The sequence below is a fragment of the Zea mays genome, chromosome 10 (genome assembly GCF_902167145.1).
Source record: "Zea mays cultivar B73 chromosome 10, Zm-B73-REFERENCE-NAM-5.0, whole genome shotgun sequence".
Classification (NCBI taxonomy): Eukaryota; Viridiplantae; Streptophyta; class Magnoliopsida; order Poales; family Poaceae; genus Zea; species Zea mays.
Window position 1 is genome coordinate 115,800,215 of NC_050105.1, and position 142,979 is coordinate 115,943,193.

The 142,979-nt window shown below is 47.6% G+C and overlaps 5 protein-coding genes, 1 long non-coding RNA gene and 3 pseudogenes across 7 annotated transcripts; 3 read left to right on the top strand and 6 right to left on the bottom strand.

Annotated features, from left to right (window-relative positions):
- Positions 1-5,077: 5,077 nt before the first annotated feature.
- On the top strand, positions 5,078-6,649 carry LOC100274043 (UPF0496 protein). The gene has a single exon (NM_001148424.1). It carries the CDS (start codon positions 5,142-5,144, stop codon positions 6,399-6,401), a length of 1,260 nt encoding a protein of 419 aa, NP_001141896.1. The 5' UTR covers positions 5,078-5,141; the 3' UTR covers positions 6,402-6,649.
- Positions 6,650-9,974: 3,325 nt separating this feature from the next.
- On the bottom strand, positions 9,975-21,359 carry LOC103642730 (uncharacterized; annotated as a pseudogene).
- Positions 21,360-25,912: 4,553 nt separating this feature from the next.
- Positions 25,913-26,411, bottom strand: LOC109942963 (uncharacterized). Its single transcript, XR_002265538.1, has 2 exons — positions 26,309-26,411; positions 25,913-26,089 (listed from the first exon to the last, which is right to left on the bottom strand). It is a non-coding gene; the product is annotated as an uncharacterized lncRNA (long non-coding RNA).
- Positions 26,412-28,427: 2,016 nt separating this feature from the next.
- LOC103642731 (cyclin pseudogene) lies at positions 28,428-29,014 on the bottom strand (annotated as a pseudogene). The gene is made up of 2 exons (NR_164108.1): positions 28,728-29,014; positions 28,428-28,633 (listed from the first exon to the last, which is right to left on the bottom strand). The product of NR_164108.1 is annotated as a cyclin pseudogene (transcript).
- Positions 29,015-33,910: 4,896 nt separating this feature from the next.
- LOC103642732 (uncharacterized) lies at positions 33,911-34,529 on the top strand. Its single transcript, XM_008665934.1, has 2 exons — positions 33,911-34,162; positions 34,242-34,529. The coding sequence occupies exons 1-2, from the start codon at positions 33,911-33,913 to the stop codon at positions 34,527-34,529; spliced, it is 540 nt and encodes a 179-aa protein (XP_008664156.1).
- A 13,988-nt stretch (positions 34,530-48,517) lies between these two features.
- Positions 48,518-49,958, top strand: LOC103641613 (uncharacterized). The gene is made up of 4 exons (XM_020545900.2): positions 48,518-48,781; positions 49,422-49,523; positions 49,607-49,741; positions 49,809-49,958. The coding sequence occupies exons 1-4, from the start codon at positions 48,551-48,553 to the stop codon at positions 49,929-49,931; spliced, it is 591 nt and encodes a 196-aa protein (XP_020401489.2). The 5' UTR covers positions 48,518-48,550; the 3' UTR covers positions 49,932-49,958.
- A 374-nt stretch (positions 49,959-50,332) lies between these two features.
- LOC111590271 (DAR GTPase 2, mitochondrial-like) lies at positions 50,333-78,414 on the bottom strand. The gene is made up of 6 exons (XM_023301186.1): positions 78,379-78,414; positions 77,085-77,240; positions 74,653-74,733; positions 74,369-74,516; positions 74,185-74,264; positions 50,333-50,359 (listed from the first exon to the last, which is right to left on the bottom strand). Exons 1-6 carry the CDS (start codon positions 78,412-78,414, stop codon positions 50,333-50,335), a joined length of 528 nt encoding a protein of 175 aa, XP_023156954.1.
- On the bottom strand, positions 74,751-76,984 carry LOC103641614 (protein argonaute 1B-like; annotated as a pseudogene).
- Positions 78,415-80,401: 1,987 nt separating the features above from the next.
- Positions 80,402-115,854, bottom strand: LOC111590272 (pentatricopeptide repeat-containing protein At2g17670). The gene is made up of 3 exons (XM_023301187.1): positions 115,572-115,854; positions 80,577-80,957; positions 80,402-80,430 (listed from the first exon to the last, which is right to left on the bottom strand). The coding sequence occupies exons 1-3, from the start codon at positions 115,852-115,854 to the stop codon at positions 80,402-80,404; spliced, it is 693 nt and encodes a 230-aa protein (XP_023156955.1).
- Positions 115,855-142,979: the final 27,125 nt, after the last annotated feature.

A 142,979-nucleotide genomic window follows, 5' to 3' on the forward strand; every position in this document is an offset into this window, starting at 1 on the left:
ACTTACTCTGCACTCCATTAGGAACGACTTTGGAGCTTCGAAACTTACTCTGCGCTCCTTTAGGAACGACTTTGGAGCTTCAGAATTTGTTTTGTCACACTTGATGGTGTAACCACAGGTCTATTACATCGAGCTGAAGGTTAAACCTTCCTGTATTGTCTTTTCTGAAGGAAACATAAACACAAAAGATGATAAATAAAACAAATCAGGGCTTTCTTTTGGCCAATGCATTGTGTCATCTTCAGTAGATATGCCTGGACTCGGGCACAGTACTGTTAACTGTGCAAGCTTCAGACTGCTCCCGGAGGTCATGTTGTTGCTGAGACCGAGGGTGCCCTTCTGGTTGCTAATCATGACTTGGGGCAGGCGCCAGTGGTGGGGGTGGTGGTAATTGAGCCCAGGAAGCTTGAGAGTGACTTGCTGAAGCAGCAGAAGTCGTAGGCTGTTGATTGCCTACGTATTCCGGGATATATGGAGAGTAGCACAAAGCAATATGGAGGACCTGCTTCAGCTGATTCTGTCGTGCCTCGGCTTCAACAATTTCCTTTTGCTTTTGGATCGTGACCTGGCACGTCCTCGTTGTGTGACCCTTGTCCATGCCACAAAAAAGGCAGAACAATTTCCTGGGATGATTACCGTACCTTCCTCCACTGAAGCTTCTCCCTCCTCTGCCTTTCGGAGCTGGTGGTCTGTAAAAAGTTTGCTGCATGCCCGAAGACTGTGAGCTGTGATGACTGCTCTGAGCATTGTTGGCCATTTCGTCGTTGGCATTGGGATTGTGGATTGTCCTGATATGCATGGGATGAAGTCTTCCTCCGAAGCCCCTAGTCATTTCAGAATACCTATATGCTTCCTCCCTTCTTTAGCGAAAATCATTATCAGCCCGAATGTACTCATCCATCTTCTGAAGGAGTTTCTCCAAGGTCTGTGGTGGCTTCCTTGCAAAATATTGGGGTGTGGGTCCTGGCCGAAGCCCCTTGATCATGGCCTCAATAACAATCTCATTGGGCACTATAGGCGCTTGAGCTCTCAAACGCAGGAACCTTCGGACGTATGCCTGTAGGTACTCCTCATGATCTTGCATGCATTGAAACAGGGCCTGAGCAATGACTGGCTTCGTCTGAAAGCCCTGGAAGCTGGTGACTAGCATGTCCTTCAGCTTCTGCCACGACGTAATTGTCCCTGACCGAAGAGAGGAATACCATGTTTGAGCCACGCTTCTGACTGCCATGACGAAGGACTTCACCATGACAGCAGCGTTGCCCCCATACGAGGATATTGTTGCCTCGTAGCTCATCAGAAACTGCTTTGGATCCGAATGCCCATCATACATGGGTAACTGAGGTGGTTTGTAGGATGGTGGCCACAGGGTAGCCTGCAATTCTACCGCCAGAGGAGAAGCATCATCGAAAGTAAAGTTATCATGATGAAAGTCGTTGTACCATTCATCTTAGTTGATTGGGCTTTCTTGACGAAGCTCCCTGTATTGGGGCCTTCGGTCTTGGTCATCTTGAGTGAGATGACGCATCTCCTCAGCTGCTTTGTCAATCTTCTTCTGAAGGTTGGCCAACCGAAGCATTTTTCCATTTTCCTCTGTACTTGTTGGTGGATTGCTTCTAAATCTCTGATCTCCTGGTCAAGCTGCTCCTCATGAAGCGTTGGGCTGGTGGCCTTTCTCTTTTGGCTCCTAGCCTCTCGCAAGGAGAGTGCGTCTTGATTTGTGTCGAGTGGCTGCAAGGCAGCCCCTGACCCCGTTGCCTTTTTTGGCGGCATGACAAAGGTGAATACTTGCCGAAGGTTGTGGAAGTGAGTTCACCGGAGGTGGGTGCCAATGTTGGTCACTTGTTCTCAAATGCTGTGAATCAAGAATAAGGCAACACAATCGTTAAAGATTAAGGACCTTCGTCTTTCGAAGCATTATCTCCACATGGGTGTAATGCTCATTAGACGAAGGTCAAGAGGGACATACTTTCATTATTCAATACGTGAATAAGAATGCGAAAGGATAAAAATGATAACTGCATCTCATTAATTCATTTATATTTGCATTCCATAAAACATAAATGAATATTAATAGATTCCATATTACATTGATACCTTTGGCTTGATCGAAGGTGAGGATGCGGGAGAGCGATTACAATCCAGCGTGAACAGTATGGTGTTACTGTTCATGTATTTATAGGCATGGGATGCAGCCCGAGTAAAAGTACATTTATGTCCTTGTCATCTGTCCAAAATTATAATACGAAACATTAAGGACTAAATAGTCTTTATCCTTTTTTGGTCACTGTTGTATTTGGTCTTCGTCATCAACCCGAGCCGAAGTCCCTTGACTATAGCTTCGTCGCCCATTTTTGTCATCTTCGGGTTACACCTCTACTCTTGTCATAGAAGAAGATCTCTATTCCGAAACTGAAGCCTCCTCCCTCCTGCAATAATCTATGTCATCCTGAAGAAATATGGTTAGTTACGTTTTTAGGACCTTCGGAGGAGGAAGGCCCCCAACAGGGAACTTTCAAGGAACCATACCTTTTTGATTCCTTCTCATAAGGATTTGCAATATGCCTAGACTCAAGCCCAAAAAAGTGTTTTTCTCATTTCTACAAACTTTTTGACTTGATTGCTTCAATTTGCTTTTTAAACACATGTGTTCATGCTCACACGAAGAGTGTTAGTTCATAGTGGTGTGTTGAGCAGTTAATCACAAAAACACTTAGAAATGACCTAAGGGCACATTTCCCTTTCACTTATCTCTGTTCATCTTAGATCTCAGGATTCATCGGTTTAATCTTATTCAACGCTTCCATTACGATTTTTATAGTAGATTCGAGATTTTATTCAAGTTTACAGTTAAACCGGGGTAGTACGGTTTAACCGGCCTCTCATTGCGGTTGAATCGTCCTTGCCGGTTGAACTGGTTGTTCTCACAAAAGTTCGAAGTTTTTGTTGGAATTTCCGTGTGTAGCCTATTCACCCCTCTAGGCTACTTTCACTCTTCAGTTATTCATCGTGCAATTTGAGAAATTATCAGTAAGCACAATAATTGTTAGTGCAAAAAAAAAACAATTACTAATGAACCATTTTAGTATTTTATTACTTCATATGTGAAAAAATATTTGTTAATTACTGACGAAACATTTAGTAAGTATTGATGTTGTGATCTTTTCGTCACTAATCGCTCAATTCCTGTAATTATCATCAAGCACAATATAATTGTTAGTGCAAAACAAACATTACTGACAGAACATTCAGTAATTTATCACTTCAGTAGTGAAGAAATGTTCAGTAATTACTGACGAAACATTTCGTTATTAGTGACATATCTGTATAACCATTGCACGTGATGAAAAGTTCAATTATTACCGACGAAACGATCAGTAATTACGGATAGAACGTTTAGTTAATACTGACGAATCTGAATAACCATCATGCACGACGAAAGGTTCGATTATTACCAACAAAACATTCAGTTATCACTAGCGAATCTAAATAACCATCACGCGCGGGTCTTAGGGGCAAGGCTGATTCGTGGTGAAGCTTCACCCTAGTGACAAATAGCGCTAATTATTAATTTCTTCAATTTCTAATGGCATACGTTCAATCCCAGTGCAATATAAAAATCAATTAATAAATATGTTAGTTTGTGTATTGTTTAAACATTGTAGATATATAGGACCGAGTTTAGAGAGCATTACTAAAGATGAAGAAGATATATATGACGAAATCTTTTGGAGGGTAGTGTAAAGGACATAAAATATTTTTCTTTAGAGATATAAAATTTATAGGACGTTGTTGAAGAGAGTCTAAAGCCCCGTTTGAAACCTATAGAACTAATAGTTAGCTATTAAAAGATAGTTGTTAGGTTCAAACACCATCACTTAATATTGCAACTAATTGTTAGTTATCTCATATCTAACCATTAATTCATTAGCTGACTCAAGCTAACTAATAATTTATTAGTTGATTAATTATTAGATGATTAACTATTCGTCAAGATACGTGTGTTAATTTTTTTTTACATTTTGACTTCTTATCGAGGATAGAGATGGCAATGGGTACCCGCGACCCGATACCCGATGGGTATTTACTCCATTAGGGTATGTATGTGGGCTAAATATTCTACCCGTGGGTCTGTTATTGGGCAAAAATCTTCACCCAATGGGTAAACGGGTATTAGAACGTTCTGCCTTCACCCATACCCGCTAACCCGTGGGTATAAAATACCCAATATAAACTTATCCGAATCATGAACTTGGACTTTAGTCATCCAACTTTTTTACGATTTAACAACAATTTAATGACCATGTAATGGAACATGTAATGTGCTATGTAGTACTATCATAGTGTTACTACTTTATCCAATTATCTTTGGTGTGTTGAATGGATGGTTAAATGATGCTAGAAAATTTTGTAATGGTATTTATATGGATATACTTGACATTTGTATAGTATAATATTTTGATAGTTGTTTAATTTTTGTGGGTATGGGTGACCCGATAGGTGACCCATACCCACATGGGTATGGGTATGGGGGTAAATCCATACCCGCCAGTGTATATGGGTAACCCGGTGGGGTTATTTTTGTGTTGTGGGTATAGGTATGGGGTACTAATACCCGGTGGGTATTTACCCATTGCCATCTCTAATCGAGGACACGCATTCTACGCGCCCGCGACAATCGGAGAGCAATGCTGCGTGCTGCGAGCCCGCCTCGTAACGACCTTCGCGGCACGATAACTGCACGATGTCAACCGACGGGGCGTGCGAACCGTCGGATCCGTCCACCCGGAGCGACCTGAGTCGTCGTCCGATGGGTCAACCCCCCAAAAGTGAAAAAAAATTTGGTGCAGCACTGCTGCAAACCAGAGTGGTTTGCAGCCTCTCACAAAAAGGTGGATGGACCCTACCTGCAGATCCACCAGATAACATTTTTGTTGCTACGGGTGGGGTCTATCCTCTTTTTTGTGAGGAGCTGCAAACACTTTAGTTTGCAGCAGTGCTGCACCAAATTTTTTTCCCTACCCCGTTTGGCTTACGGTGCACACCATCCCGCAGCGCACACACGTAGACTTTGCTTCCACGCCTAGCAGTAGTCGCCTACAGCTACAGCTTGAGGCAGCTGCCCATCGGCCGCAGAAGGGATGGCTGGACGAGAGATGCGGCTATTGGAGCGGCGACGTGCGGGCGATGATGGAGGAGAAATGCCGAGCTGTTCGAGCACTGACGGAAACACCAGCAGCGCTAATGCGAGCACGAGCTCGAGCACCACTGCTAGCAGCGGCGTGCGGCGGAGCGGTGGCGCAGCGGAGGGGCGGGAGACCAGCTCCAGGTCGGCGGGCACCATCAATCTAAGTCAGGAGTACAGGCTCGCGATCCACACCCCGTCCTACCAAGAGATCTGGGATAAGATCCACATAGACGGGGACGGGGACGAACAACGGGAAGGGGGCTTCGGCGGCAACGGTGAAGATGAGGAAGGAGAAGAGGGGGAGGACAGGGTCACCCTGGCCGGCGTGCTCCGTCCGGAGGACGAGGTGGTGGACCGCGCTCTTGCAGACGCGCCCGATACGGAGCTCACCCGCCTCGTCAAGAACTACTTCAGCAGCACGAACCAAGCGTCGGTGCTCTGCCTCTCACTCCGTCGGGCGCTCCGCCGGGCGCGGTCGCTGTACGGGCCCATCACGGACCTCCTCGCGCTCATCCCGCAGTCGCCGCAGCTCGCCACGCCACACTGCGACTGTGCGTTCGACGCCTTCCTCCTGTTCGACCAAATGCCCAATCCGTTCCCGGCGCCCGCGGCCGGGTTCCAGTGCATGCAACGAAGTTTCTCTGGGCTCAAGAACCACCTCGATCTTCGTCTCCTCAGTGTCCGGCGCAGGCGCCGTTGGCTCCGCTGTGCCAAGCGCGGATCAGGTATCTGCCTTATTGCCTGCGCCACCGGCGCTGCCGTCGCAGGCCTCGTGGTTGCGACACACGCCATTACCGCGCTGCTGGCGATGGCCCCTGCTTGTGCTGCATCCAATTCTTGCTGCTGTCCACTGGCTGCTTCGATGAAACGCCTGCAGAGGCACATGGACCGGCTCGACGCGACTGCTAGGGGCACCTACGTCTTGAATAATGATGTCGCTACAATTGAACGGCTGGTGGGTAGGCTCCATGCCACTGTGGAGAGCGACAAGATGCTTGTCCGCCTTGGGCTGGAGCGCGGGAGGGGGCAACACCACACCATAGAAGAGGTGGTAAGGCAGCTCAGGAAGAACCACCCCAGCCTGCAACGGCAGCTTGCTGACCTTGCCGAGCACATTTGCCTCTACTTTGCTGCTGTCAACCGTGCCAGGTTACTCCTTGTGCACCACCTGAATGCGCAATCTGATGCTGAAAGTGAGTCTCCATTGTCATGACCTCATTAGCCCCAAACAATCTGACACTGGGTGCCATGATCATGAGTTTCAGTTAAAACAATTAGCTGTATCTTGAAATTCTTGTCTCGAGACCTCATCTATCGTGCCAAGTGATGCACAAATTTCTTGCTTTAATAGTTTAGACATTTTTATAGTTCAATATATTTGATCTTCTGTACTTTCAGAATTATTACTGTAGCGATGTAACAATGCTATGTTTCTGAATAAACACGAAGTCTTAACATTTTAAGAACTGAATATTTGGACAATTGCTTCCATATGTTATCATGGCAGTTAAGTTGCAACTTGCAAGCAATGTGTTGCTTCTGCTATTCAGAGTTGCCTCGAATACTCAATCAGTCAATCTTTGCACCACCTATTAAATCTGCATGGAGGTTTTGAAACTTGAAAGCATCATCTTATTTGCAGTATTTTAGTGCTCTATTATAACAGATTATCTGGCTTGCAGTATTAATATTGGGTGCCAAGTTTAGTATGGAAATTCCAAGCTTCTTAGTTGATTAAGGATAATGCTTGGAAATTTGTTCTAGGTTCAACCTATAAAGGTTTTTCAGTGATTAATTTGGTTGAACTGAAAACATCCTCTTGCTTGCAGTGTTGATAGTGGATGTTTATTATTTGTCAATCTTCACTTATAAACTTTCCTTTTGCACCCTCAGTTTCTTTTTGTCGTTTTTTTATTTTCTTTCTTTCTACCAGGCACTTGGTTCTATGCTTTGCAACTGGATAGAATTCATACCATTTTTGTGCATTTATAGATAGATCAGTTTATGTTTGTTACGTTTAGACCGCTGTAAGGCATCCCTTGTACTCCGGTCTATTTTGGACCTTGTTTCTTTCTCTTTTTAATATAATGATACGCAGCTCTCCTGCGTGTTCGAGAAAAAAACTATTTTTATACATTCTCATGGATTTTACCTACAAGGAATGTTCCTGGAAATATTACTGTACAATCTACATTCAGTATGACTCTTGGAACATTTGGCTAGTTGCAGATTATTGTTACACGATGCTAGTAGTTGTCATTCTATGTAAATCTTTGGAAATTCAATGATAATCTATTGCTAAGGTGAATTTTTTGCAATTATCTCCACATTGAGCAGAGAAGCAGGGTGGCTTATGTTTCTTGTGTTTCAAACATTGCTAGTATGACGATTCATAGGATTCTTTCGGTGGACTAGTAAGGGGAAAACCATGCAGTTGCAACTTAGAATCTACAGAGTAGGTTCATAGGGTTATGGTCTTATTGGAACTGACAGCTCGGTTTGAATTTAACTAGCACACAACTTTGCATTTAGACAGTTCCATTTGAATGAGTTTTGATCCCCACTGCTACACTTGATATCCGTTTTCCAATTCGCAAATATAGATATGCGGTTCGACGCTTCGTTAGTTGTAGTTAGATACTTCCAAATATTAGAGGCAACACTGTTTGCTATTTTCGATATTGTTTCGACATTTGTGTTGTCCCGTGGTGTCATCCTTCTCTTGCAACCAGCCCGGCTATATTGAATTCTCTAGTTTACCCGTTTACACAGTTGATGTCTTTAACATAATTCGGCAAATCATGATATATCGATACCCCCTTGATATTGTAATGCTACCTCCGTTCTCGAATATTTAACATCCCTAGTTCACTTTTAAACTAAAATATGATAAATAAAAAAAACAGAGGGAGTACTATGCTACCATAGTGTATGCAGTATGCTCCATAATCTTGCAGCGAGAATCATAACTTGAAATTTGGAACAAATCATCCTGTTCTTTCAGTTGTTGATACTCTGTTGAGGTTCAGCTGGATGCATTCCAATCATTCCATGCAATGCACTTATATATTTCAGGTTTGTAGCACCGAGGAACTGGCATACCCTTGCCCTACTGTAGAGAAAATATGGTTGTCTGTTCCATTGCTTTGTTCTCCTTTGCCGCAGCATCCATTTCTGCTGTTGACTGTTTATCTGTGTCTGTTTGCCACACAGCCACAGCACCAATGCACCATGGTCCATGGTTGGCGGTTACTAGTTGCTACGTAGCTGAAATTTTGTCTTAGTCTTTATTTTGTTTTACTAGGGTCTCTTGTTATAAGTCAGGATTTTTTATGTTAAACCAAGTTTTAAGGAAAATATATTAGCAACTACGGTACCGAATAAATACACTATTTCATGATGGAGTTAGTGAAACTAATTAGGCGCCGTTTGGTTCACGAAATGTAACATAAATGGCAATAGTAATAATTTACGCTCGAGTACCAACGGTATTAGATTTGAATAGGCCGGTATCAATTTCTAGTGTAGTATCTAATTACGATTAATTTAAATAAATATGTGAACCAAATGACACCTTAATGTTATATATTCTTCGTGTACTTTTTATAAGTTTGGTCAAATTTAGAAAAGATTGTCTCACGATAAAACTAAAAAAATCTATATTTTGAATCATAACTTTTTGTCAAACTAATGTTTTGTTTTAATAATTATAGTTATCTTTTACTTACTAAAGTGTACATGGAGAAAGGTTATAACGAAAACCAAACTATTGATAAGACGATCTAGAAGGTTTGGTTTTCTCTACTACTTTAAAACACCGGTTTTGTATATCGTATGTCACGTGCGAATCACGTAGATTTGTCCCTCTCCTCGCTTCTCACCTATCGATAGACCTAATAAATTGTTACATCACAGATAGATCATGAAAAACCACCCAAGTCCAACACGCCAGTAAGCCACAAACATCATATCACTCCCATATAGTACCACCTAACTAGGTGAAGGGGAACAGGCAATCGAGCAAGCTATAAAAAAGTGGTTAGACTCATTTTCAGCTCATACTTTTTTTGTATTTTGGCAAAGATAAAGTGTATTTTGGCAAAGTATACTAGTATAATGCTTGCATCGGTTCTTTCAGATTACTTTTGATCCACAACGGATTCCCTTAAGACGAAAGCCATCCATTTTCTACGCGCTTTGTACTCTAGGCCTTGTGTGTTTGGTAAATGTACATAACCTGTACATTTCTACATGTTATAACCTTGTTGCAAAATAAAATTTTGTAGAACGGTTATACTCCCTCCCTTCTTTTTTTATTTGTCGCAATGGGAACATATAACCCATCTCCCCTTCCTGAAGTACCCAGCGACCATGGAGTTCCATGAGACGTTGCCCGCCTCGTCGAACACAATCCTCCCCGAGTGGCAATCCAGGATCCTGCATTAGAAGTTGATGAGCGTGTTCACCGTGAAGAGGTCCACGCCCAGCCCTCTCTCCTCACGGCCTCGGCGTGAACCAGCAGTCCAGCGCGGCCACAGGCCTTGAGGACAATGAGGAACATTATAACTATCCAGTAGTACATAATCAGAACATCGTCCTGAACTTCCACCTTCTCCCAGAACAAAGCTTGCTACTGTACATTTTCGAGAAGGAAGCGAAAGGAAACATGATGCATCTGCCGTCAGATATATGTCCAAACAATGTACTGCTTTCACATAGGACACTGCATACGTTTCAATTTATTATCTGATGAAATCTCCCTAGAGGCCTAGCCATCTGACACAGAAATATGTTAACTGTGCCCTTGAGAAGAAAATGTGCAAGGCGAACTTTTATTGGAATACTAGACTGGAGTGAAACCCAAGCTGCTCATAGCTGGACAGTGCACCCACTTCCTTCTGCTCCATTAGTTCCGCTCTCAGACGACATGTCACAGTTCGGTCCAGCAGCAACGCTGCCAGCCACATTTTGTTCGCTGCTTTTGCTCCTAGAAACTGCAAGTCCACTCTGTCCACCGCTCCTGTTGCCTGCGCATCGGCTAGCAGGCCCCCCAGAGTTCCTCTTACGGTCTTACCTAGAATCTCTAGCTTTTTGGCCATGTGCTTTTTGCCTCCAACGTGAGCGCTGAAATTGAACTCGGTGACACAGTCGACCTTGTAGATTTTGTAGTAGAAGGATGGCACCACGTTTGGTCTGGGACACTGCAGAATCTACGACGGAAGATGTGGAACTTTCACCTTTTTCTTTGTCGGGTACCAGTTTTGGGGCTGCTTCTATCCAGTTACACAGCTGAAACTTGATTGTTGTGGAGGCACACTGGTCTCGACAACTAGTTTTCTCTTGATCGCATCAGGTACTGGTCCTGCACTGAAATCCTAAAAATTGAAATTATTTATTAATCACAACAAACGAGAAATTGGTAATTTATCTAAGCATGAAGAATCGTACAAACAAACATAGAAATGTATAGTGAAAGTTGCCTAGAGGGGGGTGGATAGGCGGAAACTGAAATTTACAACTTTAAACACACTACAAGCTGGGGTTAGCGTTAGAACAAATGTCAAGTCCGGGAGAGAGCGGAAAAACAAATCAACCAAGAAATAAAGCGGATGGACACGATGATTTGTTTTACCGAGGTTCGGTTCTAAAGAACCTAGTCCCCGTTGAGGTGGTCACAAAGACCGAGTCTCTTTCAACCCTTTCCCTCTCTCAAACGGTCCCTTAGACCGAGTGAGCTTTCTTCCTTGATTTCCCGGGTCACTTAGACCCCGCAAGGACCACCACACGATTGGTGTCTCTTGCTTCGCTTACAAGAATTTGAGAATAAGAATGAGAGAAAGAAGAAAGCCAACCAAGCAACAAGAGCAACGAAAAAACACAAGAACGATCCTCTCACAAGTCCTAAAGCACTAGAATTGAATTAGGGACTTTGATTAAATCGGTGGCTTTGATTTGTGTCTTGGAGTGTTGTACTTTGCTCTTGTATTGAATGAGGAGTGCTGAATGCTTGGATAGTTGGAGTGGAGGTGGTTGAGGGGTATTTATAGCCCTCAACCACCAAACAATCGTTGGGGAGGGGCTGCTGTCGATGGGCGCACCGGACGCTGTCCGGTGCGCCAGCCATGTCACCCAACCGTCAGGGTTCAGGCGCAGACGACCGTTGGAGCTTTGTCTTCTAGTGGCACCGGACTATTCACTGTCCGGTGCGCTTCTGACGGCTGCTTTGACTTCTGCGCACACTATCCGTGCACTGTAGCGTTCGCAGGTGTCCGTTGCAGTCGACCGTTGCGCTGGTAGCCGTTGCTCCGCTGGTGCACCGGACAGTTCGGTGGCACACCGGACAGTCCGGTGAATTATAGCGGAGCGTGACCTGAGAAACTGAAAGGGAAATGTGCCCTTGGGCCATTTCTAAGTATTTCGGTGATTGAGTGCCAACACAAGTGCTTAATTGTGAATCTATGCCCATGGATGAACAAAGTGCAAATCAAGAGCAAAGGTATGTTTCTAAGTCTTAGTACATTGGTTTTGTGTACTAATATACTTGTCTAAGTATCAGAAACAGAAAGAAGAAGAAAAGAGAAGAGTTGGCTGTGTACAGCCAAGAGGCTGTTTCGGTCTGGGGCACCGGACTGTCCGGTGGTGCACCGGACAGTGTCCGGTGCGCCAGGCTGCCTCAAGCGAAGTGGTCGCTCTCGGGAATTTGCCGACGGCGTACGGCTAAAATTCACCGGACTGTCCGGTGTGCACCGGACTGTCCGGTGTGCACCGGACTGTCCGGTGTGCACCGGACTGTCCGGTGAGCCAACGGTCGGCCGGGCCAACGGTCGGCCGCGTGATCCGCGCGGGACACGTGGCCGAGCCAACGGCTAGAAGGGGGCACCGGACTGTCCGGTGTGCACCGGACATGTCCGGTGCGCCAACGGCTCCAAGTCTGCCAACGGTCGGCTTCGCTATTTAAGGAAGGAAATCGGGCACCGGACAGTGTCCGGTGTGCACCGGACTGTCCGGTGCACCCGACGACAGAAGGCAAGAAGGGCCTTCCAGATTTGCTCTCAACGGCTCCTAGCTGCCTTGGGGCTATAAAAGGGACCCTAGGCGCATGGAGGAGGACACCAAGCAACCTTAGAGCATTCTTGATCATCCACACTCAGTCTTTGCGCATTCGTTTGTCTTTCTAAGTGATTCGAGCTCCGTTCTAGTGAGAACTTTGAGATAGTCTTTGAGCTTGATTCTTGGCCGTGTGTGTGCGCATTCTTGCTGTGGATTTGTGTGTGTTGCTTCCCTTCCTTACTCCGTGATTCTTTGTGAACATCAAAAGTGTAAGGGCGAGAGGCTCCAAGTTGTGGAGATTCCTCGCGAACGGGATAAGAAAAGAAAAGCATAACACTGTGGTATTCAAGTTGATCATTGGATCACTTGAAAGGAGTTGAGTGCAACTCTCATCCGTTGGGACGCCACAACGTGGAGTAGGCAAGTTTTGTACTTGGCCGAACCACGGGATAAATCACTGTGTCTTCTCTGTGTTGAATTCTTTGTGATTATCGTATTGTGCAAGACCTTCTCTCTAGCCACTTGGCGATTATTGTGCTAACACTTAACAAGTTTGTGGCTATAAGTTTAAGTTTCACAGGATCACCTATTCACCCCCCCCTCTAGGTGCTCTCAATTGGTATCGGAGCCGTTCTCTTCAAGAAAGGGACTAACCGCCCGAAGAGATGGATCCTAAGGGGAAGGGAATCGTGATCAACGACAAGGAGAAGGAGTCCTTCGTCAACGAGCCAAAGGATGACAAGCCTACTGACTCGGGCTCGGGCCACAAGCGCAAAGATGGGAAGAAGAAGAAGACAAGACGCATCAAGGAGATCGTCTACTACGACAGCGATGAGTCTACTTCTTCCCAAAAGGACGACGACAACGACTACAGGAAGACGGTCAATTCGAACTTTTCATTTGATTATTCTCGTATTCCACATAGTTCGAATTCGCATTTGCTTTCCATTCCTCTTGGCAAACCTCCACACTTCGATGGGGAGGACTACGGATTTTGGAGTCACAAAATGCGTAGTCACTTATTCTCTCTCCATCCAAGCATATGGGAGATTGTAGAAAATGGAATGAAATTTGATAGCTCGGATAGCCCTATGCTTATAAATGAACAAATCCATAGAAATGCACAAGCTACTACTGTTCTATTAGCATCTTTGTGCAGGGAAGAATATAATAAGGTGAGCGGCTTGGACAATGCCAAGCAGATATGGGACACCCTCAAGATCTCTCACGAGGGGAACGACATCACCATGCTCACTAAAATGGAGTTGGTGGAGGGCGAGCTTGGACGATTCGCAATGATAAGGGGAGAGGAGCCAACCCAAACTTACAACCGGCTCAAGACCCTTATCAACAAAATAAGGAGCTATGGAAGCACGCGATGGACGGACCACGACGTCGTCCGCCTAATGCTAAGATCCTTTACCGTTCTTGATCCTCATCTCGTAAACAATATTCGTGAGAATCCCAGGTACACGACGATGACGCCCGAGGAGGTACTCGGAAAATTCGTAAGCGGGCGGATGATGATCAAGGAGGCGAGATATGTCGACGACGCCCTAAACGGTCCAATCAATGAGCCTCAACCTCTTGCTCTCAAGGCAACAAGAAGCAAGGAGATGCTACCTAGCAAGGTGGCACAAATTGAGGCGGCCGGACTTAATGATGAAGAGATGGCTCTCATCATCAAGAGATTCAAGACGACGCTAAAAGGTCGCAAGGGGCAGCCAAGCAAGACCAAGACAAAGGGGAAGCGCTCATGCTTCAAATGTGGTAAGCTTGGTCATTTTATTGCTAACTGTCCCGACAATGATAGTGATCAGGAACAAGGGAACAAGAGGGAGAAGAAGAAGAACTATAAGAAGGCAAAGGGCGAGGCGCATCTAGGCAAGGAGTGGGACTCGGATTGCTCCTCTTCAGACTCCGACAATGAAGGACTAGCTGCCACCGCTTTCAACAAGTCATCCCTCTTCCCCAACGAGCATCACACATGCCTTATGGCAAGGGAGAAGAAGGTGAGTACTCGAGACTCCACTTATGCTTCTTCTAGTGATGATGAGTCCAGTGATGATGATGACATAGACTATTCTTGCTTATTCAAAGGCTTAGATAGATCTAAGATAGATAAGATAAATGAACTCATTGATGCCTTGAATGATAAGAATAGGCTATTAGAAAAGCAAGAGGACCTTTTATATGAAGAACATGATAAGTTTGTAGAAGCACAAAAATCACTTGCTTTAGAGATTAAAAGAAATGAAATGCTTTCTTGTGAGTTGTCTACATGTCATGATTCAATTTCTAGTTTAAAAAGCATAAATGATGATTTAAATGCTAAACTAGAAGTAGCAAGTAAATCTAATTCTTGTGTAGAAATTGTTGAAACTTGTAATAGGTGTAAAGATATTGACATTGATGCTTGTAGTGAACACCTAGCTTCAATTTCTAAATTGAATGATGAAGTGGCTAGTCTTAATGCCCAACTTAAGACTAGCAAAAGCGAATTTGATAAATTAAAATTTGCAAGGGATGCCTATACGATTGGTAGACATCCCTCAATTAAGGATGGACTTGGCTACAAAAGGGAAGCCAAGAACTTGACAAGCCATAAGGCTCCCATCTCCGCCAAGGAGAAAGGGAAGGCCCCTATGGCTAGTAGTGTGCAAAAGAACCATGCCTTTATGTACTATGATAGAAGACAACCTAGAAATGCTTATAGGAGTTGTAATGCATATAATGACTTTGATTCTCATGCCATGTTTGCTTCTAGCTCTTCTTATGTGCATGATAGAAATGTTGGTAGGAGAAATGCTGTTCATAATATGCCTAGGAAAAATGTCGTTAATGTTCCTAGGAAAGTAATGAATGAACCTTCTACAATATATCATGCTTTGAATGCTTCCTTTACAATTTGTAGAAAGGATAGAAAGGTGATTGCTAGGAAATTAGGGGCAAAATGCAAGGGTGATAAAACTTGCATTTGGGTCCCTAAGACAATTGTGACTAACCTTGTAGGACCCAACAAGAGTTGGGTACCTAAGTCCCAAGCCTAAATTTGCCTTGCAGGTTTATGCATCCGGGGGTTCAAGCTGGATTATTGACAGCGGATGCACAAACCATATGACGGGGGAGAAGAAGATGTTCACCTCCTACGTCAAGAATAAGGATTCCCAAGATTCAATTATATTCGGTGATGGGAATCAAGGCAAGGTAAAAGGGTTAGGTAAAATTGCAATTTCTAATGAGCACTCCATCTCTAATGTGTTTTTAGTTGAGTCTCTTGGTTACAATTTGCTATCCGTTAGTCAACTATGCAATATGGGATATAACTGTCTTTTTACAAATGTAGATGTGTCTGTCTTTAGAAGAAGTGATGGTTCACTAGCTTTTAAGGGTGTATTAGACGGCAAACTTTACTTAGTTGATTTTGCAAAAGAGGAGGCCGGTCTAGATGCATGCTTAATAGCTAAGACTAGCATGGGTTGGCTGTGGCATCACCGCTTAGCACATGTGGGGATGAAGAACCTTCACAAGCTTCTAAAGGGAGAACACGTGATAGGTTTGACTAACGTGCAATTCGAAAAAGATAGACCTTGTGCAGCTTGTCAAGCAGGCAAACAAGTGGGAGGAGCACATCACAGCAAGAATGTGATGACCACTTCAAGACCTCTGGAGCTGCTGCATATGGACCTCTTCGGACCCGTCGCCTATCTGAGTATAGGAGGAAGTAAGTATGGTCTAGTTATTGTTGATGACTTTTCCCGCTTCACTTGGGTGTTCTTTTTGCAGGATAAGTCTGAAACCCAAGGGACCCTCAAGCGCTTCCTCAGGAGAGCTCAAAATGAGTTTGAGCTCAAAGTGAAGAAGATAAGGAGCGACAACGGGTCTGAGTTCAAGAACTTTCAAGTGGAGGAGTTCCTTGAGGAGGAAGGGATCAAGCACGAGTTCTCCGCTCCCTACACACCACAGCAAAATGGTGTGGTAGAGAGGAAGAACAGGACGCTAATCGATATGGCGAGGACGATGCTTGGAGAATTCAAGACCCCCGAGCGTTTTTGGTCGGAAGCCGTGAACACGGCTTGCCACGCCATCAACAGGGTCTACCTTCATCGCCTCCTCAAGAAGACTTCGTATGAGCTACTAACCGATAACAAACCCAATGTATCTTACTTTCGTGTATTTGGGAGCAGGTGCTACATTCTAGTGAAGAAGGGTAGAAATTCTAAATTTGCTCCCAAAGCTGTAGAAGGGTTTTTGTTAGGTTATGACTCAAATACAAAGGCGTATAGAGTCTTCAACAAATCATCGGGTTTGGTTGAAGTCTCTAGCGACGTTGTATTTGATGAGACTAATGGCTCTCCAAGAGAGCAAGTTGTTGATTGTGATGATGTAGATGAAGAAGATGTTCCGACGGCCGCTATACGAACCATGGTGATTGGAGAAGTGCGGCCACAGGAACAAGATGAACGAGATCAACCTTCTTCCTCAACAACGGTGCATCCCCCACCTCAAGACGATGAACAGGTTCATCAAAAGGAGGCGTGTGATCAAGGGGGAGCACAAGATGATCACGTGATGGAGGAAGAAGCGCAGCCGGCACCTCCAACCCAAGTTCGAGCGGTGATTCAAAGGGATCATCCCGTCGACCAAATTTTGGGTGACATTAGCAAGGGAGTAACTACTCGATCTCGATTAGTTAATTTTTGTGAGCATTACTCCTTTGTCTCTTCTATTGAGCCTTTCAGGGTAGAGGAGGCCTTGCTAGATCCGGATTGGGTATTGGCCATGCAGGAGGAACTCAACAACTTCAAGCGCAATGAAGTTTGGACACTGGTGCCTCGTCCCAAGCTAAATGTTGTGGGAACCAAGTGGGTGTTCCGCAACAAACAGGACGAGCACGGGGTGGTGACGAGGAACAAGGCTCGACTTGTGGCAAAAGGTTATGCCCAAGTCGCAGGTTTGGACTTTGAGGAGACTTTTGCTCCTGTGGCTAGGCTAGAGTCAATTCGCATCTTGCTAGCATATGCCGCTCACCATTCTTTCAGGTTGTACCAAATGGATGTGAAGAGCGCTTTCCTCAACGGGCCGATCAAGGAGGAGGTGTACGTGGAGCAACCCCCTGGCTTCGAGGATGAACGGTACCCCGACCACGTGTGTAAGCTCTCTAAGGCGCTCTATGGACTTAAGCAAGCCCCAAGAGCATGGTATGAATGCCTTAGAGACTTTTTAATTGCTAATGCTTTCACGGTTGGGAAAGCCGATCCAACTCTTTTTACTAAGACATATGATGGTGATTTGTTTGTGTGCCAAATTTATGTCGATGACATAATATTTGGTTCTACTAACCAAAAGTCTTGTGAAGAGTTTAGCAGGGTGATGACGCAGAAATTCGAGATGTCGATGATGGGCGAGTTGAACTACTTCCTTGGGTTCCAAGTGAAGCAACTCAAGGACGGCACCTTCATCTCCCAAACGAAGTACACACAAGATTTGCTAAAGAGGTTTGGGATGAAGGACGCCAAGCCCGCAAAGACGCCGATGGGAACCGATGGACACACCGACCTCAACAAAGGTGGTAAGTCCGTTGATCAAAAAGCATACCGGTCCATGATAGGGTCTTTACTTTATTTATGTGCTAGTAGACCGGATATTATGCTTAGCGTATGCATGTGTGCTAGATTTCAATCCGATCCTAAGGAGTGTCACTTAGTGGCGGTGAAGCGAATTCTTAGATATTTGGTTGCTACGCCTTGCTTCGGGCTCTGGTATCCAAAGGGGTCTACCTTTGACTTGGTTGGATACTCAGATTCCGACTATGCTGGATGTAAGGTCGATAGGAAGAGTACATCGGGGACGTGCCAATTCTTAGGAAGGTCCCTGGTGTCGTGGAACTCTAAGAAACAAACTTCCGTTGCCCTATCCACCGCTGAGGCCGAGTATGTTGCCGCAGGACAGTGTTGCGCGCAACTACTTTGGATGAGGCAAACCCTCCGGGACTTTGGCTACAATCTGAGCAAAGTCCCACTCCTATGTGACAATGAGAGTGCTATCCGCATGGCGGAAAATCCTGTTGAGCACAGCCGCACAAAGCACATAGACATCCGGCATCACTTTTTGAGAGACCACCAGCAAAAGGGAGATATCGAAGTGTTTCATGTTAGCACCGAGAACCAGCTAGCCGATATCTTTACCAAGCCTCTAGATGAGAAGACCTTTTGCAGGTTGCGTAGTGAGCTAAATGTCTTAGATTCGCGGAACTTGGATTGAATTGTAGCATACATGTATTTATGCTTTTGATCATGTTCCTTTTTGCATTTTGTTGCTTATTATGGTGCTCAAGCTGTACAAACACTCCCTGGACCTCACAAGTCCGTTGCAAAGTGATGCACATGTTTAGGGGGAGATGTGTTACAACTTGACCCTTTGAGACTAACCATGTGCTTGAGTTTGATGATTTAGTCTCGAAGGAGGATTGAAAGGGAAAAGGTGGACTTGGACCATGCAAGACTTCCACTGCACTCCGATGAGAGGGTAACTTATTCCAAGTTCATCTCATAAACTCTTATTGCCATTTGATCTTAATTGAAGACTTTGGTGAGGCAATGGGGTTATAGGGCCAAGATTGATCCCGTTTTGGTGCTTGATGCCAAAGGGGGAGAAAATAAAGGCCAAAGCAATAAATGGATCAGCTACCACTTGAGAAACTTTGAAAACAGTAGGATAGAGCTTTTGGTTTGGCAAAACTCTTGCATTGTCTCTTTGCGTTGTCTCTTTTGTCAAAAGTTGGTCTCTTGTGGGGAGAAGTGTTGATTATGGGGAAAAGGGGGAGTTTTTGGAATCTTGAATCAATTGTCTTTGGAAAACCTCTCTTTATGTCTCTACAAGTGGATTTGACTTAGAGATAGGATTTTGTGTTTGATTTGCGAAAACAAACCAAGTGGTGGCAAAGGATGATCCATATATGCCAAAATTGAATCAAAATAAATTTGAGTTTTTATTTGAAGTGATATTGCACTTGTTCTAGTTGCTTTATGTTGTGTTGGCATAAATCACCAAAAAGGGGGAGATTGAAAGGGAAATGTGCCCTTGGGCCATTTCTAAGTATTTCGGTGATTGAGTGCCAACACAAGTGCTTAATTGTGAATCTATGCCCATGGATGAACAAAGTGCAAATCAAGAGCAAAGGTATGTTTCTAAGTCTTAGTACATTGGTTTTGTGTACTAATATACTTGTCTAAGTATCAGAAACAGAAAGAAGAAGAAAAGAGAAGAGTTGGCTGTGTACAGCCAAGAGGCTGTTTCGGTCTGGGGCACCGGACTGTCCGGTGCGCCAGGCTGCCTCAAGCGAAGTGGCCGCTCTCGGGAATTTGCCGACGGCGTACGGCTAAAATTCACCGGACTGTCCGGTGTGCACCGGACTGTCCGGTGAGCCAACGGTCGGCCGGGCCAACGGTCGGCCGCGCGATCCGCGCGGGACACGTGGCCGAGCCAACGGCTAGAAGGGGGCACCGGACTGTCCGGTGTGCACCGGACATGTCCGGTGCGCCAACGGCTCCAAGTCTGCCAACGGTCGGCTTCGCTATTTAAGGAAGGAAATCGGGCACCGGACTGTCCGGTGCACCCGACGACAGAAGGCAAGAAGGGCCTTCCAGATTTGCTCTCAACGGCTCCTAGCTGCCTTGGGGCTATAAAAGGGACCCCTAGGCGCATGGAGGAGGATACCAAGCAACCTTAGAGCATTCTTGATCATCCACACTCAGTCTTTGCGCATTCGTTTGTCTTTCTAAGTGATTCGAGCTCCGTTCTAGTGAGAACTTTGAGATAGTCTTTGAGCTCGATTCTTGGCCGTGTGTGTGCGCATTCTTGCTGTGGATTTGTGTGTGTTGCTTCCCTTCCTTACTCCGTGATTCTTTGTGAACATCAAAAGTGTAAGGGCGAGAGGCTCCAAGTTGTGGAGATTCCTCGCGAACGGGATAAGAAAAGAAAAGCATAACACTGTGGTATTCAAGTTGATCATTGGATCACTTGAGAGGAGTTGAGTGCAACTCTCGTCCGTTGGGACGCCACAACGTGGAGTAGGCAAGTTTTGTACTTGGCCGAACCACGGGATAAATCACCGTGTCTTCTCTGTGTTGAATTCTTTGTGATTATCGTATTGTGCAAGACCTTCTCTCTAGCCACTTGGCGATTATTGTGCTAACACTTAACAAGTTTGTGGCTATAAGTTTAAGTTTCACAGGATCACCTATTCACCCCCCCTCTAGGTGCTCTCAGAAACCCGAAGGTGGCGAGTTTGGAGTTGTACGGTCCTGGTGCACCGGACACTGTCCGGTGGCACACCGGACAGTCCGGTGCGCCAGACTAGGGCACTTTGGGTTTCTTTGCTCCTTTGCTTTTGAACCCTAACTTTGATCTTTTATTGGTTTGTGTTGAACCTTTATGCACCTGTAGAATATACAATCTAGAGTAAACTAGTTAGTCCAATTATTTGTGTTGGACATTCAACCACCAAAATTATTTATAGAAAAAGGTTAAACCCTATTTCCCTTTCAATCTCCCCCTTTTTGGTGATTGATGCCAACACAAACCAAAGCAAATATATAAGTACAGAATTGAACTAGTTTGCATAATGTAAGTGCATAGGTTGCTTGGAATTAAACCAATTTATACTTTCACTAGATATGCATGGATTGCTTTCTTTTTATTTAACATTTTGGACCACGCTTGCACCACTTGTTTTGTTTTTGAAAATTCTTTTGGAAAGTCTTTTCAAAATCTTTATGCAAATAGTCAAAGGTATATGAATAAAATTGCAAGAAGTATTTTCAAGATTTGAAATTTTCTCCCCCTGTTTCAAATGCTTTTCCTTTGACTTAAACAAAACTCCCCTGAATGAAATTCTTCTCTTAGCTTTCAAGAGAGTTTTAATAGATATCAATTGGAAATATATTTAGATGATAGTTTTCAAAATATACCAATCAACATACCAATTTGAAATAAATCAATTAAATTTTTTTGAAAGGTGGTGGTGCGGTCCTTTTGCTTTGGGCTAATGCTTTCTCCCCCTTTGGCATTAATCACCAAAAACAGAGACTTTGTGAGCCCTCTGAAACTTTTTCCCCATTGGTACAAGTAAATAAGAGTGAAGGATTATACCAATTTTGAGTGTGGAGTAACGACGAAGGATAAAAGATACCGGTAGAGTGGAGTGGAAGCCTTGTCTTTGTCGAGTACTTCATTTCCCTTTCAATCTACGACTTAGCATAAAAATATACTTGAAAACACATTAGTCGTAGACATAAAAGAGATATGATCAAAGGTATATAAATGAGCTATGTGTGCAATGTTTCAATCAAAGTTCCGAGAATCAAGTATATTTAGCTCATTCCTAAGTTTGCTAAAGATTTTCTCATCTAATGGCTTGGTAAAGATATCAGCTAATTGTTCTTTGGTGCTAACATAAGCAATATCGATATCCCCCCTTTGTTGGTGATCCCTCAAGAAGTGATACTGAATGTCTATGTGCTTAGTGCGGCTGTGTTCAACGGGATTATCCGCCATGCGGATTGCACTCTCATTGTCACATAGGAGAGGGACTTTGCTCAATTTGTAGCCATAGTCCCTGAGGGTTTGCCTCATCCAAAGTAATTGCGCACAGCAATGGCCTGCAGCAATATACTCGGCTTCGTCGGTAGAAAGAACTACAGAGTTTTGTTTCTTTGAAGCCCAAGACACCAGGGATCTCCCCAGAAACTGACAAGTCCCTGATGTGCTCTTCCTATCAATTTTACACCCTGCCCAATCAGCATCTGAATATCCTATTAAATCAAAGGTGGATCCCTTAGGGTACCAAAGTCCAAACTTAGGAGTGTAAACTAAATATCTCATGATTCTTTTCACGGCCCTAAGGTGAACTTCCTTAGGATCGTCTTGGAACCTTGCACACAGGCATACAGAAAGCATAATATCCGGTCGAGATGCACATAAATAGAGTAAAGATCCTATCATCGACCGGTATACCTTTTGATCTACAGACTTACCGCCTGTGTCGAGGTCGAGATGCCCATTTGTTCCCATGGGTGTCTTGATGGGCTTGGCATCCTTCATTCCAAACTTATTAAGTATATCTTGAATGTACTTGGTTTGGCTGATGAAGGTGCCGTCTTGGAGTTGCTTGACTTGGAATACTAGAAAATACTTCAACTCCCCCATCATAGACATCTCAAATTTCTGAATCATGATCCTACTAATCTCTTCACATGTAGATTTGTTAGTAGACCCAAATATGATATCATCAACATAAATTTGGCATACAAACAATTCTTTTGCAATGGTTTTAGTAAAGAGAGTAGGATCGGCTTTATCGACTTTGAAGCCATTAGTGATAAGAAAATCTCTTAGGCATTCATACCATGCTCTTGGGGCTTGCTTGAGCCCATAAAGCACCTTTGAGAGTTTATATACATGGTTAGGGTACTCACTATCTTCAAAGCCGAGAGGTTGCTCAACATAGACCTCTTCCTTGATTGGTCCATTGAGGAAGGCACTTTTCACGTCCATTTGATAAAGCTTAAATCCATGGTAAGTAGCATATGCAAGTTATATACGAATTGACTCAAGCCTAGCTACGGGTGCATAGGTTTCACCGAAATACAAACCTTCGACTTGTGAATAACCCTTGGCCACAAGTCGGCCTTTGTTCCTTGTCACCACACCATGCTCGTCTTGCTTGTTGCGGAATACCCACTTGGTTCCTACAACATTTTGGTTAGGACGTGGAACTAAATGCCATACCTCATTCCTCGTGAAGTTGTTGAGCTCCTCTTGCATTGCCAACACCCAATCCGAGTCTCTTAGTGCATCCTCCACCCTGTATGGCTCAATAGAGGACACAAAAGAGTAATGTTCACAAAAATGAGCGACTCGAGATCGAGTGGTTACCCCCTTATGAATGTCACCGAGAATTGAGTTCACAGGGTGATCTCTTTGAATCGCTTGGTGGACTCTTGGGTGTTGCGGTCTTTGACCCTGATCATCTTCCTTGTCTTTATTAGCTTCATCTCTCCCTTGATCATTGTCCTCCTCTTGAGGTGGCTCATCCTCTTGATCTTCATTTTCATCATCTTGAGCTTGATCCTCATCTTGAATTGGTGGAGATGCTTGCATGGAAGATGATGGTTGATCTTGTGCTTGTGTGGGCTCTTCGGATTCCTTAGGACACACATCCCCAATGGACATGTTTCTTAGCATGACGCACAGAGCCTCTTCATCATCTAGTTCATCCAGATCAACTTGCTCCACTTGGGAGCCATTAGTCTCATCAAACACAATGTCACAATAAACCTCAACTAATCTAGTGGATTTGTTGAAGACTCTATATGCCCTTGTGTTTGAATCATGTCCTAGTAAAAAGCCTTCTACAGCCTTAGGAGCAAATTTAGATTTTCTACCTCTTTTAACAAGAATAAAGCATTTGCTACCAAAGACTCTAAAGTATGGAACATTGGGCTTTTTACCTGTAAGGAGTTTGTATGATGTCTTCTTGAGGATTCGGTGAAGGTAGAGCCGGTTGATGGAGTAGCAGGCGGTGTTAATCGCCTCAGCCCAAAACCGGTCCGGAGTCTTATACTCATCAAGCATGGTCCTCTCCATGTCCAGTAGAGTTCTATTCTTCCTCTCCACTACACCATTTTGTTGAGGTGTGTAGGGAGAAGAGAACTCATGCTTGATGCCCTCATCCTCAAGAAAGCCTTCTATTTGTGAGTTCTTGAACTCCGTCCCATTATCGCTTCTTATTTTCTTGATCCTTAACCCGAACTCATTTTGAGCTCGTCTCAAGAATCCCTTTAAGGTCTCTTGGGTTTGTGATTTTTCCTGCAAAAAGAATACCCAAGTGAAGCGAGAATAGTCATCGACAATTACATGACAATACTTACTCCCGCCGATGCTTATGTAAGCGATCGAGCCGAATAAATCCATGTGGAGTAGCTCAAGCGGCCTGTCAGTCGTCATGATGTTCTTGTGTGGATGGTGGGTACCAACTTGCTTTCCTGCTTGACATGCACTACAAACCATATCTTTCTCAAAATGAACATTGGTTAGTCCCAAAATGTGTTCTCCCTTTAGAAGCTTGTGAAGATTCTTCATCCCAACATGGGCTAGTCGGCGATGCCAGAGCCAACCCATATTAGTCTTAGCAATTAAACAAGTGTTGAGTTCAGCTATGTTTTCATTAAAATCAACTAAATATATCTAATCCTATAACACTCCCTTAAATGCTATTGAATCATCACTTCTTCTAAAGACAGTAACACCTAAATCCGTAAAAAGACAGTTGTAGCCCATTTTACATAATTGAGAAACTGAAAGCAAGTTATAATCTAAAGAATCTACAAGAAAAACATTGGAAATGGAATGGTCAGGTGATATAGCAATTTTACCAAGTCCTTTGACCAAACCTTGATTTCCATCCCCGAATGTGATAGCTCTTTGGGGATCTTCGTTTTTCTCGTAGGAGGAGAACATCCTTTTCTCCCCTGTCAGATGGTTTGTACATCCGCTGTCTGTTATCCAACTTGAGCCCCCGGATGCATAAACCTGCAAAACAATTTAGGCCTTGTTCTTAGGTACCCAAACAGTATTGGGTCCTTTCACATTAGAAACAAGCACCTTGGGTACCCAAACACAAGTCTTTGACCCCTTGTTTTTGCCCCCAACATATTTGGCAACTACTTTGCCTGATTTGTTAGTAAGCACATAAGAAGCATCAAAAGTCTTAAATGAATTATTAGATTCATTTGATGCAGTAGGAGTTTTCTTTTTAGGCATTTTAACATGTGTAGAATGCCTAGAGCTACATGCCTTATTCTTATACATAAAAGCATGATGAGAAACAGAATGAGATTTGTTAGCATGAATTCTCCTAATTTTGTGTTCGGGATAACCAGCAGGATATAAAATATAGCCTTCATTATCCTGAACCATGGGTGCCTTGCCCTTTACAAAATTAGATAATATTTTAGGGGCATTAAGCTTGACATTGTTTCCCTATTGGAAACCAATGCCATCCTTAATGCCAGGGCGTCTCCCACTATAGAGCATGCTTCTAGCAAATTTAAATTTTTCATTTTCTATCTCATGCTCAATGATTTTAGTAGTTAATTGAGCTATATGATCATTTTGTTGTTTAATTAAAGCAATGTGATCATTTATAGCATCAACATTAACATCTCTACATCTAGTACAAATAGAAACATGATCAACAGTAGATGTAGAGGGTTTGCATACTTTTAATTCTTCTATCTTAGCATGTAATATGGCATTCTCATTTCTAAGACAGGAAATAGAATCATTGCAAACATTTAAATCCTTAGCCTTGGAAATTAAACTAGCATTTTCAGTCCTAAGGCTAGAAATGGATTCATTCAATTTATCAATCTTAGCAATTAAACTAGCATTTTCATTTCTAAGATTGGTAATTGAGTCATGGCAAATGCTAATCTCTTTAGTCAAGTTTTCATTCTTTTCTACTTCTTGAGCATAAGCATTTTTTACTTTAACATGCTTTTTGTTTTCCTTAATAAGAAATTCCTCTTGGCTATCCAAAAGTTCATCCTTCTCATGAATAACTCCTATTAATTCACTAGGTAAATACCCGTGCGTTGCAACGGGAAAAAATAGTGCAATAATTACATATGTATGACCATGTGTTGTGTTGTTAATCAACATTATGGTGCCTCTAGAATTTTATAGAGACAATTGGTTGTAACCTTAAAGGTTGGGAATTGTTGATGTTCTTGATTCTAAGTGCGCTCCGTACTTGCTTGCCGGATTCATCTGTGGCTTGAATCTTAGCTGTGAGGAGAAAATGACATGTTGATAGAAAGTCAATAACAAAGCAATGTCTTAAGGTACCAATGCCAATTAGCACAAGACGAAATGGTAAAATAGTCAGACAGTATGATTTTGATGAACGCAGACAAATCAATAAAATTATCTCTAAAAAGATTGCTGGGCATTTCAACCACACAACTACACCATTTAATTAGATAAAGTCTTATAAATAATATGTACCTCTCGTCTTCGGGGTCGTGTGCAGGCATGGTGAGGGCCATGGCCGGAGCGAAGATTGGGGCGTGGTGCGACGGCATAGGCTTCTTCTTCGGGAATAGGGGCAAACAAATATTGTAGACGTCACCTTTAATATACACAGTTGGAGCTTGGAGGATCTAAAAAGTACCTAACCTGAATATCTATAAAAGCAACCTCATGATATTGATCTCAACTTTACTTACTGATATGATAACCCAGAGTAAGATAGGTGGTTGTAAAAAGGAGTGCAGCCAAGTCTTACTAAATTCTCCACAAAAAGTAGAAAGAAAATCCTATTAGGCTACCAAAGAGAAGGCTGGTACAAAAAAGACCGCAGTTGGCACAGAGAACCACTGAAGAAGAGTATAAACACCAACACAATCAACACAATGAAGTAATAGAAAAGATGACTAAAAGAGTAGAGAAGTCAAAAAAATTGATTATAGTAACTACAGTATTCAAATTCATTACCATGGCTACTGAAGAAAAAGATGTATAAGACGATGGAGCTTGAGCTTCCATAGCATCCAGAGTATCACCATGATAGGAACCATTTAGAACAAATACCTAGAAAGGAATCATTAAGAATATATTAGGATGCACAAAATGAGCATTTACAGTTAATTACACAATATTTATATTAATTTATCCCCTGTAAATACTAAATTACATATGAAATATAATAAATGAGATAAACACAGGGCTATGGTGATCAACCAAGGTTGATGGTGGTGAAGAATAAACATAAAACATTCTCTGACTATGAATTGTTTAGTAGTTCAGTCAATGATTAAGCAACGAAGACAAAGGATGTTTAGTATGGCCATAACATACCTTCAACTTAATGTTTCTTTCATTTCTTGTACTATTTTCACTACTGGCCATAATTCCATGATCAAGAGAAAATTTACGAAATGCAATCTTCAGAGCAATTTCAATTGTAGTGGATCCATTGTCTGAATAATAGACTCGAGAAGCCCAACATGAGAAAAAGGGCACAGTTCCAAAAGATAACTATGCACCGTTGGTGTGTGTACTCTATCTAAGCACGACAGATGTGTTCATGTTTAAGATATCAATGTTAGGTATAAGTATTTTTTTCTGGTATCTTAAGCTGGCTAGATGCATGGGGATCTGAACAGCACTGACACTGAAGGTTTCTCTAGAGAACCAACTTGACTCCTCAAATAGTTAAACTACAGGGCTAATGAGAATTTGGTCGATCTAGTTTAATTTTACTTTTTTTGCAATCCTAATAGTTAAACTCTAGGCAGCGATGTGTTCATCAATTCATTTTGATCCCACCGATGCTAGCTTTCATGGCGAATAAATAAATTAGGCTCAGTTACAAGTGTAGGTAGCAATATGCAATTATCAAGTGACATCGCCAATATATGTAATGCATGTAGTATTCCTATAGTAACCAACAAAGTATCAAAGAGCTAGCATCCTATTATTGGAAGGAGTGAAGAAATAAAGTAAAAGCAAAATAGAAAAGAAAGGGAGCTTTTAAAATACATAATAGAATTATGCAAATTAGTTACAGCTAGATATATACACTTCATTTGATTATCTCGCGTTAACTGTCGCTGGCTTATTTATAAATGTCCACCCAATATCTGATGACCAAACTCCATTATTGTAAACTTATTGTGTTTGCACATTTTTGCTATTTTAGAGTTATCAGTTTATCGTTGAGTTCGTTTATCGTTGAGTTCTAAAATTTTGACCATTGGATTTGTATATCAGTCACTTAAGCCACTTAATTTTAACCATCTGTTCATTTGGACCAACAGTTAATGCTCCACCATTGCCCGCTAATGTCTGGCTAGCTAGCATTCTTGGCCTAGTGCATGTCTGTAACTATGAACTACACATGCACTTCGTAGTTATGAAATCAGATTCAAATGATGAACTATCAAACAAAATACTGACAGTGCGAAGACAAGGATAACTGAATAGAGCAATCAAATTGATGAAAATGTTTCAAGCGGCAGATAGAAATATGTGTCATTAAACTACACGGTAGGCTATAGTGCTATACTAACCTGCTCTTGGCTGCCCTCCAGCCGGCACTGAACCAATAGGTGAAGACCAGCTGCCGCTGCCCTTCGCGGGTCGCTCCTCCGAGCACCTGGTACACAACAGTGTGGTGCTTGAGGGCGTCGGTCCAGAGGGAGCTCTCTTGACAGTGAGCCTGACCGCGTAGACAGCAGAAGCAGCAACCAGAGAAGGCAGACGTGTCACCAAGCCGTATCCGTATTGCATCAGCGCCAATTCAGCAAAGAAGAAGGCCATGTCCTCCATCTGCATTCCACAAGACCAGAGAAAATGTAAGCTCGCAAAAGCCTGATGAATTATGATTGGTTTACGACAACCATAAAAGAAGAAATTTATTTACCTCTTTCTCAACTTTGTTGCCCAAGGTTGCTACCTTCAGAAAATGAACAAAGAACATGTATACTATAGGAACAGTTAAGTCCCACTCCAGCCTATTCAGAATTCCCTTCTCCATCGAAAGAATCTGCTCCCTACTGTATGCACTGATATAAGAATGAAATCATTCACCTAAAAACACACATGAATGAGTTTAGAGAAACTTTAAAAATAGCACCGGGAACATAGAGCAGTCGAGCTGGTCAACTGACTGGATGGAGCTTCACTTTGTCATCTAAGGACACACATACTCAAGTGATGGAAGATTGAATTTCTAATTTTGGCTTCGAAATAAGTTCAGTAAAAGAGTAATTTAGTAATGTGTTCACTTTATGTTACCGACGCAAATCGCCAAAAAACAACATAATTGGTCTTACTCCAAGGATCCTGCGGCCGCGCCAACTGTCAACTAACCAGTACGAAGATTAAACAGCAACGAACAGTCTTAAGGTATAAGAACATTTCATAGGCACATTTCACAAACAAATCACAAGGCACATAGAGAAGGTGGAAGAATATACCTCCTGAAGGGCGGCGCGCACTACATCATCGACGTCGTCCTCTTCCTTGGCGGGCTCACCGGCAGTGCCCCAGACGGGGCGTGGCGACGCGGTGGTGGCGAAGTAGTGGTCGTCGTCCTCGACGTCCGCCCAGGACTTGGTGGTAAGTGGCGCGGGAGCCCAGAACTGCTTCTTCTGCGGTGGCTCTTGCCGCTGCGCGGCCCCCTCGCCGTCCTCCTCCCGGCCGCCTTGCCTTTGCCGCCCTTCTTCTTCTTCTTGAGGGACTCGAGCGCCGCGAACACGTTGCCGGTGTTCAGCTTCTACGTACTATCAGGTATATACAGGACATGTGCTAATGTTGATGATTAATATATTCAACTGGTTATGTGGACAAAAAATGCAACTACAGTATATCACAACAAGCCAATAGAACGACAACACATCTACTATTGTTAGTTCATCTAGGCACAGGGAACGATGTGCTTGGTCACAGAAGTAGCAATCACGACGCACCACAAGCATCTGCGAACTATTGACACCAGATCTCTCCTAACACGGTTCAAAATGCCACACACACAGCCCAGCCAGCACACCAGGTTGCTAATCACCAAGGCCTGAGATACTAAGTCCCAGACAAACTCGAAGCAGGGATCAGAAGGAAGAAATAAAAAAGTCGACGGCAAGCAATCCATCACCAACAACCCCTAACATGGTAGATTCATCGTAAAGAAAGCGTCGAGCAGATGAAAACTCGCAAGGGAACGTACCGAATTGAACCCACTCGGTGGGCGATCGGATCCGGAGATGGAGCCTGGCGGGGGAGCCTCCCTGTGGTGGGCGGAACTTGCATCCTTCTAGGTTTGGAACAGGCCGGCGGCGCCGACGACAGGAGGTTTGGTGATAGCTCTGGCCTGTAGGTGTCGCAACCGCGAGAAAGGGACGGAGGGCGAGGACGGGCGGCACGGGCCGACGTGCGTGGGGAGGGGGCACGAAGCGGGGGCATGGCGTACACCTGTGGGCTTAGGGTTTACCGCGCTGGTGACGGCTGCGGGGATGGGGCGGGCGCTGCTACGAGATTGGCGGGAGGGCGAGGGCGGAGGCATGGTGAAGCCAAGTGGTGGACGCCCACGGTACCAACATATGGTGTAGTAGAGATTAAAACAAAACTTCAGCTACATCTTCGTGCAGAAGAGACAAAAAAGAACTAAAAGATAGTTCGAGTCCTAGGCCATTTACACTATAGATATGATTTGCAGCCAGATAATTTGAGTCCTATCTCATTTGTAGCTTCTGTGAAAGATAAAACACCAATGGTAACATGTTAACTGAAAACTGATGTTATACTTGAAGATTCAGTGGTTTGTTATGAGGAGACAAAAGATCTAGTAGAAGAAGAGGCAAGGAAACAAGGGTAGGTTGACCTCGGTGTCTACAAGTGATTGATTTGTGAACATCAGTGCGCTATACAATAGAATGATCAAAGTATTTTAGTCTTGTGTGATCCATTATTTTAGTCTTGTGTGATCCTTTGAATATTATGTATTTCTGCTAATACACTTTTGCAACTGTTGTTTTTACCAATTGATTTTTTTGTTCTTAGCTAATGGAAATAAGCAATTATGGTAGACATTAATAATAAGAGCATTTCAGAAGTTGAAAACAGCAATACTAAAAAACAGAACTCATCATATACAAAGGAATCATTGTGAGACATGAACATGCTTACCTAGAAGAATCCAGTTAGTCCTTCTGACAGATCCTTGGCCAGCCCCTCTATCACCTCACGAAACCTGCTCATGTTCCTTGATTCTCTCGATGCCTTCCAACTCCAGCTACTAATAGCACATGAGGCATTTAACTATACAACTTTCTGAAAACAATTGTCCATGTAACCTACCACATCAAATAAAATCCTAAATAGAGACATCAACAGTTTGCACTAATAAATACACTAAAAATCATCTTGAGAAGTAAACAAGTTCTTAGTTAAGGGTACCAAGGGAACTAAAAATTCAACAGTTTGCAAAATGGTAGTACCACACTACACTGTGCTGATCAGTTTCACTATCAGTATCATCGGATAATGGAACACACCGACTGAACAAATTTGCGTGAAATACCACTTGTAAGACCACAAGTCTTGCTTGGTTTCTTTCTCGTGATTTAGTGGGCACACATGACATATATAACACGAATTTTTCTCATTGCAGACACCTGAGCTTTTAAAAATACTTCTTCCTCTCAGTTAAATAAGAAAAAACAATATTTTACAACCTTAATGTAGTTGTAAACTCTTATTAGGGACAGATCCACAGAACAAAAATATGTTGATAAATCAGAGAAAAATATCCAAAGGAGTACTTACATCTAAGCTCTCATGAATCCTCAGCTTCTGGCCTTCAAGTGTCAAGAGGCTGTTGATTTCCTCATTGTAGATCTCCATGTAGGACACCCGGGTGAGGAACTCGCGGTCGTCAGCCTGACCCAGACAGACCCAAATCCAACAAATCACTCACGCGCAGCAGAAACAATCGCATCAACCAATCTAACAATGTCTTGTTCGGGGAGCAGATAATCGAGCAATCAACACACCTGGCGCACGGTGTCGAAGACGTCGCGGACCGCACGGCGAATGATGCCCGGGTCGGCATCGGAGCCGTTCATGGTGAATGTCTTCCCGCAGCTGGTCTGGCCGTAGGTGAAGGCGGTGCCGTTGAATCCGCCGCCGATGGCGCCAACGAGTTCCTGGACGACCGTGCCATAGATCCGCTCGTTGTTCGCCGCACCGTCGAAGACGTGGTCTGCGGAGCCAACCAACCAAGCAGCCAAAGGAAGGAGGCACGAGCGGACGAGTTTAGGGTTTGAGAGCGACAGTGAAGGAGAGGGACGTCGTAAGAGGAGCGTGATCCATACCGAAGGCGAAGGAGGCACCAAGGACGGGGCCGGCGGCGCGGAGGGATTCGCCGCAGGCGTTGCGGGAGGGGATTCGCGGCGGGCGTACGGGCTGCTCGAGGCGGAGGCGGCTGCTGGCGGTCTCGTGCGACCGGTTCACACGGGGGATTCATCGCGGCCGTTGCGGGTTGCGGGAGGGGATTCGCGGCGGTCGTGCGGCGGAATTTGCGGTGGGCGTGCGAGCTGCTCGAGGCGGCTGCTGGCGGCCGGTTCGCGCGGGGGATTCGCCGCGGGCGTTGCGGGAGGGGATTCGCGGCGGGCGATCATGCGGCGGGCGGGCGGGCTGCTAGAGGCGGGGGAATCGCGGCTGGGCGGGCGGGCGGCAGTTGTCTGCTATGCGCGTGCGGGATCCGCGGGAGGCAGGGGAGAGCGGGGGCAGTCTACAGATGACGCTTAATAGTTGTAGAGATTTATTTTTTTCCTTTTGTTGCATGTTAAGGTTGGCAAAAAGAGTAAGTAGATCATCTTCATCATCACTAGAACTACCCTCATCACTAGATGTAGTATACTTGGGGGTGGTTCTAGATTGTACCTTGTTCTTTTTGCCGTCCTTTGCCATGAAGCATTTGTGGCCGACGTTGGGGAAGAGGAGTCCCTTGTTGACGGTGATGTTGGCGGCATCCTCATCAGAGGAGGAGTCGGTGGAGCTCTTGTCGAAGTCCCATTCTCTACATACATGGGCATCGCCGCCCTTCTTCTTGTAGTACCTCTTCTTCTCCTTATTCTTCCTCCTCTTGTCATTATCCTTGTCACTATCACTAGACATAGGGCATTTAGCGATAAAATGACCGGGCTTACCACATTTGTAGCACACCCTCTTGGAGCTGGGTTTGTAGTCCTTCCCCCTCCTTTGCTTGAGGATTTGGCGAAAGCTCTTGATGATGAGCGCCATCTCATCATTGTTGAGCTTGGAGGTGTTGATGGGGAGCCTACTTGATGTAGACACTACAAGAAATTTGTCCTTTTATGACAAAATACCTAATGACAAGGTCAGTTATCGTCATATAATGTCACATAATATGATGGAATTTTTTGAGTCGTCATAATTTCATGAGGCCATGAAGATTTTATGACAATAGTGTTTTTGTTGTCACATAAGGGTACAAAGATTCGTCATATATTGTCAGGCGCCAGGAGCCGGTAGACGGTTTTACTTTTATGACGCTTAGATGTGCCTTTATGTGATGATTTGGCAGCGTCATTTTATGTTTTTTCCAAAAAAGGACCGTACCCCTTTTTGTTGACCGCATTCACTTTCCCATCTCCCCCACACCACCGAAGACGGAAGCGAGCGAAGGGCGGTCTCTGGCGGTGCGGAGGACAGCGAGCGGTGGGCGAGCGTCGTGCGGCTGGTGGCGTCTGGGCTGTGCCTGTGCACGACTGGCGTTGGGCAGGCTCCGGGCGTAGCTGGCTCCCCGTCTCCCCAGGTGATGGCGCGGTAGCCTGGGCGGAGGCAACGCGAGCTCCACTGCCAGGCCGCCCGGAGGAGCGCGGATCTCCAGTGACCGCCGCGACTAAATCAGGTTGGTAGGTGGCGTGCTCCTACTCCCCACTTGCTCGTGGTGGGCACTGGTGCCGTCAATCCCCTCCTTGTCCCCTTAGATTTAGTTGGCAGCGGCGCCCTCATCCCCTCCCTGTTCATCTTTCAATTGGAATCACAATTGCTAATCATTCCCATGTGCATCAATCAGGGGTCATGTCGCAGGCCTGGTCATCAACTGCGCGCTCTCAGCGGCGAAGCACAGCTAGGGATGTCGTAGAACCCAGACCCCTTGCTGTTGTTGCTGCAGGAACTGTGCCCATTGGCATCGATCTGGAGGCGCCGATCGATGATGTGACCGGGTTGCCGTTGATAATGTGCCCAGATTGCAAGGATGTGAGGGTGTTTGCTGCTAATACCACGTACTCCAATAATGTTGGAAGGAGAAGAAGAACCATAGAAATGTCAGTGAAGTGGTTGAATAATTTGCATTGCCCAAATTTCATTCTTGTTTGCAGTGGTTGACTTTGCTGAAATTTGGATGCAGGGGACATGTGATAGGTTTTGGTTCGAGGAAGAATATTTGGTGTTCCTTCAGGATAATGGATATCTACCGTCAGCATCCTTCACCATTGCAGCAGGTTCGACAACCAAGGTTCCTGAGCTCGTGGGAAAAATTGACAGCTTAGAGCAAAATCTGAACAAGGTGACGGAAATGGTTAGCAAGAACAGAGATGGCATGGGAAGCTTGATTTGTCTCGTGTGTGGATGTGTGAATGTAATAGTACTCCTGGTGTTTGCCATCTTCTTGGTTGTAGCTTTTGTGTTGAAGTAGGCAATGTTGATGAAGTATTTGCTTTTGTGTTGAAGTTGTAGTACTATTGAAGAACAAGTTGTATTGAACCTGTTGTGGTGGATGTATGTGTACTTCGTAGGAAATATGGGCCTTCGTGCTCTTGGACATCTCTTGTGTAATCTGTGTCTTTGTGATGTATGTTGGAAATAAAGATATCTATTGCTTATGATGATTTACTTGTGTGCGATGAAATTTTTGCGGCCTGCATGTTTCTTCCAGCCTATACATTTTGTGACAGATTCTATACATTCCATGACGATGAAATTTTGGACTATATGTATATACAACATCATGTGAATCAATTTTGGGCACTGTAACTTGCATCATACATCTAGTATGCACGGAAAATAGAGTCATTGCATATAAGGTCTTACAAATTCAGAATTCAGATACAAATGTAGTAGCATAATTGAAATACACAACAAAATCACTAATAGAAAAAGTTCATGGTTCACAAGTCTCTACAAATGCAAAGGTTAGTCATCATCACCGTCTTCTCCTGAAGTATTGTCTTCTTCTGGACTATGGTACTGAAGGTAGGTGTCATCTTCATCTTCTTCATCGTCGTGTGTGTTATCACATTGAGTTGTATGTTTCTGTCAATGGATGTTTTCGACGAGGTTTCTACTAATAGGGTTGCCTGGTTCATTATCCATGTGCAACAAATCCAAATCAGGATGAATGTCTCCCACTGCACCATCTCTCAATGAAGTATGCTCCTCTTGGTATGCCTCCTGACATCTCATCTGTACTTGTTCATGGATCGGTTCGTTTGTGTCGGTCTCTTCAACATCAAATATATGTCGGTGGCCAAATTCTTGTACCACTTGCCAACATGCACCTAACTTTGTATCTTCCAAGAAAATACTTGTGAAGCATCTGTGGCTATAATGAAAGGATCATTTTTATACCATCGACCTTGGTTGTTTATGCTCTTGAAATAACCATCATCTTTTATTTGGTATGTCCTTCCCTCTAGATTGTACCATTCACACCGTAATAAGATAACAGTTCTACACCCTTTACTGTTCTTACTGTAACTCAACTCAATAATGTCTGTGATTGTCCCATAGAAGTCAATTGTGTCATCACCGTGAGTACCTGCACTTTTGATGGTGGAGTTTTGTGTATTCCTGTGTTCGTCACGAGCCAGAGTGTGGAACCGTACCCCATTGATTATACAGGTTGTGTATGTGAACGCACTCTCTGATCCGGCCGGCATGCTAGTGAGTACAAGTCTTCATCAACATGTGTTGTGCCTTCATATTTCAATCTAGTAATCTGCAGGATGAAAACATATAGAATTAATGAGTTTCAGAATGTAGTGTATCATAAATTATTTAGTCATGTTGTAGAAGTTGCACACACATGATTCTCGAACCATGCAACAAATTGTGTTGACATCATTTTTTCAACATCATTGACCTCTTGTTGTTCTAATTGTGCCCTGTACATGCTGTAAAGGATGAAGATAATTAGGTTTTTGTGACACAAGTATTGGATAAAGTTGGCTGCAATTGCATTAGAGCAATTACTTACTCTTTGTATTCATCAACCTCTTCACAGTTATGTAGTACAAACCAAACCATAGAGTCATAGTCTTTATCTTCATAATGAAGTTTTGAAGCACCCAAGAGGTTAATACCATGACCAAAAATAGAGTAACCATTGGGTGAGATGTCTCCATCCAAGTTTCTTTATGGCCTAGTGAACCTATTAATGATGTCACTGAAGTATGTTGAGCACTGGGTCATACACTCATAGGCAGTGTATGCCTCTGCAATAGATCCTTCAGGTCTTGCTTTATTGCAGATGAAACGCTTAAAGGTGCCCAATCTTCTCTCAATGGGATACATCCATCCATATTGCACCGGTCCTCTAAGGAGTGCCTCATCAGGTAAGTGTAATGCTAGGTGAACCATAACATCGAAGAATGCAGGAGGATAAATTTTCTCTAGCTTGCAAAGGATAAGCACAATATCTTCCTTCATCTGTTGTACTGCATCAACCTTTAGAGTTTTTGAGCAAAGTTGTCTAAAAACCTACCCAATTCAGCAATTACTTCATATACATCTTTTCTCACCAAACCACAAAGGCCAGCTGGTAAAATACGTTGCAGTAGTATATGACAGTCATGTGTTTTTAGCCCATGCATTGATCCTCCTCCCTCCATATTAACACATCTTGATATATTGGAGGCATAGCCATCTGGAAACTTAACATTGCTCACAAATTGCAAGAACTTCTTCTTTGCTTCTGGTGTTAGAACGTAACAAGCTTTTGGCTTTGAGGATGCATTACCACTGTCATCTAGCAAATGAAGCTCTTTTCTTATACCTCTTTCTTCCAAATCTACTCTAGCGGCAATTGTGTCCTTTGTCTTGTTTGGAATATTGAGTAGAGTTGACAAAATATTTTCACATATGTTTTTCTCTATATGCATAACATCAAGGTTGTATTGTAGCTTCAATTTTGACCAATATGGCAAATCATACAAGCTAACCTTCAGATGCCATACTAGTTCTCCATCACGACGTCGTTTTCTTGATCTCGACTTATCTGGATTCTTGCCAGGAACATAGCAAACTTCATCCAATATTGCCATAACCTCATCTGCACTAAATTTCCTTGGTGGTTCTCTATTTTCATGGTGGCCATTGAAAGATCTATTTTTCCTCCAAGCATGGTCGCTTGGGAGGAACCGTCTATGTCCTATGAATCCAATTTTGTTTGTCAGACATTCAGAGCATGGATTCTCATCACAGTACACACATGTGAAGTAACCCTTAGTGGTTCTGCTTGACATGATACCTAATGCAGGATAGTCATTGATTCCCCATAGAATCGCTGCACGCAGGCTGAAGTCTTTGCCTTCATATGCATCATAAGTAGAGACACCATTCCAAAGAGTCATCATGTCTGCTATCAAAGGTTGCATGAACACATGGAAATCTTTGCCCGGTGATTTTTTGCCTAGAATTAGTAAAGCAAGCATGTAATTGGGTTGGTCTATACACATCCAAGGTGGAAAATTGTATGGAACCACTATCACTGTCCATATGCTATATGAATTGGTCATCTAACCAAATGGGTTAAATCCATCAGTAGCAATGGCTAACCTCAAACTGCGGGGATCATCTGCAAAAGACTTGAAACTATCATCAAATTCTTTCCAAGCTTCTCCATCAGCAGGATGTCTCATTTCATTCTCAACTGATACCCTCTTTTCCTTGTGCCATCTTGCATACTGTGCCCGCTGCTTTGAGATAAAGAGCCTTTGGAGGCGTGGAATTATTGGAAAGTAACGGAGGACCTTGTGAGGCACTTTCTTTCTGCTCTCCTTGTTCACTTTCCATCTTGTGTACCCACAAATTGGGCAATGGTCATCCTCTTCATGATCTTTCCAAAATAGAGCACAGTCATACTTGCACACATGAATAGATTCATAACCAAAACCAAGCTTCCGAAGTAGAGATTTCAGTTCATTATAGGACTTAGGGAGGCCGGTCACATTCTTCAAAGATGACGAAAGCAACTCAAGGATTGCATCGAACCCAGAATTTGGTATCCGGTTGTACACTTTTATATGCAGTAGTTTAATAATGAAACTTAGCCTAGACTCCTCGATGCAACCTGGATAAAGTTCACACTTTACCTCTTCCATGATTTGCTGATATAAGTTGCCACCGACCATGGCTTGCTGCGGTGTACAGATCTTGAATCAAACCTTGAACTCCCCGTTCACTATCATCTAAAATGACATCTTTAGCTTGTCCTTCATCATCAAGTGGAGCCTAGTCATTTCCATCCCATGACATATATTCATAACCAACAGCGAGTGTGCCATCATCATCTTCTTGAACATCAATATCTCCTTCTCCATGGTAAACCCACCTTGTATAGCACCTAGAAATACCATTGATTTCGATATCCTCCTGTACCTCAACTTGACTTTTTCTATATGGTTTAGGCATTTTCTACATGGACACTTGATTTTCTCATGTGCACTAAATCTACTTTTGACATGTCCCATGAATTGTTCAACACCAAGCATATACGGTTCACTAAATGGCACACTGTTGTATACCCAACTTCTGTCCATCTCATCCTGGAGAAACATACGTGACAAAATTTTAGAAATTGAGATGGATAGAAATCGACAAAACACTTTTGACGGCTTGCTTACCTAAAACAATGGCCACGCTGAGGCTTCAGCTCCGACCACCGGTAGTTGTCGAGGGAGCAGATCCTGCTGGCAGCTAATCTTGCTGGCTAGGCTACAGTTGGGGTGCTTGTCGAGGGAGCAGATGGCTAGAGGTGGCGTGCATGGCGAGGCTGCAGGTGGAGGAGGGACAGGGCGGCTACGGACAAAGCAAACCGAGGGAGCACATCAGGTGGAGGAGGGGGAGGGAGGCTACGGACAAAGCTGTGGTCGGCGACAAGGGAGCGCGGCGGGTACCCGGTGAGGCAGTAGCTGTGGGGCCGGCGTCGTTGCTTCTGCAGGGCTGACGTCGTTGCTTCTGCAGGGCGGGTACCCGGTGTTGGGGACTTGTTCTCAAATCCTTAGAGTTAAGAACAAGACAACATAAAAAGTGTTAAGTGTTATAGTCCTTCGTCCTTCGAAGCATTATATCCCTTCGGGAAATAATGAATTTCAGACGAAGGTCATGAGAGACATACCTTCGTAAACATAACAAGTGATGACGAAGGACTCACGTAAAGCATGAAATATAATATAAGCATCATCATTGAATCATTTCTATTTTATTAACATGGAAAAACAGAAATGATTTCAAATTACAAATATACCTTCAGTCTTGAGAGAAGGTGAAAAGTACGAGCGAGACGCAAAAGCGAATGTCAAGTCAGCCTGAACAGTACGGGAGTACTGTTCATCTATTTATAGACGCGGGACGCAGCCCACGTAAAATTACATCCATGTCCATTACATTTGTTAACGGTTTATGGAAATCTATTGAGGACCCCGAAGTCTTTTTGTCTTTAAGTCGGTTCCCCCTTGTGCTATCGCGCCGAAGCTTCCCTGCGTACAGCTTCGGCTGCCCTTGACCTTCGTCTGGCTCAGCCTTCGTCCTGGTCGTGCTTCATATCCATAATTCTGAATCCGAAAATACCTGTTCATATAATTCACTTGGAAAGCATTGTCAAATCATGTTTTTGAGGACCTTCGGAGGACGAAGGCCCCCAACAGTAGCCCCTCGCAATATTAATTTGTAAATAATAAATTCAGATTGCGATATGGACGAAGGCCTTGAGCCGAAGGTCCGAAAAAAACACCTTCCCTTTGCTAGAATAGCAACATTCACTGACAAGCGGGGCCTTTTAACTTTCAACGCCCTAGGCGTATAAATAAGAACACATCGTGAATTCATTTGGTACACACGCTTGCCTTTTGCTTCGGCCCACTAAAAATTTTTAGCTCTTGTTCATTGAGATTTGCTGGTCTTTTTGACTTCGAAGCTTCGGCCTCGGGAACAAATTTTTAGTGTTTCCGAAGATGTCTGAAGACAAGAAGATCCCTGCTGAGACGAAGCTGAGTCTCGAGGAGGAGAAGAATCTGGGGTTCCTGATAGCGATGGCAGAGACTAATACAGAGAAAATCACGAAGGAGATTCTCGAAGGTTTGTCCGAAGATACTGATGACAGCGACAGCTATGATGTAGAAAGTGATGGGGAAGAGGCCGAAGATCGACCGTGGCGACCAAGTCACTCAGTTTTTGGGAAAACAACCATCAAGCAGAGTCACATTGATAATATGAGGGGGCGATACTTCCGAGACATATCTATTGTGAGAGCTGATGCCGGGGAAAAGACTTCTCCCACCCCTGAAGAGGATGAAGTTGTGATTTTCCGAAGCTTCCTCAAGGCTGGGCTTCGATTCCCCCTGAGCAATTTTGTTGTTGAGGTACTGAAAACATTCCAAATCTACCCTCATCAACTCACTCCCGAAGCTATTATAAGAATGGGGATTTTTGTCTGGGCTGTGAGAAGCCAAGGTTTGGAGCCAAACGCTAAAAGCTTCTGCAACATACACGAGTTATTGTATGAGACAAAGCCCTGGGGAAAGGAGCAATACCACAACAACTTTGGGTGCTACAGCTTCGGCGCCCGCTCCGGGTCAAGCTACCCTGTGCCAACCTTTCGGAAGAGGTGGCCCGGAGCCTGGATGTCTGAATGGTTTTATGTGAAAAATGATCTAACAGCGCAAAATAATGTCAAAAGTATCATTATGTACCCAATTTGGCAACGCTTCGGACTTCGAAGGCCGAAGGTTGAAATGGATGAGGCAGCCGAAGAATGCCAAAGAGCCTTCGGCGCAGTCTGCTCCTTCATTGGGACAAGGGACTTGGTCCAGGAGCACATTGCCTTCAGGGTATGGCCACTTGCAGAAAAGTGGGAAATGCCGAAAGAAACCATCAAAGAGTCCGACGAAGGCGGACTAGTCAGATTAAAATACACATTCAAATATGCAGATAAATTTATTGAACCTGATGATGACTGGCTGAAAAGCATTGAAACATTAAGTGATGAATTACTTGGGGCATACTCGAAGGCTGAAAATACTGCACTATCAGCAGCCTTCGGAGGCCGAAAGAAGAAGAGACTGAACCGAGTGTTTGATGCAATCGGGTTCTTCTACCCTGACTATTGTTATCCCATCCGAAGGCAAAAAAGGAAAAATATAACCTCTGAAAAAGAAGAAGCTGAAACCGCTCCTAGCGAGCCAGAACCAAAAGGAAAAAGGTTGAAGGTCTTCACACATCGACCACGCCATATTGAACCAGCTTCGGTGCCGGAGTTTACCGGGAAAACTTCTTCAGCCACCGAAGCTGAAAAACTAATCAAGTCAGCCTTGTTGCCAGAGATCGCAGAAACGGCCGAAGTGCCACCAAAGATTGAATCAGAACAATCAAACATTTTGTTGTCAGAAACAAAAGAGAAAACCGAAGCGCCGCTCACAGAAAAAATTGAGGAAGTAAGAGAAGCAACTGAGGGCTCCAAAACATTAGAAGTTTTGAGTCCTACAGCAATCGTTGGGACAGCAAAACACCAAAAGGGGCCATTAGTGACCCCAAAAAGGAAAAGAATGGTAAATGTACTAGACGTCTTGGAGACGATTAAGTCTTCAAGTACAATTTCAAAAAAGAGTGTTGATGTTGCTGAAGGTTCTACTGAAGCTTCGGCTCAACAAGCTGAAGCTGAAGCTGGGCCTTCAGAGCCCTTCAAAGAACAACCTTTTGAAGCCGAAGCAGTAAAAATTCCGGAACCAATATTAGTTGAAGAAACGGGCACCGTCATCCCCGAAGCACCTGCCGGCATGCATGATTACATCATACGACATGCTTCGGGGAAAAAGCTATCTGAGGAAGAAGCTTATGAGGCCAACCATTATGCAAAGGAGCTGAAATATCCGAAGGGGGCAGTAATATTCAATGGAACAAACGAAGATGACTTCTTATACTGCCTGCCTGATAACAAAGAGCTATCCGTCTGCCGAGAGATGGCGAGAAGCATAGGCTTTCCGAAGCTTGAAGCTGGGTTAAGTGCCATGACGAAAGAGGATCTCGCAGACAGCCTTGCGTATAATAGCTTGAAGGTACCGGAATTAAACACTTGAAAAAAAACCCCCTTATTATTTTTACGCACATCATTCCTTTTTCCTTATTTGAATTCTTTTTCGTATAGGGCCTGATCCTAAGCAACGCGCTAAGAGCGCAGAAGAGCGCTGAAGATGAAAGTTATGAAATTGCGTTTAATAATTTACGCTCCGAAGTTATCAAGCTGAGAAATGAAGCTTTGGAAAAAGATAAAATTCTGTTTACATTGGTGGATAAAGTGAAAAAAGACGAAGCCGCTTCAAAGGCCCAATCCGAAGCTCAAAAACGCGAGATTAAAGATCTTCGGAAACAACTGGCTAAAGCTAAAGAGGAGCGCGCGCTTGAGGAAACGAAGCGTGAACTTAGTGATTTTATGGTCAACAAATTGGAATCAAGAGTTAAGGAGCTTCGCACATCGCAGTGGAAATGCTATGTTAAATCTATAGAATGCGTGAATAAAATTAAAAACAGCTTTGCTAGCGTCGGCGCCTTTTCCAGCGAAGAGAATTTTTCTCGAGGCAATCCCGAAGATCCGCTGGAATGGATTAGCCACGAAGCAGAGGCCTTCGAAGAAATCCTGAACAGCCGTGGCGATATATGCGCTTTTTCAGGCGCTAGAGGAATTACTTCTGTGTTAGAAAAGAAGGGTTGCGGGCACGTAAAACTTTTAGCTCAGTCCGAAGCTACCTTACCCTTCGAAGATATCAAGGACCCCTCAGCCGAAGCAAGCGTGGTTGCTGGCAAATTTTTTACTGATATCTGGAACGACGGCGGCCGAGGAATGGCACAAGAAATTATCGAAAGGAGCGAAAAAGGCATCCACGAAGCTAGGAAAGTGGCAGAGACTGCCGAAAAAAGTACGGAGCCCGAAAGACAATTAGGTATTAATTAGTTGTTCTTATTGTGTTGCAGTTTTTGTTTCACACTCTACTCACAGTTTATAATAGTAATGAAAAAATGTTCTTTTGCTCCCGAAGGTACCGCATCGACTGTCGATCCCCAAACAAAAGGGGATGATGAAATTAAACAAATGGCCGAAGCTATCATGGACAAAGTTGTTGATCAACTTTTAAATGAAGTCGCCGAAGCAGTTTTAAGAGAAGACTAGATGTTATTTAGAAAAACAGTTAAATTGTAATCTATGTAACATTTGTACATTTGAATGTAATATACAAGTTTCTTTCCATTATTGAATTCTTTACGATGCATGAAACTGTACATACATACCATTTTTGAGCCTTCGGCGAAAAAACACCTTCCCTTCTTTTCATGCTTCGTGAAGAAAACATTCTTCGTTAAAACTGTTCCGAAAAAACACATCCATGCTTCGTAAAAACAGCCACTGAAGCTAATCGTCCATGCTTCGTGAAAGCATTCTCCGAAGCTATTTTCCGAAGATTATCATTATATTCCCTTGTGACTTTGCACAATTTGCATTTTCTCAAATCATTCTTTCGAAGGTTAGTACTGTGTGCCCTTCTTTTTGCCGTATGCAACATGATGTATGATGCTTATGCTATGCGAAATGATGTGATGATGTTATGTTATGCAAATGACGTCTGTTCCGAAGATACACACAAAACACATTCGTAAGCTCTGCATTCCCTTAGGAACGTCTTTGGAGCTTCTTCGTCTTTTACTTAGACGATCTCAGCGTTGACTTTTCGCTGTAAGCCTCCCTTAGGAGCTTCTTCGCCCTTTACTTAGGCGGTATCAGCGTTGACTTTTCGCTGTAAGCCTCCCTTAGGAGCTTCTTCGCCCTTTACTTAGGCGGTATCAGCGTTGACTTTTCGCTGTAGGCTCTGCATTCCTTTAGGAACGACTTCTGAGCAGAAAACTTACACTGCGCTCCCTTTGGAACGGCTTTTTGTGACTTCACAAACTTACTCTGCGTTCCTTAGAACGACTTTTCGTTACTCCGAAGGATTTTTAATTCGAAGGTCCTCCTTGGTAACGGAAAAAATTTTAAGCTTCAGCAACTTAAGCTTGTGGATCAAATAGATCTTCCTCGTGGAAAACAACGACATTATTACATGAAAACTATCAATGTTTTTTTTTTTTGCTTGACAGAAAATAAAACTGAATAAGAAAGACTGCTATCAAAGGTAGGATATGTGTCAATAAATGTGTTTCGACTCTGGCACAGTGCTGTTGACTGTGCGAGCTTCGGACTGCTCTCTGAAGTCCCTCTGCTGTGGAGCGTATTGACTCCCTTCTGGCTGTTGACCTTGCTGCAATGGAGGTGGGGGCGGAAGCTGTTGCCAGGAAGCTTGAGGTTGACTTGCGGAAGCTACGGAAGCTGCAGGGTGATTGTCTATGTATTGTGGGATATAAGGCGGATGACACGAAGCAGTATGCATGACCTGCTTCGGCTGAGCTTGTTGAGATGCAGCTTCGGCAATTTCCTTTTGCTTCTGGATTGTAATGTGGCACGACCTAGTGGTATGGCCCTTGCCTTCTCCACAGAACAAGCAAAACAGTCTCCTTGGCTGATCTCCGAATCTTCCGCCGAAGCCCCTGGCGCCTCTGCCTCTTGGAGCTGGTGGCCGGAAGGAAGTTTGTTGTTGTCCCGAAGCCTGTGAGGAGCATTGCGGTCTGTTCTGATTCCCCTTATCATCATTCTGAGTGTTGTGGATGGATCGGACATGCCTCGGGTAATATCTCCCTCCGAAGCCCCTGGTCATTTCAGAAAATCTGAAGGCTTCCTCCCTCCTTTGGCGAAAGTCATTATCAGCCCGAATGTACTCGTCCATCTTTTGGAGTAGCTTCTCCAGAGTCTGAGGAGGCTTCCTAGCAAAGTATTGGGCTGCAGGTCCAGGACGAAGCCCCTTGATCATAGCTTCGATAACAATTTCATTGGGCACCGTTGGTGCCTGCGCCCTCAATCGTAAAAACCTTCGGACATACGCTTGAAGGTACTCTTCGTGATCCTGAATACACTGGAACAGGGCTTGAGCTGTGACCGGCTTCGTCTGAAATCCTTGAAAGCTGGTCAGTAACATATCCTTCAGCTTCTGCCATGAGGTTATTGTTCCTGGCCGAAGGGAGGAATACCAGGTCTGAGCAACATTCCTGACGGCCATGACGAAAGACTTTGCCATGACTGCAGCATTGCCCCCGTACGAAGATACCGTTGCTTCGTAGCTCATCAAGAATTGCTTCGGGTCGGAATGACCATCAAACATGGGGAGCTGGGGTGGCTTATAGGATGGTGGCCAAGGTGTAGCCTGCAGCTCAGCAGACAGAGGAGAAGCATCATCAAAAACAAAATTTCCCTGATGGAAATTATCATACCAGTCATCTTCGTTGACGAAGCCCTCCTGATGAAGGTCTTTCTGATGAGGCCTTCTGTTCTGCTCATCGTGAGTAAGATGGCGGACTTCCTCAGAGGCTTCGTCTATCTGCCTTTGCAACTCGGCTAGGCGGGCCATCTTCTCCTTCTTCCTTTGTACTTGTTGGTGCAGCATCTCCATATCCCTGATTTCTTGGTCTAGCTCCTCTTCCTGAAGTGTCGGGCTGACAGCCTTTCTCTTCTGGCTTCGGGCCTCCCGAAGAGAGACGGTCTCCTGGTTGATGTCCAACGGTTGCAGTGTTGAAGCCCCAGTCGCTGAAGCTTTCTTCGGCGCCATAGCTTCCGAAGGTGTTCAAAAAAGCTCGAAGTGGAAGTGAGTTCACCGGAGGTGGGCGCCAATGTTGGGGACTTGTTCTCAAATCCTTAGAGTTAAGAACAAGACAACATAAAAAGTGTTAAGTGTTATAGTCCTTCGTCCTTCGAAGCATTATATCCCTTCGGGAAATAATGAATTTCAGACGAAGGTCATGAGAGACATACCTTCGTAAACATAACAAGTGATGACGAAGGACTCACGTAAAGCATGAAATATAATATAAGCATCATCATTGAATCATTTCTATTTTATTAACATGGAAAAACAGAAATGATTTCAAATTACAAATATACCTTCAGTCTTGAGAGAAGGTGAAAAGTACGAGCGAGACGCAAAAGCGAATGTCAAGTCAGCCTGAACAGTACGGGAGTACTGTTCATCTATTTATAGACGCGGGACGCAGCCCACGTAAAATTACATCCATGTCCATTACATTTGTTAACGGTTTATGGAAATCTATTGAGGACCCCGAAGTCTTTTTGTCTTTAAGTCGGTTCCCCCTTGTGCTATCGCGCCGAAGCTTCCCTGCGTACAGCTTCGGCTGCCCTTGACCTTCGTCTGGCTCAGCCTTCGTCCTGGTCGTGCTTCATATCCATAATTCTGAATCCGAAAATACCTGTTCATATAATTCACTTGGAAAGCATTGTCAAATCATGTTTTTGAGGACCTTCGGAGGACGAAGGCCCCCAACACCCGGTGAGGCAGTAGCTGGGTGGCCGGTGTCTTTCAATCAACATTTCCCTTTTTATTAATTCATGTCAAAATATTGTAACTAGTTTTTCTCCCACATACTTTCTCCAAATGTGATGATTTTTTTCTAAAATTTTCTAAAATCCTGATATATCCATGTATTGCATTTATATTCGTTGTATTCCATTGTAAAAAAAATTTGAACAAGTCAAAGTGGAATTTTAAAAAAATTGCAACGTTGAAGCACATTTGGAACCTCAAAATGGGTTCAACCAAAAAAGTCATGAATACAAAGTTTGTACAAATAATCAAGATCTACATTCTTTATATAGATCAGTTTTTCATCCGATGAAGTGATGGTAACTTTGTTCTCAAATCTTACTCATCTCACTAGATGAGTAAGATTTGAGAACAAAGTTACCATCACTTCATCAGATCAAAAAATGACCTAAATAAAAAATGTAGATATTAGTAAGTGCAACAACTTCTGTGTTTTTGATTTTTTTCATTTGAACTTACTAAGTACCCAAATTTGTGCCTGAAGTTCGAATATTTTTAAATTCAAAAATCAAACTCTCGAAACAAAGTCAATTGAGAAAATGAGCAAAACCAAAATGGTATATCTTGATGAGTGTAACAACTTGTATTCTTAGTGTTTTTTTCATTTGAAATCATGTAGTACCCCAAAAATATGTTTCAATTCCAAATAGTACTAATTCTATCACTGACATACGACCCCTCCTGTCAGGACCCAAGATGGTCAGCTCTGGTTTCTCCCACCGACACATCTTGCCCACCGAGCCAGACGAAAATAGGACACTTCGGCCTCAACACGACTCACGCCCAAGATGACCAAAATTTCCCTCCTACCTTATCCTCTCGGCTGCTCACCACCGCAGACAAGTCCAGTCCTCTCCCTCCCCTCAACCTAGCGCCGCCACTCGCGCCCACCACGCCGCCGCACCGCCACTGGTGAACGGATCCGGCCATCCCGTACACTGGCCTTGGCCTCCTCCTCCCTCCCCTCAACCTAGCTCCACCACTCGCGCCCACCACACCATTGCACCGCCGCTGGTGAACGGATCCGTCCATACCATACACCAGCCATGTCCTCCTCCTCACTCCCCTCAACCTAGCTCCGCCACTCGCACCAACCACGCTGGCACACCCCATCGCCGGAGAACAATCCAGCCACTGGAGTCGAAGATCCATGGGCCGGACATCAACGAGCTAGCATCCCGGACCTCCACGGATACGCCTCCGCACAGGGAGTCCTGCTTAGCTCCGCAGATCCGTGCAGGCCGCGACGAAGGCTGCCTCACCGGCCACCACCAAGGCTGCCTTTCCGATAGATGTAGGCCCGCAGCCCCCGACCTCTTCTACTGGCATCAGGAATCTAGTATTGTACCATGTGGTTTACTGGTAGTGCATCTCGTTCTAGCATTTATATATGTGTTCTTTCTAGCGTGTTTGTAGTTTTGTCTTCTTTCTACCATTAACCAAAATACTGATGCGTTAGTTGTTTCTTCAACTCATGTACAGAAACTGGATTCAGTTTCTGCTCTTTCTACGTTTCTCTATAATAAGTAATAGAAGAAATGGAAAAAACCAAGTATGAGGTGGCAAGGGACGAGACTGTAAAGCATGTTCAACAAGTTTTTAATTCTTTGGGCATTCATGTCTTAGCACAGACTGTTAGAGATGTTATTTCACCAAAAAAGAAAGAGGGAAGAGGGAAGGCTATATATTCTGACAATGATTACGATCCATGCTCTGACATTGAAAACCAATCTGACACTGATGATGACTATGATGATGACCTCAATAATGAGGTCAATACTGAGGTGAGATGCATTGCTAACCAAATTCACATGGTCATGGCCTGCCTATTTCATACATATACTCCATTGTACCTAATAAAACATATATTTCTTTCATAATTACTCACCTACATTTTTCCTCTTGATAGGCGACACAGATGGTTCTAGGAACTCGCCCTCACCAAAAGAAGCAAAAGGCAGGAACAATGCCGGCTGCCAACCACCAGCCACCACGCACACCAGTCAGATTGACAAGGCAAAGTGCAGCCATGCCTTCGCCTGGAGGACGCCCGCCACCTAAGCCAAGACATCCCTTGCCTCCTAAGACCACTTCGAAAGCCACCCCTAAAAGAAATGCCATTTCCAGTAGTACCCAACAACAGGTCCAGGTCCAAAGGACTGGAGCTAGGTCCTATATAGCCCATCGTTACAGCCTGGTATGTATACTATGTCTTTTCTAAAACTAGCTTCAAAGATGGGAAATATGTAGCATAATAATTACTATGTGGTACTGAAATGTAAAGTTACCATGTGCTCCAATTACTTCTGAGATGAGCTAATAAGTCATGAAATGAATAAGTGCAATATCTCTTTGGTCTGAAGGACTTACATTTTGGAGTGTTATTGACTATTCATTTCATCAGATGTGAGGTTTATGCCAATAGGAAAGCTGTGATATGTCATGAAATGAATAAGTGCAATATCTCTTTGGTGTTGATTGAGTAGCTAATTCTGAGATTGGCCATCTGATTTCTGAGATGAGCTCCCATGTTCATAATATTTGCGCTGTGCTAAATGAGGTATAATCAATAGGTGCTTATGCTCCAATTCTTTTATGGTGACCATCTAAAATAGAAAACAGCAGGACAATTGCTATGTCATCAAACATGATCATCATCAGTACTAGGGTTTCTTTAGGCCATGTTATTAGTCTTGACCTGTCTAGGCAGCATTGATGCATGTTCATGTGTTCTTTTTCTTAAACTGTCAGTCATTATTTGACTATGTTGTATTGTTGTTGGCATGTACCAATATTTCATGGCAAATCTTATATCCCAAGTTTTTTATATGCCATAGAGGACTAAGTACAACAACATGGAGCCGGATGCTGTTGATTTCTTTGGGGAATGTATGAATAGTCCCCAAAATGGTCGTACTCCGCTTGCAAATGAGATATATGTAAGTTACATGTACTACACTCAAGTAAATGCCTGGTTCAACACTTTTGTATGGCCTTGTTACTAAGTACATTCATTTTATAGGAGCAAATGGTTGCAGAGAAGGAAAGAGAGCTAGAAGAAGGAGAAGCACAAAAGTCACCCTCCAAGATTGTTGCTGATAGTCTCAGCCAGATCAGCCGCTCATCCACCTTCCTTCCAAACATTGGTGTCCCTACAATGTCCAAGACTGGTCGGTCCACATCGCTAGCTGCACAAGCACACATGCAAGCTCAGTTTGAGGAAAAACTCCAAGCTGAAAGAGAGGAAGCTGCTAGGAAGCAGGAAGAGTTGCAAGCACAACTACAAGCTCAACAGGCTGCACTTGAAGAAAACCAAAGTTTGCTGCGCCAGACCCAAGAGGAAGTGAAGGGGATGCATACCAAGTTTGAAGAGACCAATGCACTTGTACGAGCTATCCTGAAACTTCAGAAAGATTAAGGTAGGGATGCATACCAAGTCTGAGGATGATGCCTTTGCTTAAGGTTTTTCTACCTTGCTAGAACATATCTGTGGTTAGAACTTTATCAGAACTACGTGCAATCTGTTTGAATGCTTCAAACCTTTGTGGTGGAACCTTTGTTGTTTGAACCTCTGTTGTGGAAGAACTAGTGTGCTGGAATTGTGTATGACTTGTGATGAGATTGTTGTGTATGATGGCTTTTCTATGTATTATGATTCTGTGAGCTATCATGAGAGCTCAGTGTGTCGTCACTGTATGTTCACTGTATGTGGGAGCCATATTAAACTAAACAAAACCAAGCTGTCACATTATCCACAGACTAATATATGGCGGTCCTGCATCGTAAAAAAATGCGCAAAACTGTGACAGATAACACCGCCATAAGTGACGATCCCAACATTAGGTGACACATTGACTAGAAAAAATGTGACAGATAACACCGTCATATATAGCAACATTATGTGACGGTACTCTGAACAGTCGTCACAAGGTACATAATGTGACGGTCGTTATATGACGACCCTTATGACACAACATTTTCGTCATAAGATGCTTTTTATGACCAATTTTGTACTAAACATGACACTTTACTTTTGTCATACCAAACCATTTTTTAGTAGTGACTCTTCTTTCTTCTCTTTTGTCGCTTTGAATGCGACGGGTTGCACCTCGGGTGTGGAGGTGCCACCTTGCTCCAAGTCGACGATGTGTTTGGAGCCTTTGATCATCAACTCAAAGCTCACAAACTTCCCAATTACCTCCTCAGGAGATATTAGCTTATATCTAGGATCACCACATATTAATTGAACTTGAGTAGGATTACGAAATATGAGGGATCTAAGAATAACCTTGACCATTTCATGGTCATCCCATTTTGTGCTCCCGTGGTTGCGCACTTGATTGACCAAGGTCTTGAGCCGGTTGCACATAGCTTGTGGTTTCTCTCCTTGGTTGAGGGCGAATCGACCGAGCTCCCCTTCGATCGTCTCCCGCTTAGTGATCTTATTGGTCACCTCATCCCCTTCGTGCGCAGTCTTTAGTACATCCCAAATCTCTTTGGCACTTTTTAGCCCTTGCACCTTATTATACTCCTCTAGACACAAGGAGGCGAGGAGTATAGTAGTGGCTTAAGAGTTAAAGTGCCGGATTTGGGCGACTTCATCCGAGTCATAGCCCTCGTCCCCTATGGTAGGTATGAGAGCACCTAGAGGGGGGGTGAATAGGTGATCCTATAAAACTTGAAAACTTAAGCCACAAAAACTTGGTTAAGCGTTAGCACAGTAAATGCCAAGTGGCTAGAGAGGAGTCTCAACAAAACACAATAACCACAAAGAGTTCAACACAGAGATGACACAGTGGTTTATCCCGTGGTTCGGCCAAGTACAACACTTGCCTACTCCACGTTGTGGCGTCCCAACGGACGAGAGTTGCACTCAACTCCTCTCAAGTGATCCAATGATCAACTTGAATACCACGGTGTTTTGCTTTTCTTTTCTTATCCCGTTCGCGAGGAATCTCCACAACTTGGAGCCTCTCGCCCTTACACTTTTGATGTTCACAAAGAATCACGGAGTAAGGGAGGGATGAGCAACGCACACACCTCAAAAATCAAAGCAATAACACGCACACAAGTCGCAACAAGAGCTCGCAACACAACCCAATGAGTTTACAACTCAACTAGAGCTCTAGATGCTATCACAAAGAAACAAATGCGTGGAATCGAAGTCTCGGTGCTTAGGATTGCTTTGAGTATGCTTGGTGTTCTCCTCCATGCGCTTAGGGGTCCCTTTTATAGCCCCAAGGCAGCTAGGAGCCGTTGAGAGCAATCTGGGAAGGCAATTCTTGCCTTCAGTCGTCTGGCGCACCGGACAGTCCGGTGCACACCGGACACTGTCCGGTGCCCGATTTCTTTCCTTAAACGGCGCAGCCGACCGTTGGCAGCCAGAGAGCCATTGGCGCACCGGACATGTCCGGTGCACACCGGACAGTCTGGTGCCCCCTTCTAGCCGTTGGCTCGGCCACGTGTCCCGCGCAGATCGCGCGGCCGACCGTTGGCCCGGCCGACCGTTGGCTCACCGGACAGTCCGGTGCACACCGGACAGTCCGGTGAATTATAGCCGTACGTCGCCGGTGAAATTCCCGAGAGCAGCTAGTTCGCTTGGACCAGCCTGGCGCACCGGACACTGTCCGGTGCACCACCGGACACTGTCCGGTGCACCACCGGACAGTCCGGTGCTCCCAGACTGAGCAGATTCTTGGCTGCTCGAGCCAAGACATTTCCAATTGGATTTTTCCTGTTTCCAGCACTTAGACACAATACATTAGTCCATAAAACAATGTACTAAGTCTGAGAAACATACCTTAATCCTTGGTTTGTACTTTGTCCACCATTTTACATTTAAGCACTTGTTTAGACACTAAATCACCAAAATACTTAGAAATGGCCCAAGGGCACATTTCCCTTTCAATCTCCCCCTTTTTGGTGATTTATGCCAACACAATATAAAGAAAGTGGAACAAATACAAACTTACTTCAAATAAGAACTCAAATTGTTTTGATTCAAATTTGACATATATGGAATATTCTATGCCACCACTTGGTTTGTTTTTGCAAATCAAACTCAAATTCCTATCTCTAAGTCAAATCCACTTGTAGAGACATAAAGAGAGGTTTTCCAAAGAAATTTGATCAAGAATTTCAAAAACTCCCCCTTTTTCCCATAATCAACACTTCTCCCCACAAGAGGCCAACTTTTGACATAAGAGACAATAAAAGAGTTTTGACACCCAAAAGCTCTAATCTACTATTTTCAAAATTTCTCAAGTGGTAGCTGATCCATCTATTGCTTTGGCCTTTATTTTCTCCCCCTTTGGCATCAAGCACCAAAACGGGATCAATCTTGGCCCTTGAACCCCATTGCCTCACCAAAATCTTCAATAAGAATACAAAGGCAATAAGAGTACATGAGATGAACTTGGAATAAGTTACCCTCTCATCGGAGTGCAGTGGAAGTCTTTCATGGTCCAAGTCCACCTTTTCCCTTTCAATCCTTCTTTGAGACTAAAGCATCAAACTCAAGCACATGGTTAGTCTCAAAGGGTCAAGTTGTAACACATCTCCCCCTAAATATGTGCATCACTTTGCAAAAAGGACTTGTGAGGTCCGGGGAGTGTTTGTACAACTTGAGCACCATAAGTAAGCAATGAAATGCATAAGGAACATGATCAAAGGCATAAATACATGTATGCTATAAATCAATCCAGGTTCCGCGAATCTAAGACATTTAGCTCACTACGCAACCTGCAAAAGGTCTTCTCATCTAGAGGCTTGGTAAAGATATCGGCTAGCTGGTTCTCGGTGCTAACATGGAACACTTCGATATCCCCCTTTTGCTGGTGGTCTCTCAAAAAGTGATGCCGGATGTCTATGTGCTTTGTGCGGCTGTGCTCAACAGGATTTTCCGCCATGCGGATAGCACTCTCATTATCACATAGGAGTGGGACTTTGCTCAGATTGTAGCCAAAGTCCCTGAGAGTTTGCCTCATCCAAAGTAGTTGCGCGCAACACTGTCCTGCGGCAACATACTCGGCCTCAGCGGTGGATAGGGCAACGGAGGTTTGTTTCTTAGAATTCCATGACACCAGGGACCTTCCTAAGAATTGGCACGTCCCCGATGTACTCTTCCTATCGACCTTACATCCAGCATAGTCGGAATCTGAATAACCAATTAAGTCAAAGGTAGACCCCTTTGGATACCAGATCCCGAAGCAAGGCGTAGCAACTAAATATCTAAGAATTCGCTTCACCGCCACTAAGTGACACTCCTTAGGATCGGATTGAAATCTAGCACACATGCATACGCTAAGCATAATATCCGGTCTACTAGCACATAAGTAAAATAATGACCCTATCATTGACCGGTATGCCTTTTGATTAACGGACTTACCTCCTTTGTTGAGGTCGGTGTGTCCGTCGGTTCCCATCGGAGTCTTTGCGGGTTTGGCATCCTTCATCCCAAACCGCTTCAGCAAGTCTTGCGTGTACTTCGTTTGAGAGATGAAGGTGTCGTCCTTGAGTTGCTTCACTTGAAACCCAAGGAATTAGTTCAACTCGCCCATCATTGACATCTTGAATTTCTGCGTCATAACCCTGCTAAAGTCTTCACAAGACTTTTTATTAGTAGAACCAAATATTATGTCATCGACATATATTTGGCACACAAAAAGATCACCATCACAAGTCTTAGTGAAAAGAGTTGGATCGGCTTTCCCAACCTTGAAAGCATTAGCAATTAAAAAGTCTCTAAGGCATTCATACCATGCTCTTGGGGCTTGCTTAAGTCCATAGAGCGCCTTAGAGAGCTTACACACGTGGTCAGGGTACCGTTCATCCTCAAAGCCAGGGGGTTGCTCTACATACACCTCCTCCTTGATTGGCCCGTTGAGGAAAGCGCTCTTCACATCCATTTGGAACAACCTGAAAGAATGGTGAGCGGCATATGCTAGCAGGATACGAATGGACTCTAGCCTAGCCACAGGAGCAAACGTCTCCTCAAAGTCCAAACCTGCGACTTGGGCATAACCTTTTGCCACAAGTCGAGCCTTGTTCCTCGTCACCACCCAGTGCTCGTCCTGTTTGTTACGGAACACCCACTTGGTTCCCACAACATTTTGCTTAGGACGAGGCACCAGCGTCCAAACTTCATTCCTTTTGAAGTTGTTGAGCTCCTCTTGCATGGCCAACACCCAGTCCGGATCTAGCAAGGCCTCTTCTACCCTGAAAGGCTCAATAGAAGAGACAAAGGAGCAATGCTCACAAAAATTAACTAATCGAGATCGAGTAGTTACTCCCTTGCTAATATCACCCAAAATTTGTTCGACGGGATGATCCCTTTGAATCATCGCTCGAACTTGGGTTGGAGGTGCCGGTTGCGCTTCTTCCTCCATCACATAATCATCTTGTGCTCCCCCTTGATCATACGCCTCCTGTTGATGAACCTGTTCATCGTCTTGAGTTGGGGAATGCACCATAGTTGAGGAAGAAGGTTGATCTCGCTCATTTTGTTCCTGTGGCCGCACCTCTCCAATCGCCATGGTGCGTATTGCGGCCGTTGGAACGTCTTCTTCATCTACATCATCAAGATCAACAACTTGCTCTCTTGGAGAGCCATTAGTCTCATCAAATACAACGTCGCTAGAGACTTCAACCAAACCCGATGATTTGTTGAAGACTCTATACGCCTTTGTATTTGAGTCATAACCTAACAAAAACCCTTCTACGGCTTTGGGAGCAAACTTAGAATTTCTACCCTTCTTCACTAGAATGTAGCATTTACTCCCAAATACACGAAAGTACGATACATTGGGTTTGTTACCGGTTAGTAGTTCATACGACGTCTTCTTGAGGAGGCGATGAAGGTAGACCCTGTTGATGGCGTGGCAAGCCGTGTTCACGGCTTCCGACCAAAAACACTCGGGGGTCTTGAACTCTCCAAGCATCGTCCTTGCCATATCGATGAGCGTCCTGTTCTTCCTCTCTACCACACCATTTTGTTGTGGTGTGTAGGGAGCGGAGAACTCGTGCTTGATTCCTTCCTCCTCAAGGAATTCCTCCACTTGAAGGTTCTTGAACTCGGACCCGTTGTCGCTCCTTATCTTCTTCACCTTGAGCTCAAACTCATTTTGAGCTCTCTTTAGGAAGCGCTTGAGGGTCCCTTGGGTTTCAGACTTATCCTGCAAAAAGAACACCCAAGTGAAGCGGGAATAGTCATCCACAATAACTAAACCATACTTACTTCCCCCTATGCTTAGATAGGCGACAGGTCCGAAGAGGTCCATATGTAGCAGCTCCAGGGGCCTTGATGTGGTCATCACATTCTTGCTGTGATGTGCTCCTCCCACCTGTTTACCTGCTTGACATGCTGCACAAGGTCTATCTTTTTCGAATTGCACGTTAGTCAAACCTATCACGTGTTCTCCCTTTAGAAGCTTGTGAAGGTTCTTCATCCCCACATGTGTTAAGCGGCGATGCCACAGCCAGCCCATGCTAGTCTTAGCAATTAAGCATGCATCTAGACCGGCCTCCTCTTTTGCAAAATCAACTAAATAAAGTTTGTCGTCTAGTACACCCTTAAAAGCTAGTGAACCATCACATCTTCTAAAGACAGACACATCTACATTTGTAAATAAACAATTATATCCCATATTACATAATTGACTGACAGATAGTAAATTATATCCAAGAGACTCAACTAAAAACACATTAGAAATAGAGTGCTCATTTGAGATTGCAATTTTACCTAACCCTTTTACCTTGCCTTGGTTCCCATCACCGAATATTATTGAATCTTGGGAATCCTTGTTTTTAACGTAGGAGGTGAACATCTTCTTCTCCCCCGTCATATGGTTTGTGCATCCGCTGTCGATAATCCAGCTTGAACCCCCGGATGCATAAACCTGCAAGGCAAATTTAGGCTTGGGTCTTAGGTACTCAACTCTTGTTGGGTCCTACAAGGTTAGTCACAATTTCCTTAGGGACCCAAATGCAAGCTTTATCACCCTTGCATTTTGCCCCTAATTTCCTAGCAACTATCTTCCTATCCTTTCTACAAATAGCAAAGGAAGCATTTAAGGCATGATAAATTGTAGAGGGACCATTCATAACTTTTCTAGGAACATGAACAATATTCTTCCTAGGCACATGATGAATATTTTTCCTAGGCATATCTCTACCATGCATATAGGAAGAACTGGAAGCATACATAGCATAAGAGTCATAGGCATGTGAATCAAAAGTATTACAACTCCTATGAGACTGTCTTCTATCATTGTAGATAAAAGCATGGTTCTTTTTAGTACTACTTGCCATAGGGGCCTTCCCTTTCTCCTTGGCGGAGATGGGAACCTTATGGCTTGTTAAGTTCTTGGCTTCCCTCTTGAAGCCAAGCCCATCTTTAATTGAGGGATGTCTACCAATCGTGTAGGCATCCCTAGCAAATTTTAGTTTATCAAAATCACTTTTGCTAGTCTTAAGTTGGGCATTAAGACTAGCCATTTCATCATTTAACTTTGCAATAGAAGCTATGTGTTCACTACAAGCATCAATATCAAAGTCTTTACATCTATTGCAAATAACAACATTTTCTACACAAGTTGTTGATTTACTAGCTATTTCTATCTTAGCATTCAAATCATCATTAATGCTCCTTAAGCTAGAAATCGTCTCATGGCAAGAAGATAATTCACAAGAAAGCATTTCATTTCTCTTAACTTCTAAAGCATGAGATTTTTGTGCTTCTACAAATTTGTCATGTTCTTCATACAACAAATCTTCTTGTTTTTCTAAAAGCCTATTCTTATCATTCAAGGCATCAATTAATTCATTAATTTTATCTACCTTGGTTCTATCTAGGCCCTTAAATAAACATGAATAATCTATTTCATCCTCATCACTAGATTCTTCCTCACTTGAAGAAGCATAAGTAGAGTTTCGACTACATACCTTCTTCTCCCTTGCCATAAGGCATGTGTGACGCTCGTTGGGGAAGAGGGATGACTTGTTGAAGGCGGTGGCGGCGAGTCCTTCATTGTCGGAGTCGGAGGAGGAGCAATCCGAGTCCCACTCCTTTCCTAGATGTGCCTCGCCCTTGGCCTTCTTGTAATTTTTCTTCTTTTCCCTCTTGCTCCCTTGATCCTGATCACTATCATTATCGGGACAGTTAGTAATAAAATGACCAAGCTTACCACATTTGAAGCATGAGCGCTTCCCTTTTGTCTTGGTCTTGCTTGGCTGCCCCTTGCGACCTTTTAGCGCCGTCTTGAATCTCTTGATGATGAGAGCCATCTCTTCATCATTAAGTCCGGCCGCCTCAATTTGTGCCACCTTGCTAGGTAGCGTCTCCTTGCTTCTTGTTGCCTTGAGAGCAAGAGGTTGAGGCTCATTGATTGGACCATTCAATGCGTCATCAACGTATCTTGCTTCCTTGATCATCATTCGCCCGCTCACGAACTTTCCAAGTATCTCCTCGGGCGTCATCTTGGTGTACCTAGGATTCTCACGAATATTGTTTACAAGATGAGGATCAAGGACAGTAAAAGACCTTAGCATTAGGCGGACGACGTCGTGGTCCGTCCATCGCGTGCTTCCGTAGCTTCTTATCTTGTTGACAAGGGTCTTGAGCCGGTTGTACGTTTGGGTTGGCTCTTCTCCCCTTATCATAGCGAATCTCCCGAGTTCGCCCTCCACCAACTCCATCTTGGTGAGCATTGTGACGTCATTCCCCTCATGAGAGATCTTGAGGGTGTCCCAAATTTGCTTGGCGTTATCCAAGCCGCTCACTTTGTGGTATTCATCCCTGCACAATGAAGCTAGAAGAACAGTAGTAGCTTGTGCATTTTTATGAATTTGCTCATTAATGAACATGGGACTATCCGTACTATCAAAGTGCATTCCACTCTCTACAATCTCCCATATGCTAGGATGGAGAGAGAACAAGTGACTACGCATTTTGTGACTCCAAAATCCGTAGTCCTCTCCATCAAAATGAGGAGGTTTACCAAGTGGAATAGATAATAAGTGAGCATTTGTACTTTGAGGAATACGAGAGTAATCAAAAGAAAAGTTCGAATTGACCGTTTTCTTTTTCTCGTAGTCGTCGTTGTCCTTTTGGGAAGAAGAAGATTCGTCGCTGTTGTAGTAGACGATCTCCTTGATGCGCCTTGTCTTCTTCTTCTTCCCGTCCTTGCGCTTGTGGCTCGAGCCCGAGTCGGTAGGCTTGTCATCCTTCGGCTCGTTGAAGATAGACTCCTTCTCGTTGTTGTTGATCACCATCCCCTTTCCCTTAGGATCCATCTCTTCGGGTGATTAGTCCCTTCTTGAAGAGAACGGCTCCGATACCAATTGAGAGCACCTAGAGGGGGGGGGGGGGGGTGAATAGGTGATCCTGTAAAACTTGAAAACTTAAGCCACAAAAACTTGGTTAAGCGTTAGCACAGTAAATGCCAAGTGGCTAGAGAGGAGTCTCAACAAAACACAATAACCACAAAGAGTTCAACACAGAGATGACACAGTGGTTTATCCCGTGGTTCGGCCAAGTACAACACTTGCCTACTCCACGTTGTGGCGTCCCAACGGACGAGAGTTGCACTCAACTCCTCTCAAGTGATCCAATGATCAACTTGAATACCACGGTGTTTTGCTTTTCTTTTCTTATCCCGTTCGCGAGGAATCTCCACAACTTGGAGCCTCTCGCCCTTACACTTTTGATGTTCACAAAGAATCACGGAGTAAGGGAGGGATGAGCAACGCACACAACTCAAAAATCAAAGCAATAACACGCACACAAGTCGCAACAAGAGCTCGCAACACAACCCAATGAGTTTACAACTCAACTAGAGCTCTAGATGCTATCACAAAGAAACAAATGCGTGGAATCGAAGTCTCGGTGCTTAGGATTGCTTTGAGTATGCTTGGTGTTCTCCTCCATGCGCCTAGGGGTCCCTTTTATAGCCCCAAGGCAGCTAGGAGCCGTTGAGAGCAATTTGGGAAGGCAATTCTTGCCTTCAGTCGTCTGGCGCACCGGACAGTCCGGTGCACACCGGACACTGTCCGGTGCCTGATTTCTTTCCTTAAACGGCGCAGCCGACCGTTGGTAGCCAGAGAGCCGTTGGCGTACCGGACATGTCCGATGCACACCGGACAGTCCGGTGCCCCCTTCTAGTCGTTGGCTCGGCCACGTGTCCCGCGCAGATCGCGCGGCCGACCGTTGGCCCGGCCGACCGTTGGCTCACCGGACAGTCCGGTGCGCACCGGATAGTCCGGTGAATTATAGCCGTACGTCGCCGGTGAAATTCCCGAGAGCAGCCAGTTCGCTTGGACCAGCCTGGCGCACCGGACACTGTCCGGTGCACCACCGGACAGTCCGGTGCTCCCAGACTGAGCAGATTCTTGGCTGCTCGAGCCAAGACATTTCCAATTGGATTTTTCCTGTTTCCAGCACTTAGACACAATACATTAGTCCATAAAACAATGTACTAAGTCTGAGAAACATACCTTAATCCTTGGTTTGTACTTTGTCCACCATTTTACATTTAAGCACTTGTTTAGACACTAAATCACCAAAATACTTAGAAATGGCCCAAGGGCACATTTCCCTTTCAAGGTACCTGCGCTCGAAACTCAACAATGCCCCATATGCTTGCGTGGAGTGAGGTTAGGTGATGCCTCATTTTGTCTCTCCACATACAATAATCCTCACCATCAAAGAATGGTGGTTTGCCTAATGGAACGGAAAGTAAAGGAGCGCGTTTAGAAATGCGGGGATAGCATAGGGGGATCTTACTAAACTTCTTGCGCTCTTGGCGCTTAGAAGTGACGGACGCGGCGTCGGAGCCGGATGTGGAGGGCGACGAAGAATCTGTCTCGTAGTAGAGCACTTTCTTCATCTTCTTCTTGTCGCCAATCTGATGCGACTTAACGCGGGGAGGTGATTCCTCCCTTCCTTTGGCGGAGCCTTCTCGTGGCTTGTGGCCTTATCACCGGTTTCCATCTCCCTCTTGGCGGATCCTCCCGACATCACTTCGAGTGGTTAGACTCTAAATGAAGTACCGAGCTCTGATACCAATTGAAAGTCGCCTAGAGGGAGGGTGGATAGGTGGAAACTGAAATTTACAACTTTAAACACACTACAAGTCGGGGTTAGCGTTAGAACAAATGTCAAGTCTGGGAGAGAGCGGAAAAACAAATCAACCAAGAACTAAAGAGGATGGACACAGTGATTTGTTTTACCGAGGTTCGGTTCTAAAGAACCTAGTCCCCGTTGAGGTGGTCACAAAGACCGGGTCTCTTTCAACCCTTTCCCTCTCTCAAATGGTCACTTAGACCGAGTGAGCTTTCTTCCTTGATTTCCCGGGTCACTTAGACCCCGTAAGGACCACTACACGATTGGTGTCTCTTGCTTCGCTTACAAGGCTTTGAGAATAAGAATGAGAGAAAGAAGAAAGTCAACCAAGCAAGAAGAGCAACAAAGAAACACAAGGACGATCCTCTCACAAGTCCTAAAGCACTAGAATTGAATTGGGGACTTTGATTGGATCGGTGGTTTTGATTTGTGTCTTAGAGTGTTGTACTTTGCTCTTTTATTGAATGAGGAGTGCTGAATGCTTGGATAGTTGGAGTGGAGGTGGTTGAGGGGTATTTATAGCCCTCAACCACCAAACAACCGTTGGGGAGGGGCTGCTGTTGATGGGCGCACCGGACAGGTATTGTTCACTGTCCGATGCATTTCTGACGGCTGCTCTGACTTCTGCGCGCACTGTCCGTGCACTGTAGCGTTCGCATGTGTCCGCTGCAGTCGACCGTTGCGCTGGTAGCCGTTGCTCTGCTGGTGCACCGGACAGTCCGGTGGTACACCAGACAGTCCGGTGAATTATAGAAGAGCACGGCCTGAGAAACCCGAAGGTGGCGAGTTTGGAGTTGTACGATCCTGGTGCACAAGACACTGTCCGGTGGCACACCGGACAGTCCTGTGCGCCAGACCAGGGCACTTTGGGTTTCTTTGCTCCTTTGCTTTTGAACCCTAACTTTGATCTTTTATTGGTTTGCGTTGAACCTTTATGCACCTGTAGAATATACAATCTAGAGTAAACTAGTTAGTCCAATTATTTGTGTTGGGCATTCAACCACCAAAATTATTTATAGGAAAATGTTAAACCCTATTTCCCTTTCATATAGCACATAGGCCAGAATATCATGCTTCCAGACAACACGAATTTTGAGCACCTAATAGAACAGTGAATACAGCTGTCGGCATTTCGACCCCGGGAGGTCTCTGGACCGACGAGTAAATTTGTCGCTGCGTGTCCCAGCCCGGATGGGTTGGCGCAAGATGGAACACAAGGGGGAAACGCGGCTCGTGTTATCTCGCACCAGGGGCGTGTGCTCGTAGTAGGGGTTACAAGCGCTCGCGAGAGAGAGAGAGTGAGCCTGTTCGTTAGCTCGTTCTCCCGCGCGACCTTCCGCATGAAGGCCCTGGACCTCCCTTTTATAGATGCAAGGAGAGGGTCCAGATGTACAATGGGGGGTGTAGCTAGGCGCTAACGTGTCTGGTAGGAAAGTGCCTGAGCCCTGTGTACATGCCAACGTGGCTGTCGGAGAAGTGCTTGAGCCCTGCGTAGGCGATAACGTGGCCGTCGGAGAAGTGCCTAAGCCCTGTAGAAGCACAGCTGTCGGTGCTGCTGGGATCCTGCTGACGTCTCCTTGCTTCCGTAGGGTGTTGAGAGCCACTGTTGTCATGGACGCACGCGGGGAGCCATCATTGCCTATTTTCGGGACGAGCCAGATGGGACGCCGGTCTTGTTCCCCCGTAGCCTGAGCTAGCTAGGGGTAGGGTAATGATGTATCCCTTGTGGCGCGGTCGGTCCGAGCCCTGGGTCAGGCGAGGCGGAGACTTCTCCTGAGGCCAAGGTCGGGGTCGGGCGAGGACGCGATTCCTCCCGAGGCCGAGGCTGAGGCCGAGTCTTGGGGTCGGGCGAGGCAGAGACCTCCTCCCGAGGCCGAGGCCTAAGGTCGGGTGAGGCGGAGATTCCTTGTGCGCCCGAGGCTGAACTTTGCTGTTGTCAGCCTTGCCCGAGTGGCTGGCACAGCAGTCGGAGCGGGGTGAGCGGCACTGTTTTCCTGTCAGATCGGTCAGTGAAAGGGCGAAGTGACTGCGGTCACTTCGACCTTGCCGACTGAGGCGCGTGTGTCAGGATAAGGTGTCAGGCGATCCTCGCATTGAATGTGCCTGCGATACGGTCGGTTGGAGAGGCGATTTGGCCAAGGTTGCTTCTCGACGAAGCCTGCCCGAGCTGGGCCTTGGGCGTGCCGAGGGTGCGCCCACTGCCTGAGGAGGCCCTCGGGCGAGACGTAACTTCGTCCGGGACTACAGTTCCCGCCCGAGGCTAGGCTCGGGCGGGGCGAGATCGCGTCCCTTGGGTAGACGAAACCTTGACCTGAACCATGCCCATCAGTCTTTGCGGTTTGCACTGAGAGTGGTTACCAGCCGTGTTTAGGAGTGTTGGGGTAGCCCTAATTACGGTACCCGACAGTAGCCCCTGAGCCTCTAAGGGAGTGTTGGTACTCGCTTGGAGGCTTTGCCGCACTTTTTTGCGAGGGGACCGGCCTTTCTCGGTTATACTTTGTTCCGGTGGGTGCGCGCGAGCGCTCCCGCCGGGTTTAGCCCCCAAGGCCTCGGAGGAGTGGTTTGACTCCTCTGAGGTCTTAATGTCTTTCGTGATGCCTCGGCCGGCCTGGTTGTTCCCTCATGCGACCTGATTGTAGCCCGGGTGCATGGTCAGGTTCCGAGTTTTTAGGCTGGTTTGTTGACGCTGTCAACGGTTTGGCCGTAGCCGGGTTGCGAGAGCAGCCCCCGAGCCTCTGCATGGAGCGAGAGGATGGTCAAGGACTGTCTCGACTTTTATTATACGCCCCTTTGTCGCCTTTCCGCAAGGAGGAAGGGGGGAAAGCGCCATGTTGCCCTTAGAGGGCACCGAACATGGTGTCTCCAGTGAGTTGCTAACGGGTGATCCGAGTGGACGTCCGTGCCCCATTCGATAAGGGTCGGCTAGTGGTCCGAGGGCTCGATGCCTCCCTCTGGTGGGATTTCGTTACAAAATCGCTCCTGCTGGTCTTGGAAATGTCCTAGGGTACCTCGGGAGTGTAGCCCAAGCCTCGGCCATGTAACGGACGTACCCAGAGTCATCCCTCACTCTGTGTGCTCTGGGGTGGCTGTCGAACCCTTCTAAGGGGCCAGCCTTCGAACCACTGATCAGTAGTGGGCGCGGAGCCCGAGTGCTCTAGGGCGACTGTCGAACCCTTCTGAGGGGCCAGCCTTCGAACCCCTGATCAGTAAGAGGGCTTGGAGCCCGAGTGCTCTGAGGCGGCTGTTGAACCCTTCCGAGGGGCTAGCCTTCGAACCCCTGATCAGTAGGAGGGCTTGGGGCCCGCTTCCTTCGTGGAGAAGGATCCCTTTCGAAATATCCCCTTTCCCGGTCCCTGTAGCAAGAGAGAGAAAGGGGAAGAGGAAAAGGATATGAATTTAAATGGCGTGGCGCACCTTTTTTGGCGCGGTCATCATAGCAGGGGCGAAACGACGTCCGCTTCGCCTGCCAAAGGTGTCGCTTGCCCTGCCGAGGAGTTAATGTGACGGGACGGGCGATTCACGGGGCGGCCGCGTGCGTGGGTCATTCGAGGAACGGAACACGAGCGCGTCGTCTTCACGCCGTGGGAGAGGGCTCCCCTGCCGCTTCAGGAGGGGACGCGAGCCTGCAAGCGATTTGACCGCTGCTTGCGCTCGTCCGCTGCTGCCATTACTGCCGGTCCACTTTTGGCCATATCAACCGTCACGCCTTCTTCCGTGGCTGACTGACCCGTGATCGTTGTGCTCGATTGGCACTGTTGGGTCATGCGCAGGGCTGCCTCGAGTCGCGGCACCAGTTCCGCAGTCGAGAAGGCGCGGCATTGGCGGGGGCGGTGCGGTTTCTTGCACGTAGTAACCGGCGCGCCAGTTACATGACATGTGGGCCTAGGCCTTCACGCTGACCCAGCGGATGCGATGAAGCCGAAAGGGTGCACAACCATGGTGCGGTTGCACGCCTCCTGCATGGCGGTCCGCCCTTTCGCCTGCTGGTTTCAGCAAGAATGGGGGAACGCTTATAACCGCGGGGTGGTTACCTGCTTCGCGCGCAGTGGTTTGGCTTCTTCCGTTTCTGGTCAGCTTGCATGACGTGTGGGACCCAGCCCCCGTGTCGTAGGGGAGGACCTCGGAGCACGTCGGTGAAGACTTTGCCCGTGACGCTTGAGGATGTGAGTGGGGAGAGCCGCCTTTAAAAAGGGGTCGATCCCCTGGGCGGTAGCCATGTCTTCGCACTCCCCTCATGCATCGCGCCCTTCCACCTTCCGAGCCCCCGGATGGGGAGCACCCATGTTGCCTTCGTCTTGCTGCTGTTGGAGGAGCACGATCTCGCGGGGGTTGGCGCCCTTCAGTCATCGCTCGGCTTCAAGGATTTTCGTCATGCAGCCCGACTGCATTCCCTCACCAATGGTCATCCAGGATGATGACCACCAGTTCGGTGGTGGGGAGAAGCAAGCCGGGTTGTGGCCTCTACCCCGCCCTCAACTTCAAGGATGTTCATCATCCGGGCTGGGGAGGAGGGGAGCGCACCGAGTTGGGCCCTACCTCCGCGTGGGCTGGCGACCCGCTTCTTCCCCTGGCATTCAGGGGGAAGGGCATACCCCAGCTCTGCGGAGGAGGCGTCCTCCAGCCATGCGGGGGAAGGCGAACTGCTGCTTCCTGGACAGGGTGCAGTTGTCCGTCCTCCACCCAGGCGACGGTTGCTGGCTGCACTAGGGGGTCGCACAACACGTCATACACTGCGAGGGCGGTACTCGTGTTCCAGGACAGTCCCGTTCTCGTTCTTGTGGCGAGAGCGGGAGTGAGGACCTGCCGGTGTGCTTTGGGGCGGCCGCCGCTCGCTGGTGCGGTGTTGGTGGGCAGGTGGCCGTTGTCGTCGGTGCTGAGGTGGTGGTCGCCATAGGTGAGGCTGCTTCTGCTGAAGCGGTTGCCCCTGCTGACGAGACCGTCAGTGCCACCTGCGCTCCGGGCCTCCGACTCTTTGGCTTTAATGGCTGGTTCTCGTCCCCCGTGAGGGGACGTGAACGAGGGCCTTCCAGCAGTAGCGTTTGCCCTGGGGCCATCGCTGTTGTTGTCTTGCCATCCGAGACGGAGGTCGTTGCCGCGCTGTTGGTGCAGCGGTCACCGGCGAGCCTCCCGGAGTTTGTTGTCCCGCAGGCCCTCTGGTGTAGAGGTTGTTCATACCCGCAGGAGTGGAACCGGAGTCCCGTTTGTAATGGTACCCTGAGTATGGGTGTTTGTTCATTGTGGCTGTCGAGGCCTGAACATCTGGGCAATTTAGCGTAATGTCATTTTTTTCCTCATTTCAAGCACTAGAACTTACTTGTCGGCTAGCAGAACCACTTAACCAAGCGTGAGTTGCCTTGCGCGGAAGGTGACGAGTGAGGTATCCGTATCCCGGAGGCGTAGGAGTCCCTTGGCTCGGTCGGCCTAGCCGCTCAAGGTTTCTCTTGCTCAGTTTTAGAACCTTCGGCCGCTCTGCGATGAGCCGAAGCCGGAGGCAGCAGTGTCGGCATGGACAGAGGCGGAGTCGGCTCGAAAAGAGGCTTCATCGGCCCGGGAGCACGTGGCTTCCCTGGCTGAGGAGGTGCAGCAGCGGTGGCTGGAGCTTGGCTAGGTCATCCGCGAGCGGGACCAACCCCGAAGTCACGCTGCCGAGGCCGTGAGCCGGGCTGAGGTCCTCGGGGGACAGCTGGCTAAGGCTACGGAGCGGCCAACCGAGGTGTCTGCATGGGCCGAAACCCTTGCGGAGAACCTGGTCGTGGGGGCCCAAGCGCGGTGCTGGTGCCCTCCCTTGGGGTGGAGATCCTTCTGCCCGTATCACCGTCCGAGGCCGGGCCAGGTCCCGCCGAGGGTGGAAATGTCGCCAAGGGTGCTGCTGCTCCCCCTGCCGATGTATGAACCTGCAAGAACAATTTGTATGTAGTATGCGTATGTTTTTTGCGGTCGCTGGGGCCTAAACATTTTAACGCCGAATTATAAAGTTGTGTTTTCTTTCTTCTTGTTTCGTGTGTTTGGACTTGTTTGGTAGCAGAGTCCCTCGTCCGAGCGTGAGTTACTTTTCGTGGAAGGTGATGAGTGAGGTATCCGTATCCCGGAGGCGTAGGAGTCCCTTGGCTCGGTCGGCCTTGCCGCTTACGTGTACTCTCGTCGTTTTCAGGACCCCGTTATCGAAGCAGTCGAAACGGCACGAAAGCCATTCTGGCAGAAAAGTTTTCAAGCGTTAGGACTTGTTCGGCAGCAGAATCCCTCGTTCGAGCGTGAGTTACTTTTCGCGGAAGGTGATGAGTGAGGTATCCGTATCCCAGAGGCGTAGGAGTCCCTCGGCTCAGTCGGCCTTGCCGCTTACGTGTACTCTCGTCATTTTTAGGACCCCGCTATCAAAGCAGTCGAAAAGCACGAAAGACGTTCTGGCAAAAGACTTTTCCAAGGAAAATTTTGACGCAGAGGGAGTTCCCCCCTTCTAGCCCCCGAGGGAGGGTCGGGCTTTGTCGAGGCAAGGCTGATCCTTCCTTGACGGTTAGACTTTATTTGTGTACGTAAAGAAAAAACGAGGTATATGAACGACTTGAAACATCTTAAGGGTAGAAGCGACGTAGCTGTTGGATGTTCCAAGCCTTGCTGTAGACCTCGCCTTGATCGTTGGCCAGCTTGTATGTTCCGGGCTTCAAAATCTTGGCGATGATGAACGGCCCTTCCCAGGGAGGAGTAAGCTTGTGGCGCCCTTGGGCATCTTGCCGCAGCCGAAGCACCAGGTCTCCCACCTGGAAGCCTCGGGACCGGACCCTTCGGGCGTGGTAGCGTCGCAAAGACTGCTGATACCGTGCCGAGTGTAGTAAGGCCACGTCCCGAGCTTCTTCGAGCTAGTCCAGTGAGTCTTCTCGGCTGGTCTAGTTGCTTCGGTCGTCGTACGCCTTTGTCCTCGGGGAGCCGTATTCTAAGTCTGTGGGTAAGATAGCCTCAGCCCCATAGACTAGAAAGAACGGCGAGAAACCCGTGGCTCGGCTCGGCGTCGTCCTCAGACTCTAGACCACCGAGGGTAGCTCCTTCATCCACCGCTTGCCGAACTTGTTGAGGTCGTTGTAGATCCTCGGTTTAAGTCCCTGCAGAATCATACCGTTGGCTCGCTCCACCTGCCCATTCGTCATGGGGTGAGCTACGGCGGCCCAGTCCACACGGATGTGCTGGTCCTCGCAGAAGTCCAGAAACTTCTTCCCAGTGAACTGTGTGCCATTGTCGGTGATGATGGAGTTCGGGACCCCAAAGCGATGGATGATGTTTGTGAAGAACGCCACCACCTGCTTGGACCTGATGCGGGTTAGGGGTCGGACCTCGATCCACTTGGAGAATTTGTCGATGGCGACCAGCAGGTGCGAGAAGCCCCCGGGTGCCTTCTGTAAGGGACCAACAAGGTCCAGACCCCACACAGCAAACGGCCAGGTGATGGGTATTGTCTGCAGGGCCTGAGCGAGCAGGTGCGTCTGTCTCGCGTAAAATTGACACCCTTGGCAGGAGCGTACAATCCTAGTGGCGTCGGCCACCGTGGTCGGCCAGTAGAAGCCTTGTCGGAAGGCGTTTCCCACGAGGGCTCGGGGTGCTGCATGGTGACCGCAAGCCCCCGAGTGTATTTCTTGCAATAGCTCCTGTCCTTCGGTGACGGATATGCATCGTTGGAGAATGCCTGAGGGGCTGCGGTGATAGAGCTCCTTTTTATCACCCAGTAGGACGAACGACTTGGCGCGCCGCGCTAGTCGCCGAGCTTCGGCCTTGTCGAGGGGTAGCTCTCCTCGGTGGAGATATTGCAGGTACGGGGTCGGTCAGTTTCGGTTTGGCGCAACCCCATTCCGCTCTCCCTCGATGCGCAGGGCCTCACCCTCGGCTGCCGAGGATACCTCGGGCTGGGCCGGGGCCTCCTCGGGCTCGGGCGTGTCGTCGATCTTGACGGAGGGTTGATGTATGTCTCTAGAGAAGACGTCTGGGGGAACCATTGTCCGCCCCGAGGCTATTTTTGCCAGCTCATCCGCAGTCTCGTTGTACCGTCGAGCGATGTGGTTGAGCTCCAGTCCATAGAACTTGTCTTCCTGGCGTTGAACTTCGTCGTAGTAGGCCTCCATCTTCCGGTCGCGGTAGTGGGAGTTCTTCATGACTTGGTCGATGACAAGCTACGAGTCGCCACGATCGTCGAGGCGCCGAACCCCTAGCTCGATGGCGATGTGCAACCCATTAACCAGAGCCTCATACTCGGCCATGTTGTTTGACGCCGGGAAATGGAGGCGCAACACGTAGCGGAGATGTTTCTCGAGGGGTGAGATGAAGAGCAGGACAACACCTGCTCCCGTTTTCATCAACGACCCATCGAAGTACATGGTCCAAAGTTCTGGTTGGATCGGAGCTGTTGGCAATTTGGTGTCGACCCATTCCGCCAGGAAATCTGCCAAGACTTGGGACTTTATGGCCTTCCAAGGAGCGAACGAGATTGTCTCGCCCATGAGTTCCACCGCCCACTTTGCTATCCTACCCGAGGCCTCTCGGCACTGGATGATCTCCCCCAGGGGGAAGGATGACACCACAGTCACCGGATGAGACTCGAAGTAGTGTCGCAATTTTCGCCGTGTCAGAATTACTACGTATAGTAGCTTCTGGATTTGTGGGTAGCGGGTCTTGGTCTCGGATAACACCTCACTGATGAAGTAGACCAGCCTCTGGACGAGCAGTGCATGCCCTTCTTCTTGTCTCTCGACTACGATTGCGGCGCTGACCACCAGAGTGGTCGTGGCTACGTAGATCAAGAGGGCTTCTCCCGCAGCGAAGGGCACCAAGATGGGCGCGTTTGTAAGGAGCGCCTTTAAGTTTCCGAGGGCTTCCTCGGCCTCGGGGGTCCAAGTGAAGCGCTCGTCCTTCCTTAAGAGGTCTTACAAGGGTAGGCCTTTTTTGCCGAGGCGCGAGATGAAGCGGCTCAGAGCTGCAAGGCATCCCATGACCCTTTGTACTCCTTTCAAATCTTTGATGGGCCCCATGTTGGTGATGGCCGCGATTTTATCCGGGTTGGCCTCGATGCCTCGCTCGGAGACGATGAACCCCAGGAGCATGCCTTGGGGGACTCCGAAGACACACTTATCGGGATTGAGTTTCACGCCTTTCGCTCTCAGACAATTGAATGTCATTTCAAGGTCGGAGAGGAGGCCGGAGGCTTTCTTCGTCTTGACAATGATGTCATCGATGTAAGCCTCGAGCGCTCGGCCGATGTGCTCTCCGAACACGTGGTTCATGCACCTTTGGTATGTTGCACCTGCATTCCTCAAGCCAAATGGCATAGTAGTATAACAGTACATGCCAAAAGGTGTGATGAAAGAAGTCGCGAGGTGGTCGGACTCTTTCATCTTGATTTGGTGATAACCTGAATAGGCGTCGAGGAATGACAGGGTTTCGCACCCAGTAGTGGAGTCCACAATTTGATCGATACGAGGCAGAGGGTAGGGAACCTTCGGACATGCTTTGTTTAGACCAGTGTAGTCTACGCACATCCTCCACTTCCCACCTTTCTTTTTCACAAGCACAGGGTTAGCTAACCATTCGGGATGGAATACCTCTTTGATGAACCCCGCAGCCATGAGCTTGTGGATCTCCTCGCCTATGGCCCCGCGCTTCTCTTTGTCAAAGCGGAGCAGGTGCTGCTTCACAGGTCGGGCTCCCGCTCGGATATCCAGCAAGCGCTCGGCGACATCCCTCGGTATGCCCGGCACGTCCGAGGGACTCCACGCAAAAACTTCGGCATTCGCGCGGAGAAAGTCGACGAGCACTGCTTCCTATTTGGGGTCGAGCTCGGAGCCGATCCGGATTTGCTTGTAGGCGTCGTTGCTGGGGTCGAGGGCGACAGACTTAACCGCCTCAGCCGGCTTGAAGTTGCCGCCATGGCGCTTCACATCAGGCACCTCCTGGGAGAGGCACTCTAGGTCGGGGATGAGGGCCTCGGACTCGGCGAGGGCCTCAGCGTACTCCACGCATTCCACGTCGCATTCATACGCATGGCGGTACATGGATCCGACGATGATGACCCCGTTGGGGCCTAGCATCTTGAGCTTGAGGTACATGTAGTTGGGGACGACCATGAACTTGGCGTAGCACGGTCTCCCCAGCACTGCGTGGTAGGTTCCTCGGAACCCGACCACCTCGAACATGAGGGTTTCCTTTCGGAAGTTGGAGGGAGTTCCAAAGCAGACAGGCAAGTCGAGTTGTCCAAGGGGCAGGACGTGCTTCCCGGGGATGATCCCGTGAAAGGGCGCCGCACCAGCCCGGATCGTGGACAGATCGATCTCCAAGAGCTCGAGGGTCTCGGCGTAGATGATGTTGAGGCTGCTGCCTCCGTCCATGAGGACCTTGGTGAGCCGGGCGTTGCCGATGATAGGGTCGACAACGAGCGGGTACTTTCCTGGGCTTGGCACACAGTCGGGGTGGTCGCCTTGGTCGAAGGTGATGGGCTTGTCGGACCAGTCCAGGTAGACTGGCGCCGCCACCTTCACCGAGCAGACCTCCCGGCGCTCCTGCTTGCGGTGCCGAGCCGAGGCATTCGCCACTTGCCCACCGTAGATCATGAAGCAGCCGTGGAGCTCGGGGAACTCCTCTTCCTTGTCGCCCTCTTTCTTGTTGTTGTCTTGGCCTTTGTCATCTCCCGCCGGTGGCCCGGCCTTATGGAAGTAGCGCCGAAGCATGACGCATTCCTCAAGGGTGTGCTTGACGGGACCCTGGTGGTAGGGGCACGACTCCTTGAGCATTTTGTCGAACAGGTTGGCCCCTCCGGGAGGCTTCCGTGGGTTCCTGTGCTCGACAGCAGCGACGAGATCCGCGTCAGCGGCGTCGCGCTTTGCTTGCGCCTTCTTCTTGGCCTTTTTCTTTGTGCCGCGCTGGGCAGATGCCTCGGGGACGTCTTCCTGCTGCCGTCCCTGAGGCTGCTTGTCCTTCCGGAAGATGGCTTCGATCGCCTCCTGACCAGAGGCGAACTTGGTGGCGATGTCCATCAACTTGCTCGCCTTGGTGGGAGTCTTGCGGCCCAGTTTGCTCACCAGGTCGCGACAAGTGGTGCCGGCGAGGAACGCCCCGATGACATCCGAGTCGGTGATGTTGGGCAGCTCGGTGCGCTGTTTTGAAAACCGTCTGATGTACTCTCGCAGGGATTCCCCTGGCTGCTGGCGGCAGCTTCGGAGATCCCAGGAGTTCCCCGGGCGCACGTACGTGCCCTGGAAGTTTCCAGTGAAAGCCTTGACCAGGTCGTCCCAGTTGGAGATCTGTGCGGGAGGCAGATGCTCCAGCTAGGCCCGGGCAGTGTCGGAGAGGAACAGGGGGAGGTTGCGGATGATGAGGTTGTCGTCGTCCGTTCCTCCCAGCTGGCAGGCCAGCCGGTAGTCCGCAAGCCACAACTCCGGCCTTGTTTCCCCCGAGTACTTGGTGATGGTAGTCGGGGCCCGGAACCGAGCTGGGAACGACGCCCGTCGTATGGCCCGGCTGAAGGCTTGCGGACCCGGTGGTTCGGGCGAGGGGCTCCGATCCTCCTCACTATCGTAGCGTCCCCCACGCCTGGGGTGGTAGCCTCGGCGCATCTTCTCGTCAAGGCGGGCTCGACGGTCGCGGCGGTGGTGCTTGTTGCCGAGGCCACTACAAGAAACTGGTTAAAGAACGTGGGTGAAAAACCGTCAAACTTAATGTAATAGGCCGTCGAACTTACCATAAGAACGTGGGTTTACCCACGAATATAGCCGACGGCGATTTTTGGACGAACTTAAAGAAGTAAGTTCGACGGCCCCCACGTTCTTAAGGTTAAGAACGTGGGTACCGTCGAACTTAACATTAAGAACGTGGGTACCGTCGAACTTAAGGTTAAGAACATGGGTTTTTAAGTTCAACGGGGGCCGTCAAATGTTTTCCCATAAGTTCGACGGCACCCACGTTCTTAACCTTAAGTTCGACGGGGCCACGTGGCCGTCGAACTTATGGGTCGTGCGTGGGTCGGCGAGGGCTGCCCATTAAGTTCAACGGTACCCACGTTCTTAACCTTAAGAACGTGGGTACCCACGTTCTTAACCTTAAGAACGTGGGTACCCACGTTCTTAACCCTTTTCCAGAAAAAATAAAAAATACAGAAATGTAAAATTAGACACACATAATATCACATGCAACACAATATATCACATACAATACAGATTTCAAACACATTGATATATGTTCATATCACAAATTCACATAAGTCCAAATATATAAGTTCGCAAATTCACATAAGTCCAAATACATAAGTTCACAAATTCACACAGGTTCACATCCATAGTTCACAAGTTCAAACACAAGTTCAAACATTAGCTCCATCACTCTCGATCAGGACATCAGATTGTTGTTCGTAGCTCCACCACTAGAATTGAGACATCTGTCCGCAAAGTCAACGTGAGGGGGAGGAGTCACTTGATGAGAGCCGAAATCCTACAAAATAAACCAAATATCTCATAAATATACAACTGGCATTAAATCACATGTACACAAAGATATAGAAAAGCATAATAAACACAAAATGTGGCTTCCAAGAAGATCACAAAATGCTGGCATTAAATCACATGTACACGAAGATATAGGAAAGCATGATAAACACAAAATGGGGCTTCCAAGAAAAGTTGCAAGATTAAATTCAGTTGGCATTGGAACGTGTAGGATTAGAGTGGTTGATAGACACAGAAGAAAGACAGAGCTAAAAAGCACTCGCGCCACCATATTATGTATGTTCATATCACAAGACTTCATTAATCAAGACAAGAACTAACCAAATCTAGTTACCCACACAAAAGAGACTCCAAGCAACCATTTTAATATTTGCTGATTTTTGGACAGCAGGACAGCAACTACTTGTTTAGCTCATAACTCACAAGATATGCATCCACAAATAGTAAACTAGGACTTTCTAGAAAGCTTATAAAGCCCTCTATAACTTTTGTATTATCATCATAACAATATTCGACCTTTAGAAAGGTCAAACAGTGCTAAACGTAAATTCTGTCCAGATTTGGACAGAATTCGACTACTCACTTCAAAAATCTATAACTGGAGTCTCAGACATCCAAATCAAGTGATCCTAGACTTTTTAGAAAGATAATAAAATTGTCTACAACTCATTTATAATAATCTCAAGGTGATTCAATGTGTATCAAAGTCAGTTAATACAAACAAACATTGCTGTCCAGACTTTTGACAGATTCAAACATCACATTTCAAAGAGCCATAACTTGACTTCTAGACCAGAAAAAAGGGTGCTCCAAAATTTGTTGGAAATCTTAAGGAAAGTACTACAATTCTTCTATAATTACTAAGAGCAGATTCTAAGTTTAACATGGGCAAACAAGGTGTTGATCTCAATGCAAAGGTGCTGTTTTCATCCAACTCCAAGAAATATGGAGTAAATTACCTGTATTCATTTCCCTTCACCGTACTAACAATATCAAGGAATAAATACTTACGGGGGAAAAGAAGTATCCACGTATGTCTCTGGTTTCTCCAAGATGGCTGCTCACAATCGCATGCTTGAGCTTCCCCTTCTCTGGAAAGACAACGACCATTGCGATTTGAAAATATATAAGAAGCCAACCAAAACAGACGCAAGCACAAATAGCAGAGCAGTAACAAATGACCAGCGCACATCACCTGCTGCCGCAATCCTCCCAATTTGATGCATCGCATTAACAATGGCCGATTTCCCAACGTTTGGGATCCCGACCAGGAGGGCAGTTCCCGTGCAATTGCAGTCGCCATGCTTGATCTCCCTCATTCTTGCTTGCACGACTTTCAGCACCTACATGGTAGATAGATTTCAGGGGGGAAAACGGCCGTATTAGACATGCATCATCTCCAAGTATAGCAGATCCCAGAATCACCTACACGATTGCGAAACCACCAGAAACAGCACTGCTGGCCGCGACCTGGCCTACCTCCTTGATGCTTTCCCTGCTATGTGAGTTTACCGTGACGCAAGGGCAGCTCCTCTGCTTCTTGATGTACGCCACCCACCCCTGCAGCAGCACGAGATATACTGTAATAATAAAAGGTAGCTCTGCCTTAACAGCATCAGTCTTAGCAGTAGAACATGACCCGCTTCACGTTTTCCTTGAGGGCAGGTAATGGCCTCACAGCAACATTCCCAACACCGGCAGCCTTGGTGTGGCGCCCCCCTAGTGGAGGGCCACGGCTTGCCATAGATCCACTGTCACTCGTATCTGGCTCCATGTAGAACCGAGCTCGGAAGGCTGCCAGGTGAGCATATTATGCAGGAGGAACTGCAACCGATCCAAATTGCGGGTCAGCATTCTGTGTACCTCAACGGTGACCAAGAAATTGAACTCAAATGCCAACTAGAACTTACCAATCGATACTGAGCGTGTGCACCTAGCATACCTGAAAAAGGTTCATCTTCAGCTTTGAAATCAATCAAAAGAACGAAAGCAATGGACGGGAGCTGTAAAACGTTACGTGTAACACAAGTTGTTGGTGAGAGTTTGTAACCCATCAGCCGTAAAGTTGTTCTCATCCCACAGAACATGGTAATGGGCAGGGCGGCTTGTTCCCTGAAAGCACCCCCCATTAGCTTGGTAAAACAATTAATGAGATTCAGCTATGGGATAGGGAAACCCAACCTGAATGCCAGCATGGCTGCACAGGTAGAAATCAAACTCAGTTGGATGGCAGATCTTCGAGTCCACCATGGTGCCTATATTTCCACACAAAAAAAGAGTTTTAGGACATTCAGATTATAAAATAAAGCTTAAAATGCAATGAAGGACACATCAAGAACTAACCAGGCAGTATGTTCCCGCTTTTATCGACAGCACGATTATCATTGTGATTATTAGCAAACAACCTGGTGTGATGACGCTTCTGGACCACGACAAAAGTAACTGGAGGCTGGTAGTCAGACTCCAATGACGCATAGGCCTATATCCATAGTTTCACAATGGTGGTCAGAGAAAAAATAAAGGTGAAGCTAGTTACCAAACTAATGCATTCAAATCAAGTTTACCTTTCTAATGGCATCAAGTTCATACAACAGAACTTGGTAGAATTGTCCCTCACTGACGCCATCCCTGAAAGTGATAAAGTGTTTAATATACAGAGAGTGGCAGACAGAGAAGGTGCTCATGAAAGGAAACAAACCTGTAGAATATGATCCTCTTTGGTTTCTGTCCAGTTGCCCTCCAGAAAGATATGAGAAGCTCCCTGCACAACCAACAAAAGTTATGTATCTCGAGGAATCCAAGCGTGTAAGAGTAGGAGCGAATGCATTTCACTTATCTTAGTAAAGATCATACCTGATCATGCCACCAGAGAAAGTCCCCCTTTTAGGATCTTGCCATACCTTGAAAAGATCCTGTATCAATTCTTGACGATGGGCTTGAGCAATCACCAATCCTGCATACTTTGTAACCTCAGGCCAGTCTTGAGAAGCAACCACCTAGGAGAAAAACAGTGAGAAAAAAATAGTAAAACTTCAACTGAAAAGATAGCATTTCTTTGTCAGGATAGGTCTTCACTTACAGCTGCAATGGAAGGACTAGAATCTTCCCCAGGATGGGGATGGGTCACATCAGCACTAAAGATAATAGTCGCTATGTCACTGACAAGGGGGATTCTCCTTGCCAAAGCATCAACAAGCACAGTATTCCTTCCCCCAACCTTAAAAGTATGATAACTTTAAGAGGAGAATCGGTGTTAAAATCAATATTAGAAGAGTTAGCGCAACTACATACCTTCACATTTATTTTCAGGGCAACATTTGCAAGATACTGCTGCTTGTTCACCTTGAAAACATGTTTAGTCAGACAACATTGGGAGACCAATCCAAGATTAGTCTCACAGATCCTTTTGACATCCCCTGAAGAATGAGAAGAAAATTAATAGCAAAGCTTATTCATTGAGCAAATGCCCAAGCCTTTTGGAAGAAAACATACCGTAAAGAGAACCATTATTGTCAGGCAGTATAACAATCAGCAAGTTGAGTTCTCGGCCCTGAGGCCTGAGTATGTTCATCGCATCTTGATAGCGTCCCTTTAGTGCTCTTTCAACAAGTTCAGGCCTTGCATAGCAAGGTGACAGCACAGGTTCAAGTACAAAATCCTAAAAGAGAGTAAGAAGAGCAAATAACACAAATGAAAATCAAAATGACAAACAGATGTATATTCAAGTTCTGAGTGACACGCATACCATTCCTGATACTTGGCACATCAAACCCAATTCATGACAGAAACTCCTGGCAGCACCATCTTGCACATTCCGGCAGCAACCTCGGGCATCGGGATCCAGAAGCAGCCGCCCCACCCAGGGCGCAGCGCACAGACAGCGTAGGTCTGAGGAGGAGGGGCCTGGTTACCTCGGTTTCGGACGGGTCCGCCAGGTCTGCCTTGTTAAGAAGGACGACTGCGCGGCGGTCTGGCTCTAGAGACCCGCGGCGGCGAAGGAGAGGCTCGAACGATGAGGAGGCGGGCGCGCGCGCGTCGCGGAACTCTGGCTTGACGCCGGGGAAGGACTTGGGCACGCCGAGAAAAGGGTTTATCGGCTACGGGTCGAGGTGCTCGCAGCAGCGGCGCTTGATGGCGAGCACCGCACGGTACCACCCTGCCCAGGCGCGCGGTGGGGCGGTGGGGCACGCGCGGCGAAGCGCTGGCGGCGGGCAGGTAGCGGCGGGCTGGCGGCGAGGCAGGTAGCGGCGGGCGCGCGTGCGGTAGACAGAGGGAAAAGAAGACAGACGCGCGGGGTGAGAGGTATTTAGGTTTTTAGGTTAAGTTCGACGGTGTTCACGTGGCCCACGAATTTAAGTTTAGAACGTGAGTACCCACGTTCCTAATATGATAAATTCGACGGTTTTATCACGGGCCCACGAATTTAATATAAAAACGTCGGTACCCACGTTCTTAAATTAGCCCACGAACATAACTAAATTAAGAACGTCGGTACCCACGTTCTTAAATTAACCCACGAACATTTATTAGTTTCTTGTAGTGGGCGATCCGGGGCTGCAGGCGTCACGTCCCGTGTGCGCCCGGTGTGGACCGAGGCCTCCCGCATGAGTCGGGAAGTCATTGCGCGATGCTCCGGGGGGCACCCTTGCCTTCGGGAGGCAGAGCTTTCGGCCCGTCGGACCGCGGCATCCTCCAGAAGATTCTTGAGTTCTCCCTGGATACGCCGCCCCTCGGTGGTGGATGGCTCCAGCATTGCTCGGAGTAGTATTGCCGCTGTAGCTAGATTCTGGCCGACCCCGCTGGAGGCCGGGGGCAGCCTTGCCCTGGCATCGTCAACGATACGGCGCTGGACGTCCCTGGCCCGATGACGCGCTTCTCCGGCGAGTGCTCGGCCTGCCCACTCCTGCTCGATGTTTTGCCGGAGCTGCACAAGTTGCCCTGCTTCCTCGTCGAGCTTGGCCTACATCTCGCGGATTTGCTCGAGCTGTGTGTCCTGACCCCCCATAGGGACTGGGACCACAGCTAGCTCCCGCGGGATGTCAACGCGAGAAGCAGGCACAGGGGGATCGTCATCCTCCGGCATACCGAGGTGGTTGCCTTCGTCGCGACCCCCTAGATCGACGTGGAAACATTCGTGACTTGGGCCACAACCCTCATCGTCAAGGTTGTGGCCATCATCAGAGCAACCGGAGAGGCAGTAGTCACATGTGGCCATGAAGTCTCGCACGGCACTGGGATCATGGATCCCGGAGAAATCCCAACCGGAGTCGGGACCGTCCTCTTCCTTGGAACACGGGGGCCCGTAGATTGAGACGGTCGTCAGTCGGTCCCAAGACGACCACATATGGTACCCCGGAAGGTTAGGGTATGCCTTTACGAAAGCGCTCACCGAAGCGGGGTCGCTTGGTGGATCGAAGCTGAATCTAAAAGGCAAAGGGTGGAAAACGGACGGTACCTCTTGATTGATGGATGGTGACGAAGTCGCGTCGGGGACGGACTGCACCGTTATCTCAGGTACGAGGCTAACGCCCAGCAAGCCCTTCACGAGTGTGCTGGCGTCATCTGTCCGCTTGGGGTTGGCATGTTGCGGGGAAGCGACGTCCGTCGTTGTCTCAGGCGCGAGGACAACGCCCGACATGTCCCCCGCTGGGGTGCCGGTGCCGTCGACTCGCTCTGGAGCGACAGCCGACGAGGTGCCGCCTCCTGCCTGGCCATGGTTGCCCCGTCTCCTCCTCCTGCGGCGAGGAGGGTGGCGAGACAAACCGGGATGCTGCTCTTCCGCCACGGGGGAAGACGTCGTCGAGTTCGCCGCCGCCGGGCGAGCTGACGACCGTCGTGGTTGCTGTCGCGCTGCGGGGGGAGGAGTACCATGTCGTAGCTACCGTCGAGGGACATGAACTCGAGACTCCCGAAGCGGAGCACCGTCCCGGGCTGAAGAGATTGTTGTAAAGTACCCATCTGGAACTCAACGGGAAGTTGTTCGTTAACACGCAACAGGCCCCTACCTGGCGCGCCAACTGTCGGCGTTTCGACCCTGGGGGTCCCTGGACCGACGAGTAAATTTGTCGCTGCGTGTCCCAGCCCAGATGGGTTGGCGCAAGATGGAACACAAGGGGGAAACGCGGCTCGTGTTATCTCGCACCAGGGGGTGTGCTCGTAGTAGGGGTTACAAGCGTTCGCGCGAGAGAGAGAGTGAGCCTGTTCGTTAGCTCGTTCTCCTGCGCGACCTTCCGCATGAAGGCCCTGGACCTCCCTTTTATAGATGCAAGGAGAGGGTTCAGATGTACAATGGGGGGTGTAGCTAGGCGCTAACGTGTCTGGCAGGAAAGTGCCTGAGCCCTGTGTACATGCCAACGTGACTGTCGGAGAAGTGCTTGAGCCCTGCATAGGCGATAACGTGGCCGTCGAAGAAGTGCCTGAGCCCTGTAGAAGCACAGCTGTCGGTGCTGCTGGGATCCTGCTGACGTCTCCTTGCTTCTGTAGGGTGTTGAGAGCCGCCGTTGTCATGGACGCACGCGGGGAGCCATCATTGCATGTTTCCGGGACGAGCCAGATGGGACGCCGGTCTTGTTCCCTCATAGCCTGAGCTAGCTAGGGGTAGGGTAATGATGTATCCCTTGTGGCGTGGTCGGTCCAAGCCCTGGGTCGGGCGAGGCGGAGACTTCTCCTGAGGCCGAGGCCGGGGTCGAGCGAGGACGCGATTCCTCCCGAGGCCGAGGCCTAAGGTCGGGCGAGGCGGAGCTTCCTTGTGCGCCCGAGGCTGAACTTTGCTATTGTCAGCCTTCCCCGGGTGGCTGGCACAACAGTCGGAGCGGGGTGAGAGGCGCTGTTTTCCTGTCAGATCGGTCAGTGAAAGGGCGAAGTGACTGCGGTCACTTCGACCTTGCCGACTGAGGCGCGCGTGTCAGGATAAGGTGTCAGGCGATCCTCGCATTGTATGCGCCTGCGATACGGTCGGTTGGAGAGGCGATTTGGCCAAGGTTGCTTCTCGACGAAGCCTGCCCGAGCTGGGCCTCGGGTGTGCCGAGGGTGCGCCCACTGCCTAAGGAGGCCCTCGGACGAGACGTAACTTCGTCCGGGACTACAGTTCTCGCCCGAGGCTGGGCTCGGGCGGGGCGAGATCGCGTCCCTTGGGTAGACGAAGCCTTGACCTGAACCGTGCCCATCAGTCTTTGCAGTTTGCGCTGAGGGTGGTTACCAGCCATGTTTAGGAGTGTTGGGGGTACCCCTAATTACGGTACCCGACAATAGCTATCACTGATAAATATGTAATTGTTTTCCATAATGAATAGATTTTGGTTTCTAGCGTTAGTGATGGAATCAAAATGGAAAATGTGCTTTTTAATAAGTAAAAGCGACTCTGTGTTGACAGAAAAGAGAAAAGAAAAGAATAAAGAACCAACCCAAGATAGATCCCTTGCCCTGCATCTCCTCGAGCAGCTTCAGCGCCCCGAGCGCGTCACCCTTGACGCACATCCTGTTCATGAGTGAGGTGTAGGTGACGACGTTCGGGAGGTGGCCCTCCGCGGCCATGTCGTCGAGGAAAGCCCTGGCCTTGGCGACCATCCTGGCGCGCGCGAGGCCGAAGATGAGCGTGTTGTAGGTGACGAGGTCGCGGTCCACGTCGTCGCTCCTCATCTGTCGGAACACCCTGAGGACGGCCCTGGGGTCGTCCGCCGCGACGTTCGCCTTCATCAGCGCGTTGTAGAGGTGCGCGTCGGCGCGGATGTCGTGGTCCCTGAGAACCGGGAGGACGCGGGAGATCTCGTGCAGCTCGCCACGGCCTGCCGGTGTGCGATCGACACGAATCGTCCGTCGGTCTCATCGGCCTTTCGCCTTCTAGGAAACGGAGTCGTCGCTCCATCGGTGCCGTTGAGCCAATTGCGAACGGGGAGGATGCTGACGCGGCGGACGGGGGTGGGCGCATCGCGCGAAGTGGGCGACGGGGAGGTGCTTCGAGGGGGTGGGGTGGCCGACGGGGAGGTGCGTCGAGGGGGGATGGGGGGCGGCGGCGCGATTGCATCGGTGGGAGGGAAGATGCGAGGGGTTTGGCTGAGTTTTGAGTATGGGCTTGGGCGCGAGGAGGCGGTGTCGTAGGGTGTGGTAGGGGGCAGGCTGGGTCGCGCGGAGGTCGCGCGATTCGCGGCAACGAGGGATGCGGATGGGGATGGGGCGACGGCGGCTCACGCGGGGTGGGGGAGGGGGAGGCGGGGGGACGAACGTGGGCGTGGGTGGACGGACGGTGTGGATTCATGGAAGCGAACAGATGGTGCAGATTCACCGAAGGCAGAACCAGAGAAGGCAGGCTACCCCTTACCATCTTAATATAGTAGTATAGATTTTATGTTATTATTATCTTAGGGGGTGTTTGATTGCACTAGAACTAATAGTTAGTGGCTAAAATTAGTTAAGACATCCAAACACTCTAGCTAATAGTTTAGCTATTAGGTATTTTTAGTAAATTAGTTAATAGTTAAATAGTTATTTGTTAGCTAGCTAATTCTACTAACAATTTTTAGCCAACTAATTATTAGTTCTAGTGCATTCAAATATCCCCTTAGTCCGCATTCTGATAAATATATATAGAAACTGTTAAGAGTACGGACGGATAGGGAGGAGTGGATGGAAGGCGCGATCAGCAGCCTCCTGCCCTCCTCGACGTCTACACGAACCGATTTGGGCAACTCAACCGGGGAAACCTGCAGGGTCGGGAATGAGATGACGTGGTCGGCGCCGTGGTCAACGGGCAGGCCATGAGAGTGGAGCAATGTAAGAACAAGATCGACAACCTTAACAAACACTACAAGATGGAGTGCCAGGGGCTCACCAGTTCCGGTGGGGGGCCATCAGCCACTGGCCCTGGTTCAAAAAGATGGACAAACTCTGTGTCTCCTGCCTCCTCGAAGCCTCTTGCTGCTGCCGAGGATGAGAAACCTAGACAGCAGCGTGGCAAAAAGGTGGTCCTGTTTTACACCATTGCTTGACCAGTTTGGAGATCTACGATGTCTTAGCTAATGTTTGTTGCAGTAGGTATCCGATTTCCAACACTAGCCCTCCTACTGGGGTTGTTAGCTCCAGAGCGATTCCTCTTTCAAATCCAAGATGGAAGAGGGTGCTTCTGAAGATTGGGGACACTGCCTTATATGGAGCAGCTCCTCAAAATGTTGATCCCAAGGTAGTTTATATTAGCTGATGGTGACAGATCTATTTTGATGCTTCCCTAGTTGTTTTTGTACTACAATTTTGTCACTTTGTCAGGTGATTATGCTGATTGCTAGAGGAGTTCAAGTGGCGTGCCATCATGGTGTGGAGGTAAATAGAGAGTACATCCATTTCAGAGACACATTTTTCTGATATCAGGGAACACTTGTCAAGTTAATATTACTTCCAATCCTATCAGGTGGCAATCGTGGGGCAGGTAGGGGTAGTAATGGATCGTGATCCAAGTGATTCTTCACAAAATGATAGGGCTCCAACAAATTTTAGTTTAAAAATGAATAAAAATATGACTTTTAATTCGATCCGACCCTTAAATTTTATATTGTAAAATTTAGAGCATATTGTTACCCATAGGTGTAGGAGGGCGGAATATATTCTGCTATGACAATTAGGTAGCTGCAACAGGCACTGATCGAGCCTCAACATATCCAATTGGGTAATTTTCTGCCATCGCCACTTCCCTTACTTTTGATCTATGTCTTCCTTCTGTTCTGCTCTACACTTCTGATCATACAACAGGAATCAGGAATAATGATGAGCATGCAACAAAAGTATGTGGATGGGTCCTGGACTACTAGCAAGTTGTCAGTTCTTCTAATGCAGACATCGGTGGTTGTGCTGGTGAATGTTGATAGTATAGGACTCGGGTGTGGATTGTTTTCTTCTGTTTTTATTCAAGACCAAACTATAACCGGTGAAGTTTATTGTGTGATTCTACAACGTTGTCACCTCTGCCTACGTGTCTGGTGGTGCCGGGGAGCGGGTGTGGATTGTTTTCTTCTGTTTTTATTTTTGTCATGATCAAACTTCAAAAACTAAGCACTAGGGTCAACTGTGTTATATGTTGTTGTATCTGTGATGGAGTACAAGAAGCTATGTAGAGTTGTCAACTCAGGTCACCAACTTGTTGACAAGCAACCGTACAACTAATGCACAAACGTAGAGATGGGAAGACTTTTTAAAAAAAAGTATCCCCAAAGTATGAGGTTTGTTTCAACAAAGGAAAATTAAAAAAAAGTCTTCTACTTCTATATTTGTATCTTAGTTACACGATTACACCATTATGTATAATTACACCAGATCTATTCACATGACATGACAACAATATAGGCAACTACGTACTATTAGGCCGATTTTGCGTCAACAAGATGAGCTTTGGCCCCAGGAGAAATATGTTATATGTATACAATTCGCCTGTAGCAGTCATAATAATGAAACATTATATATAGAGGTTGTTGAGAGCCTTATTCCTTCGAAGGTCCTCAAAACACTTCGGTTTTTTTATCTTCTTTCACATTTTCGAAGGAGGAAACTTTGGGCCGATACCATATGCTCGTGAATGACGGAGCAAGGAAGTACCAACAGGCACCTTCAGAGTTTAGTCTACAAGTCGAAAGAGAGAAATGACAGTTTCGCCATTGGCATGTAGAATAGACTGATTGTATACGCCTAAAGTCATAATTGTAATTTCACCAAAGCTGCACCGTGACTATAAATAGAGGAACAATGCCATGCATAAATTACGTTTTTTCGAACCCTGAGCACTGGATCACTCAGCCTATGAAGACACCTTCGAACCGTAGCTCATGTGAAGCCGAAGGTACATTTATAATTGTCTAATATTTTGCAAGGAACGAAATAAATACAAGTGTGCACATCCAGATGAGTGATATGTTTTGCTTTTCTTACACACGGTTTTCATTACCTTTGTTGTAATATCCTATTACCTTCTCCCTTTAATTAATCTTTATAGAGGGATTAATTAGAGGGAAAAGCTTCTATTTAATGACTTGTGTTGCCTTGTCTTTTGATATCTTTTAGAGACCAAAAAACAAGTAACCAACATTGGCGTCTGTAACACCCCGTCCACTCCCAGATCGGCATCACTTACTCATGGCAGCTCTCTAGGATCATATATTGTCCCCACACACCAACACGAGTCTTTTGTGCGCACTTTGTCCTTACTCATGTGCACCCGAGAAAACTTCTCGGTCGGTCACCCATCCCAAATTGCTCTAAGTCAAGCACGCTTAACTTGGAGGTTCTTTCGAGATAGGCTTCCGAAAAAGAAGATGCACCTTGTTGGTATGGATACTCTATTATTTCTATTAAGCCTTGGGCTAGGATATCACCATCCTAGGGGCCAGGATATCACAACGCCCACCTCCGATGAACCTACTTCCACGTTCACGAAAGCTTTGTCATTTCACTATTGAAGAGCATGGCATATGTTGATGCTTCGTCAATAAGTTTGAAAAAGATTATCCTCCCAATCACGGGAGGTTCAAGTTTTGAACCAACCAACAAAAGCAGAAGAATGAAGCTCAGTGAAGGGTACAACATGTTGGAGTCCAAGGGCCCTTCATCAAATCCAAGTGGTCTCATATGCCAATTACTGTCTCCCAAGAGGACCTTCAGTTAAGGGATTACCCGCACAATGATGCAATGATTATATATTGTATCATCAAAGGATTTTTAGTCCACAATGTGTTGGTGGATACATGCAGTGCAGTAGACATTATTTTTGCTAAAGCTTCCAGATAGATGCAAGAACCAGATGACAAAATACAAGATGCAATGCATCCTCTATATGGCTTCAGAGGAAAGCAGATAACGACACTTGGTAAAATACCAATGTCGGTTACCTTCGGCTATATCCACAGTACAAGAACTGAGGAAATCATATTTGACATAGTTGACATGGAATACCCCTATAAATATAATCATTGGCAGAGGAACATTGAATACCTTCGAAGTCGTGCTACATCCAGAATACCTTTGCATGAAAATACCATTGTCGGCGTTTCGAAACCCGGGGGTCCCTGGACCGACGAGTAAATTGTCGCCGCGTGCCCCAGCCCAGATGGGTCGGCGCGAGACGGAGCGCGAAGGGGGGAGGCAGCCGGAGGGAGACGGGCGTGAGAGGTGGAATCCCGCGGCCTTCGTGTTTGTCCCGCGCCCAGGTCGGGTGCGCTTGCAGTAGGGGGTTACAAGCGTCCACGCGGGAGTGAGCGAGCGGCCTCACGCGAGCGCCGTCCCGTCCTTCCCCGCACGGCCAACCCTCTGTAAGAGGGCCCTGGTCCTTCCTTTTATAGGCGTAAGGAGAGGATCCAGGTGTACAATGGGGGGTGTAGCAGTGTGCTAACGTGTCTAGCGGAGGAGAGCTAGCGCCCTAAGTACATGCCATCGTGGCAGCCGGAGAGGTTTTGGCACCCGGTTCGTGTGGTGTCGTGGCCCTCGGAGGAGCGCTGGAGCCTGGCGGAAGGACAGCTGTCGGGGCTGTCGAGTCCTTGCTGACGTCCTCTTGCTTCCGTAAGGGGGCTGAGAGCCGCCGTCGTCATAGGGCGTGCGGGGCGCCATCATTACTTGTCTGGCGGAGAGAGCCAGACGGGACGCCGGTCTTGTTCCCCGTAGCCTGAGTCAGCTTGGGGTAGGGTAATGATGGCGCCTCCTATTGACGTGGTCGGTCCGTGCCCTGGGTTGGGCGATGTGGAGGCTCCTCCGAGGTCGAGGTCGAGTATGTCTTCCGAGGCCGAGGACGAGTTCGAGCCCCTGGGTCGGGCGAGGCGGAGACCGTCGGCTGAGGCCAGGGCTGAGTCCGAGCCCTGGGGTCGGGCAGAGCGGAGTTCGCCGTCTTCCGGGGCTGAGCCCGAGTCCGAGCCCTGGGGTCGGGCAGAGCGGAGTTCGCCGTCTTCCGGGGCTGAGCCCGAGTCCGAGCCCTAGGGTCGGGCGGAGCGGAGTTCGTCGTCTTCCGGGGCTGAGCCCGAGTCCGAGCCCTGGGGTCGAGCGGAGCGGAGTTCGCCGTCTTCCGGGGCTGAGCCCGAGTCCGAGCCCTGGGGTCAGGCGGAGCAGAGTTCATCGTCTTCCGGGGCTGAGCCCGAGTCCGAGCCCTGGGGTCGGGCGGAGCGGAGTTCGCTGTCTTCCGGGGCTGAGCCCGAGTCCGAGCCATGGGGTCGGGCGAAGCGGAGTTTCCCATGGCGCCTAGGGCCGGGCTTGGCCGCTGTCAGCCTCACTCTGTCGAGTGGCACAGCAGTCAGAGCGGCGCAGGCGGCGCTGTCCTTTTGTCAGACCGGTCAGTGGAGCGGCGAAGTGACTGCGATCACTTCGGCTCTGTCGACTGGAGGGCGTGCGTCAGGATAAAGGTGTCAGGCCACCTTTGCATTAAATGCCCCTGCGATTTGGTCGGTTGGCGTGGCGATTTGGCCAAGGTTGCTTCTTGGTGAAGACTGGGCTTGGGCGAGCCGAAGGTGTGTCCGTTGCTGGAGGGGGGCCTCGGGCGAGACGTAGATCCTCCGGGGTCGGCTGCCCTTGCCCGAGGCTGGGCTCGGGCGAGGCGTGATCGCGTCCCTCGAATGGACCGATCCTTGACTTAGTCGCACCCATCAGGCCTTTGCAGCTTTGTGCTGATGGGGGTTACCAGCTGAGATTTAGGAGCCTTGAGGGTACCCCTAATTATGGTCCCCGACAGTAGCCCCCGAGCCTCGAAGGGAGTGTTAATACTCGCTTGGAGGCTTTTGTCGCACTTTTTTCCAAGGGGACCAGCCTTTCTCGGTTGTGTTTTGTTTCGGTGGGTGCGCGCGAGCGCACCCGCCGGGTGTAGCCCCCGAGGCCTTAGAGGAGTGGTTTGACTCCTCCGAGGTCTTAATGCCTCGCGCAATGCTTCGGCTGGTCTGGTCGTTCCCTCATGCGAGCTGGCCGTAGCCCGGGTGCACGGTCGGGTCCCAAGTTCTCGGGCTGGTATGTTGACGCTGTCAACGGTTTGGCCGGGGCCAGGTTTGCGAGAGCAGCCCCCGAGCCTCTGCACAGGGCGAGAGGACGGTCAAGAACAGACTCGACTTTTTTACATACGCTCCTACGTCGCCTTTCCGCAAGGAGGAGGGGGGAAAGCGCCATGTTGCCCTCGGAGGGCGCCGAACATGGTGTCTCTGGTGAGCTGCTGGCGGGTAATCCGAGTGGACGCCCGTGCCCCATTTGTTAGGGGTCGGCTAGAGGCCCGGAGGCGCGCTCCAAAAGTACCTGCGGGTGATCTGCCGGACCCGGTCCCCTTTCGACGGGGTCCGAGGGCTCGATTCCCGCCGGTCTCGGAAATGTCCTAGGGTACCTCGGGAGCGTAGCCCGAGCCTCGGTTATGTATCGAACGTACCCAGGGTCATCCCTCGCTCTATGTCTGAGGCGGCTGTGAACCCTTCGAGGGCCAGCCTACGAACCCCTGATCAGTAGTGGGCGCGGAGCCCGAGTGGCCTGAGGCGGCCGTTGAACCCTTCCGAGGGGCCGACCTTCGAACCTCTGACTAGTAGTGGGCGTGGAACCCAAGCGCTCTGAGGCGGCTGTTGAACCCCTCCGAGGGGCCAGCCTTTGAACCTCTGATCAGTAGGGAGGCTCGGGGCCTATTTCCTTCACGGAGAAGGATCCTTTTCGGGTATCCCCCTTTCCCGGTCCCTGTTGTAAGAGAGAGAAAGAGGAAAAGGATACAAAATCGAATGACGTGGCGTACCTTTTTTGACGCGGTCATTATGGCGAAGGCGAAGCGTCGCTCGCTTCTCCTGCCTGAGGCGCCGCTTGTCCCGCCGCAGAGTTAATGCGACGGGGCGAGTGGTTCGCGAGGCGGCCGTTGCGCGTGCGCGAGCCGTTCGAGGAACGGAACACGGGCGCGCCGTCTTCACGTCGTGAGAGAGGATTCTCTCGCTGCCCCTGGATGGGACGTAAGCTTGGCTTGACGACGTGACCGCTGCTCCTGCCCGCCTAGGCCCAAACACACCATCGTCGTGTTGTAAAGCTGCGTTTCTTTTCCTCTTGTTTCGAGTATCTGGACTTTTTCGTCGGTAACAGAATTGTCTGTGCGAGCGAGAGTTGCTTTTCACGGAAGGCGATGAGTGAGGTATCCGTATCCCGAAGGCGTAGGAATCCCTCGGCTCGGTCGGCCTTGCCGCTTACGCGCACTCTTGCCCTTCCATAGGGTTCTGTCACCGACGCAGTCGAGAAGGCCCGAAGAATCGCTTCGACAGAGGAGCTTTCGAGCGTGAAGACTTGTTCGGTCCGCGGAATCACTTATCCGAACGCGAGTTACTTATCGCAGAAGGTGATGAGTGAGGTATCCGTATCCCGGAGGCATAGGAGTCCCTCAGCTCGGTCAACCTTGGCTGCTTACGTGTACTCCGTCGTTTTCAGGATCCCCTTTCGAAGTAGTCGAAAAAGCACGAAAGACATTCTGGCAGAAAGGATCTTTTTTCGAGGAAAATTTTGACGCAGAGGGGGTTCCCCCCTTTTAGCCCCCGAGGGAGGGTCGGGCTTTGCCGAGGCAAGGCTGACCCTTCCTTGATGACTAAACTTTGCGTGGGAACGAGGCATACGAACAACTTGAAAGCATCTTAAGGGTAGAAGCGACGTAGCTGTTGGATGTTCTAAGCGTTGTTGTAGACCTCGCCTTGACTGTTGGCCAGCTTGTACGTTCTGGGATTCAGAACTTTGGCGATGACGAACGGCCCTTCCCAGGGAGGCGTGAGCTTGTGCCGCCCTCGGGCGTCTTGTCGCAGCCGAAGCACCAGGTCGCCCTCCTAGAGGTTTCGGGACCGAACCCCTCGGGCGTGGTAGCGTCGCAGGGACTGCTGGTACCGCGCCGAGTGTAGTAAGGCCATGTCCCGAGCCTCCTCCAGCTGGTCCAGTGAGTCTTCTCGATTAACTTGATTGCTTTGGTCGGCGTAGGCCCTCGTCCTCGGGGAACCATGTTCTAAGTCTGTGGGCAAGATGGCCTCGGCCCCATAGACTAGAAAGAACGGCGTGAAGCCCGTGGCTCGGCTCGGCGTTGTCCTCAGACTCCAGACCACCGAGGGGAGTTCCTTCATCCATCGCTTGCCGAACTTGTTGAGGTCGTTGTAGATCCGAGGCTTGAGTCCTTGTAGAATCATGTCGTTGGCACGCTCTACTTGCCCATTCGTCATGGGGTGAGCCATGGCGGCCCAATCCACCCGGATGTGGTGATCCTCGCAGAAGTCTAGGAACTTTCTGCCGGTGAACTGGGTGCCGTTGTCGGTGATGATGGAGTTCGGGACCCCAAAGCAATGGATGATGTTGGTGAAGAACGCCACCGCCTGTTCGGACCTGATGCTGTTTAGGGGTCAGACCTCGATCCACTTGGAGAATTTGTCGATGGCGACCAACAGGTGCGTATAGCCCCCGGGTGCCTTCTGCAAGGGGCCGACGAGGTCCAGACCCCACACAGCAAAAGGCCAGGTGATGGGTATCGTCTGCAGGGCCTGAGCGGGCAGGTGGGTCTGCCTTGCGTAGAACTGACACCCTTCGCAGGTGCGGACAATTCTAGTGGCGTCGGCCACCGCCGTCGGCCAGTAGAAACCTTGTCGGAAGGCGTTTCCAACAAGGGCTCGAGGTGCTGCGTGATGGCCACAAGCCCCCGAGTGTATCTCTTGTAGGAGCTCCTGGCCTTCGGCGATGGAAATGCATCGCTGGAGGATGCCTGAGGGGCTGCGGTGGTAGAGTTACTTCCCGTCCCCCAGCAAGACAAACGACTTGGCGCGCCGCGCCAACCGCCGAGCTTCGGCTCGGTCGAGGGGTAGCTCTCCTCGGTGGAGATATTGCAGGTACGGGGTCTGCCAGTTTCGATTAGGCGTGACCCCGCCTCGCTCCTCCTCGATGCGCAGTGCCTCACCCTCGGGGGCCGAGGGTACCTCGGGTTGAGCCGAGGGTGCCTCGGGCCGAGCCGAGGGTACCTCGGACTGAGCCGAGGGTGCCTCAGGCTCAGCCGAGGCCTTCTCGGGCTCGGACGTGTCGTCGATCTTGACGGAGGGTTGATGCAGGTCTCGGGGGAAGACGTCCGGGGGAACCGTTGTTCGCCCCGATGCTATTTTAGCCAGCTCGTCCGCAGTCTCGTTGTAGCGCCGGGCGATGTGGTTGAGCTCGAGCCTGTAGAACTTGTCTTCCAGGCGCCGAACCTCATCGCAGTAGGCTTCCATCTTCGGGTCGCGGCAGTGGGAGTTCTTCATGACTTGGTCGATGACGAGTTGCGAGTCACCGCGAGCGTCGAGGCGTCGGACCCCTAGCTCGATGGCGATGCGCAAACCGTTGACCAGAGCCTCGTACTCAGCCACATTGTTGGACGCCGGGAAATGGAGGCGTAGCACGTAGCGTAGGTGCTTTCCGAGGGGCGAGATGAAGAGCAGGCCTGCGCCTGCTCCTGTCTTCATCAGCGACCCGTCGAAGAACATGGTCTAGAGTTCCGGTTGGATCGGAGCTGTTGGGAGCTGGGTGTCGACCCATTCAGCCACGAAGTCCGCCAACACCTGGGACTTGATGGCCTTCCGAGGGGCGAACGAGATCGTTTCGCCCATGATTTCCACCGCCCACTTTGCAATTCTACCCGAGGCCTCTCGACACTGAATGATCTCCCCCAGGGGGAAGGATGACACCACAGTTACCGGATGAGACTCGAAGTAGTGTCGCAACTTCCGCCGTGTCAGGATCACCGCGTATAGCAGCTTCTGAATTTGGGGGTAGCGGATCTTGGTCTCGGATAGTACCTCGCTGATGAAGTAGACTGGCCTCTGGACGGGCAATGCATGCCCCTCTTCTCGTCTCTCAACCACAGTCGCGGCGCTAACCACCTGAGTGGTCGCGGCAACGTAGATCAAGAGGGCTTCTCCGGCAGCGGGGGGCACCAAGATGGGCGCGTTTGTAAGGAGCGCCTTCAGGTTCCCGAGGGCTTCCTCGGCCTCAGGGGTCCAAGTGAAGCACTCAACCTTCCTTAAGAGGCGGTACAGAGGCAAGCCTCTTTCGCCGAGGCGCGAGATGAAGCGGCTCAGAGCCGCAAGGCATACCATGACTCTCTGTACGCCTTTCAAGTCCTTGATGGGCCCCATGCTGGTGATGGCTGTGATCTTCTCCGGGTTGGCCTCAATGCCCCGCTCGGAGATGATGAACCCCAAGAGCATGCCTCGAGGAACCCCGAAGACACACTTTTTGGGATTGAGCTTCACGCCTTTCGCCTTGAGACATCGGGATGTCACTTCAAGGTCGGAAAGGAGGTCGGAGGCTTTCCTCGTCTTGACTACGATGTCATCGACGTAGGCCTCGACCGTCCGGCCAATGTGTTCGCCGAACACGTGGTTCATGCACCGTTGGTACGTTGCACACGCATTCCTCAAGCCGAACGACATGGTAACATAGCAGTACATGCCGAAGGGTGTGGTGAAAGAAGTCGCGAGCTGGTCGGACTCTTTCATCCTGATTTGGTGATACCTCGAGTAGGCATCGAGGAAAGACAGGGTTTCGCACCCAGCAGTGGAATCCACGATTTGATCGGTGCGAGGCAGAGGGTAGGGAACTTTCGGACATGCTTTGTTTAGACCAGTGTAGTCTACACACATCCGCCATTTCCCTCCTTTCTTTTTTTCACAAGCACGGGGTTGGCAAGCCATTCAGGATGGAATACCTCTTTGATGAACCCTGCCGCCATTAGCTTGTGGATCTCCTCGCCTATGGCTCTGCGCTTTTCTTCGTCGAATCGGCGCAGAGGCTGCTTCACGAGTCGGGCCCTAGCTCGGATATCCAGCGAGTGCTCGGCGACATCCCTCGGTATGCCGGGCATGTCCGAGGGACTCCACGCGAAAACGTCGGCGTTTGCGCGGAGAAAGTCGACGAGCACTGCTTCCTATTTGGGATCGAGCTCGGAGCCGATCCGGATCTGCTTGGAGGCGTCGCTGCTGGGGTCGAGGGGGACTGATTTAACCGTCTCCGCTGGCTCGAAGTTGCCGGCGTGGCGCTTCACGTCTGGCACCTCCTTAGAGAGGCTCTCCAGGTCGGCGATGAGGGCCTCGGATTCGGCGAGGGCCTCGGCGTACTCCACGCACTCCACGTCGCATTCGAACGCGTGTCGGTACGTAGGGCCGACGGTGATGACCCCGTTGGGGCCCGACATCTTGAGCTTGAGGTAGGTGTAGTTGGGGACAGCCATGAACTTCGTGTAGCATGGCCTCCCCAGTACTGCGTGGTAGGTTCCTCGGAACCCGACCACCTCGAACGTGAGGGTCTCCCTTCGGAAGTTGGAGGGTGTCCCAAAGCAGACGGGAAGGTCGAGTTGCCCGAGGGGCTGGACGCGCTTCCCGAGGATGATCCTGTGGAAAGGTGCAGCACCTGCCCGGACCGAGGACAGATCAACACGCAGGAGCCCGAGGGTCTCGGCGTAGATGATGTTGAGGCTGCTGCCTCCGTCCATGAGGACCTTGGTGAGCCTGACATCGCCGATGACGGGGTCGACAACGAGCGGGTATTTCCCCGGGCTCGACACGTGGTCGGGGTGGTCGGCTTGGTCGAAGGTGATGGGCTTGTCGGACCAGTCTAGGTAGACTGGCGCCGCCACCTTTACCGAACAGACCTCCCGACGCTCTTGCTTGCGGTGCCGAGCCGAGGCGTTCGCCGCTTGCCCACCGTAGATCATGAAGCAGTCGCGGACCTCGGGGAACTCTCCTGTCTGGTGATCTTCCTTCTTATCGTCGTCGTGAGCCCTGCCACCCTCCGTGGGTGGCCCGGCCTTGTGAAAGTGGCGCTGAAGCATGGCGCACTCCTCAAGGGTGTGCTTGATTGTAACACCCGGTTTTAAAGGACAAAGCCGGGTGCATCTCATACATGCGCCAAGAAGACAACACATATAATAACAGAGTGTATAGAGATAAATGTCATAAAACATCAGAGTATTTATTACATAGCGGAAGACTTATTACAAAATAAAGATAAATATAAAACGAACTAAGGATCGTCGGCGCTAATGTCGACTGAGAAACGCCACCTAGATCAGATCAAACTCCTTGATACTTGGCTCCACCTGAACCACCTGTTCTTCTCCTGTGGGGGGGTGTGAGACAGCAAGAGTGAGCTCACATACGTTCATCGCTCAACAAGTTGTGGGGAATAATGTGGCATGAACTCACCAAAGGTGGGAGTTCATGTAGTGTAAGGCTGATCAATGAAATAAAGGCTGAAGCTGAGCATTGCTTTTATAAGTTGGTCAAACTTTTATTAGCAATTACTAGGTGTAAGTAAATACCAAACCTTAATAATAATAAAGAAAAGTAATAGTAAAATAATCCCAAATGCGATGCAAATGTCAAATTAAATTTAAGTTCCATAAATTAATCATGTGAGGGTCCGAGCCGCTCTTGACCGTGAGCACGGCTAGTATACCAGTTTTACACTCTGCAGAGGTTGCGCATCTTTACCCACAAGTCATGTTACCCATCTGCCAAGAGATGGCCAATCCCATACACCTCTACCGAGGAGGCGAGGCAGGGTAACACTACGAGGCCTTTACAAAGTTCCACTAGCTTCAGAAATCCCGCTACAGTTTATAGGAAGCTCCAGTGCAGGGTTCTTGCCTGACCGCCATCGCAGCAAAATCAACCCAAGGACCTCCCTACACTGACCACTCCCCTACTGCCCTTGCCCCTTTCGGGTAAGGAAGACCTCCACTAGCTTTCCTAGTTAATCAGCCAAGGGCGTCCCATTATACCCTTGTGGTAGCACTGTTTTCCCGGGTGGTCGCTCCATGTTCCCATTAATTTAATGATCTTAACATGAATAGTAATAATAACAAGATAATAAAAGAATAATCATGAATATTGTATCTCCATACCCAATCCACATAAAGCAATAGCAAGTACTACCCAAAAATATTTCAGGGGTGAACAAGGTATAGAGGCAATCAAAACTGGGGTAACATAAAGGCTCCCATCAAAATTAACCTATGCAGATCATTAAAATTAATAAGAACATGGCTGGGAAAAGTAAGTGATCAAGGGCACAACTTGCCTGGCACTTGAGATTCCAGGTACCAACTTGCTTTTCAGATGACACGAGTCCTCGCGCTAGTCGTTGCAACCCAAGCAAACATGATATAGACAAAATTAACATCACACCAAACATAAGAACAACTGCATAATATCGATCTACGCGTTGCTATGAGACTAACGCAACTGGAACGAGTCAAATCGGAGTTAAAACGAAGGAGTTATGATTTTCCTAAGGTTTCATGTGTTTGGTATAGGATTAATTAGGAAATAAGTTTTAATATGATTTTCATGTCAAACCAGATGTACTATGTGATAAACAGTAATACTATAGATTTATAGGAATTGGAATGGACCAATTTAGACTCCATATGAATTTTACATGAATTAAACAAATTCTATCAATTATTTTCATATAGAAATTCATTTTCTAAATGATTTTATATGTTTTTATCACTGTCTGGACAGGTCCTCAAATCCTAGAGACAACAGGGGCTAATCTACTAAAATTCCCGAGACTCAAAGCTACAGCCGCATGGACGGTGGGTTGTTTTCTTAGAAAGTCGGGGTCTCTTTTACAAAACCAGCTCAGCGAAGGGGTAAGTTCTAATCTGGTCCGTCCGATCAACAACGTGTGGCGCAGATTAGATATAACTCAAACGAAACGGTAAGCGCTGTTAGCCGTGGGATCCGAGATCCACGGCCATGATTTAATGAAGCTAGATCTAGTCTGAGCCTTGGGATGGCAGATCTACGGTTCCTGTTGATCGCGCGAACGGGTAAGGAAATACCTAATCTCGGCCGCCCGCGGCCGATCCGACGGCCAAGGTTTCCTAGAGCAAAGCGGTATGAAGAGATTTAATCTGGATCGCACGCCCAGAATCCAACGGCCATCGTGGAGTGCCCATTTTCTCCCCCATCCCCGACCGGCGGCGCCCCATTCACGGCGGCGCCCTACGCCGTGCACCCCGTCCGACGGCCACCAGGCCCTAAATCCTATACCAACCCGTGCTACGCGCAGAGTAAGACGAGGCGAAGCTATGGGGTAGCACATTACCAGCGGGGAAGGCGGTGGCATGGCTAGTCACGGCGGCATGCGGCCCTGCGGCGGAGCTCCATTCTCCCAGCCAAACTCGCATCATCCCACGGGCCCTGGGCATGATCCCTGTTGACCGGTGAAGCGCCAAAGCCATCCTCCAGTGCCCAGTTGGCCACACAGGCGGGAATCCATGGTGGCGGGGAGAGGGCATGGTCTCCCAATCTCTCTCATCGCTCGGCTCAATCGGGCGAGCGGGGCAATTCCATGCGGTGGTGTGCGCTAGCTTCCTCACAGGGTCATGGAGGCAAGGACCACATCGACAGATTTATATAGTTGTGGTTGAAGTTCGTTTGGGTCGGGTGGACGAGGCCGATTCTCCCTGCGCGAAGTACGGCATGTTTCGTTGCGGGCGAGCTAGAAGAAACGGAAGCCCCCCCACAACGGATTCCACCAATCGCGCCAAGATCGAGCTTGACCGAGCGGCGCGGGTTTAGGGGCATTCTGTTGCGGGCTCGCGACTGGGACGCGCGACGCAGACAAGTAACGATCCCAGGTGCCGGAGCCGCGAAGTCTCTCCCCGGGGAAACGCACGGCGGGTGCGAGCGCACGAAATAGAGACGATTGCGAGGGGGGGATAGGGTGGCGCAGGAGGAAGCAGGGGTGAGGAGAGGCACTAGCACGGAGGATCCCAACGAATTTCATCACTGGATCGAGCTCTGCGAAGATCTCGCCTGGAAGAGAAACAGCGCCCAACAGAAAAATGGATACGGGAGGGAGAAGGAGTTCCTGACGTCCGGGCCCCACGCGTCAGCCAAGAGGGTTAGCGCGCGCTGAGGTGTATCGCTGACCGACTAGGCCCACATGTCGGCGCACGCGGGCGTTGGGCCGCGCGAGGGAAAACAACAGATGGGTCGAAATGGTGTTCTGAGCCCAGTTAGCGTTTTACTTCTTTCTCTTTTTCCTTTTTATTTTTCTTTCCTTCTTTTTCCAATTCAAATTCAAATTTCCAAATTAATTTCAACCTTGTGGCCAATTCACCCTTATTTTATATTGTGTCATGATAAGTTTCCATTTGGAGATATATATTATTTATACTTTTATATCACATAATATTTGTTTGCTTCTCTTCTTAAATTTTTAGAATCTCTTTTAAGTTTTGAATTCCACTTTGGACTTGTTACTATATTCCTTATCGCGAAATGCACACGCAAAAACAATATCCAGCATGATGTATGATTTATTTGAGTGTCTTTTGTTAATTATTTATTTGTTTAATTATGGTGTTCACATGAAATGAGAAGCATAGATAACTCATAGATGTATACGGAATACAATTTCTCTGCTTAGACTCTATTTACAAAGTAGGTGTTACAAATCCTACCCCCTTAAAAATAATCTCGTCCTCGAGATTTAGGAAGAACGAGGGAAAAGATGGGGAAAATCTATACGAAGCTCTTCTTCTCTTTCTCATGTCGCATCATCTTCTCCATGTTGACTCCATTGTACTTTGGACATTTTTATCACCTTATTTCTTGTAACTCGAGTCAAAATGTCAATACTCTTAATAGGATATTCCGTATAAGTAAAATCTTCCTAAACACTGGGTTCCTCCATTGGTTACTGTTCCTTAGGGACATGAAGACACTTCTTAAGTTAAGACACATGAAATACATTATGTACATCAGATAGATTATCTGGTAGCTCGAGTTGATAGGCCATCTCTCCAACTCACCTAAAAACTTCGAATGGTCCAATCAAGCGAGGGGACAATTTTCCCTTGACTTTGAATCTCCTCATTCCATGAAGTGATGGCACTTTGAGGTACACATGATCTCCTTCCTCAAATTCCAGTGGTCTTCTTCTATTATCGGCATAGCTCTTTTGCCTGGTTTGAGCTACCCTCAAGTTCTCTCGAATTATACAAACTTGTTCTTCTGCCTCTTGAATAAGTTCAGGCCCAAAGAACTGTCTTCCCCTAGTCTGATCCAATACAGAGGAGTCCTGCATTTCCTGCCATATAGAGCCTCGAATGGTGACGTCTTCAGGCTGGCCTGGTAACTATTATGAGAACACAGCATAAGGTAGACTCTTGTCCCAACTACTACCATGCTGAAGGACATAAGCTCTTAACATGTCCTCCAATACTTGATTAGTCCTTTTAGTCTGTCCATCAGTCTGAGGATGGTAGGCCGAACCAAAATTCAACTTCGAATCCATATTCTCATGAAAACTTTTCCAAAATCTGGAGGTAAATTGTGATCCTCTGTCCAAAATGATCTTCTTCGATATACTGTGTAGTTACATAATCCAAGACATGTATAACTTAGCCAATTGTGATCCCTTATAAATAGTCTTGACCGGAATAAAATGAGTCACTTGGGTCAGTCTATCCACAATAACCCATATAGAATCATATCAAGCAGACGTGCGGGGTAATCCAACAATGAAGTCCATGCCAATCTCTTCCCATTTCCACTCAGGTATCTTCAGTGGATGCAGTAGTCCGGCTGGCCTCTGGTGTTCAGCTTTAACTCTTTGGCATACATCGCACATAGCCACATGTGCAGCCACATCTCTCTTTAGTCCATACCACCAATACTTTTTCTTCAAATCCTGATACATCTTAGTGCTTCTAGGATGGATAGAATAAATTGAGTCATGTGCCTCCTTCAATATGGTTTCCCGAAGACTATCGATATCGGGAACCCAGATCCGATTCTTGAACCATATCGTGCCTTGCTCATCCTCCGTGAACTCCGGGCCTCTACCCTCTGTTATCAGATCCTTGATCTCCTGGATTTTGGCATCACCAACCTGACCTTTACGAATTTCTTGCTCCAAGGTAGGTTCCAATTCAATAGTAACTCCTTCCGTATGTGTAACAATTCCCAGGTTGAGCCTTTCAAAATCTTTTGCTAATTCATCAGGTAGCTGGACAACGACAGCGGAGTGAACATGCTCCTTCCGACTCAAGGCATCTGCAACCAAATTTGCCTTGCCTGGGTGATAGTGAATCTCCAAATCATAATCCTTAATGAGCTCCAACCAACGGCGTTGCCAAAGGTTGAGATCCTTCTGAGTGAATATGTACTTCAAACTCTTATGATCCGTGTATACTTGGCACTTAGTTCCCATAATGTAGTGTCTCCAAATCTTAAGTCCATGCACAACGGCAGCCAGTTCCAAGTCATGAGTGGGGTAGTTCAGTTCATGTTTCCGCAACTGACGAGATACATAGGCGATCACATGTCCTTCTTGCATGAGCACACATCCTAAGCCTTGGCCACATGCATCACAATAAATATCAAATCCTTTCTGCAGATCTATCATAACCAACACTGGTGGCGACACCAACCTCTTCTTTAATTGATCAAAGCTATCTTGGCACTTATCGTCCCACTTAGACTCTCTTTCCTTCTCCAGAAGTGAGGTCATAGGCTTAGCGATCTTAGAAAATCCTTCAATAAATCTTCGATAATATCCTACAAATCCCAAGAAACTCCGAACTTCAGCAACTGTAGTGGGTATGCTCCACACCACTATCTCCTTGACTTTAGCAGAATCCACTGAAATCCCTCCATTAGAAATGATATGTCCAAGAAATGGCACCTCGCCAATCCAAAACTCGCATTTGTTGTACTTGGCGTGGAGTTGATTATCTCGTAGCTTCTGTAGCACCAATCTCAGATGTTTCCCATGATCACTATCACTCTTGGAATAGATAAGGATATCGTTGATGAATACCACGACGAATCTATCCAAATTCTCCATAAACACCTTATTCATCAATTTCATGAAATAAGCTGGTGCATTGGTTAATCCAAAAGACATAACAGTGAACTCATATAATCCATATCGGGTTGAGAAAGCCGTCTTAGGAATATCTGATGGTCTAATCCTCATCTGATGGTATCCCGATCGGAGATCAATCTTCGAGAACACTCTAGCACCTCTCATCTGATCAAACAAATCCTCAATACGGGGTAATGGATATTTGTTCTCCACAGTGACATCGTTAAGGGACCTATAATCCATGCACATCCCTTGTGATCCATCATTCTTCTGTACAAACAAAACCGGTGCTCTCCAAGGTGAAGAATCCGAACGAATATACCCAGCCTCTTGTAACTCCATTAATTGTTTCTTAAGTTCCTTTAGTTCTTCTATGGACATCTTGTATGACCGTTTACAAATGGGAGCAGTCCTAGGTAAAAGATCAATGACCAACTTAACTTCCATATCTGGTGGCATCCTTAATAACTCCTCTGGAAAGACATCCGGAAAAATCCCTAACTGCACGGATGTTGACACCAACAAACTTCTCATCGACTAAGAATGCCACTAGTCTGATGGTGGTAGGTACTGCAATTTCAACTTCAAATCTCTCTCCTTTTGGAACTGGTGAGTTCTAAGGTTCCTTTAGCACAATATATAAATTGTCTTTGCCTTTCTTAACCATGACATACCAAGGATCACGTCTATAGTGCTCTCTTCTAACACTATAGGGGTAGTCCATCTGGGTTAGAAACACAGGGTAAGAAAGGAAGAATTGTAGACAAGGCGAGTAATTACGAGAAATGTTACTGCGGGGGATTTATTAGCTAAGTAGATTAGTGTGTTATCTACTAAAGCTAATACATTACCTTATGGTGGTACATGCTAAGATGCCCGTCTATACTATTTCAATCAACCAAAGAAGCAAATCAAGCATTTAACATCAGAACAATCAATCAACATTTTTAAATAGAGAAAATAGTTTTAATTTCGTCTTAGGTTCCCTATCTCTTAAGAAGATCATAGTGGCAGGATTCCAGGGTGTGAAATCCATCTTGTCTTAGAGTAGTAAAGGTAAGAATAATCAGAGTAGAGTAGCAAAAGGTGAGACAGGTTCAAGATAAGGTAAGTATGGAATGAATCAGAGTAAGATAAGTAGGTAAGGGTTTGTCCATTTCTATCTAGGTTTCGTCCTACAGTCAACATTTCCTCTGATACCACTTCTGTAACACCCGGTTTTAAAGGACAAAGCCGGGTGCATCTCATACATGCGCCAAGAAGACAACACATATAATAACAGAGTGTATAGAGATAAATGTCATAAAACATCAGAGTATTTATTACATAGCGGAAGACTTATTACAAAATAAAGATAAATATAAAACGAACTAAGGATCGTCGGCGCTAATGTCGACTGAGAAACGCCACCTAGATCAGATCAAACTCCTCGATACTTGGCTCCACCTGAACCACCTGTTCTTCTCCTGTGGGGGGGTGTGAGACAGCAAGAGTGAGCTCACATACGTTCATCGCTCAACAAGTTGTGGGGAATAATGTGGCATGAACTCACCAAAGGTGGGAGTTCATGTAGTGTAAGGCTGATCAATGAAATAAAGGCTGAAGCTGAGCATTGCTTTTATAAGTTGGTCAAACTTTTATTAGCAATTACTAGGTGTAAGTAAATACCAAACCTTAATAATAATAAAGAAAAGTAATAGTAAAATAATCCCAAATGCGATGCAAATGTCAAATTAAATTTAAGTTCCATAAATTAATCATGTGAGGGTCCGAGCCGCTCTTGACCGTGAGCACGGCTAGTATACCAGTTTTACACTCTGCAGAGGTTGCGCATCTTTACCCACAAGTCATGTTACCCATCTGCCAAGAGATGGCCAATCCCATACACCTCTACCGAGGAGGCGAGGCAGGGTAACACTACGAGGCCTTTACAAAGTTCCACTAGCTTCAGAAATCCCGCTACAGTTTATAGGAAGCTCCAGTGCAGGGTTCTTGCCTGACCGCCATCGCAGCAAAATCAACCCAAGGACCTCCCTACACTGACCACTCCCCTACTGCCCTTGCCCCTTTCGGGTAAGGAAGACCTCCACTAGCTTTCCTAGTTAATCAGCCAAGGGCGTCCCATTATACCCTTGTGGTAGCACTGTTTTCCCGGGTGGTCGCTCCATGTTCCCATTAATTTAATGATCTTAACATGAATAGTAATAATAACAAGATAATAAAAGAATAATCATGAATATTGTATCTCCATACCCAATCCACATAAAGCAATAGCAAGTACCACCCAAAAATATTTCAGGGGTGAACAAGGTATAGAGGCAATCAAAACTGGGGTAACATAAAGGCTCCCATCAAAATTAACCTATGCAGATCATTAAAATTAATAAGAACATGGCTGGGAAAAGTAAGTGATCAAGGGCACAACTTGCCTGGCACTTGAGATTCCAGGTACCAACTTGCTTTTCAGATGACACGAGTCCTCGCACTAGTCGTTGCAACCCAAGCAAACATGATATAGACAAAATTAACATCACACCAAACATAAGAACAACTGCATAATATCGATCTACGCGTTGCTATGAGACTAACGCAACTGGAACGAGTCAAATCGGAGTTAAAACGAAGGAGTTATGATTTTCCTAAGGTTTCATGTGTTTGGTATAGGATTAATTAGGAAATAAGTTTTAATATGATTTTCATGTCAAACCAGATGTACTATGTGATAAACAGTAATACTATAGATTTATAGGAATTGGAATGGACCAATTTAGACTCCATATGAATTTTACATGAATTAAACAAATTCTATCAATTATTTTCATATAGAAATTCATTTTCTAAATGATTTTATATGTTTTTATCACTGTCTGGACAGGTCCTCAAATCCTAGAGACAACAGGGGCTAATCTACTAAAATTCCCGAGACTCAAAGCTACAGCCGCATGGACGGTGGGTTGTTTTCTTAGAAAGTCGGGGTCTCTTTTACAAAATCAGCTCAGCGAAGGGGTAAGTTCTAATCTGGTCCGTCCGATCAACAACGTGTGGCGCAGATTAGATATAACTCAAACGAAACGGTAAGCGCTGTTAGCCGTGGGATCCGAGATCCACGGCCATGATTTAATGAAGCTAGATCTAGTCTGAGCCTTGGGATGGCAGATCTACGGTTCCTGTTGATCGCGCGAATGGGTAAGGAAATACCTAATCTCGGCCGCCCGCGGCCGATCCGACGGCCAAGGTTTCCTAGAGCAAAGCGGTATGAAGAGATTTAATCTGGATCGCACGCCCAGAATCCAACGGCCATCGTGGAGTGCCCATTTTCTCCCCCATCCCCGACCGGCGGCGCCCCATTCACGGCGGCGCCCTACGCCGTGCACCCCGTCCGACGGCCACCAGGCCCTAAATCCTATACCAACCCGTGCTACGCGCAGAGTAAGATGAGGCGAAGCTATGGGGTAGCACATTACCAGCGGGGAAGGCGGTGGCATGGCTAGTCACGGCGGCATGCGGCCCTGCGGCGGAGCTCCATTCTCCCAGCCAAACTCGCATCATCCCACGGGCCCTGGGCATGATCCCTGTTGACCGGTGAAGCGCCAAAGCCATCCTCCAGTGCCCAGTTGGCCACACAGGCGGGAATCCATGGTGGCGGGGAGAGGGCATGGTCTCCCAATCTCTCTCATCGCTCGGCTCAATCGGGCGAGCGGGGCAATTCCATGCGGTGGTGTGCGCTAGCTTCCTCACAGGGTCATGGAGGCAAGGACCACATCGACAGATTTATATAGTTGTGGTTGAAGTTCGTTTGGGTCGGGTGGACGAGGCCGATTCTCCCCGCGCGAAGTACGGCATGTTTCGTTGCGGGCGAGCTAGAAGAAACGGAAGCCCCCCCACAACGGATTCCACCAATCGCGCCAAGATCGAGCTTGACCGAGCGGCGCGGGTTTAGGGGCATTCTGTTGCGGGCTCGCGACTGGGACGCGCGACGCAGACAAGTAACGATCCCAGGTGCCGGAGCCGCGAAGTCTCTCCCCGGGGAAACGCACGGCGGGTGCGAGCGCACGAAATAGAGACGATTGCGAGGGGGGATAGGGTGGCGCAGGAGGAAGCAGGGGTGAGGAGAGGCACTAGCACGGAGGATCCCAACGAATTTCATCACTGGATCGAGCTCTGCGAAGATCTCGCCTGGAAGAGAAACAGCGCCCAACAGAAAAATGGATACGGGAGGGAGAAGGAGTTCCTGACGTCCGGGCCCCACGCGTCAGCCAAGAGGGTTAGCGCGCGCTGAGGTGTATCGCTGACCGACTAGGCCCACATGTCGGCGCACGCGGGCGTTGGGCCGCGCGAGGGAAAACAACAGATGGGTCGAAATGGTGTTCTGAGCCCAGTTAGCGTTTTACTTCTTTCTCTTTTTCCTTTTTATTTTTCTTTCCTTCTTTTTCCAATTCAAATTCAAATTTCCAAATTAATTTCAACCTTGTGGCCAATTCACCCTTATTTTATATTGTGTCATGATAAGTTTCCATTTGGAGATATATATTATTTATACTTTTATATCACATAATATTTGTTTGCTTCTCTTCTTAAATTTTTAGAATCTCTTTTAAGTTTTGAATTCCACTTTGGACTTGTTACTATATTCCTTATCGCGAAATGCACACGCAAAAACAATATCCAGCATGATGCATGATTTATTTGAGTGTCTTTTGTTAATTATTTATTTGTTTAATTATGGTGTTCACATGAAATGAGAAGCATAGATAACTCATAGATGTATACGGAATACAATTTCTCTGCTTAGACTCTATTTACAAAGTAGGTGTTACATTGATGGGCCCCTGATGATAGGGGCATGGCTCCTTGAGCATCTTGTCGAAGAGGTTGGCACCTCCGGGGGGTTCCGAGGGTTCTTGTATTTGGCGGCGGCGACAAGGTCCGCGTCGGCGGCGTCGCGTTTCGCTTGCGACTTCTTCTTGCCTTTCTTCTTGGCGCCGCGCTGAGTTGACGCCTCGGGGGCATCTTCCGGTGGGCGGCCCTGGGGCTGCTTGTCCTTCCGGAAGATAGCCTCAACCGCCTCCTGGCCAGAGGCGAACTTGGTGGTGATGTCCATCAGCTCGCTCGCCCTAGTGGGGGTCTTGCGACCCAGCTTGCTCACTAGGTCGCGGCAGGTGGTGCCGGCGAGGAACGCGCCGATGACATCTGAATCGGTGATGTTGGGCAGCTCGGTGCGCTGCTTCGAGAATCGCCGGATGTAGTCCCGAAGAGACTCTCCCGGCTGCTGTCGGCAGCTTCGGAGGTCCCAGGAGTTTCCAGAGCGCACGTACGTGCCCTGGAAATTGCCGGCGAAGGCTTGGACCAGGTCGTCCCAGTTGGAGATCTGCCCCGGAGGCAGGTGCTCCAACCAGGCGCGAGCGGTGTCGGAGAGGAACAGGTGCTCCAACCAGGTTGCGGATGATGAGGTTGTCATCGTCCATTCCGCCCAGCTGGCAAGCCAGCCGGTAGTCCGCGAGCCACAGTTCCGGTTTCGTCTCCCCTGAGTACTTTGTGATAGTAGTTGGGGTTCGGAACCGGGTCGGGAACAGCGCCCGTCGTATGGCGCGGCTGAAAGCCTGCGGACCGGGTGGTTCGGACGAGGGACTCCGATCCTCCCCGTTGTCATAGCGTCCCCCACGCCTGGGGTGGTAGCCTCGGCGCACCCTCTCGTCGAGGTGGGCCCGATGGTTGCGGTGATGGTGCTCGTTGCCGAGGCGACCCGGGGCCGCAGGCGCCGTGTTGCGCGTGCGCCCGGTGCGGACCGAGGCTTCCCGCATGAATCGGGAAGTCGCGGCGCGATGTTCCGAGGGGTACCCCTGCCTTCGGGAGGCGGAGCTTTCGGCCCGTCGGACCATGGCGTCCTCTAGGAGATTCTTGATCTCTCCCTGAATTCGCCGCCCCTCGGTGGTTGATGGCTCCGGCATCGCGCGGAGAAGCATTGCCGCTGCAGCCAGGTTCTGGCCGACTCCGCTGGAGGTGGGTGGCGGCCTTACCCTGACATCGTCGGCGATGCGGTGCTGGATACCCTGGGGTAGATAACGCACTTCTCCGGCCGGAGGTTGGCCCGCCGACTCCTGCCCGATGTCCCGGCGGATCGGCTCAAGTGTTCCTGCTCCCTCGTCGAGCCTGGCCTGCACCCCGCGAATTTGCTCGAGCTGTGGGTCATGACCCCCCGCCGGAACGGGGACCACAGCTAGCTCCCGTAGGATGTCAACGCGAGGCACAGGCCTAGGGAGATCACCGTTCTCCGGCATACCAAGATGGTTGCCTTCGGAGGGACCCCCTAGATCGACGTGGAAACATTCACGACTTGGGCCGCAGTCCTCGTCGCCGAGGCTGCGGCTACCGTCAGAACAGTCGGAAAGGCAGTAGTCGCATGCGGTCATGAAGTCCCGCATGGCACTGGCGTTACCAAGTCCGGAGAAATCCCAACAGAAGTCGGGCTCGTCATCTTCCTCGGACCCCGAGGGCCCATAGGTCGAGACGTCCGTCAGCCGGTCCCAGGGTGACCGCATACGATACCCCAGAGGGTTTGGACTCACCTCTACGAGAGCGTCCACCAAAGCGAAGTCGCTTTTTGGGTCGAGGCTGAATCCAAAAGGCATGAGATGGGAATCGTTTGGTACCTCTTGGTCGACGGGCGGTGACGAAGTCACGTCACGGACTGACTGCACCGTCGTCCCAGGTACGAGGGTGACGCCCAGCAAGTCCTTCGCGAGCGTGCTGGCGTCGTCCGTTTGCTTGGGATTGGCGTGTTGCGGGGAGACGGCACTCATCTTCGTCTCAGACGCGAGGTCGATGCCCGACGTGCCGCCCGTTGGGGCGCCGGCGCCGTCGACTCGCTCGACAGCCGACGAGGTGACGCCTCCTGCTTGGCCTTGGTTGCCCCGCCTCCTCCTCCGTCGGCGGGGGAGGAGACGGGGCGAGCTCGAATGTTGTTCTTCCACCACGCGGGGAAGACGTCATCGATTCCGCCGCCGGCGAGCGGGCTGTCGGCCGCTATTGTCGCTGTCGCACGGCGGGGGAAGGAGTATCATGTCGTAGCTGCCGTCGAGGGACATGAACTCAAGACTCCCGAAACGGAGCACCGTCCCGGGCTGGAAAGGTTGCTGGAGACTGCCCATATGGAGCTTGACGGGAAGCTGTTCATCAACACGCAGCAGGACCCTACCTGGCGCGCCAACTGTCGGCGTTTCGAAACTCGGGGGTCCCTGGACCGACGAGTAAATTGTCGCCGCGTGCCCCAGCCCAGATGGGTCGGCGCGAGACGGAGCGCGAAGGGGGGAGGCAGCCGGAGGGAGACGGGCGTGAGAGGTGGAATCCCGCGGCCTTCGTGTTTGTCCCGCGCCCAGGTCGGGTGCGCTTGCAGTAGGGGGTTACAAGCGTCCACGCGGGAGGGAGCGAGCGGCCTCACGCGAGCGCCGTCCCGCCCTTCCCCGCGCGGCCAACCCTCTGTAAGAGGGCCCTGGTCCTTCCTTTTATAGGCGCAAGGAGAGGATCCAGGTGTACAATGGGGGGTGTAGCAGTGTGCTAATGTGTCTAGCGGAGGAGAGCTAGCGCCCTAAGTACATGCCATCGTGGCAGCCGGAGAGGTTTTGGCACCCGGTTCGTGTGGTGTCGTGGTCGTCGGAGGAGCGCTGGAGCCTAGTGGAAGGACAGCTGTCGGGGCTGTCGAGTCCTTGCTGACGTCCTCTTGCTTCCATAAGGGGGCTGAGAGCCGCCGTCGTCATAGGGCGTGCGGGGCGCCATCATTACTTGTCTGGCGGAGCGAGCCAGACGGGACGCCGGTCTTGTTTCCCGTAGCCTGAGTCAGCTTGGGGTAGGGTAATGATGGCGCCTCCTGTTGACGTGGTCGGTCCGTGCCCTGGGTTGGGCGATGTGGATGCTCCTCCGAGGTCGAGGTCGAGTCTGTCTTCCGAGGCCGAGGTCGAGTCCGAGCCCCCGGGTCGGGCGAGGCGGAGACCGTCTGCTGAGGCCAGGGCTGAGTCCGAGCCCTGGGGTCGGGCGAAGCGGAGTTCATCGTTCTTCGGGGCTGAGCCCGAGTCCGAGCCCTAGGGTCAGGCGGAGCGAAGTTCGCCGTCTTCCGGGGCTGAGCCCAAGTCCGAGCCCTGGGGTCGGGCGGAGCGGAGTTCGCCGTCTTCCGGGGCTGAGCCCAAGTCCGAGCCCTGGGGTCGGGCGGAGCGGAGTTCGTCGTCTTCCGGGGCTGAGCCCGAGTTCGAGCTTGGGGTCAGGCGGAGCGGAGTTCACCGTCTTCCAGGGCTGAGCCCGAGTCCGAGCCCTGGGGTCGGGCGGAGCGGAGTTCGTCGTCTTCCGGGGCTAAGCCCGAGTCCGAGCCATGGGGTCGGGCGAAGCGGAGTTTCCCATGGCGCCTAGGGCCGGGCTTGGCCGCTGTCAGCCTCACTCTATCGAGTGGCACAGCAGTCAGAGCGGTGCAGGCGGCGCTGTCCTTTTGTCAGACCGGTCAATGGAGCGGCGAAGTGACTGCGGTCACTTCGGCTCTGTCGACTGGAGGGCGTGCGTCAGGATAAAGGTGTCAGGCCACCTTTGCATTAAATGCCCCTGCGATTTGGTCGCTTGGCTTGGCGATTTGGCCAAGGTTGCTTCTTGGTGAAGACTGGGCTTGGGCGAGCCGAAGGTGTGTCCGTTGCTGGAGGGGGGCCTCGGGCGAGACGTAGATCCTCCGGGGTCGGCTGCCCTTGCCCGAGGCTGGGCTCGGGCGAGGCGTGATCGCGTCCCTCGAATGGACCGATCCTTGACTTAGTCGCACCCATTAGGCCTTTGCAGCTTTGTGCTGATGGGGGATACCAGCTGAGATTTAGGAGCCTTGAGGGTACCCCTAATTATGGTCCCCGACAACCATACAATCAAGACCCAATCTCTGTATATAGAAGCTAAGAAGATGCAAGAAGAGCCGAAGGGAATTGGACAGACGCCAAGGCTTTCCACAACATCGATGAAGACGATACTCAGAGTCAACAAAAGCACATAAGGGATAAGGCAACTTCGGTGTACCAACTGAAGGTTATACATCTTTGCAAAGATGTAGCCGATCAGAAAGTACTATTTGGATCACAATTATCAAAAGAGCAAGAAAAAAGTCTAAAGAATTTTTTATTCAACAATAGAGATGTATTTGCTTGGTAAGCTAATGACTTATGCGGAGTAAACTGAAGCATCATTGAGCTCTCTCTCAATGTGGACCCTTCAATCAGACTAAGAAAGTAGAAACTGTGGAAAAATGTTAGAGGATAAGGTAGAAGGCACAAGAGCAGAAGTCAAAAGGATCCTTAGTGCTGTGGTAATCAGGGAAGTTACTTACCCAGAGTGGGTTACCAATACTATAATGGTGAAAAAAGCAAATGGGAAGTGGAGAATGTGCATCGACTTCACAGATCTCAACAAAGCTTGTCCAAAGGATGAATTTCCCTTGCCACAGATAGATTCACTCGTAGATGCTGCTGTCACTTTAGAGCTTTTGAGTATGTTGGACTTTTATTCAGGGTACCATCAAATATGGATGAAGAAGGAATATGAGCCAAAAACAAGCTTCATCACCCCAAGTGGTACCTATTATTACTTTCGAATGCCCGAGGGGCTGAAGAATGTCGGGGGAAGCTTCAGTAGAATGATGTCAAAAGTGCTGAGTACGTAGATTAGCAGGATTGTTTTGACCTATGTTTATGACATTATAGTCAGGAGTACGAAGCAATGGGACCACATTGCAGATCTGCAAGAAACCTTCACTAACTTCAGGAAGGCTAGGCTCAAACACAATCCTAAGAAATGCATCTTCGGCGTGAAGGAGGGAAAGTTCCTTGACTGTCTTGTATCAACCAAAGGGATTGAGGCCAACCCAAGAAAGATAGAAGCAATGCTTCGGATGGAACTGTCGAAGTTCAGGAAGGGCGCCCAAAGGTTGGCAGGCAGACTTGCATCTCTCAACAAATTCATTCAAGGTATACATAACAGAATCTACCATTTTTTAAGTATTAAAGTCAGCCGAAGTGTTTCAATAGGGACCAACACAATAGCAGGCCTTCGAAGATTTGAAACAAATATCTTTTCCAGTTGACAATACTATCCCCACCTTCGCGAGGGGCTCCATTTCTCTGCATCTCATTCTACAGTCAGTGCAACATTGGTTCAAGAGAAAATGGAAGGAGAAATCAAGAAGCAGGTGCTAGTTATTTCGTCTCAAAAGTATTGGGACCATCTAAGAAAAACTATACATAAATAGAAAAAGGTTTTATATGTAGTACTCATGACCTCTAGAAAGCTTCGACACTACTTTCAGTCATACAACATAATTATACCTTCGTCTCAACCACATAAAGATATAATAAGGAATAGGGAAGCAATGGAAAGAATTGGCAAATGGGCCGCGAAACTCAATGAGTTTGTCTTTGATTTTGTACATTGGTCATCAATCCAGTCCCAGGCATTGGCAGAATTAATCGGCGACTGGACACCAGGGGCTCAAAGCGAAGCATTCATACAAGAAAAGGAAATATGGACAGTCCTCTATGATGGATCTTGGGGCACTTTTGAAGCAGGGGTTGTAGTAATCCTTATATCTCCCTCAGGATTTGTTTGGGTACTCTAGTATTCACCCCAATCCACATGTGTTGAAGCCATCAAAAGCTTAGAGCTATGGGGACCAGGAGGGCAATATTAAAATCTGACTCCCAAGTGATTACAGGACATGTTGACAAAAGAAGTAAGGCAATGGTGAGAGAACCTAGAGGGGGGGTGAATAGGTGATCCTGTAAAAATCTAAACTTGTAGCCACAAAACTTAGTTAAGTGTTAGCACAATGAAATCAAGTGGCTAAGGACCGAGCTCTTGTGAACCACAATGGTCATAAGGAAAACAAGCACAAGAGACACGGTGATTTATCCCGTGGTTCGGCCAAGTATAACACTTGCCTACTCCACGTTGTGGCGTCCCAATGGACGAGGGTTGCACTCAACCCCTCTCAAGTGATCCAATGATCGACTTGAATACCATGTTGTTTTTCTTTCTTATTGTCACACCCGGTTTTGGAAGGTAAACCGAATGCGAACCATGTACGTGCCAGGATCAGAAATTCACGTACACGGCGATTACATAAATGACTCATCATAGCACAATGCTTCGAATAACAATAAAGAGTAAGTAATAATATAAAGACTAGAGTCGTTTACATAATATAATCAAAGTACACAGAATAGAAACGTAGCCAACGTAAATAAACCCACCACAGGCAGCTGACTGGGGGTGGTCGCTAGCCTAATCCTCGAACTCGTCGAAGTCCTGGAACTCCTGGAGATCCGCCTCGACGCCTTCTTCTTTACTTGGCCGCTTCTATCTTGTAGGTTGATGTTGATCGCATTGTCTTCATCGGGGTTAACGGCTAACCCCCTTAACAGGAGCGTTGATATGCACTTGGTGAAGATGCTGTCGACTCTGATCTTGACAGATTAAGAGAGGTTGCAGGATGCCAACCGGACAGGTGCAAAAGGGAAGAGTATAGATAGAAAATGTAAGGTAGAAAAGGTAAGCATAGATGGCTTAAAGAGAGAGAGAGAAGGGAGAGCACCCAGCTACTTAACTCTACGACACTCAGCTAGTAAACGGATGCCATTGCGGACCCAGGGGCCCCAACGCACCAACACTCATCACGAAGAAGCAAATCAGTCATAACACAAAGACAAACAACACAAGCATACAACAACAAACATCTCGTTGCTATACGTAACTTTTAATTAAATGGTGGTCTTTCCTTACCAAGGGGAAACTATTCTAAGGCCATCGAAAGGCAAAGGGAATAATAAGACATACAGAATAGGTGCATGAGCACTATAAAGGATGGAGCTAAAGCAAGGATTGTAAACGACAGGGGAGAGAATGCAACCAAGGTCAGGATAGGTAAAACACCATTCTCAAAACGAGATAGGAAAGATGATATTTCAAAGGTAGGCATATGGTAAGCATCATGGAAAGATCTAGATATTAGGAAGGTAAGGGTGATATCGAGCAAAAGCTAAGCCTTGCAACGCGACAAAGGAAAAGAGAACAAACAAGAGCGGGATGGGTAAGACAACACTCTTGAACTAGGATGGGAGGGGAGGCATAAAAATGCAAGTACATGATAAGCATCAAGGTAAAGATCGAGGGATGACAAGGGTTAAGGTAATAACGAGCAAACACACAACAAAGGATGTATTTGAGGCAAGACTTGCAAGATGTCAAAGAAGGGGGAGCAGTCAATTATGAAATAGATGAGGCATTATCCTCGAACATGGATGGGAAAGAGGAGGCTTTAAAGGGTAAGTTCAAAGTAAGCATGAATGTAAGGGTATAGATATCATGAGGGTTTTAAAGGTAATAACGGACAAGGATGTATGAGAGGAGATAAATAGGCATAAGATAAAGGATATAAGTACCATAAATAATGGAGTTAAGACAGGACCTGCAAATGGAAAAGGAGAGGGTACGTCCAAGGGCCAGATAGGTAAATTGCCACTCTCAAATTGAGGTGGAAGAGAGGAGATCTTTGAGTAGGAATAAAGATGAGTATCAACTCACGATCGATGGACGACAAGGTGAGGGTGATAGCAAATAAAAAAAATAGCAAGGGATGGAATTAACATAAAACTTGTAAGGAGGCAAGGAGTGAAAAGAAATCAAGGGAGAGATGGGTAACTCGCAGCTCTCAAACTGAGTTGAAGGAAAGGGAAGGCTTTTGAAGGATAAGTTCAAGGTAAGAATTTAGGTAGAAGACATAAATATCGCAAGGGTCAAAGGCGATAACAGACGAGAGTATAGGAGAAAAGATGAAGGCATAGAAGAGCCAGTGGTATAAGTACAATAAAGAATGGGGGTATGTCAAGGCTTACACGCGGTAAAGAAGAGGATGTTGCCAAAGATAAGATGAGTAAAACACCGCTCTCAAATTGGGATAGGAGATTGGAGATTTTAGATAACAGACATAATGTAATTACCAAGGTAAGATCGAGAGATGAGAAAGGTAAAGGCAATACCCAACCGGAGCACAACAAATAATGGAGTTAAAAACTCGCAAGCGACAAGGAAGGGGATACAACCAAGGGAAAATAGGTAAAGTACAACGCTCAGATTGAGATGAAAAGAGGAGATTTCAAAGGGCCGGTATAAGATAAACATCAAGGTAAGATATAGAGGTGATAAGAGTAAAGGTACTAATGATGAAAAACATAATCCATGAACAGAGTTAAGGCAATACTCGCAAAGTGACGAAGTGAAGAAAACAATCAAGGATAGATAAGTGAGGTTCCAACGGAAGAGTTAGAGTAAAAATTCATTACTGAGGGAAGTTACAACGAAACAACGAGATTACCAAGGATGTGCAAAGTAAAATGACCACTAATGGATCATTAAGAAACAAGGGTGGTCAAGGGCATGTAAGCTGAAATGCTCTAAATAGACATTGCGATATAAAGGTGAGCATATATAAAAATAAGAGTACGCAAGATTCCAATGGTACGAGCATACCAAGACCAAGAGAGTACAAATTGCCAAAAATATAGTGACTTAACAATAGAATAGGAAAGGGTCTCAAAATACAGGAAGGTCATGGACATATAACTGAAATGTTTAAGTAGGCAGCAGAGTTTTTATTAGAGGTAGGTATTGAAACAAGAGTATTAAATAATCCAGGGATACGAGCATGTCAATACCAGGGGAATAAAGATTGCAAAATGGTAGCAATTTAATGACGAAATAGGAAAGAATCCCAAAATACAAAAGGCTATGATCAGGGTCATCTACAAAGATGTCGCAAGCACAAGGGTGAGATCAGATCTAATAGAATGAGAGAAGTATAGACCATGCTAGAATAAAATAATTTTTGACAAGGGGGCATATAGGAGCACAACATAGAATTAGTCGAGATGACTAAAATTTTGAAGCAGAATCAAGGATGAGGTGAAGTAACAGTCAAGAAGTCCTTAAAACGGCCAATGCTACTCTAGATCAGCAGTCCTACAGTCAGCACGGCTTTGATACCACTTATGTCACACCCGGTTTTGGAGGTAAACCGAATGCGAACCATGTACGTGTCAGGATCAGAAATTCACGTACACGGCGATTACATAAATGACTCATCATAGCACAATGCTTCGAATAACAATAAAGAGTAAGTAATAATATAAAGACTAGAGTTGTTTACATAATATAATCAAAGTACACAGAATAGAAACGTAGCCAACGTAAATAAACCCACCACAGGCAGCTGACTGGGGGTGGTCGCTAGCCTAATCCTCGAACTCGTCGAAGTCCTGGAACTCCTGGAGATCCGCCTCGACGCCTTCTTCTTTACTTGAGCATAGATTGCACCAAAGGCAACCTGGTGTTTTGTGAAAGCAAGGGTGAGTACACATCAACGTACTCAGCAAATGTCCTGTTTGGCTGAAGTGGACTAGCTTTATGTGGGGTTAAGGTCAAAGCAGATTGCTTTTAGTTGGTCAGGTATTTATTATTAGTGGAAGCCAAGTTTTATCATATAACCAACCCGTGAACCATTTCCTCATCGAGGAAACCTCATTATCATCATCGAACCGAAATAATAAAAAGAATCATTGTATCTCGAACCATCTGTATCTCTAATCAAAGAGGATCCCAAGGCCGCTCATAACCGTGAGCACGGCTGATATATCAATTTCACTACCCTCTGCAAAGGTCGCACACTTTACCCATGAGTCGTGATTCCCTTTCTGCCCGGGGAGAGCTAATCCCCATTGATCACTTCCTAGGTGGTCCGGCAGGGTATCACTACGTAGCTGTTACAAAGATTCCCTAGAGATCATAGCCGCCCGTTAGGTTTCTCCAGTTTGATAAACACAGTACCCCTCCCCGCAGGAGAGTGACTAACAAAAGCAAAACGAAAGAACCTCGGCACTCAGCCTCGGCAGAGCAAGCACTGTGCCTGGACCCCATTGACGGCACGACGGCGAAGCAACTACACCTCTAGTTCCTCTAATTAATTAGCTAAGGGCATCCCATTTCACCCTCATGGTTGCACTGTTATCCCGGGTTGTCAGTCCCCAAACAGGTCCTTACGGAGAGGCACTCAGGAAATAGACTGAGCCCCCTAAAGTATCACAGGAACATCATTGGGATAACATCATAGTATCATAAGTACTCACATCATGTTCATTGATTCAAGTAAAGCAATAGCATACTGCTAACCATGATAACCCAAAAGGTAAACAAGGATAAGATAAATGAAAAGCTAGTCAATCCTTAGGTTTCAATTAAGTAATGCGGGACAGTGCATTAAAAGTGAATGGGACATAATGGGTCAGAGGACACTTGCCTTCACCAAACAGATGCTCAGGGTCTTCAGCCTCGTAGAACTCGAACAAAGCTTGACCGTCGATTCCTCGAAGCTCAAACATGGATCGCAGGTCCGTTCGCGACGCGAAGCGAAGACGAACAAGCACCAGCAAACAAACATATACATATGCATAAGAACATTACACCATACAAAGGAAAACATAATCAAAACATGCAATATGAAATAGAGCGCGTTACTACAGTCACACGAGGAAAAAGAAACGCGACGGTCGAGGCTATGGTCGAGAAGTTATCGCGTCCATACTAAGAGAGTATTAATTATAACATTTAGTTTGATCTAATTATATTAATCAATATTTATTAAAATAGAACTAGAGCTGTTGCACAATTTTAATTAGCTGACCACACTAATGATTCTTAGTTAAATAAGTAATTTAAATAACAACATCGACTCTAAGCAGAACGAATTAGCGGAGCGAGACGAAGCACGTAACGCGTGAAACATCACGACAGCGTGCGAACGACGCGCGGACACGCGCGACATAGCACGCCGATGATACACGAACAGCACGCGCAACGGGCGTGAACGAAGCGTGAACCAGCACGCCGCCATATGCTGAACAACACGCGCGATAGGCGAGAAAGCTAAATCGGTGACGTGTTTATACTAAACAAGTCTTAATTAGAATATTAGTTCGACATAACTATAATTACATGAATTGACATTATCATATCAAATATAAATTAAAACTAATATTTAGCTTTGACTAACTTACTATTTTACTAGTGGACGATTAAACAAATAGTTAACTAATTGACCTTAGTGATTAAAATCGAACGGCTTTAATATCGCGCGCGGGTAGCGCGCGACATGCGAAACAACACGAGAGTAACGAATGAAGTATACACACGAACAACAAGGCGACGGCGAGCGCCACACGTGCGAACAACGTGTAGACAGTGCGACGACGCGCACGACTCACAAGAGTCTCTAATAGACATCGCGTTCATACTAAACACTAAATAAGTGTTAAATACCACATCTAAGTCGTTAAGATCACATTATCACATATTTACAATCGCTTAACTAAAATCATAATTTTAATCCAATTGAGTACTCAGTTTACTAATCGACAATCGAATAGAAAATTAATTAGCGCAGGGGAATAGACGAGGTAGACGGGGGGTAGACGGGAGTCGTTTAGGGGTAGACGAACGTCGCCTAAACTCCGACAACACGCCATTCACACGCAGTTGCACAAGCACGCTGACCGGTTTCGAGACTGGATTCGACGACCTGCGCACGAAGTAGACGGAGAGTACACCGGGGTAGACGAAGCTCATCTCGGCGGCGACGAGAGCGACGTAAACCCTGCTGTGCAGCGACGACGAAACTCGTGGCGAGACGCTGTTCTGGCGAACGGCGGTGACGGCGAGCGCGTGGGCTGCGCCAAAGGGCACGCGAGCGAGTCGTGGGCAAACCGCGAGCACGCTGGCCATATGCAGGCCGAGACGTAGCGAGGGTGTCGACGAGCTCGACGATGGCGAGGCTGCGCAGCACCTCTGCGCAAAGACCGGGCGCGCGCGGGGACACGTTGGCGAGGAATTCGCGCTGGCGAGCCTCGTCGGGCTGCCACCACGTTCGCCACACTGGCTGGGCGAGCCACGCAGGGCACACCGGGCGGGACGCACCGGGTCGCTGCGCAGGCGAGTCACGCCGGCTGGCCGGGGGCTGGCGCGCTGCCGAGCCACCGAGCGTGCCGCGCTAGCAGGCCATTGGGCCGCCGCGCTGCAGTGCCGGGGCACCGGGCCACACCATGCCGGTCGCAGGCTACTGGCCGCGCCGCGCCATGGCCGGCTGAGCCCTGGAGCACGCGCGCCAAGGGGGCAAGGGCTGCTGGCACCTGGATGCGGCGTGCAAGGCCAGGGGTTGGAAGGAGAGGGATGGGGTAGGACGTGCCGAGGCGAAGCTCACCCGGACTGGAACGTGGTCGGCGACCTTGCAGTGCAGAGGAGCTTGCGGCCATGGCTAGAGCAGCGACGTCACGCGAGCTGTGGATGGTGCTCAGGGTCCTAGGCGATGGCTGTTGCGCTTGTGGGGAGGGGGAGAGGAGGGAAGGAGCAGAGGCGCTGGGCGAGGTGGTTGGCATCGTGGGCGAGATGGGTGGGGGAAGGCGGTTTGGAGAAGATGAATAGGAGATGGGCGACCTGGCAAGCGGTTCCGGCGGCTGGGGCACGTCGGCTAGGGTTTGGGGGAGGCGTCGGCGCCGGGATGGGCCAGGTGGGTCGCGCGGAAATGGCCTGGGGGAAAGGCGCGCTGCGCCAGTGGGCCTCGCGCGCTGGGTAGGCTGCAGGGGGCTGGGCCGCACTGGCTGGGGTGGTTGTTTCCCCCTTTTTTATTTCTTCTTCTTTTTATTCTTTTCCTTATTCCTATTTGAATTTAAATATATATTTTGAATCAGATATATTTAATGAGTTTGAATGGGTGCACAAACGCAACAATTCAACATAAAAATGTCTCGGTATGCTATGCAGCAATCAAAGACTTCTCTCTTTTTTTAGGGTTTCCTTTTACTAGGCTTATTGATATACATAAAACCAAATATGTCTCCATTTTTAGAAAAAAAAAGGTAAGGAAAGCAGAAAAATGAGAGAGTAACACCTGAATTTGGTGGATATTAGAAAAGAAATTTTATACCCCCAAATTCAGGGTGTTACAAACCTAACCCCCTTAACAGAATCTCACCCTCGAGATTCAAGAAGAGGCTAGCAAGAACGACAAGGTTGGTTCACAGATTATTCACAGCTTTCTTGAGTTGACTTTGACTCTACAAGCTTAACCTGCCGACTGGTTGTTTTGACCTATAGATGCTCGAGACCAATTGATACAATTCTTGAGGATCCCTTGGACCTGTGGGTTAGAACCCACACATGCTTCCGCTGCGCCGCTTCTATCTTGTAGGTTGATGTTGATCGCATTGTCTTCATCGGGGTTAACGGCTAACCCCCTTAACAGGAGCGTTGATATGCACTTGGTGAAGATGCTGTCGACTCTGATCTTGACAGATTAAGAGAGGTTGCAGGATGCCAACCGGACAGGTGCAAAAGGGAAGAGTATAGATAGAAAATGTAAGGTAGAAAAGGTAAGCATAGATGGCTTAAAGAGAGAGAGAGAAGGGAGAGCACCCAGCTACTTAACTCTACGACACTCAGCTAGTAAACGGATGCCATTGCGGACCCAGGGGCCCCAACGCACCAACACTCATCACGAAGAAGCAAATCAGTCATAACACAAAGACAAACAACACAAGCATACAACAACAAACATCTCGTTGCTATACGTAACTTTTAATTAAATGGTGGTCTTTCCTTACCAAGGGGAAACTATTCTAAGGCCATCGAAAGGCAAAGGGAATAATAAGACATACAGAATAGGTGCATGAGCACTATAAAGGATGGAGCTAAAGCAAGGATTGTAAACGACAGGGGAGAGAATGCAACCAAGGTCAGGATAGGTAAAACACCATTCTCAAAACGAGATAGGAAAGATGATATTTCAAAGGTAGGCATATGGTAAGCATCATGGAAAGATCTAGATATTAGGAAGGTAAGGGTGATATCGAGCAAAAGCTAAGCCTTGCAACGCGACAAAGGAAAAGAGAACAAACAAGAGCGGGATGGGTAAGACAACACTCTTGAACTAGGATGGGAGGGGAGGCATAAAAATGCAAGTACATGATAAGCATCAAGGTAAAGATCGAGGGATGACAAGGGTTAAGGTAATAATGAGCAAACACACAACAAAGGATGTATTTGAGGCAAGACTTGCAAGATGTCAAAGAAGGGGGAGCAGTCAATTATGAAATAGATGAGGCATTATCCTCGAACATGGATGGGAAAGAGGAGGCTTTAAAGGGTAAGTTCAAAGTAAGCATGAATGTAAGGGTATAGATATCATGAGGGTTTTAAAGGTAATAACGGACAAGGATGTATGAGAGGAGATAAATAGGCATAAGATAAAGGATATAAGTACCATAAATAATGGAGTTAAGACAGGACCTGCAAATGGAAAAGGAGAGGGTACGTCCAAGGGCCAGATAGGTAAATTGCCACTCTCAAATTGAGGTGGAAGAGAGGAGATCTTTGAGTAGGAATAAAGATGAGTATCAACTCACGATCGATGGACGACAAGGTGAGGGTGATAGCAAATAAAAAAAATAGCAAGGGATGGAATTAACATAAAACTTGTAAGGAGGCAAGGAGTGAAAAGAAATCAAGGGAGAGATGGGTAACTCGCAGCTCTCAAACTGAGTTGAAGGAAAGGGAAGGCTTTTGAAGGATAAGTTCAAGGTAAGAATTTAGGTAGAAGACATAAATATCGCAAGGGTCAAAGGCGATAACAGACGAGAGTATAGGAGAAAAGATGAAGGCATAGAAGAGCCAGTGGTATAAGTACAATAAAGAATGGGGGTATGTCAAGGCTTACACGCGGTAAAGAAGAGGATGTTGCCAAAGATAAGATGAGTAAAACACCGCTCTCAAATTGGGATAGGAGATTGGAGATTTTAGATAACAGACATAATGTAATTACCAAGGTAAGATCGAGAGATGAGAAAGGTAAAGGCAATACCCAACCGGAGCACAACAAATAATGGAGTTAAAAACTCGCAAGCGACAAGGAAGGGGATACAACCAAGGGAAAATAGGTAAAGTACAACGCTCAGATTGAGATGAAAAGAGGAGATTTCAAAGGGCCGGTATAAGATAAACATCAAGGTAAGATATAGAGGTGATAAGAGTAAAGGTACTAATGATGAAAAACATAATCCATGAACAGAGTTAAGGCAATACTCGCAAAGTGACGAAGTGAAGAAAACAATCAAGGATAGATAAGTGAGGTTCCAACGGAAGAGTTAGAGTAAAAATTCATTACTGAGGGAAGTTACAACGAAACAACGAGATTACCAAGGATGTGCAAAGTAAAATGACCACTAATGGATCATTAAGAAACAAGGGTGGTCAAGGGCATGTAAGCTGAAATGCTCTAAATAGACATTGCGATATAAAGGTGAGCATATATAAAAATAAGAGTACGCAAGATTCCAATGGTACGAGCATACCAAGACCAAGAGAGTACAAATTGCCAAAAATATAGTGACTTAACAATAGAATAGGAAAGGGTCTCAAAATACAGGAAGGTCATGGACATATAACTGAAATGTTTAAGTAGGCAGCAGAGTTTTTATTAGAGGTAGGTATTGAAACAAGAGTATTAAATAATCCAGGGATACGAGCATGTCAATACCAGGGGAATAAAGATTGCAAAATGGTAGCAATTTAATGACGAAATAGGAAAGAATCCCAAAATACAAAAGGCTATGATCAGGGTCATCTACAAAGATGTCGCAAGCACAAGGGTGAGATCAGATCTAATAGAATGAGAGAAGTATAGACCATGCTAGAATAAAATAATTTTTGACAAGGGGGCATATAGGAGCACAACATAGAATTAGTCGAGATGACTAAAATTTTGAAGCAGAATCAAGGATGAGGTGAAGTAACAGTCAAGAAGTCCTTAAAACGGCCAATGCTACTCTAGATCAGCAGTCCTACAGTCAGCACGGCTTTGATACCACTTATGTCACACCCGGTTTTGGAGGTAAACCGAATGCGAACCATGTACGTGCCAGGATCAGAAATTCACGTACACGGCGATTACATAAATGACTCATCATAGCACAATGCTTCGAATAACAATAAAGAGTAAGTAATAATATAAAGACTAGAGTTGTTTACATAATATAATCAAAGTACACAGAATAGAAACGTAGCCAACGTAAATAAACCCACCACAGGCAGCTGACTGGGGGTGGTCGCTAGCCTAATCCTCGAACTCGTCGAAGTCCTGGAACTCCTGGAGATCCGCCTCGACGCCTTCTTCTTTACTTGAGCATAGATTGCACCAAAGGCAACCTGGTGTTTTGTGAAAGCAAGGGTGAGTACACATCAACGTACTCAGCAAATGTCCTGTTTGGCTGAAGTGGACTAGCTTTATGTGGGGTTAAGGTCAAAGCAGATTGCTTTTAGTTGGTCAGGTATTTATTATTAGTGGAAGCCAAGTTTTATCATATAACCAACCCGTGAACCATTTCCTCATCGAGGAAACCTCATTATCATCATCGAACCGAAATAATAAAAAGAATCATTGTATCTCGAACCATCTGTATCTCTAATCAAAGAGGATCCCAAGGCCGCTCATAACCGTGAGCACGGCTGATATATCAATTTCACTACCCTCTGCAAAGGTCGCACACTTTACCCATGAGTCGTGATTCCCTTTCTGCCCGGGGAGAGCTAATCCCCATTGATCACTTCCTAGGTGGTCCGGCAGGGTATCACTACGTAGCTGTTACAAAGATTCCCTAGAGATCATAGCCGCCCGTTAGGTTTCTCCAGTTTGATAAACACAGTACCCCTCCCCGCAGGAGAGTGACTAACAAAAGCAAAACGAAAGAACCTCGGCACTCAGCCTCGGCAGAGCAAGCACTGTGCCTGGACCCCATTGACGGCACGACGGCGAAGCAACTACACCTCTAGTTCCTCTAATTAATTAGCTAAGGGCATCCCATTTCACCCTCATGGTTGCACTGTTATCCCGGGTTGTCAGTCCCCAAACAGGTCCTTACGGAGAGGCACTCAGGAAATAGACTGAGCCCCCTAAAGTATCACAGGAACATCATTGGGATAACATCATAGTATCATAAGTACTCACATCATGTTCATTGATTCAAGTAAAGCAATAGCATACTGCTAACCATGATAACCCAAAAGGTAAACAAGGATAAGATAAATGAAAAGCTAGTCAATCCTTAGGTTTCAATTAAGTAATGCGGGACAGTGCATTAAAAGTGAATGGGACATAATGGGTCAGAGGACACTTGCCTTCACCAAACAGATGCTCAGGGTCTTCAGCCTCGTAGAACTCGAACAAAGCTTGACCGTCGATTCCTCGAAGCTCAAACATGGATCGCAGGTCCGTTCGCGACGCGAAGCGAAGACGAACAAGCACCAGCAAACAAACATATACATATGCATAAGAACATTACACCATACAAAGGAAAACATAATCAAAACATGCAATATGAAATAGAGCGCGTTACTACAGTCACACGAGGAAAAAGAAACGCGACGGTCGAGGCTATGGTCGAGAAGTTATCGCGTCCATACTAAGAGAGTATTAATTATAACATTTAGTTTGATCTAATTATATTAATCAATATTTATTAAAATAGAACTAGAGCTGTTGCACAATTTTAATTAGCTGACCACACTAATGATTCTTAGTTAAATAAGTAATTTAAATAACAACATCGACTCTAAGCAGAACGAATTAGCGGAGCGAGACGAAGCACGTAACGCGTGAAACATCACGACAGCGTGCGAACGACGCGCGGACACGCGCGACATAGCACGCCGATGATACACGAACAGCACGCGCAACGGGCGTGAACGAAGCGTGAACCAGCACGCCGCCATATGCTGAACAACACGCGCGATAGGCGAGAAAGCTAAATCGGTGACGTGTTTATACTAAACAAGTCTTAATTAGAATATTAGTTCGACATAACTATAATTACATGAATTGACATTATCATATCAAATATAAATTAAAACTAATATTTAGCTTTGACTAACTTACTATTTTACTAGTGGACGATTAAACAAATAGTTAACTAATTGACCTTAGTGATTAAAATCGAACGGCTTTAATATCGCGCGCGGGTAGCGCGCGACATGCGAAACAACACGAGAGTAACGAATGAAGTATACACACGAACAACAAGGCGACGGCGAGCGCCACACGTGCGAACAACATGTAGACAGTGCGACGACGCGCACGACTCACAAGAGTCTCTAATAGACATCGCGTTCATACTAAACACTAAATAAGTGTTAAATACCACATCTAAGTCGTTAAGATCACATTATCACATATTTACAATCGCTTAACTAAAATCATAATTTTAATCCAATTGAGTACTCAGTTTACTAATCGACAATCGAATAGAAAATTAATTAGCGCAGGGAAATAGACGAGGTAGACGGGGGGGGGGGGGGTAGACGGGAGTCGTTTAGGGGTAGACGAACGTCGTCTAAACTCCGACAACACCCCATTCACACGCAGTTGCACAAGCATGCTGACCGGTTTCGAGACTGGATTCGACGACCTGCGCACGAAGTAGACGGAGAGTACACCGGGGTAGACGAAGCTCATCTCGGCGACGACGAGAGCGACGTAAACCCTGCTGTGCAGTGACGACGAAACTCGTGGCGAGACGCTGTTCTGGCGAACGGCGGTGACGGCGAGCGCGTGGGCTGCGCCAAAGGGCACGCGAGCGAGTCGTGGGCAAACCGCGAGCACGCCAGCCATATGCAGGCCGAGACGTAGCGAGGGCGTCGACGAGCTCGACGATGGCGAGGCTGCGCAGCTCCTCCGCGCAAAGACCGGGCGCGCGCGGGGACACGTTGGCGAGGAATTCGCGCTGTCGAGCCGCGTTGGGCTGCCACCACGTTCGCCGCACTGGCTGGGCGAGCCACGCAGGGCACACCGGGCGGGACGCACCGGGTCGCTGCGTAGGCGAGTCACACCGGCTGGCCGGGGGCTGGCGCGCTGCCGAGCCACCGAGCGTGCCGCGCTGGCAGGCCATTGGGCCGCCGCGCTGCAGTGCCGGGGCACCGGGCCACGCCATGTCGGCCGCAGGCTGCTGGTCGCGCCGCGCCATGGCCGGCTGAGCCCTGGAGCACGCGCGCGAAGGGGGCAAGGGCTGCTGGCACCTGGATGCGGCGTGCAAGGCTAGGGGTTGGAAGGAGAGGGATGGGGTAGGACGTGCCGAGGCGAAGCTCACCCGGACTGGAACGTGGTCGGTGACCTTGCAGTGCAGAGGAGCTTGCGGCCATGGCTAGAGCAGCGACGTCGCGCGAGCTGTGGATGGTACTCAGGGTCCTAGGCGATGGCTGTTGCGCTTGTGGGGAGGGGGAGAGGAGGGGAAGGAGCAGAGGCGCTGGGCGAGGTGGTTGGCATCGTGGGCGAGATGGGTGGGGGAAGGCGGTTTAGAGAAGATGAATAGGAGATGGGCGACCTGGCAAGCGGGTCCGGCGGCTGGGGCACGTCGGCTAGGGTTTGGGGGAGGCGTCGGCGCCGGGATGGGCCAGGTGGGCTGCGCGGCAATGGCCTGGGGGAAAGGCGCGCTGCGCCAGTGGGCCTCGCGCGCTGGGTAGGCCGCAGGGGGCTGGGCCGCGCTGGCTGGGGTGGTTGTTTCCCCCTTTTTTATTTCTTCTTCTTTTTATTCTTTTCCTTATTCCTATTTGAATTTAAATATAGATTTTGAATCAGATATATTTAATGAGTTTGAATGGGTGCACAAACGCAACAATTCAACATAAAAATGTCTCGGTATGCTATGCAGCAATCAAAGACTTCTCTTTTTTTAGGGTTTCCTTTTACTAGGCTTATTGATATACATAAAACCAAATATGTCTCCATTTTTAGAAAAAAAGGGAAGGAAAGCAGAAAAATGAGAGAGTAACACCTGAATTTGGTGGATATTAGAAAAGAAATTTTATACCCCCAAATTCAGGGTGTTACACTTATACTCTTTCCCGTTTGCGAGGAATCTCCACAACTTGGAGCCTCTCGCCCTTACAATTGATGTTCACAAAGAAGCACAGAAGTAAGGTTGGGAAGAGCAACACACACAAGACTCAAAGCACGAGCACAATCACGCACACAAGCCACAACTTGAGCTCACAACACAACTCAAGGAGTTCTCTACTCAAATGGAGCTCAAGTCACTATCTCAAAGAATCGAATGCGCGAGAATGGAGTCTTGGAGCTTAGGAATGATCAAGGAATGCTTGGGTGCCTCCTCCATGTGCCTAGGGGTCCCTTTTATAGCCCCAAGGCAGCTAGGAGCCGTTGGAGGCATTCCTGGAAGGCAATTCTTGCCTTCTGTCGGGTGGCGCACCGGACAGTCCGGTGCACCACCGGACATCCACTGTTCATGGTCCGGTGCGGATCTCCTTCCTAAAATAGCACAGCCGACCATTGCAGAATTGTAGCCGTTGGCGCACCGGACACTGTCCGGTGCACACCGGACAGTCCGGTGCCCCCTGCCGACCGTTAGAGCGGGCCACGCGTCGCCTGCGGATTTGGCAGCCGACCGTTGCGCTGGCGGCCGTTGGCTCACCGGACAGTCCGGTGCACCACCGGACAGTCCGGTGAATTATAGCCGTACGCCGCCGACGAATTCCCGAGAGTGGCCAGTTCGCTAGAGCCCAGCCTGGCGCACCGGACACTGTCCGGTGCACCACCGGAAAGTCCGGTGCACCCAGACTGAGCAGCAATTGGTTGTACACAGCCAACTCTTTTCCAATCATTTTCTTTTCCTGATTCTAGCACTTAGACAAATATATTAGTACACAAAAACCAATGTACTAAGTCTAGAACCATACCTTCTTGTCGATTTGCACTTCATCCATCATTTGGCATATAATTACTAACTCAATATGTGTTGGGCATTCAATCACCAAAATATACTAGAAATGGCCCAAGGGCACATTTCCCTTTCAATCTCCCCCTTTTTGGTGATTTATGCCAACACATAAAAAAGCAACAAATAGAAGTGCAACATCAATGCAATTTAGAACAAAAATAGTCTTTGACAAGATTTGACATATTTGGATCGTTCTTTGCCACCACTTGGTTTGTTTTTGCAAATCAAATTCATTTTCCTATCTCTAAGTTAACCACACATGTTTAGGCACAAGGAGAGATAATCCAAGAGTAAAAATGATCAAGAGCCAAAAACTCCCCCTTTTTTTCATAATCAACCATTCTCCCCACAAGAGACCAAATTTTGATAGTAAGAGTATTTTGACAAATCAAAAGTCCTACTCTACTCTTTTTCAAAAATTTCACAAGTGGTAGCTGATCCATTTGCTTTGGCCTTATTTTCTACCCCTTTGGCATTAAGCACCAAAATGGGATCAATCTTGCCCCCTAAACCCCATTGCCTCACAAAAATCGTCAATTTCGAGTAAAAAGGCAATAAGAGCATGGAGATGAACTTGGAGTAAATTACCCTCTCATCGGAGTGCAGTGGAAGTCTTGCATGGTCCAAGTTCACCTTTCCCTTTCAATCCACCTTTGAGACTAGATTGAGTAAACTCAAGCACACGGTTAGTTTCAAAGGGTCAAGTTATAGCACATCTCCCCCTAAATATGTGCATCACTCACACATGGACTTTGGAGGTCCGGGATTGCTTGCACAACTTGAGCACCATAAACAATAAAATGCATAAAGGAACATGATCAAAGACATAAAACACATCTATGCTATAGATCAATCCAAGTTATGTGAATCTAAGACATTTAGCTCACTTCGCAGCCTACAAAAGGTCTTCTCATTTAAAGGCTTGGTAAAGATATCGGCTAGCTGGTTCTCGATGGTAACATAAAACACTTCGATATCTCCCTTTTGCTGGTGATCTCTAAAAAGTGATGTCAGATGTCTATGTGCTTAGTGCGGCTGTGTTCAACAGGATTATCCGCCATGCGGATTGCACTCTCATTATCACATAGGAGTGGGACTTTGCTCAGATTGTAGCCAAAGTCCCGGAGGGTTTGCCTCATCCAAAGTAGTTGTGCACAACACTGTCCTGCGGCAACATACTCGGCCTCAGCGGTGGATAGGGCAACAGAAGTTTGTTTCTTAGAACTGCACGACACCAGGGAGCTTCCTAGGAATTGGCACGTCCCTGATGTACTCTTCCTATCAACCTTTCATCCAGCATAATCGGAGTCTGAATATCCAATTAAGTCAAAGGTAGACCCCTTTGGATACCAGATCCCGAAGCAAGGCATAGCAACTAAATATCTAAGAATTCGCTTAACGGCCACAAGGTGACACTCCCTTGGGTCGGATTGAAATCTAGCACACATGCATACGCTAAGCATAATATCTGGTCTACTAGCACATAGATAAAGCAATGAACCTATCATGGACCGGTATGCCTTTTGATGAACTGACTTACCTCCTTTGTTGAGGTCGGCGTGTCCATCAGTGCCCATTGGTGTCTTTGCGGGCTTGGCGTCCTTCATCCCGAACCGCTTGATCAAGTCTTGTGTGTACTTCATTTGAGAGATGAAGGTGCCGTCCTTGAGTTTCTTCACTTGGAACCCAAGGAAGTAGTTCAACTCGCCCATCATCGACATCTCAAATTTCTGTGTCATCACCCTGCTAAACTTTTCACATGACTTTTGGTTAGTAGAGCCAAATATTATGTCATCGACATAAATTTGGCACACAAATAAATCACCATCACAAGTCTTAGTGAATAAAGTTGGATCGACTTTCCCAACCTTGAAAGCATTAGCAATTAGAAAATCTCTAAGGCATTCATACCATGCTCTTGGGGCTTGCTTAAGTCCATAAAGCGCCTTAGAGAGCTTACACACATGGTCGGGGTACCGTTCATCCTCAAAGCCAGGGGGTTGCTCTACGTACACTTCCTCCTTGATTGGTCCGTTGAGGAAAGCGCTCTTCACATCCATTTGGAACAACCTGAAGGAATGGTGAGCGGCATAGGCTAATAGAATGTGAATAGACTCTAGCCTAGCCACGGGAGCAAAAGTCTCCTCGAAATCCAAACCTGCGACTTGGGCATAACCTTTTGCCACAAGTCGAGCCTTGTTCCTTGTCACCACTCCGTGCTCGTCTTGCTTGTTGCAGAACACCCACTTTGTTCCCACAACGTTTTGCTTTGGACGTGGCACCAAGGTCCAAACTTCATTTCGCTTGAAGTTATTGAGCTCTTCTTGCATGGCCAACACCCAGTCCGGATCAAGCAAGGCATCTTCTACCTTGAAAGGCTCAATAGAAGAGACAAACGAGTAATGCTTACAAAAATTAGCTAATCTAGAGCGAGTAGTTACTCTCTTGCTTATATCACCCAAAATCTGGTCGACGGGATGATTCCTTTGAATCGTCACTCGGACTAGAGTGGGAGGGGCACGTGGTGCTTCTTCTTCCACAACTTGGTCTTCGTGTGCTCCCCCTTGATCACACGTCTCATCTTGAGGAACTTGTTCATCATCTTGAGTTGCGGGGTGCAGTGTCGTTGAGGAAGAAGGTTGATCTTGCTCTTTGTGTTCCTGTGGTCGCACATTTCCAATCGCCATGGTGCGAATTGCGTCAGTTGGAACATCATCTTCATCTACATCATCAAGATCAACTTCCTCTCTTGGAGAGCCATTAGTTTCATCAAATACAACGTCACTAGAGACTTCAACCAAACCCGATGATTTGTTGAAGACTCTATACGCCTTTGTATTTGAGTCATAACCTAACAAAAACCCTTCTACAGCTTTTGGTGCAAATTTGGAATTCCTACCTTTCTTCACAAGAATGTAACATTTGCTCCCAAATACACGAAAATATGAAACGTTGGGTTTGTTACCGGTTAGAAGTTCGTATGACGTCTTCTTGAGGAGGCGATGAAGGTAGACCTGGTTTATGGCGTGGCAAGCTGTGTTCACATCTTCCGACCAAAACTGCTCGGGCGTCTTGAATTCTCTAAGCATCGTCCTTGCCATGTCTATCAGCGTCCTGTTCTTCCTCTCTACCACACCGTTTTGCTGTGGTGTGTAGGGAGCGGAGAACTCGTGCTTGATTCCTTCCTCCTCAAGGTACTCCTCCACTTGAAGATTCTTGAACTCGGACCCGTTGTCGCTCCTTATCTTTTTTACCTTGAGCTCAAATTCATTTTGAGCTCTCCTTAAAAACGCTTTAGGGTCCCTTGGGTTTCTGTTTTATCCTGAAAAAAGAATACCCAAGTGAAGCGGGAAAAATCATCAACAATAACAAGACCATACTTACTTCCCCCGATGCTAAGGTAGGCGACGGTTCCGAAAAGGTCCATATGAAGTAGCTCTAGAGGTCTTGTCGTGGTCATCACGTTCTTGCTGTGATGAGTACTTCCCACCTGTTTACCTGCTTGACAAGCTGCACAAGGTCTATCTTTTTCGAAAGAAACATTGGTTACACCTAACACATGTTCTCCCTTTAGAAGTTTATGAAGGTTCTTCATCTCAACATGTGCTAGACGGCGATGCCACAGCCAGCCCATGCTAGTCTTAGCAATTAAGCATGCATCTACATCGGCCTCCTCCTTCGAAAAATCAACTAAATAGAGTTTGTCGTCTAGTACACCCTTAAACGCTAATGAACCATCAATCCTTCTAAAGACAGACACATCTACATTGGTAAATAAGCAATTGTAACCCATATTACATAGTTGACTGACGGACAACAAGTTATACCCGAGCGATTCAACTAAGAACACATTAGATATGGAATGCTCGGAAGAAATAGCTATCTTTCCTAGACCTTTAACCTTGCCTTGGTTCCCATCTCCAAAGATGATCGAATCTTGGGAATCTTTGCTCTTGACGTAGGAAGTGAACATCTTCTTCTCCCTCGTCATGTGGTTTGTGCATCCGCTGTCGATAATCTAGCTTGAGCCCCCGGATGCATAAACCTACAAGGCAAATTAGGCATGGGTCTTAGGTACCCAACTCTTGTTGGGTCCTACAAGGTTAGTTACAATATCCTTTGGGACTCAAATGCAAGTCTTGTCTCCCTTGCATTTGGCCCCTAATTTCCTAGCAACCACTTTCTTATTTTTACATAAAAGTACAAAATTAGTGTTGCAGGCATGAAAAACAGTAGCAGATTCATTGGGCATTTTCTTAGGCACATGATGAATAACATTTCCCTTCCTAGGCCTACTTCTATCATGCACAAAAGTAGAACTCGAGGCAATCATAGCATGTGAATTATAAGCACCATAACTCCTGTTATAATGAGTATTCCTAGAAACTTTTCTATCATAAATGAACACATGATTCTTTTGAATGCAACTAGCCATAGGGGCCTTCCCTTTCTCCTTGTTGAGAATGGAAGCCCTTTGGCTTGTTAAGTTCTTGGCTTCTCTCTTAAAGCCAAGCCCATCCTTAATTGAGGGGTGTCTACCAATAGTGTAGGCATCCCTAGCAAATTTTAATTTATCAAAGTCACTTTTGCAAGTCTTAAGTTGACATTAAGACTTGCTACTTCATCATTTAATTTAGAAATGGAAATTAAATGTTCATCACAAGCATCAACATTAATATCCTTGCATCTATTGCAAATTACAACATTCTCTACACAAGAACTAGATTTGTTAACTACTTCTAGCTTGGCATTTAAATCATCATTAATACTCTTCAAGCTAGCCACAGTTTCATTGCAAGTAGATAACTCAGAAGATAGTAATTCATTTCTCTTTATTTCTAAGACAAGAGACTTTTGAACACTAATAAATTTGTCATGTTCCTCATACAAAATGTCCTCTTGTCTCTCTAGCAGTCTATCTTTTTCATTCAAGGCATCAATCAACTCATTAATCTTTTCCACTTTAGCTCTATCTAATCCTTTGAACAAGCTAGTGTAATCTACTTCATCATCACTAGAGTCCTCATCAGTAGAGTACTTGGGAGAATCTCGAACACTCACCTTCTTTTCCTTGGCCATGAGGCAGGTGTGGCGTTCGTTGGGGAACAGAAAGGACTTGTTGAAGGCTGGGGCAGCGAGTCCTTCGTCGTCGGAGTCAGAAGATGAGCAGTCTGAGTCCCATTCCTTTCCGATGTGTGCCTCGCCCTTTGCCTTCCTATAGCTCTTTTGCTTCTCTTTCTTCCTGCCCTTCCCTTGTTCCTGGTCACTAGAGTTATCGGGACAATTTTCTATAAAATGACCAGTCTTACCGCACTTGAAGCAGGAGCGCTTTCCCTTTGCCTTGTTCTTGTTTGAGTACTCCTTGCGTCCTTTCAATGTGGTCTTGAAGCGCTTTATGATTAGGGCCATCTCATCCTCGTTTAGCCCTGCCGCCTCAACTTGTGCTACCTTGCTAGGTAGCGCCTCCCTGCTGCTTTTTGCTTTGAGAGCAACGATTTGAGGCTCGTAGATGGGCATTGGGCCATTCAATGCCTCATCAACGTATCTTGCTTCCTTGATCATCATACGCCTGCTTACAAACTTTCCGAGTATTTCCTCGGGCGTCATCTTTGTGTACCTAGGATTTTCACGGATTGAGTTCACAAGATGAGGATCAAGAATAGTGAAGGACCTGAGCATAAGTCGGATGACGTCGTGGTCTGTCCATCTAGTGCTTCCGTAGCTCCTTATTTTGTTGACCAAGGTCTTGAGCCTGTTGTACGTTTGCGTTGGCTCTTCTCCCCTGATCATTGCGAACCTTCCTAATTCGCCTTGCACCAACTCCATCTTGGTGATCATGGTGGCGTCGTTCCCCTCATGAGAAATCTTGAGGGTATCCCAAATTTGCTTGGCGTTATCCAAGCTGCTCACTTTGTGGTACTCGTCCCTGCACAAGGATGCTAGCAAAACAGTGGTAGCTTGTCATTTTTATGGATTTGCTCATTAATGAAAATTGGGTTGTCAGTACTATCAAAAAGCATTCCATTTTCAACAATCTCCCAAATACTTGGATGGAGAGAGAATAGGTGACTACACATTTTATGACTCCAGAATGAGTAGTCTTCTCCATCAAAGTGCGGAGGTTTCCCAAGTGGAATTAAAAGTAAATGAGCATTGGAGTTAACCGGAATATGAGAATAATCAAATGAAAAGTTTGAGTTAACCGGTTTCTTTTTCTCGTCGTCGTCGTCTCTTTAGGAAGAAGAAGACTCGTCGCTGTCATAGTAGACGATCTTCTTAATGTGCCTCTTCTTCTTCCTGTCTCTTTTCTTATGACTCGAGCCAGAGTCTGAGGGCTTATCATCTCTTGGCTCGTTGACGATGGACTCCTTTGTCTTGTCGTTGACCACCATCCCCTTTCCCTTAGGATCCATCTCTTCGGGCGATTAGTCCCTTGCGTGAAGAGAACGGCTCTGATACCAATTGAGAGAACCTAGAGGGGGGGTGAATAGGTGATCCTGTAAAAATCTGAACTTGTAGCCACAAAACTTGGTTAAGTGTTAGCACAATGAAATCAAGTGGCTAAGGACCGAGCTCTTGTGAACCACAATGGTCACAAGGAAAACAAACACAAGAGACACAGTGATTTATCCCGTGGTTCGGCCAAGTATAACACTTGCCTACTCCACGTTGTGGCATCCCAATGGACGAGAGTTGCACTCAACCCCTCTCAAGTGATCCAATGATCGACTTGAATACCACGGTGTTTTTCTTTCTTATACTCTTTCCCGTTTGCAAGGAATCTCCACAACTTGGAGCCTCTCGCCCTTACAATTGATGATCACAAAGAAGCACGAAAGTAAGGTTGGGAAGAGCAACACACACAAGACTCAAAGCACGAGCACAATCACGCACACAAGCCACAACTTGAGCTCACAACACAACTCAAGGAGTTCTCTACTCAAATGGAGTTCAAGTCACTATCTCAAAGAATCGAATGCGCGAGAATGGAGTCTTGGTGCTTAGGAATGATCAAGGAATGCTTGGGTGCCTCCTACATGCGCCTAGGGGTCCCTTTTATAGCCCCAAGGCAGCTAGGAGCTGTTGGAGGCATTCCTGGAAGGCAATTCTTGCCTTCTGTTGGGTGACGCACCGGACAGTCCGGTGCACCACCGGACATCCACTGTTCATGGTCCGGTGCAGATCTCCTTCCTAAAATAGCACAGCCGACCGTTGCAGAATTGTAGCCGTTGGCGCTCCGGACACTGTCCGGTGCACACCGGACAGTCTGGTGCCCCCTGCCGACCGTTAGAGCGGGCCACGCGTCGCCTGCGGATTTGGCGGCCCACCGTTGCGCTGGCGGCCGTTGGCTCACCGGACAGTCCGGTGAATTATAATCGTACGCCGCCAACGAATTCCCGAGAGTGGCCAGTTCGCCAGAGCAGCAATTGGCTGTACACAGCCAACTCTTTTCCAATCCTTTTCTTTTCCTGATTCTAGCACTTAGACAAATATATTAGTACACAAAAACCAATGTACTAAGTCTAGAACCATACCTTCTTGTCGATTTACACTTCATCCATCATTTGGCATATAATTACTCACTCAATATGTGTTGGGCACTCAATCACCAAAATATACTAGAAATGGCCCAAGGGCACATTTCCCTTTCAAATGGATCCGGAGCTAGAAAAGTACCTCGATATAGTCCGGAAGATGGAAGCCTCTTTCGAAGGTTTTTCTGTAAAGAACATTCCAAGAGGAGAAAATGAACATGCTGATCTATTAGACAAATCAGCAGCCCAGGGTCTGCCACTCCCTCCTAAAGTATTTTTTGAAGTCCTAAAAGCACCTTCAGTACACCTCATGGAAAGAGTTGTCTTAATGATATCACCAACACACAGTGAGGACTAGAGGACAAAAATCATCTCTTTTCTTCAAGGCTATCATCCCATAGATGACGAAGTTTATATCAAAAGGATACATGCTAGAACAAGATCATACAAGATAATAGAAGGGGAGATTTTGTAGCAAGGAGTTTGCTCACTACTTCTCAATTGTTTATCAAGAACTGAAGGTCAAGAGTTGATGAGAGAAATTCATTCAGGCATATGTTGTTCGCACATAGGATTTAGAACATTGTTGGGAGAAGTATTTTGGTAAGGGTTCTATTGGTCGAAGGCTGCTTCGAATGTAGCAGAGCTAGTCCAAAAATGTGACAACTGCCAGAGATGTGTTAGGGATCAAAAGCAGCCTTCATCCTTAACTCAGCTGATTCAGCCAACATGACCATTACAATGATGGGGCATGGATCTACTAGGCTCGTTACCGCTAGACCAGGGGAATCTAAGATATGTTGTGGTGGCAGTTGACTACTTTTCCAAGTGGATCGAAGCCAAACCCCTAGCCACAATAACTTTGGCCAGAGTCCAAAAGTTTTTATGGCAAAACATTATCTATCGCTTCGACGTGCTAAAGATCCTAATAGTTGATAATGGAACTCAGTTTGATTCTAAAGCCTTCAAGACTTTCTGCAACCAAGTAGGAACCAATATATATTTTGCATCAGTTAGACACCCAAAATACAATGGTCTGGTCGAGAGAGCAAACAATATCATTTTGACAGAAATCATGATATCAATTTTCAATTTACCAAAAGGCAAGTGGTCGGAAGAGTTGATCAAAGTAGTATGGAATCACAATACTTCGATCTCAAGCTCCATAGGATTCACTCCTTTCAAAATGTTGTATGGAGATGAAGCTATAACCCCTGAAGAAGCAAATATAAGATCAACTTGATTTCTAGCTTTGGCCGATGATGAAGACACCCAGAAAATCTCAAAAGATACCACAAAAAGGATCAGGCTCCAAGCAATTGATCACATCAACAAGTATCAAGCAGAAATAATCAAGTGACATGACAGGAAGGTCAAGATAAAGAATATTGGTCATCTTGTGCTTCGAAGGATAGCTAATTCAGAAATTGTAGGAAAGTTGTAAGTGAAATGGGAAGACCCCCTTTTTGGTGGCATCTTCAGGCAGACCAGGATTTTACAGGCTGAAGGATATTAATGTAAACAAAGTTCCAAGATCCTGGAACAAAAACGAGCTTTGTAGATATTACGTGTGAAAATTATGTATTTTTTTCTTTTCTTCTCATGGTTCTCTTTTTTCCTTTCAAAGGGGAAATGTATTTTAACAGTGCCATATTTTGTAATTTAGCATCCTAAAGCCCAATCAAATATAAGGGCAAATTCCCCCATAATGTAAAGTGCAAATCTGGGACTACATCTTCGAGTGTACAAAAAAAAGAAGAATGCAATATCAATGCATCTAGTAAAGGTGTCGAAGACTCAAAAGTCGTTCCTAAGGGAATGCAGAGTCAAAAGAAAATCACCTGGTAAAGGTGAGAAGACTCCAAAGTCATTCCTAAAGGAATGCAGAATCAAAAAGAAAATCACCTAGTAAAGGGGGAAAGGCTTCAAAGTCGTTTCTAAGGGAATGCAGAGCCTTGTTTTAATTTTGCCCTTATTATTATACCTTCGACAAGCATATGCATCTCTGCATCATACCATACATGCATTTAAACATTCATTTAGACATCGTAGAATCATGACATCACAAGCATCATGATATCATAGCATCAAGAAAGAGGGAAAAGTGTCTTTCATGCTTCGTCCTGAATGAACAGAAGGAAAGATATTTTTTGCCTCATGGCTCAAAATATTGGTTTTTGGATTCATCCACAATGAAGCATGCAGATACAACAAAGGTAACACTGTAAGTTGTTTCCACATATTTACAAAGCTGCTACATCAAAATCTTCTTTGTTCCATCAAACTACACTAACAATTATACTAAGTGCACAACATTATGTCCTAGGCTTCGACTTGTTCATGCTTTGGCTTCGTCCTCTTTGTCATCATCATTTTGAAATAAAAAACCCCCATAAGTATATCCACACTCAACAGGAAAAGGTATAGTAATGAAAGGATGAAACTGAAGCATACTTCGTCCAACAGCGCCCTAGCTTCGTCACGGACAATTTCTCTGCCCTTTTGTCCAAATCTGAGTGACAAACCTATTTCCTACACTAAATGCTTTGGTTGACATTCTAGTTAAGTCATTATAAGAGATATCGAAGTTTGGCCTATCAAAAACCTTCAAATGAGTGCACCCTGCCTTTTCAAAAATAGCAGCAGTACCCCTTGACACAATAAGAGCCGAAAAGTCACCTTGCCCCTTCATCACTTCATCAAAGACATTCAATTCTTCCTCTACACACTTTAGGGTTCCAGGCACATCATTTGGGGCATAGTCAACTTCCTCTATAGCTGCTCCAACAGAGTTAAAGGTTGAACAAATCCATAAAGAGCATTGAGTAACAAATCCAAAGCAGGTACTCCAAAGGTTATCCAACACTTTTGTTTTTGTTTGAAGACGGCTTACATCATCCTTGTGATCGGCCTTCATCTTCTCTATATCACTTCTTAATTCTTCCATATACTTTCTTTGTTCATTAATTTTTTATCCTTCATTTTACTTCTAATGCCATATCTTCGTCTAATTTCTAAGCTTCGGCTAGACTTGTCTTAAGGGACAGAATCGTTGCATCTTTCTGTTTAGCCAGCCCTTCAAAACTTTCAACTTTTTTCTCTAGTTTAGAAATAATGAACTCTTTTTTCCGATCTTCCAGTTCCTGCTAAAGCCTCAAAGATTTCTCATCAAAAAACTCTGCAGCAAAGTCAAAGAATAAATAAATTTTAATCTAATCATTTATAATAAAAATATATTGCATAAGTGACTTTATACCTTAAAATTTGAGTAGACTAAGCTACCAATATTATGTTGTTTTCTGTAGTTGCACAACTCATTCTCTAGCTTCAGGAAGCCGATAGACTTCGTCACAGTGTTAACAATTCTAGCTTCGGCTTGGTCAGGAAGAAATCCCAGTACCTCTTCATCTACACCACTAAACAAAATGGAACCAGGTCTGTGGCCTAGCAAACTCTCTAAGTTCGGATAACTCTTCAACACTAAGATCAATACCACCCAGATGCCTAAGATCAAAAGATTTCTCTTCTCCAGAAGAAGCTTCAACTTGCTCAGCCTTCGAAGCTATTGCTTTTGTTGCAGCCTTTTTGGGCCTCGCAACCTTAACTGTCATATCTGTCTCACAAGAATCCTTCTCAGGTTCCTTTGGAGTTGATTATGCAATTATTCTTTCAATCGTAGCCATAGTGGTCCCGAAAGGACCTCCACTATCTTTGGCCTTTGGACATGCTTCAGCAGTCGAGGTCGCTTTGACACCTTTTACGACAATCAAGGCGCTCTCCTTCACCATGCTTGGAGGAGTCTTAAGAACAACCTTCATATCCTCCCAATCCTGTGTTTTTTCTTGGGACATCTTTGGCATGTGGTTTGGTCGTTTCCTTTGGAGCCGCCTCCGAAGGCCTTCCAGTTACCCCACCTTCGGTATTTTTGTCCTTCATCAACATGCTAGTTAGATCTGATCCTAGCGGACTTAACATATGAAAAGGTAAGGGTCGAGTCATTACCTCTAGAATTTCTGTCAACCCAATGGATGAAGTCGAAGGGGTTTCTATGTTTTTCTTTGATAACCCCAAAGGATCTTTGTCAACACAACCAACCTTTGATGTATTTCGTTTCTTGGGGGCAGGGGATCATGGCCCTGTGTTAGAAGATTCTCTGTCGTCGTCGTTCCTTCCTTTAATAGATCTTTCTGCTTGCCTCTTCATAATGCTAATGGTTCATTTCCTCTTCACTCCAGTAGCTTCCTCTTCAAAAAATTTTGGATAATCTGGATAGTTGACACAACAGGAATCCCGTTGACTCCCGTCGGCCAGATTAATTCCAGTCGGCCCATGCAAAAGCCGACGGGAATTAAGTAACTCCCGTCGGCCGTCGACTAGCTGACGGGAATTAATTTAATTCCCATCGGCCACATCACCTAGCCGACGGGGTTAAGTAATTCCCGTCAGCTTTGTCCCGCAGCCGATGGGGGTTATTTAATTCCCGTCGGCCACGTCACAGGCCGACGAGGATTAATGCTTTTAGAGCCACCAGCGGCCGCGCGTGGACTCATTCTTCCTCCTCTCTCTCTCGACTCAAACCGTCGAGCCGCCGCCGCCGCCGCCCGCCCGAGCCGCCGAGCTCCCGTGCCGCCGGGCCGCCGCGCCATCCGAGGCCCACCACCCGAGGCCGGAACGCCGCCCCCGAGGCCGCCAACGCCCTCTGCTCGTCCCGGAGCGCCGCCGTCCGCCCGAACGCCGCCTCTAGCCCCCGAGCGTCGCTGTCTCCAACCCGCCGTCGTTCATCGTCCGACGTAGACTCGTCGAGGTATAATCCTACCTATATGTAAATACATGTGATTATTTTCGTCGGTTTTTTATGGCCGACGGGAGTTAGCTTTAATGTGATTAGAGTTAGTTTAATATAACATGTGATTAGAGTGTGATTAGAGTTAGTTTATGTGGCTTGATTAGAGTGTGATTATTGTTTATTTTCGTCGGTTTTTATGGCCGACGGGAGTTAGCTTTCATGTGATTAGAGTTAGTTTAATATAATATGTGATTAGAGTTAGTTTATGTGGCTTGATTAGAGTGTGATTATTGTTTATTTTCGTCGGTTTTTATGGCCGACGGGAGTTAACTGTAATACGATTACAATTTGTTAGTTTAATATCACATGTTAATTTTCGTCAGTTTTAATATCACATGTTATTTGTTAGTATGATTTGACTTAAATTTGGATGTTGCAATATTGTTAATTAATTATTATCATGTTAATGTGATGAAGGTGATGTTATGTATGTATATATATATATATAGTTTTACTACTTACCTATAGATGTATGTGTGACGTGTAGAAACATGAATGTCTCACACGAACTCTTTACTCGTACACACAGCCGCAATAATGGGTGATAGACGTGATTGGATGTATGAAGGTTTCAAGAAGGGTGGGTGTCACACAAGTGAATGTTTGCCAAGATGCAGATGTTTCTGGACCATGTAGCTGCTTTGTCACAAATAGATAATATTAGGTGTACATGCAATAAATGTAGAAATATGACGAGCCACACCAAGAGGCAGGTCCCACTACGCCTATGCTCGCATGGTTTCGTGCCAGGCTATAAGGTCTGGTATCTCCATGGTGAAGATGTTGAACGAGCAGCAGAAGTAGAAGTTGATGACAGTGAAGATGATGTTGATAGGATGGACCAGATGCTTGAGGATCTGCAGCCTGAACTGGCACCAGATCATCATGATTCACCTACACCGGAGGTTCAGAAGTTCTTCGACCTACTCAAAGCGTCAGAAGAGCCTCTTCACGGGCACACTGACGTGACCGTACTCAAATTCGTGACCCAGCTGATGTCAATCAAGTCCAAGTTTGCATTCTCAATTAATTGTTATAAGGAGCTTGTGGATTTGATTAGCGAGGTTCTTCCTACGGGTCACAAGATGCCCAAAGACATGTACCAGTCCAAGAAATTGCTTGAAGGTCTTGGTATGGAGTATGAGAAGATTGATGTTTGCCAAGACAATTGTATGCTTTTTTGGAAGGAACATGGTAGAGAACAGAAATGCTTAAAATGTGGGAAGTCGAGGTACGTGGAGCTTGTAAATGAAGATGGGGAGAAGGTGGTGACAAAGGTTGCACATAAACAGCTTCGGTACATGCCTCTCACTCCTAGAGTGAAACGTTTGTTTCTCTCGAGGAAGACCGCTATGCACATGAGGTGGCATAAAGATTGTACGGATAGACAAGATGGGTTAATGGTGCACCCATCAGATGGTGATGCATGGAAGGCTCTTGACAAATTTGATCCAGATTTTGCCAGCGATGCAAGAAACGTTCGTATCGGCTTGGCAACTGATGGTTTCACGCCGTTCAATATGACCGCTGCGTCGTATTCATGTTGGCCTGTCATTGTCATACCGTACAACCTTCCACCTGCTCTTTGCATGAAATATGAGTTTATGTTCCTATGTCTTGTTATACCTAGGCCTGAGCATCCTGGCGTACGCCTCAATGTGATGCTTCAACCACTAATTGAAGAGTTAAAGAAGCTATGGCAAGGTGTGGAAGCCTATGACTGCTTCAAGAAGCAGAAATTCAATCTTCGTGTTGCATATCTGTTCTCGGTTCATGATTTTATGGCGTATGGTATTTTCTCTGGATGGAGCGTGCATGGTAGATTGACGTGTCCTTATTGTGCTAAAGATACATATTGTTTTCGTCTTAGTGCTGGTGGCAAGATATGTTACTTTGATTGCCATAGATGTTTTCTACCCTTCAATCACCCCTTCAGAAGGCAGAGAAAGGAATTTAGGAAGGGCACCATTGTCACGAAGGGACCGCCCAAGCGACGTAGTGGGATAGAAATTACAGAAGACCATATGAAACTTGTCCTAGACGAGAGTGGGAAAAGGTATCAAGGTTTTGGTGAGGAGCATAACTGGACTTACATATGTGGCTTGTGGGAGCTTCCTTATGCTAAGTCATTGATTTTGATGCACAACATCGACGTCATGCATCAAGAGAGTAACTTTTGCCAAGCCCTCATAAATACATGCATGGATTTCCCTGATAAAACGAAAGACAATGACAAGGCACGCATGGACTTAGCAGTGATATGTGATCGTCCAACCCAAGTGCTTAGAGAAAACGGAGGCAAACCAAAAGCTGACTTGTCGGTGTTTTGACCCCGGGGGGTCCCTGGACCGACGAGTAAATTGTCGCTGCGTGTCCCAGCCCAGATGGGTCGGCGCGAGACGGAACACAAAGGGGGGAAAAACCAGCAAGGGGAAACCGCAGCCTTCGTGTTGTCCTGCGCCCAGGGCGGATGCGCTTGTAGTAGGGGGTTACAAGCGTTCGTGTGGGAGAGAGAGAGAGAGAGAGAGCCTTGTGTGTCGGCCCGTTCTCCCGCGCGGCCAACCTTCTCGTACGAGAGCCCTAGACCTTCCTTTTATAGACATAAGGAGAGGGCCCAGGTGTACAATGGGGGGTGTAGCAATGTGCTAACGTGTCTAGCAGAGAGGAGCCAGAGCCCTAAGTACATGCCGTCGTGGCTGTCGGAGAGGTTTTGGCGCCCTGTTCATGTGATGTCGTGGCCGTCGAAGGAGCGCTTGAGCCCCGTGGAAGTACAGCTGTCGGGACTGTCGGATCCTTGCTGACGTCTCCTTGCTTCCGTAAGGGGCTAAGAGTCGCCGTCGTCATGGAGCGCGCGGGGTGCCATCATTACTTGTTTACCGAGGCGAGCCAGATGGGACGCCGGTCTTGTTCCTCGTAGTCTGAGCTAGCTAGGGGTAGGGTAATGATGGCCCCCCTGTGACGTGGTCGGTCCGAGCCCGAGGTCGGGCGAGGCGGAGGCTCCTCCGAGGTCGAGGCTGAGTCCGGGCCCAGGGGTCGGGCGAGGCGGAGACCGTCGTCCAGGGTCGAGGTGGAGTCCGAGCCCTGGGGTCGGGCGAGGCGGAGTCCGTCTTCTGAGGTCGAGGTTGAGTCCGAGCCCTGGGGTCGGGCGAGGCGGAGTCCGTCGTCCGAGGTCGAGGTTGAGTCCGAGCCCTAGGGTCGGGTGAGGCGGAGTCCGTCTTCCAAGGTCGAGGTTGAGTCCGAGCCCTGGGGTCGGGCGAGGCGGAGTCCGTCGTCCGAGGTCGAGGCTAAGTCCGAGCCCTGGGGTCAGGCGAGGCGGAGTCCGTCGTCTGGCGTCGAGGTTGAGCCCGAGCTCTGGGGTCGGGCGAGGCGGAGCTTCCTATGGCATCCGAGGCTGGACTTAGCTGCTGTCAGCCTCACTCTATCGAGTGGCACAGCAGTAGGAGCAGGGCAGGCGGCGTTGTTTTCCTGTCAGGTCGGTCAGTGGAGCGGCGAAGTGACTGCGATCACTTCGGCTCTGTCGACTGAGGAGCACGCGTTAGGATAAGGTGTCAGTCGAACCTTGCATTAAATGCTCCTGCGATACGGTCGGTTGGCGTGGCGATCTGGCCAAGGTTGCTTCTCCACGAAGCATAGGCCTCGGGCGAGCCGAAGGTGCGTCCGTTGCTTGAGGGGACCCTCGGGCGAGACGTGAATCCTCCTGGGTCGGCTGCCTTTGCCCAAGGCCGGGCTCGGGCGAGGCGAGATCGTGTCCTTCGAGTGGATGGGGCCTTGACCTGAATCGCGCCCATTAGGCCTTTGCAGCTTTGTGCTGATGGGGGTTACCAGCTGAGATTACGAGTCTTGGGGGTACCCCTAATTATGGTCCCCGACAGTAGCCCCCGAGCCTCGAAGGGAGTGTTGGTACTCGCTTGGAGGCTTTTGTCGCACTTTTTTGGAAGGGGACCGGCCTTTCTCGGTTGCGTTTCGTTCCGGTGGGTGCGCGCGAGCGCACCCGCCGGGTGTAGCCCCCGAGGCCTCGGAGGAGTGGTTTGACTCCTTCGAGGTCTTAGCGCGTTTCGTGATGCTTCGGCCGGTCTGGTTGTTCCCTCATGCGAACTGGTCGTAGCCCGGGTGCATAGTCAGGTTCCAAGTTCTCAGGCTGGTATGTTGACACTGTCAACGGTTTGGCCAGAGCCGGGTTTGCGAGAGCAGCCCCCGAGCCTCCGCACAGAGCGAGAGGACGGTCAAGGACTGACTCGGCTTTTTTCATACGCCCCTGCGTCGCCTTTCTGCAAGGAGGAGGGGGGGAAAGCGCCATGTTGCCCTCAGAGGGCGCCGAACATGGTGTCTCCAGTGAGTTGCTAACGGGTGATCCGAGTGGACGCCCGTGCCCCGTTCGATAAGGGTCGGCTAGTGGCCCAGAGGCGCGCTCCAAAAGTACCTGCAGGTGATTTGTCGGACCCGGTCCCGTTTGATAGGGTCTGAGGGCTCGATGCCTCCCTCTGATGGGATTCTGTTACAGAATTGCTCCTGCTGGTCTCGGAAATGTCCTAGGGTACCTCGGGAGCGTAGCCCGAGCCTCGGCCATGTATCGGACGTACCCAGAGTCATCCCTTGCTCTGCGTGCTCTGAGGCGGCTGTCGAACCCTTCGGGGGCCAGCCTACGAACCCCTGATCAGTAGTGGGCGCGGAGCCCGAGTGGTCTGAGGCGGCTGTCGAACCCTTCCGAGGGGCCAGCCTTCGAACCTTTGACCAGTAGTGGGCGCGAAGCCCGAGGGGCCTAAAGCGGCTGTCGAACCATTCCGAGGGGCCAGCCTTCGAACCTCTGACCAGTAGTAGGCGCGGAGCCCGAGTGCTCTGAGGCGGCTGTTGAACCCTTCCGAGGGGCCAGCCTTCGAACCTCTGATCAGTAGGAGGGCTCGGGGCCCGCTTCCTTCGTGGAGAAGGATCCCTTTCGGAGTATCCCCTTTCCTGGTCCCTGTAGTAAGAGAGAGAAAGAGTAAGAGGAAAATGATACGAAATCGAACGACGTGGCGCACCTTTTTTGACGCGGTCATTATGGCGGAGGTGAAGCGTCGCCTGCTTCACCTGCCAAAGGTGCCGCTTGTCCTGCCGCAGAGTTAATGCGACGGGACGAGTGGTTCGCGGGGCAGCCGTTGTGCGTGCGTGAGCCGTTCGAGGAACGAAACATGGGCGCGTCGTCTTCACACAGTGGGAGAGAGCTCTCTCGCTGTCCCAGGAGGGGACGTGAGCCTGCAGACAACTTGACCGCTGCTTTCGCCCGCCTGCCGCCGCCATTACTGCCGGCCCACTTTTGGCCATATCGACCGTCGCGCCTTCTCCCGCGGCTGACTGACCCGTGATCGATGTGCTCGGTTTGCACTGTTGGGCCATGCACAGGGTTGCCTCGAGTTGCAGCATCGGTTCCGCAGTCGAGAAGGCGTGGTACTGGCGCAAGTGGCGGTGCAGTTTCTCGCACGTAGTAACCGGCGCGCCGGTTACATGACGTGTGGGCCTGGGCCTCCATGCTGGACGCGTCGAAGTCGAAAGGGTACGCCCCCTTGGTGCGGTTGCATGCCGCTTGCATGGCGGTCCGCCCTTTCATCCGCTGGTCTGGGCGAAAGTGGAGGAGTGCTTGTAACCGCTGGGCAGTTACGCGCTCTGCGCACGGCGATTTGGCTTCTTCTGCCCTAGGCCAGCTTGCATGATGCG

Excerpts from the sequence above, each read along its gene's own strand:
- LOC103641613 (XM_020545900.2), top strand. The coding sequence starts at position 48,551 with ATGCCGGCTGCCAACCACCAGCCACCACGCACACCAGTCAGATTGACA. Across the intron at positions 48,782-49,421 it reads TAGCCCATCGTTACAGCCTG|AGGACTAAGTACAACAACAT; the intron begins GTATGTATACTA and ends TATATGCCATAG. Across the intron at positions 49,524-49,606 it reads CGCTTGCAAATGAGATATAT|GAGCAAATGGTTGCAGAGAA; the intron begins GTAAGTTACATG and ends TTCATTTTATAG.
- LOC103642732 (XM_008665934.1), top strand. The coding sequence starts at position 33,911 with ATGTCGCAGGCCTGGTCATCAACTGCGCGCTCTCAGCGGCGAAGCACA. Across the intron at positions 34,163-34,241 it reads GAAGAACCATAGAAATGTCA|GGGACATGTGATAGGTTTTG; the intron begins GTGAAGTGGTTG and ends ATTTGGATGCAG.
- LOC111590272 (XM_023301187.1), bottom strand. The coding sequence starts at position 115,854 with ATGGCCAGCGTGCTCGCGGTTTGCCCACGACTCGCTCGCGTGCCCTTT. Across the intron at positions 80,958-115,571 it reads GTTGTCGGAGTTTAGGCGAC|GCCGTGGCGAGCTGCACGAG; the intron begins GTTCGTCTACCC and ends GCACACCGGCAG. Across the intron at positions 80,431-80,576 it reads GGGCAAGGGATCTATCTTGG|TGATAGCTATTGTCGGGTAC; the intron begins GTTGGTTCTTTA and ends CATATTTATCAG.
- LOC100274043 (NM_001148424.1), top strand. The coding sequence starts at position 5,142 with ATGGCTGGACGAGAGATGCGGCTATTGGAGCGGCGACGTGCGGGCGAT.
- LOC111590271 (XM_023301186.1), bottom strand. The coding sequence starts at position 78,414 with ATGATCCCAGTGCCGTGCGAGACTTCATGGCCACAT. Across the intron at positions 77,241-78,378 it reads GCGAGACTTCATGGCCACAT|TCCTTCCCCGGCGTCAAGCC; the intron begins GTGACTACTGCC and ends GGCGTGCCCAAG. Across the intron at positions 74,734-77,084 it reads CGGACCCGTCCGAAACCGAG|GGGTGGGTGGCGTACATCAA; the intron begins GTAACCAGGCCC and ends GTGCTGCTGCAG.